General features: G+C 38.2%; 1 pseudogene; it reads right to left on the bottom strand.

The window, feature by feature from the left end:
• Nucleotides 1-55,561: 55,561 nt before the first annotated feature.
• Nucleotides 55,562-121,822, bottom strand: LOC137247771 (zinc finger protein 782-like; annotated as a pseudogene).
• Between the last annotated feature and the right edge of the window lie 22,357 nt (nt 121,823-144,179).

Below are 144,179 nucleotides of genomic sequence, written 5' to 3'. Positions count from 1 at the left end.
GTTGTTGTTGTAGCTGGTATTGTTACGCTGGTATCGTTGTAGCCTGAATGGTCGTGGCTGATAAGGTTGCGGCTAGTATTGTTGTAGCCGGTATGGTCGTAGCTGATAAGGTTGCGGCTAGTATTGTTGTCGGTGGTACCGCCTGCTGTTGGTGTTAACGTTAGTGGCCGCAGGCCTATGGTCGCGGCCCCGCTACGTGCGTTGCAACTGGTGGTGGCGGTACGTCTGGTGGTTGTTGCGCCCGTGGCTGGCGATAATGAAGGGGTTTGGGGGAGGTACTACCGATGGTGATGGCCGTGGTAATAGTAGGCGTCGTTGGTGGTGGTTGGCGCTTTGGTCCGAGGTAACCGAATGACCCGGGTGGCGATAAAGCTTCGTGCTGGCCTTTACGAGCCGGATGACTTGGCCATTTTGACGTTAGTTGTATTACGCGGCAGCGTACTGTTGGCCCTCGAGACGGAGGTGGTGTCGGACGCTTTTCCGCAGGTGGTAGTGTTCTTCGTAAACGTAGAGGAAGGGGTTTATCTCACTAGGTGTGACTGTGAACGCCGACCTACTTCAACTGGATCTTGGGTCAACACAACACAACCGGTGTAAGGTTTATTACCACCCAAAATTAGACGCGTAGAAGCGAGGTTTGTCGGAATGAACGGTTTCGGTACTTTGCGCTATCGACTCCTTCCTAGTTTCTGGGCATTTACCTGTTTACGCGCACAGCCGGCGAGGGTGTTTTGTGATTAGTTGAGTATCGTTGGGGAGGCGCAGTTGAAGTGAGCAATAAAGTTACTGAAGCAGTATATTAACTGAGCTTGACGCCTTTGCTGTTGAAGTTGTGTCCCTAGGTGTTATATGATCCCTTATATATAATTGCAGGGCCGCCAAAAATTTTGCTCAAGCAATTTACCAACCTTCCTCCTTTTTTTCTTGCCGGAAACTAAAGGCAATTTTCGCTAGTGATCGCCGGTCTGTTTTTTTCTTGTTTTCCGATACTTTTTTATCGCAACTTTCGCCTCATCACCAGTCACTAGGTGTGTTCGCGCGAACATGCTCCCAAGTGGACCGTAACCGTATACCATAACAGCAGACCGTAACACAGGGTTGGTGTAACTTGTTGCGAAGCGGCCAGAATCGTGCAGATATTTAAGCGCCAGTTAATGAATGAATTCAGTGAAACATTTCCCAGATTTGAAGCCGCACAATTTGCTTAGGCGTTTAAGGAAAAAGAACTTAAATGAATACAAACAAAATTAAAGAATTTCTCTGGCTATAGCAAAGAAGCTAGAGTGTTAAAATAGAAGCCAATATAATTTGTCAGATAAAGTTAAGACCGTCAGTTGTTGAAGAAATGGGAAATTAAAAAAAAAAAAACGCACCACAAAAGTTGTCAAAATTAACAAATGAGAAATATGTATGTATGTAAGTTTTACCAATGCAAATAAAAAGTTGCGCTTAGATTTGCTCTGCTCATTGCAAATTCCAGCCAAGGCGAGCAGCCGAGGTAAACAAACTTGTAACTACCTATTTGTATTTGGTTGGCGTTTATTTATATTCATTTATTTATTTGCCTGTCTGTTTGCTCGCAAGTAGAATGCAATATTGTTGTTGTAAAACAATTTTAAGTAAATTTGCGCTGCACAAAAGTCCTTAAGTCACTCGAAATACGCTACTCAATTTGATAGATGTCTAAGGAATAAGAAGCAAAGGAGATCTCTTACACCTGCATCTCAATGGCCAGAGGACAACTGGGGTGGTGTGAAGCTTGAAATACTTTGGTATTAATAAGTACGTATTTCCCAATAAATGTTTTTTCTAGTTTGAAAAGCTCTCAGTGAAAACTCATCTGCCTTGCAGACGGCGCTCGGAGTCGGCATAAAATAAGTAGGTCGCGTTCCGTCAATTTGTAGGAAAAATTAAAAGGACCACGACGCAAATTGGAAGAGAAGCTCGGCCTAAAATCTCTTTGGAGGTTATCGCGCCGTACATTTTTTACATTTACTTTTTATTTTTTTTTAATAATAAAAAGATTCGCCTGCTTTCACTGGACAGCTAATGTCGAATGGTGTGCAAAAGGCAGCGGTAAACCGCTCGAAATCTCCGCACAATATCCAACATTATCACTTTACACTCTAATGCCTTTAAGACGGCCTGGCTGTCGACCAGGAACTTTGGAACCGTACTGTGCTGGAGCAGTCATGCTGCTCTATAACATTGACCTCGGCCTTTAAGACAGAAAGTCGGTATGACTGATTAACCTGCAAATGCTTTGAGTATTATTCAGTTGCAGTATTAATGCCTCTACCGCTGTTCAGGTGTTATCCTCAATCCTCTCTCGAAGAAAATCTGGAAGTAAAAAACAGCCAGATATGGTTGGTTTCGGATGTTAAGTCAGTTATGATGCCGTTTCATCGACCACTTCCAATGCCATCTTAAATTGCCGCGTGCCTGTTTACGGTTGATTTCCGCATGCTGGAGTCTCTAAATCGTAGAGTCCGTTTCGCGGCCAAAACCTGCAAGAACATTTGTGGAGGAATCAGTGAACAATTATGTATAACCCTTCGGAAGGGTCCCTTCCTGTTGTGCACTGCACACTGTGTCTGTTATTCGCAGGAGTGCAAGCCTTTGCACCTTTCCAACCATCTGCTGATTGATTTTTTCGTATAGCGCCTTCCACAACACAAGATCTCTATACACTATTATCGCTTAAATGACTGTGTTGTACATACTAAGGTTGATATGCGGTGACAGTCCCCCAGTTGTTCCCGAAATCCTTTTTTCGGGTATAATATGTTACCAGAGCTTTCCTTGATCTTACCTCAACGTTCCTTTTCCAGCTTAATTAGGGATCGAGAATCATACATATTTGGTTTCAGAAGAGATATGCTTCGATGTGCCGTTTAGCTTCGGTAAGTTGAAGGAAAGAATTTTTGTTTTTCTTGTGAACAAACGAAGTCCCATTTATGCTCGCAAACCATTGACAGGAATTTACCTATGATCAGAGTCACTAAGTCGTCGGCGTATGCTGCCAGCGGCGTAACTGCCAGTATCTATAAAAGAAGTAATAGCTCGCCTACCTCAGTGTTGACATCTGGCTCTGGTAGCCATTTTACATACTGAGCCAGCTCTTAAAGTTGCAATGATGATCATATATTGAGCTCAGTGTCGTATAAGTGCCCAGCAGATACATCTGAAATTTCTTGAAGTGACGAGAAAACCTGTCAGATGAATACTACTATAACCTGTCTACAAGTGAACAAAAGGGCTATGCGCCGGCTACCAAAGTGCACAAACGGAGGGAAGCGCAAAATGTAGCCACGATATGGATTTTGTAATAGAAAATAGATGATCTACCCAAGTAAACTATTCGATTTATCCTGATCGAATAACACGAAGCCAAATTAGTCATGTTCGACGTCAAGTATAGGTCCAGTGTACTGGATGTGCACACTATACGTGGTGAAAAATCGATTCGGACCATTTATCTGTGGGAGCTAAGTAATAGTCTAAGAGCTGGTAAGCATATTTGAGCAGGTATTTGAGGCACATTGAAAATTATGTACAACGCTTTTTTAATGGTATCTAAGTATAGAAATGCAGTACTGGCTAAGGGGTGGTGGGGCTGAGCCTGCCCTTGAATTTAACAAAAAAATAAATTTTTGCATTCTAAAAATGTTTTTGAGGCACTTTGAAAATTAGATGTGTTAAAATTTAATATTTGAAAAATATAAAAAGAAATAAGCCAGATTATTAGGCTGGGTCTAAAACTTTGCCAGGTAATTTTTTTTTTAATTGAAAAAATGTTTTTGAGGCCCTTTGAAAATTAGATATGTTAAAATTTAATATTTGAAAAATATAAAAAGAAATAAGCCAGATTATTAGGCTGGGTCTAAAACTTTGCAAGGTAATTTTTTTTAATTGAAAAAATGTTTTTGGGGCACTTTGAAAATTAGATATGTTAAAATTTAATATTTGAAAAATATAAAAAGAAATAAGCCAGATTATTATTGGGTTTAAAACTTTGCCAGGTCATTGCAAAATAATTTTTTTTAATTGAAAAAATGTTTTTGAGGCACTTTGAAAATTAGATATGTTAAAATTTAATATTTCAAAAATATAAAAAGAAATAAGCCAGATTATTAGGCTGGGTCTAAAACTTTGCAAGGTAATTTTTTTAATTGAAAAAATGTTTTGAGGCACTTTGAAAATTAGATATGTTAAAATATAATATTTGAAAAATATAAAAGAAATAAGCCAGATTATTAGGCTGGTTCTAAAACTTTGCCAGGTCATTGCAAAATAATTTTTTTTTAATTGAAAAAATGTTTTTGAGGCACTTTGAAAATTAGATATGTTAAAATTTAATATTTGAAAAATATAAAAAGAAATAAGCCAGATTATTAGGCTGGGTCTAAAACTTTGCAAGGTAATTTTTTTTAATTGAAAAAATGTTTTTGAGGCACTTTGAAAATTAGATATGTTAAAATTTAATATTTGAAAAATATAAAAAGAAATAAGCCAGATTATTAGGCTGGTTCTAAAACTTTGCCAGGTCATTGCAAAATAATTTTTTTTTTTAATTGAAAAAATGTTTTTGAGGCACTTTGAAAATTAGATATGTTAAAATTTAATATTTGAAAAATATAAAAAGAAATAAGCCAGATTATTAGGCTGGTTCTAAAACTTTGCCAGGTCATTGCAAAATAATTTTTTTTTTAATTGAAAAAATGTTTTTGAGGCACTTTGAAAATTAGATATGTTAAAATTTAATATTTGAAAAATATAAAAAGAAATAAGCCAGATTATTAGGCTGGTTCTAAAACTTTGCCAGGTCATTGCAAAATAATTTTTTTTTTAATTGAAAAAATGTTTTTGAGGCACTTTGAAAATTAGATATGTTAAAATTTAATATTTCAAAAATATAAAAAGAAATAAGCCAGATTATTAGGCTGGGTCTAAAACTTTGCAAGGTAATTTTTTTTAATTGAAAAAATGTTTTTGAGGCACTTCGAAAATTAGATATGTTAAAATTTAATATTTGAAAAATATAAAAAGAAATAAGCCAGATTATTAGGCTGGTTCTAAAACTTTGCCAGGTCATTGCAAAATAATTTTTTTTTTTTAATTGAAAAAATGTTTTTGAGGCACTTTGAAAATTAGATATGTTAAAATTTAATATTTGAAAAATATAAAAAGAAATAAGCCAGATTATTAGGCTGGTTCTAAAACTTTGCCAGGTCATTGCAAAATAATTTTTTTTTTAATTGAAAAAATGTTTTTGAGGCACTTTGAAAATTAGATATGTTAAAATTTAATATTTGAAAAATATAAAAAGAAATAAGCCAGATTATTAGGCTGGGTCTAAAACATTGCCAGGTAATTTTTTTTTTAATTGAAAAAATGTTTTTGAGGCACTTTGAATATTAGATATGTTAAAATTTAATATTTGAAAAATATAAAACGAAATAAGCCAGATTATTAGGCTGGGTCTAAAACTTTGCAAGGTAATTTTTTTTAATTGAAAAAAATGTTTTTGAGGCACTTTGAAAATTAGATATATTAAAATTTAATATTTGAAAAATATAAAAAGAAATAAGCCAGATTATTAGGTTGGGTTTAAAACTTTGCCAGGTCATTGTAAAATAATTTTTTTTAATTGAAAAAATGTTTTTGAAGCACTTTGAAAATTAGATATGTTAAAATTTAATATTTGAAAAATATAAAAAGAAATAAGCCAGATTATTAGGCTGGGTCTAAAACTTTGCAAGGTAATTTTTTTTAATTGAAAAAATGTTTTTGAGGCACTTTGAAAATTAGATATGTTAAAATTTAATATTTGAAAAATATAAAAAGAAATAAGCCAGATTATTAGGTTGGGTCTATTTGCCAGGTCATTGCAAAATATTTTTTTTTTTAAATTGGAAAAAATATTCTTGAGGCACTTTGGAAATTAAATATGTTAAAATTTTATATCTAACTTTGCCAGGTCATTGCAAAATATTTTTTTATTTTTAAATTGGAAAAAATATTCTTGATGCAATTTGAAAATTAAATATGTTAAAACTTAATATTTGAAAATAATAAAAAGAAATAAGCCAGATTATTAGGTTGGGTCTATTTGCCAGGTCATTGCAAAATATTTTTTTTTTAAATTGGAAAAAATATTCTTGAGGCACTTTGGAAATTAAATATGTTAAAATTTTATATCTGAAAAATATAAAAAGAAATAAGCCAGATTATTAGGTTGGGTCTAAAACTTTGCCAGGTCATTGCAAAATATTTTTTTATTTTTAAATTGGAAAAAATATTCTTGAGGCAATTTGAAAATTAAATATGTTAAAATTTTATATGTGAAAAATATAAAAAGAAATAAGCCAGATTATTAGGTTGGGTCTAAAACTTTGCCAGGTCATTGCAAAATATTTTTTTATTTTTAAATTGGAAAAAATATTCTTGATGCAATTTGAAAATTAAATAAGTTAAAATCTAATATTTGAAAAATATAAAAAGAAATAAGCCAGATTATTAATTTGGGTCTAAAACTTTGCCAGGTCATTGCAAAATAATTTTTTTTTTAAATTGGCAAAAATATTCCTGAGGCACTTTGAAAATTAAATATGTTAAAATCTAATATTTGAAAAATATAAAAAGAAATAAGCCAGAATATTAGGTTGGGTCTAAAACTTTCCAATGTCACTGCAAAATAATTTTTTTACTTGAAAAAATGTTTTTGAGGCACTTTGAAAATTAGATATGTTAAAATTTAATATTTGAAAAATATAAAAAGAAATAAGCCAGATTATTAGGCTGAGTCTAAAAGTTTGCCAGGTCATTGCAAAAAAAGATAAAACCGTTGAAAATCTTACAGAAAAATCAGGATTATCAAACAGCATTAATAAATCTTGGAGTTGCCCACATATCCGGTTCGCGAGAAGAAATATTTGAATCTCTAGAAAAATACGTTTGTGAAATTTATGGCTTCCAGAACTGCACAAACATAAATGAAGCAAGGTTTGAAAAATTGTGTGCTGTTTTCAAAGCCAATAAAAAAGACGAGCCGTTCACAAAATTATTAAAAAACTGTGACCCTACTGGATTGCCTCCGTGTAAATCCGAATTATACGAACACCTATTAAGATCACAATACATAACTAGTATTTGGCGTAATGCGTATTTACGTTTTCCTACTTCTTTAACACCAGACAGAAACGGATGGGAACAGAATGCTGATTCACTGGAATTTCCTTGGTTTGATGGAGATTGTGCTCCAAATTCAGTAATTAATGCTATTATAGACGAAGCGAATACTGTCAATGAAAACAGCACAGCAGGTGAGCAGCAAAAATTTTTTTATAACAGAATTTTTACAGTTTATCCGTTAATAAATATTAAATATACATTTATTATTATTCACAGATGATTCCGATGACTTCGAAGAAGACGAGTATTCAAGCTGTGACGAACAGAACGATGAAGATACAAATTCGGATTCTGAATAAAAAAAATCAATATGTTTTTTACTTTTACAAATACTTAGATTATACATTTTTTCAATAAAAAAAAAAGTATTTTGCAGTGACCTGGGAAAGTTTTAGACCCAACCTAATATTCTGGCTTATTTCTTTTTATATTTTTGAAATATTAAATTTTAACATATTTACTTTTCAAAGTGCCTCAAGAATATTTTTTCCAATTTAAACATAAAACAAATATTTTGAAATGACCTGGCAAAGTTTTAGACCCAACCTAATAATCTGGCATATTTCTTTTTATATTTTTCAAATATTAAATTTTAACTTATTTAATTTTCAGAGTGCCTCAAGAATATTTTTTCCAATTTAAAAATAAAAAAATATTTTGCAATGACCTGGCAAAGTTTTAGACCCAACCTAATAATCTGGCTTATTTCTTTTTATATTTTTCAAATATTAAATTTTAACATATTTAACTTTCAAAGTGCCTCAAGAATATTTTTTCCAATTTAAAAATAAAAAAATATTTTGCTATGACCTGGCAAAGTTTTAGACCCAACCTAATAATCTGGTTTATTTCTTTTTATATTTTTCAAATATTAAATTTTAACATATTTACTTTTCAAAGTGCCTCAAGAATATTTTTTCCAATTTAAAAATAAAAAAAATATTTTCCAATGACCTGGAAAAGTTTTAGACCCAACTTAATATTCTGGCTTATTTCTTTTTATATTTTTCAAATATTAAATTTTAACATATTTACTTTTCAAAGTGCCTCAAGAATATTTTTTCCAATTTAAAAATAAAAAAATATTTTGCAATGACCTGGGAAAGTTTTAGACCCAACCTAATATTCTGGCTTATTTCTTTTTATATTTTTCAAATATTAAATTTTAACATATTTACTTTTTAAAGTGCCTCAAGAATATTTTTTCCAATTTAAAAATAAAAAAATATTTTGCAATGACCTGGCAAAGTTTTAGACCCAACCTAATGATCTGGCTTATTTCTTTTATATTTTTCAGCTATTAAATTTTAACATATTTACTTTTCAAAGTGCTTCAAGAATATTTTTTCCAATTTAAAAATAAAAAAAATATTTTGCAATGACCTGGCAAAGTTTTAGACCCAACCTAATAATCTGGCTTATTTCTTTTTATATTTTTCAGATATAAAATTTTAACATATTTAATTTCCAAAGTGCCTCAAGAATAATCTGGCTTATTTCTTTTTATATTTTTCAAATATTAAATTTTAACATATCTAATTTTCAAAGTGCCTCAAAACCATTTTTTCAATTAAAAAAAAATTATTTTGCAACGACCTGGCAAAGTTTTAGACCCAGCCTAATAATCTGGCTTATTTCTTTTTATATTTTTCAAATATTAAATTTTAACATATCTAATTTTCAAAGTGCCTCAAAAACATTTTTAGAATGCAAAAATTAATTTTTTTTGTTAAATTCAAGGGCAGTCTCAGCCCCGCCACCCCTTAGCCAGTTCTGCATTTCTATACTTAGATACCATTAAAAAAGCGTTGTACATAATTTTCATTGTGCCTCAAATACCTGCTCAAAAATTCTTACCAGCTCTCCTACTATAATGCCCAGGCCTTTATTTATAACCACACCCTATGAGCCACAGACGCTTCCACGTTGAAAGCTAACGGGCTCTCGAACTGATAAAGTGAAGCTACCTTGCACTGAAAATTTGTCAACCTCTATATCTACATTATTTCCAAGATGATATTGAGTATTTAGTCAGCTCGTGTAACCTTAACCATATTTCTAGGAATATTTCACTCTGTATTGCCTTATACCAGACATAAATACACTTCAAAGGTATTTGATTTAGATTCTATGAACCGTCACTTAGTTATAACGAATTTCTCTTATTCGCCCCCTCATAAAGCATATAAATTTTAAGTAAGTATAAGAGTCACTCTTTTAATTGCCAACAATCTATCGCGGAGATGATTTTCTTGCCAAGTACTTACTTTGCACAAGTATAGTATTGGCGGTGGTATGATTGCATTAGGGATGTGTCGAATATTTACATGCGCCCTCGCACATGCGAATGACTCCAACCATTTCGACAAAACCATTAGCGCTCTCATTGCGTTATGCGAATATTTTGTGTTGTTCTTGCATTTCGTCAAATAACGAAAACTTAAAGTCTGTATAAGCTTGGTGAAGCGTTTTGAGAGGACCTTACGTCTTCTTATACATTGTCACAAACGTTCTTCTGAATCGATTTATTCGATCTAATTTCCTATCTTTATCCAAATTTTGAGGCACCCTTTTATAGTTGCCAAGATCCGATCAGTTCGTTTTACTTAACATCATTTTGTTGTTTTTTCTAAGCAGAGAAATCTCGGCATTTCGCTATAGACGAACAGCCGCTTGAAAATATTCTGTGAAGAAGTCGACTGAGTCATCAAATTCTAAATATGCAAAGAGCTTACCGGGGAACTTGACACTTTTTCGGCATATAAGCGCGCTGCGTCACTTACCGGTAGAAGAGTGGGCCGAAAAGGAGTTTTTATTCCATACATGGAAGTTTTCGCTTTTACTTTCTACTAAGGCGACTGAATTCTTGTGAACCATTGTCCGAACGATTATCGCCACAAGGGACAATTTAGATGTACCTATAATGCCTTAAGATATTGAGAATAATGGACGGGAAAACAAAACACTTCCGGAGGACTTCCTAACAAAATTCGCAAGGACCAATTAGCGCTGCCTTACAGTGACTTTGCCTAAACTCTACTGCACTTGCGATGTGACAGTCTTCAATAAAATATATATATAATTATCTTTCATATAAGAATTAATTGGAATGATGCGAATATCATTCAGAGAGTCAACATGGCAGTTTTTAGGGACATACCAAAAACTGCATGTTAAAAGGGAGAGGAATTATTTGTAACACTTTCAAGCGTTTTAAAGCCAACATCTGGATAAGAAGGCATATAAAACTCACGGGAAAACAATAGCGCTGGTAAAGAGATATACATATCCTCTGTGTGAATAGTCAGTGTAGAAATAGCGCTATTGCCGAGGCGAGTCGAACAAAAGGATAGTTTATTTTGAAGTCCGGACATCGTAACATCCAGAGCGCTGGCAAAGCCGACGAGGTAGCATGACATCGATTGGCTTCTGATATTGCATTGGCAGCTAAGGACGTCATTGCATTCCTGGAACTCATTGAAGGTCATATCTCGCAGCACTGCCGTAAGGAGGTTAACAATAACTAAAAGCGACTGCAGTGTTGTTGATGATGCGGTGGAAGAATAAGTTGCCTTACTGACCGTGCACTACACAATTCATGTTTATGCGGCGCGGACGGAATCGGAACACAATACGTTATGCCATCCAGCATCTAAGAATTTTAAGCCCAAGCAATTTCTTAACATTATTTAAACTCAACGCGATGGCTATTGTAGGACGTGACTCTTACCATTAGTAAAATATTTTTCATTCTAGTTTATGAGTTGTGGTGATAGACTTACAGCCTCATTACGTTTCGCGAACGGGACCTTTAACGAACGATACCTGCGTTGGCGATATCGTATGCTAATGGTAGTCTAAAGCTTACGTTTTCGCTTACTAACTAGATTTGCGTTATTCGTCAACTGCACGAAAGTAATTGTCAAATTTGTATTCCTCCTTTGTTTCAGACACATCATCTTCGCTTTCACAGCAGCTGTCCGTGATAGAGAATGCCGAGATAACGTAAAACTACAAACAAGCGAACGACGATCGTTTTGGACACGATAGCGTCAAAGGTAATGAGGCTGTTAAGCGCAGTTGATACAAGGGCCAACTGTGTCGATGTGTAAACAAATAGCACCAGTTGGCCTTGCGCGACTGTCTCCCATTTTTTCTGCAGGGATGCAACTAACTTATAGCCCTGGGTACCACCCCTGTTTCTAAGTACATATGCAAAATAAATAGAACTGGATTGAACCTTTTTATGGCAGCGGACTTTGCAGACTTTGTTCTGCCCGAACCTTTGTTTTCAGGTACTTAGACCACTCTTACTATTTCTAAAGAAAAAAGAGGTCCGCATTCGCATCGCGAATAACATAAATTCAACATTCGTAACTTCCCTAGTATGTAAATATGTAATAAAACTGGAATGGTAGAATATTTTAATTTGAACAAAATTAAGTGCGTAACTTGATGATGAAGTTAAATAAAAGTTTTGACCAAAAGTAAAATAAATTTATTTTAATTTCAATTAGCAATGCTTTTGAATTGGCACTCAAGCATCTATCGATATGCCGACCGAGAGGGAGCCAGTGATGTGTGATGGCACTGACACCATGAAGTTATCAGCGTAAGGAGTTAATGCAATTGGGTTGGGGTATCTTTTAACACCAGCATTGACATCCTTGCAATGATATTACTGCAGGTAGAGTACCAAATCCCAATATATTAGGAATCCGAACAGGAATGCATAAAAGGATATGAAATAAATTAAGACACATATATGCCTAGGAGTTCGACTTTTTGGTAATCTATATACAAATTGGCTTCAGTAACTTACCCCGGATTAATATTATCATTATTAGGTCTCCATGCACTGCGACCTTTATTTAGATCTATTATGTTTGACCTTTTAGTCTTTTACCGTATGTGGAGGCTTTTAATGTCTTTAAGTACCTCTTCAGGCTCCATGTCGCGAAGTAATTAAGAGTCTCTGACTTGTCAGATGGACACATTCCTCGAGTATGTTAGCCGGTGTTTAACCTTTCCGCTCAAAAAGCCAACAGAATTATATATCGGATAGGTTTAACTTACTTTAGTGATATCGTAGCCTACAGTGTCCCGTATAGTGCCCGGTGAGAGTTCGTACTGGTTAGATTAATGAGTTTGCCCGATACTCTCGTTGCTGGGAGATTTGACCTCGGAGAAAGAACCAGTTTAAAAAAATGACAGACCTAGACAAAAATGACAATTTATTTTTGGCGAAATGAAGTACTTCATCTTATACTAGTCTTATATTCGTTCACCGCAAGACCCACTTTTTTCGCCTCTATACCAGTATTCAGTATATGGCTTGCTACGACCTTATAATATGCATTTTACCACCGCGGCTTAGATCTTATGCTAGAACAAGCTTCTATAGCATCCGATTTAAGAAATGATATCAGATAGTTAGAAGCCAATTTCCTCTCCAATCCATAAGGGGCTGATGGTCTTGTTCAAGGTCAATATACAAAGCCTTCTTTGGTTCAAATATAGAAGCTTACAACCAAAACGCTATCAAAGGTTACTTTGAAGTATCAAAAAGTGCTGCCTGTCGATTCTCTTTTTGTACGTCTTTTCCAGGACTTGGTGGATCGTGAAGATCTGATCGATAGTTGCTTTACCAGGTAAGAAGCCGTGCTTATAAAGTCCAATCACTCCGTAGGCTTAGGGCTTTAATCTGAGACACGTTCTCGTCCCAGAGTCCGCACATTCCGTGGCTTAATATATACCTCTGAGAAGATCAAGGCAGAGCTTCTCTTCCCATTCGCGTCGAGCTACTTCTAAAAATTTTTTCTACTAATTGGTGGTACGGGAAATATTAAGGTATCATTCTGTCTATGCGAGGTCCTCACGGACCGATCGGTTCAATGTGAAGGAACGGGAGCTACATGTCTTCTGCTGACACCGAACGGCATCCGCTTGACGAATAAGCTCCAGCTGAGAAATACGCTCGAAGTATTTGCCAAAGTATTGCCGGGGATGACTCGGTTCGAAAAACATTTTCTGTCACTCAGCTCCTTCGGTAATAGTTGGCGAGCCGGCTACCTTCACACTTCGGCGTGCATTAAAAGCAGAGTGTACAACCCTGTAACGAGATTAATAGGTAGTTGTACACTCACTCAGTGAGTTGCGATGTGTAAACAAACAGGTGTACGTCTAGAATTTTTTTTTTGAAATTAACTAGAGCCCGCCCCGGGGTTGAAGCTTTCGTCGTCCTCCTATCGATAACAGCCGATACCGAATATTTATTATTTCATCGGCTTATTATCGATATCAAATTATTATTGCGGAGTTATCGGCTTGTTATCTTCGAATCATCGGCTTAATATTGTTTTTATCGGCTCGCAATCAACCGGTTATAGATGTGTCATCGGTTTTATATTGAAGTTTTATCGGTATCAGTTTTTTAACAAACCAATGAGCAGCCGATAACACGCCTTTAATATACTGGTGATACTCCAACAACAGATCGATACAAATTGTACATAACTATTCGATAAAAAGTGATAGCACGATCAAAAAGATACATTTTATATAGGCAAAATGATAACACTCATAACAAAAGCGATGATAAAACGATATATTTTTGATAACACGTCCATAACTTTCAAATAAATGATCGATGCTTTTCAGTAGTTAATAGATAATTTTTTGATAACAATCGGTCGATAACAAATTGGTAACACGATAATAAATCAATGGCTTATCGATAGCATATTCATAGTTTTTTCGATAAATAATCGACAAATCGCCTATAAAGAATCGATACCTCATCAACAATTAGAAATGGCTAACACACCTATATACCGTTGATAACAAACCCATAGCACATCGATAATAAACCGTTAACACGTCCATAAAAATTGATACCATAGCGTCGGGATTCAGTTCGGCTTGAGTTTTGACTTCCAGTCATTTCTCTCCTTTCCTTGTTTTTCCTTTGCATTACTTTAAATAAAAATAAATAAATTTAAGGCGAGATGTACCTTCAAAGAGATTTAGGCGGAGCATACCTTCTAATTTGCATCGAGCTCCGTTCAATTTTTTCTCCAAATTGGTGGTATCTACATGTTTTACGTCGATTCCGAGCGGCAACTGCAAAGCAGATACTCATCTTCGCTGAGAAGCTTTTCATGGCAGAAATACACCATAGTGCTCGCCAAATCACTGCCAAGGGCATCCCCGCTTAGAAATATTTTTCGAATTGAAAAAACTTGTTTCTAAATTCTTGATGTTGACTTGAACCCATAGTTTTCGGTGGGGTAGGCTGAGAACGCTATCACCCCACCACGGCAGCCGCCATTACTTTACTTTCCTTAAATTGCATAGTTAGCTCAATATGCTATACTGAAGTGACTACACCAACGCTTAAAATATGTATTCCACCATATAGCTAACTAGCACTAATAGTACTTACTACTTCCCTGAAGTCAAACCAACTAGTTGTATACTAGACGAATACTAGGTTGCCAAAAATCCCAACTAGTATGAGTTCTGTCTTTTTTCCATATTAGCAACTGGTATTTTTAACACGGCGATGTCCTACGAAATATCAATTGCCAGCCTCTGCATCAGCATCATACCAATTGAAAAACTAGTCATTATATACACCAACATCATACCAATTGACACACTAGTCAGTGTATTCAACATCAACATACCAGTTGGCATACTACCAGTCTATGCATCATTGTAATAACAGTTGACATACTAGTCGATATTTGCATCAGCATCCTACTATTTAATATACTAGTTTCAGTTGGGTTGAAAAATTACTTAAAAATTGATAAATTAGCTCAAATTTATGTTATTCATTATATTTCATATATATAAAAGGTATGTATATATATACATGTGTATATAACTTTAAAATGTATCACTTCAATACATTATACTTTCGAATAAATTTTAATAAAAATACGTACATATATATGAAAACTAAAAAGTAACGGAATAACACATGAATGTGACGCAATCTCAAGATGCAGGGCTAAGTTTATGGGTTCACCATGGCCAGAACATTCCCACATTAAATCCCTCAAGCCAAGAGAACTGGAAGTCGGATGGGATGAGGTGCTGACCAATGGTCGCAGTGCAATCCTCAATAAATTATCTATCTATCTAACGGAGAAGGAACGAATCAGTAATGGTTGACTGTGTCAAAACAGGCCAAGCTGCACTACCGCCGTCCTGTTATGAGTGTTAATGGAGTTCAGAATGGTGGTAGTGATATGCACTTTACGGAAGTCATGCTGTTGGCTGGATAACCGAACAATTTCATTTAATTGAGGGAATCATAACGGCTTTAAACGTTTTCGTTACTTACTAGAGGGATAATATCGGTAGATACTGGCTGGGTTTCCGGTCTTTCTCTGTTATTCTGGAAAGGCATATGCTTTTAACGGCAAGTAGATGATGCCCTCATGGCACAGGTGTTTTGGCATCGGTATAGGTCTTCCGTCTCGGACTATTGATATGGAAGGCTTGACCTTTTCAATAACTTCTTTAACCTCTGTTGAGGTAACGGTGTCATGCTTGTGTTTATGTGCCCATTGATTTGGACGATATCTAGCATTGTCAACTGAAGTATGCATTGCAAATTGGCTACAGAAAGCACTCGCGCATTTCCTCGAGCCGACATACGAAATTATAATGAAATGAATTATTTAAATACTAACTAGTATGAATAACACCACAAAATTATAGTCAATGAACTAGAATGTTTGCTGACTACTTTGGCTTTTGACTGCAGGATTACTGTGCCTACACTTATGTACATTCTATAATCCCCCATAAAGCATACCACAACCAAAGATTACGCTACGTCTACGCTAATATTCTAGATTCCTCCATGCCATGAGGAAAGTTGTTTACACAACATAAAACCACGCTTGCAAACCTCCAGTAAGCCGGAGTGGCCTTCCCAAACCCCACTCTCTTACTGCAGCGACAATAGGCATCTTACATCGCAACGTAGTAGTCGGGATAGCCCAGCGGTATGAACAAACTCTAATACACCCCTTCCATAAGGAAAGATACAATTTTCGAAGTGTTCCGTTCAGGCCCTTCAGCCATAATCGTGGCTTCAACATGTAAATACTCGAAATGTCAACTAGTTATGTATATACATATGCATTGACGACATATTTATATACATACATAAGTATAATGGTACATTCAAGCAAATGGCTTTAGACCACAATAAATTTATCTACCGGAATATTTGCATTTTACAAAAATATTCTTAAATATTCTTCAAATACAAATACTAAATTTAATTTAAAGCTTCCCAATTACAGCACAAAACACAAGTTCTATTAAACTTCCCAAAAAACAAAAATAAGGATACTAGACGTACACTGTTTATCCCTCACCACATAACGCCTACAACTTCAAATGTTTACAACTCACTTTTTCCGCCGCTATTCTTATTGCTTACAAGTTTATCTTTTATCTCACTTTCATGTTCTTATATAAAGTTTACGAAGCGAGTGAGTCGAATATTAATTTCGTACATAAAAAGATTTATTACAATTTTTAGTGGAAACATTGCAATTATTAACGACAAAAACAACAACTGAAACAAATAGACATAAAATAGCAGCAATTAAAATGAGAATTATGCTTGCACGTACTTGTATATAGACATTAAGCTGGGTCGATTTATTAACCTATATCGCGCCATCGATTTTTCGATAGGTTTTGGGCTCAGGAAAAAAAGTTCCACTAAGCATACCCAAAAAAATAATTTTCGAGCCTGCAAAATTTAAGTTTTTTGACTTTTTATACTCACGGTAATCCGTAACGGCATAAACTAATCGAGATAGATATAGACTTCTATATATCAAAATGATCTGGGTGAAAAAAGAAATTCATTTAGCCATGTCCGTCCGTCCGTCCGTCTGCAAACACGATAACTTGAGTAAATTTTGAGGTATCTTGATGAAATTTGGTATGGAGATTCCTGGGCGCTCATCTCAGATCGCTATTTAAAATGAACGATATCGGACTACAACCACGCCCACTTTTTCGATATCGAAAATTTCGAAAAACCGAAAAAGTGCGATAATTCATTACCAAAGACGGATAAAGCGATGAAACTTGGTAGGTGCGTTGACCTTATGACGCAAAATAGAAAATTAGAAAAATCTTGTCCAATGGGCGTGGCACCGCCCACTTTTAAAAGAAGGTAATTTAAAAGTTTTGCATGCTGTAATTTGGCAGTCGTTGAAGATATCATGATGAAATTTGGTAGGTACGTTACTCCTATTACTATATGTGTGTTAATAAAAATTAGAAAAATCGGATGACGAATACGCCCACTTTTAAAAAAAATTTTTTTTTAAAGTCAAATTTTAACAACAAATTTAATATCTTTACAGTATAAAAGAAAATTATGTCAACATTCGACTCCATTAATGTTATGGTCAAATAAAATACGAAGATAAAAGAAAATTTCAAAAATTTCAAAATATATCTTAACTAAACTTAGTTCACGTACTTATCTGAAGTCACTTTATCTTGGTACAAAAGATGGCCGAAATCCGACTATGACCGCGCCCACTTTTTCGATATCGAAAATTACGAAAAATGAAAAAAATGCCATATTTCTATACCAAATACGAAAAAAGGGATGAAGCAGGTTAATTGGATTGGTTTATTGACGCAAAATATAACTTTAGAAAAAAACTTTGTAAAATGGGTGTGACACCTACCATATTAAGTAGAAGAAAATGAAAATGTTCTGCAGGGCGAAATCAAAAGCCATTGGAGTCTTGGCAGGAATACTGTTCGTAGTATGACATATATAAATAAATTAGCAGCACCCGACAGAAGATGTTCTGGGTCGCCCTGGTCCACATTTTGATCGATATCTCAAAAACGCTTTCACATATACAACTAAGGGCTACTCTCTTTTAAAACCCTCACTAATACTTTTAATTTGATACCCATATCGTACAAACACATTCTAGAGTCACCCCTGGTCCACCCTTATTGCGATATCTCGAAAATGCGTCCACCTATAGAACTAAGGCCCACTACGTTTTAAATAATTATTAACACATTTCATTTGATACACATGCCATACAAACACATTCCAGGGTTACCCTAGGTTCATTTTGCTAAATGGTGATTTTCCCTTATTTTGTCTCCAAAGCTCTCAGCTGAGTATGTAATGTTCGGTTACACCCGAACTTAGCCTTCCTTACTTGTTTTTCTTTGATTTTTAAGGTTTTTTCATGACCTACTTAAAAAATTTTCATTTGATTTTAAAATTTTCTGTATACCCTATCCGACTCAAAATTGTCCGCTAAAAACTTTAGCGATAACAGTTTTTTGAAAAAAAAAACAATATTTTTTGGGTTTTGAGGAGTGTTTTGGTGAAAAAATTTATTTTTTCGCCATTTTTTTTAAGGGTTTCTTCAGAAACGTACAAAAGTATTGCCGATGAAAACGAATTTGTCTCACAGTTCCTATCCCACTTAAAATTATGCGGTAAAAACATTGGCATTAACAGTTTTAAAAAAAAATTTTTTTGTTTTTTGGTTTTTGGGATTTGTTTTGGTCGATTTTTTTCATTTTCAAGGCTCCAAATCATTTTTTATGTATATGTTTCCGTTAGACCCACCAATATGTATACCAAAATGATCAGGGACGAGCTAAGTTGATTTAGCCATGTCCGTCCGTGCGTACGTCCGTCCGTCTGTTCCTTTGTTTGAACGCAAATTAATCCCTCAATTTTTGAGATATCTTGATGAAATTTGGTAAGCAGGCATATTTTGATGGGAGATTTGACATTTGTCGGAATTGACCGGATCGGACCACTATAGCATATACCTCCCATACAATCGATTGTTCAATAAGAGGGTTTTCGCCATTTCTGCCCCATTTCTGCCTCATTTTAACAGCTAGCAACATCAAATTTTACCACATGCTGTCTGAGAAAATCGTCAAGATCGGACATATTTATAATAAAAGTCCCACACAACCGACTATTCAGGTAAGAGGATTTTCATCATTTTTTTCGAAATCGATTTTTATTATAAATATCTCCGATCTTGACGTTTTTTCAGACAACCATCTATGCCCAATACGTAAGCTTGCGGTAAAATTTGATATTGCTAGCTGTTAAAATGAGGTAGAAATGGGGTAGAAATGGCGAAAACCCTCTTATTGAACAATCAATTGTATGGGAGGTATATGCTATAGTAGTCCGATCCGGTCAATTCCGACAAATGTCAAATCTCCCATCAAAATATGCCCGCTTACCAAATTTCATCAAGATATCTCAAAAATTGAGGGACTAGTTTGTGTTCAAACAAACGGACAGACGGACGGACGGACGGACATGGCTAAATCAACTTAGCTCGTCCCCTGATCATTTTGGTATACTTATTGGTGGGTCTAACGGCAACATATCCATAAAAAATGATTTGGATCGATGGCGCGATATGGGTTAACTTTCGCCCATGCAAATCAAACCAGCTTAATAGACATGCATGTAGTTAGACATGCAATTGAGTTTTGAAACATATTGAGGTACCCATAAAGAGAGAGAGAGAGAGAGATAATCGGAGCATACAACAGGGAAATGAAAGTGAACAAGCAGTTTTGTGGGTAAATGACAAATATTTAGTAGGCAAAAGCTGTGAGCATTTGATGTAATTAGAAATTACAATCTGCCATACGAGCTTAGCGTAATATCATGTTTACGTAAATATGTGCATTAGGCTGTTTCAGAATTAAATTTCTTTGTTTTTTTCAAATGTACCAAAAATGTCGTTTTACACTGCTATCTTGAGTCACGGTAGAATAATAGGGACCTGTAAAAAATATTTTAAATGAAAGTAAATACCACGGACTGTGAAAATATGTGAGTTTGGAGTACTTGTGAAGTTAAATTTGTAAACATGCACTTGTACATCTAGAAAACTTATATTTTTAAATTGGCGAGAGTTTGCTCAGGGTTTGAAGTAAAACCACGATCGATGTAACTTTACCAGAAACAAATATTTTCCGACTTTTTGAGAAGAATTTCGTCCGCTTCTTATCAGTCACAAACCGTTGAAGGCAAGATATTGCCATCGGTTTGTTATCGGCTTTCTAGCGCCGAGTCATCGGCTTATTGCTTTTTTATCGGCTTATTATCCAGGGTTATGGGTAATATTTCAAAAAATATCAGCTTCACTCAGCTATAGTAGAAGTGAAGCTGAACAATTTTTAAACACAATTTTTAAGTTGTAGTGAAGCATTTTCAGCTTTAGCTTAGTGCCCAACATTTTTTCTTCAGCCACTTAAATGGAGCTTAGAGAAATCGATAACTTTTAAATTTGAAATCGGTAACTTTTTGATAACAAATCGATGACTTTTCAAAGTCCTTTTGATATCATTTATTTATTTAATTGTCTACAAATTGAGCAATTTAAACAGACTAAATAGCAAATAGCAGTACAATGAAAATATTATGTTTTATACAAAACGAATGAGCAGTTTGAAATATTAATTAAAGATCTTAAGAGTTATAGTTACATATTTGATATTAAGAGGTGACATGTATAATTATATGCGCGATAATTTAGATAAATAATTTAAATTTACAGGAGGGTATGAGTTTTGTATACGTATGCTCAGTAAGGGGCAGGCGAAGGTGCTCGGAAGGGAGCTGAAGCGAACCGCACAGAAAGAGCTGCTATATTATATATACATAAAATGGAGTAACAGTAAGTTATAGTTAGTTATTTGAAATATTTATACATATATACTAATTTAACTCAAATAAAATACACCTCTTTATTTTGAAAAGCGAGTCCGACGTATAAAAATTACTATAATGCTTGTTAAAATCCAGACACAAGCTTCGTTCATTTCGAAATTCGACCTACATGTGCTCAAAAAAAGCGGATGGAAATGCCTTGATAGCCTCAACATTAAATTTGATCTCGCTAAGTATTCAAGCTTGTCACGATAGATTTGATAACGCAGGTTCCAAACGATTGATGCATACTCCAATATAGGTCTCACTAAAGCAGTAAAGAGAGATTTTGTAACGCAGGGGTCATTAAATTCCTTAGACCATCGTTCAACAAAAGCAAGAACTCTTTTCGATCGGGTCACGAAAGTTTCAATATGAAATTTAAAGTCAAGTTTTGGGTCCAATGTAACACCCAGGTCAATAAATCTAGTGACTTGCACCAGCCGGTAGTCACCAACCGTGTAATTGTGCACTTGAAATGATTTTCTACCAAAACTCATGAATTTACATTTATTTAGGTTGAGGCTCATATCATTAGTATTGCACCACTTGACTAAACTCTACTAAACTATCGAGATCTTCTTGAAGGGGTAATCTGTCTTCCGGAGTGAGTATAGGTTTAAAAAGCTTTACATCGTCAGCATACATCAAAATCTTGGAATGAGTTAACGCGCTTGGAAGATCATTAATAAATAGCAAAAATAGCAAAGGATCAAGGGTACGCCAGAAGTAACCCTAATGAATTGAGATTGGCTGTTTTTAAATAACACCTTTTGTTTCCTTTATGTAAGGGGAAATCTAACTCAGAAGTTGAGGTGGAAACCCTAAACCATTAAGTTTAAAGGTGAGAATAGTGTGGGAAACCTTATCGAAAGCTTTGCTGAAATCCGTGTAAATTTCATCAGTATGTAGGTTATTTCTAAAGTTTCTGGAGATATGAGTAGTAAATTCCAACAGGTTCGACTCAGTTGACTTGCCTTTGCAGAAACCATGCTGAGCTGTGTTAATGATAGGAGAAACTGAGTGAGCTAGTTGTTTAGTTATAATCGATTCGAAAAGTTTAGGTATTTCGCTAAGTTTTGCAATGCCTCTATAGCTTGCAACACATGATTTACTGCCACTTTTGTACAGTGGTATAGTAAAAGACTCTTTCCAGAAACAGGGAAATATACCTTGCTTTAGAGAACCATTAAAAATATTCGTTAAAGGCCGATACAAATATTCCGCGCAACTTTTTAGAACAACAGAATGAATGCTGTCGGGACCACTAGCATAAGAAGGTATTAGGTTTTCTAGGTGTAAAAACACGTCGTTACAGGATATCGAAGCGGCTCGTATATCGCAAAGCAGTGGCGAGCTAAAAATAAAATTCGGTTGGACGGGCACGCAATTTTGTGCGTAGTTTGATTTAAAGAAATCAGGAAACACATCGGCAACTGTGGCATCGTCACTTGAAACCAAGTCTTTAAGTTTCATGACGGATGGGAATCCAGTAGTCTTGCGTTTAGTGTTAACAAAATTGAAGAACGACTTGTTGCAGCTTAATCTTATTAATGTATTCTTTGTAACACTTTTTGTTCAAAGAATTATATTTATGACGTACAATAGAATATCTGCTATAGTCATTTGGAAGTCCAAGTTTTTTATATCTCTTAAACCAACGCGTTTTCTGATTTTTTTTAAGCAGTTTAGTTCCTTGGTGCACCAACCATCGACAAATTTTCGATATATATCCTTATATATATCAATTAATAAGCCGCAAGGGCTCATATTTCTTTATAACATTTTTCTTTTTGTTACTGATACTAACTATATTAATACATAACTTGTTGGCGGCCACCGAAGATTGTGGGTTCAAGTAACCAGCAATGCAATATCAAAAATTCAAAAACACGTTTTTTAAATTAGAAAAAAGTTGTTCTAAGAGGGCTCGCCCTCCGGTAGTGGTCTGGCCAACATTCCGAGTGTGTCTCTGCCATGAAAAGCTTCTCAGTAAAAAATCACCTGCCTTTCGGATGCGTGCGGAGACGGCATACAACATGTAGGTCCCATGCCGCTGATTTGAAGGAAAAATTAAAAAGGATCACGAAGCGTTTTGGAAGAGAAGCTCGGCCTAAAGCGTGTTTTGAGGCCACCGAAACTTATATTTGTTTATTTTCCAAAAACTTGTTGATAAAATATCGATTACTTTTTAATTAAAGACTGAAATAATTCTCAGCTAGGGTGTTTTTGAAAATATTCGCTAGTTAGGATGTTTTCGGCACTCAGCCATTGAAATTATTCCATCGAGCTTGTAAGAACAATAAGCGTGATAATGAATGTCGCGCTGCATAGGCAAAGCTTATTGGCTTGAATACTGCGACTTAGGAACTGGAAAGCCATTTTCAGGAAATCCCCCATCTTGGAGTATACCAATAATAAAAGAATCGACACAAATCATATCTTTGTCGCTTTTAAGAAATCAGACTAGATGACTTCATTATTCTTTAAGAAAATATTGAGCGATGCCAGGATTAATTGACGTTAAGTGGGGATGATTGGCGTGAAATGACGAAATTTTTACCGTATCTGGTTGAAAAATATTAACGGTCTAATGTACGTATTCCTGTTGATCGCAAACTGCTTAACTTCCTTTAGCTATCTTCATATCAAACAAGTTTCTGCAGCTATGCGCTCTTATACACATACACACACACTAACGTATACAACATCCCCATATACATTAGTAGCTTATAAGAGGCACACAAGTCTCTTGTATTTGCTTATGCCACCAGGAGGCAACCACAAGCCGTCATCATGCGTAAGCGTTCTATTGTGTCGTAAGTGATGAACGTCAGTGAATTTTTTGAGGTTGAGGTTTTGAGGGTAAATAGCACATTATAGAAGTTCTTTTTCTGGTGATGTAATTATTTGTACATATGTAAGAAGTAAGTAAGTAATCTCATGCAGGTTGTAAGTGCAAGTGGAGGAGCACTGACAAAATGCTTTTGAAATTGTGCTGCAAATGAAATGCCGTTGTGACGGCTTCATTTTGTTAAAAAATATCAACTATAATTCATGAACAAATGCGTGCTGGCATACACTTTTGAGAACTTAATGTTTGTCTAGCTTATTTATTTATTTATTTAAATATAGTAATCTTTGAAATACAATGTATCTTACAGACTACATAACGAACTCAATATATTTAGAGAATAATTGTTTAAGTTAAAAATTCATTTAATTGTAATTTGAATTTAGATATTTCAATTGAGAAATCTATATTCAAAGAATTTGAGAACAAATTAAACTCTCGTAAGATTCTGATGAGAGGAGCATAATATGCATAATTAGTCCTCACGCATTCAATAACACCAAATCATTACTTCTTAGGTTCCTCTGTGGAACAAAGAAGTTAATTCGTTGTAAAAGAGTCGGAGCGTCTACTTTGCCTTAAATGATGTCAAACAAAAAGCTAAGCGAAAGCAAGATTCTTCTGTTATCCAACGTCTTCAGGTTAATAAGGAGACATCTAGCATTATAAGACGGAATAGGCTCTTCAAAGTTTAATCTGCGCAGAGCAAATTTTATGAAGGTCTTTTGCACCTGTTCTAGCCTCTTTATATGGCAATCGCAAAATGGTCTCCATATAAACACAGCGTATATTAAACAGGATTCTAATATTAAGGTTTAGTTTTAACTCATTTTTATTCCAGCTGGTTGGAGCGTCAGCTTCTTTAAAAAGAGGAATTTAATTACGTATACGCAGTGTATTTCCTATTCAAAATCATCTTATACTGTTTTCACACAGACGGCTTATTGAATAATAAAGGCAGTTTTCTACATTAAGACGCTTATTGAGCTCAATCTTCCCTACAAAATTCGAATCTATTATTATTTCATTAGTAGCTAATCGAATGCCTAATGAAGTCAAAAGCACAATGCAACTCTGTTGGCAGCGTTCTGCTTCCGTTTCCGCTTCTTAGTTTTCAAAGCAAATGTCATTGTCTGCATGGCGGAACGATACGAGGTGGCCGCATCGAACAGCTGATTATAACCTTTTTTATTTGATTTGATACATCAACTACCGGCGCAGTACGATTTTGACATTTGTCCATCGAATTTGCAAGTACATGGAATTTTTTTTGTTTGTAGGTATGTCACCATGCTCCCACCTTGTATCGTTCCGCCATGATTGTCTGTCTCATCCTTCATACTAATCGAGCAGTTACTTCTGTGTGAAAGCAAAAAATTTACGATTTCATTATCAGGTGAAATGAGATCATTAAGTTTCTGTGTGAAAACAGTATTAATCTTAAACTAAAAACACACTTAGCGGTACTATAACACGCGGTAAAATATTTTTTGCATTTATTCTTATGGAGCAATTCATACCTGGTGGCAGCAGCTCTACGCCACTCACTTTCAATCTTAACTGATATTATAAAGCGGAAGGATTTTTTTCATTGTATTGAATAGACTTCGAACTACTGAACCCATTTTTTTTTACAATTTTGAGTGCATATTTGCTAGGTCTGCGAATTGGTTCTAATCTATACTTCATACCGCTGGGTGCCCAATGTCTTGAAATCAAAACGTGAACCTGGGCAGGGCTAGGGTGGGTTTGTGCAATATGGCTAGCAAATCGAAGCCGCCGATGAGCGCCTCTTTGGAATATTCTTTTGGGAATATTCTTTAGAAGTTAACACAGTGGTGGCCATACAGAGCGTGGTGGCCTCATGGAGCTAGGGGGTGGGGATGGCCTAGTAAGTTTAATGTGGTTATATTAATCGTTCCCGAGATGGTCGGGATAATGCCTTGATGGTGCTTTGTTACCGGAACGTACCGGATCTATATGCGGCAAAGGACCATCAACATTGATAACAATTCAACAATTTCTAAAATAGTATGCAATTCTTATGATACTAGACTATAAAAGTTTCTCCTATGTCTAAGGAGAGAAGACTTGAGCCTCATGATGGGCGTAATTGCAGGACTTCATATTCTGGCATCATATACCTTTAAATTAAGCCTCATCAGTGACAACAGATGCATGAAGTGCGGGCTGGAAAAGGAAACGGTGGAACACGGTCAGTATTCGTGTCTTGCTGAGTTAGCTCTTTAGCGGCATAAGTATGTCGGAGGGCATCCCTTAAGTTATCCTTTCCTACGACTGAGGCTTCAACAGTGGTTTTATACTGCATCTCGTACATAGGTTACTCATAGGCTAAAATTCGCGCAAGAGTGCGGTTGCGGTATATAGTGGTTTCACAACGGCAACAGCTTATCACGAATTAAGTATAGCTACATAAAATTACCAGTGAATAAGAGTACCGGTAATCAGGGTCATTCGTTGCACCTTGCTTAACTTATAAAATGATTGCTTGGTCCAGGGAACATCACCAGACCAAGAATGCAGTGAGATTGTTTAACCTAAGGAGAAATAAAAAAGGAAACAAAAAAGTCTATGGGATCACTTTTTCTTGAGCATAATTCGACTACACTTATTCTGATTTTTTTATATTTCCAACTGTTGCTCGCAACCTTTATGAATATGAAAGTATTTTACATCTCACTTCTGACAACTTACGAAACTCAATTGTAAACACAAAGGAAAATAAAACAAACTCAATGAGAGCTACATCATTTGCCTACCAACTTCCTTAAAAATAATGAAAAGTCCGGGCGACACTTAATGAAGCCATTCACATTTTAGTCACGTTTCGATTGTACAAAATCCCACTGCCATACAAAAGCAATCTCTTCGTCCCTTCTTATAGATGTTAACATGCGGTGCGTGCTTCGCGCTATCAATTGTCAACACCGCAGGAGTCTGTAATAAAATGTTATCTATGCATATATCTTTGCCTACTTACACCCATCCAATTTCGCTAATCAAGCAACAACAGACTTACGCGCGCCACAAAACGCACTTCCGATGTTGCAATATGCAATGCGTCACGCTAGCTCCAGCAGCTACTTCGACATCGCACATGACCGAGCTGCATGAGTATGAGACGCACCACCAGCTACGCATTAAAATACAAACAACGCTCAGTACACTTAATTACCAAGCGAAAGCCAGTTGTGTGCGCGTATTTACTTATTTAAAAAAGCTTTTAGCCGCTCATCGGGCTTTTTCAACTCTTCAAACTTGAGAATTTGAGTTAGTGTGTCAGGGATAGGCACAATTATACAGAATCTTTATCAGAGATATTTCTCATGTGTACCGTTTTTGTTAAGATAAGTCAATTCTTTTTCGTTTTACGATTCCCAAAATTGGAGAAATCTTTCTTTCCAAAGGTGAGCGATGGCACGCTACTGGATCAAAAATAGATGCAATGATCGATTCAAAAGTGTCCGGTTCCGACAGCTAATGCTTTTAAGTTAACTAGAACTCGCCAGTTCTCTAACTTAAACAGAGGCAACTTTACCAGAAATAAACGATTTGCAAATTTTTAATACCCAAAATTTATTGTTTTATTAGATGCTTTGCTAATGGCTTGTTATCACCGATTAATCAGCTTCCAATCGATTTCTCATCGGTTTGTTATCGACGTCAAACATCGGATTGTAGAAGTCCGATGCGAAGCCGATAACATTTTATTTGATTGACACACTTTTTTATGACATATCAACAGGCTTTATAACAAATCGATAACACGCCGACAACAAAGTGGTTACACTCCGACACGAATCGATAAATTTTCGACGACCAATCGATACATTCTAAACCTTTTCCATAAAGATATATAAATTTTCGATAACAATTCCATATACCTTTTATAATACGTGGATACATTTTCGATCGACAATCGATAAATTTTCGACCATAATTCGATAACTTTCTATTAAAAAAAAAAACAATAAAACATCGGTAATAAATCGCTAACTCGTTTATACCTGGTAGATAGTATACAAACAGCAAATAAGATTTCGATAATACGCCCATAGCTCGTCGATAACTTATCGATAACTTTTATATCATTCCCTTTTCTTTTTTTTGCTTTGTTGTCCTTTCCCTTCCTTCATTTTCGTTTTTTCCCTTCCTTTCGTTTCCATAACTTTCTTTTCCTCTTCCTTTCTTCCTTACCTGGCCATGCACGGATTTGCTGTCTGATTTCACCCATATCAACTCTACCACTTACATTTTTCCCGCACTACGCTTACGCTTATAATGCAGACGAGAAAACAATAAAGAATCTACGGCATAAACTAAAGAAAAACGATATTGTCACAACGAAAGCGCACAAAGAAAATACCACTTTGCTAATCGGGAAAGAGGAACATATAGCCAAAACAGAAGAACTCATAGAGCATATGAAATGTCGATAGAATAAGAGAGGATCCCACGGATGAATACCAAAAACAAACAAAAGTTGCTTTAAAAAATGCAACAAATATAGTATATTCTAACATGGCACATAAATTGGTCCAAATGAACCCTTCGGCTCCTCCGCTGATTGCGCTACCAAAAATCTACAAGCCGGACACGCCAATGAGGCCCATCATTAATTTTAATTCGGCACCATGTTACAAACTATCCATACATTTAAAAACGATGTTGAAAGATACTCTGGAGCTAAGGAACGAATATTCAATAGCTAACATAACAGAACTAATAGAGAAACTGGAGACCATAGAACTAACAAAGAACAGCAAATTGGTGTCTTTTGACCTAAAACATTTATACCCATCAATGCCACTGTCGGAGACTTTGGACATAGGTAGCTCAGCAATAGCTCATAATACAAAAAACAAAGTGAAAAGTATGCAAATCACAAATACGCTAAGAACCACTTTATGTCAAAACTATTTTCAATTCAACAATAAAATATATAGACAAACAAACGGTCTTGGAATGGGAAGCCCCAACTCAGCCATTCTTATGGAAGTGTTCATGCAAAATCTAGAAGAAAAGTACATACAAGAGTTGAAGTCTAAATTAGGCGTGTCATTTTATGCTAGATACGTGGATGACATAATATGCGTTTTAACCACGAATGACGAAGAGCTTGCACAGGAGTACCTCAAAAAGCAGCACGGAAATATAAAATTTACAATGGAAACCGAAAAAGACGGAGGAATCAACTATCTAGACCTCACGATAAATATTGATAAAGTTGCCAAAAATTTTAACTATGCCATATATAGAAAGCCAACGGCCACCGACACAATAATACATAATAGCTCAAATCAACCCCAACAGCATAAAAATGCAGAATTAAGGCATTTCGTACATAGACTTGAAAAACCCCTCTTAGACAAGAGGCATATAAGAGAGAGCTTGAAGTCATATATAACATTGCTGCAAACAACGGATATAAAAAAGCACAAGTAGATAAGCTCAGGAAGAGGCATGGAGAGCCAAAAAGAAATAAAGGAAAGTAAAACAATAACATCTGGACGACTATTATATATACTGGAAAAGCAAAATATAAATTGGCAAACTTCTTTAAAAAATACAACATTAACGCGGCGTTCAAAACATCGAACAATGTGGGGCGAAAATTAAGAACTAACACCAACTCAGAAGCTCCGTTTACCAGCCACGGCGTATACAAGCTTACCTGCGGATGCCATCATAGTTACATAGGACAAACAGGACGCCAAATAACAACGAGGCTCAGAGAGCACATTAGAGATTACAACAAAAAAACACGGAATCCAAACATTATACCAGAGACTAACTTCGCGAATGACATTGTCGAAAATGAATGTTGCCCAGCAAACATCAATAAAACAGTGAGGGTTCAGCACATACAAACAAAAGGCCGATAGCTCAGCGTATCCGAAAACATGGAAATCTACAAACAAAAAACATTCGACGGTAGAATAATAAACGAACAGACAAACGCAATTTCTGACACAATATTCGAGCCTTTAAAACTTGTTTACAAGAAACAAAGTAATCACAAATGTACAACAGACAACTACACAACAACAAATACACACAAAACAATTAACGCACCAAAACAACAAACCCACAAAGAAGGTCAAACTACTAAAATTACAGACTTTTACCTGCCTCAGTCAGCCACACAAATCGATCAGTAAAAACCACCCTCGGTTCTGAATGAACACAGAGCACATACACATACTTAAATATACACAAGCATCAAATTTGCCAATACCTGCTCATATACCTACTTACTATAAATACAGGACAAACGACAACAACAGATCAGAACGAAAATCGACACTGATGATGTCACAACGCCGAAACCGGTTTGTCTCGAAACCAGATTTGACAAGGGATGACGGAAAATCGTTCCAATATACATCGCTTACGCTTATTCTTACTTTACCACTTACATTCTGGATTTCTCCATACAAGAAAAGTGAGCAAAGATGTTTACGCCTCAAAAAAAGAAACCGGCGCAATAAAATCCAAAACTAGGCCGATCTACCTCTGTAATTTTAGTCCTGGGTTCACATGTCTAATCCAACAGGTTCATGTTAAAATATAAGGCGCGATAACCTCCGAAGATATTTAAGGCCAAGCTCCTCTTCCAATTTAATTTTCCTACAAATTGGCGGGACTGAACCTACATGTGTTATGCCGACTCCGACGGCACCTGCAAAGCAGATGACTTTTCACTGAGAAGCTTTTCATAGCAGAAATACTCTTGGAGTGCTTGCGAAATCACTGGCTAGGGGCGATGCCGCTTAGAAAAACTTTCTCCTAATTTAAAAAACTTGTTTCTTGAACTTTGACGTTACTGTGCTCGGGGCGTGAACCTACGATCTCTGGTGTGGTAGGCACAGCACGCTACCACCACACCACGCCAGCCACAGGTTTATGTTAAGGAAGAAACTAAAAAGCTTTTCGTTGCAGAACCTTTTTTTCTAAATCTAAAATGGTTTGATCTAAGCACCAACCGGATTTGAACATGGAACATAGATCGGATCTTCTTAGAGTGCGCTCATGCAGTTCTCATCTTTTCCCCTGCTACCTACCTTGCAGGGCAAGTAGATGGTTTCCACGTATTTCTTCTCTGCAATTTATTTTTTAATTGTACCATTTTGTTTGTTGACTTTTGTTTTGCTTTTCTTACTTATTTTGCCTTCTTCGTTTCATCCATAAGATTATCTTTTCCATGTTAATCAAGTGTAATTAAGAAATTTCATTAAAATGTTAAATGAATACGAACGTACAAACTGTTGAACATACAAATGATTTCATTAAAATATGCAGAGAACGTCCTCCTGTGGAATTGTACAACTATGCTATGTAAGCGTATATGTGTGTGTGTCTACATATTTTCGTGGCTTGCACAATTTTCAAGTGAACGACTCGTGCGGTAAGTGAATTCACTTAAATGAAATGTCAGCAATGAAACTTTACAAACTGACAACCAAAGAAAAACAACAACAAACATTTCGACAAATTTAGTTAGAGTAGTTGTAATATCGACAGCTAGTTTTATGTACCGGAGCGACTCGGGATTTTTCCCGACCAAGGGCTATATTTCAGTGAAACCCCATTTACCCCAAACCTACACCAAAAACTGAGACAAAAATGTTTCAATTAGAAAGCGGGGTCGCCCTTCGAAAGAATTTGGCAAACATTCTGAGTGTATTTCTGCCACGAAAAGCTTCTCAACGAAAGGTCATCTGGCTCTTCTAGATGCCGTTCGGAGTCAGCGTAAAACATGTATGTAGGTTCCTTTCCCAACAAGTTGTAGGACAAATTAAAAAGTAGAACGGCGTAAATTGGAAGAGAAACTCGGCCTAAATATCTTCGAACGTGTATCGCGCCTCGTACACATATCAATGGCTATTGAATTTTCTATCGATGAGTTATCGAGTTGTTATCGATTTACTATCAAAAAGCCACAGATTAGTTACGAAAGATTACCGATTTGTAATCGAAAAGTTACAGATAGTTATCGACGTCTTATAGATTTGTGAAAGATTTTTTTATGAAAAAAGTTGTCGATGCTATCGACAAGTTTTTGATATTTAACACGCTTATATTAGCTTCACTTGTATGTATGCTTGTTTGTAACTATCTGGGCTAGGGGCTCAATGGAGGGTTAGACCCATCTAACGGCAATTATTGAAGACTCGCGGTTAAATAACTCGCTACAAAACGAGTTGTACTTAATAGCGGAGACACGAAAAACGGCTAAAACGGCACCATATTTGTGTGTTTTTTAGTTTTTTAAAATATATTTATTAGGGTGGGTCGATTTGTATGGACGAAAGTTAACCGATATCGCGGCATCGATTTTTCGATAGGGTTTGGGCTCAGGAAAAAAAGTTCCACTATGCATACCCAAAAGAATAATTTTCGAGACTACGAAATTTCATTTTTTTTACTTTCTTTCGACTTTGGTTTTTAAGCTTTTTTTTTGTGACCTACTAAAAAATGTTCATATGTATACCCTGTCCGACAAAAAAATGTCCGCTAAAAACGTTGGCGATAATAGTTTTTTGCAAGAACCGTTTCAAAAACTGTTATACCCAACGTTTTTAGCGGACATTTTTTTGAACCGTTTCAAAAGCTGTTATACCCAACGTTTTTAGCGGATATTTTTAGGTCGGACAGGGTATACAAGAAAATTTTACAATCAGATGAAAGTTTTTTTAGTAGGTCATGAAAAAATCTTAAAAAACAAAGTCGAAAAAAATGAAATTCCGCAGGCTTGAAAATTATTTTTTTGGGTATGCGTAGTGGAACTTTTTTTCCTGAGCCCCAATCCTATTGAGAATCGATGGCGCGATATCGGTTAATAAATCGACCCAGTCTAATATTTAAATTATTTAAGTAAAATTTATCGATATTTTCATTAAAAAAGTTATCGAAGTTATCGATTTATTTTCGTAAAGTTACTGACTTGTTATCTAAAAGTTAACGATTTGATATCGAAAAGTTATATAAAATTTTACTTGGAGTGTTACGCATTTATCGGGGTGCCATCGATTTGTTACCGACGACTTTGATTTGTTATAATACCAATACCGATAAAACTTCTAAATAAAATCTATGACACATCCTCAGCCGGACGGTAACAAGTCGTTAAGATTCCTTTAAGATGCAGATGACTTGGTGATAACTAGCCGATAGCTCGGCGGTAGTAATTTGCTATCGATAATGGCCCGATAACAAAACAATAGCTTATCGGAATCGTTTACAGGCGATAAGCAGCCGACGAAGCTCTACTCAAAAAGCCCGAAATTATTTGTTTCTTGTAAAGTAGTCTTTGTTGTGGTCAACTTTTCAACTAATCGCCGAGCTCTATCTAGTTGAGCTAAAGGCATTCGTTTTCTAGACGTACAACTGTATGTTTACACTTCACGTGAACTTGGTACTCAAGTCTCTTTTCTTCTTTTTTTTTGGAAGAAGGGTAGGACTGTAATCAGTTGGGCAATAAGCATTTTTCGAATGTTATGTCTAGGAATTGGAAACGCCTAGCATTATGTTTCAGTTGAGAAAAACATGAGAGAACATACAAAAATTTCGGGAAAAAACAATGCTTTGGTAAAAATGTCAAAAAATGGGTAATTGGAGATGTAAAGAGGAACAAGGGATTTCGTGAGAGTTGTGAACAATAACATCTTAAAAAATTTGTATAAATTGCATGAAACTCGAAAAAAGTATCTGCATTTTTCGCTTGTTTTGGTCCCAAGAATACGTGGCGATGTTTTATAGCATAGTATTGTATCAGGGCTACCTTTGCACTCTCTGCATTGACATGTAATTGGAAGTGTCGTCTTGCTACACTGAGTAAACCTAAGACCTTGGAAAAAATCACAACGAAAGGATAGGGGAAAAATCATCCTGTCACACACTGCAGACTTTGGGGTACACTTTTTCCCAACATACTCAACACTGTGGACTGAAGGCCTTGAAAAATACCTACCGAAAATGCTTGATAATTTCCTAATACGGCCATGTGAATGTGCTTGTCGAATTTGGTATATCTACTGCAAAACTACTTACTTATTTTAACAAAGAAATTCATCAACACTCTCTCGTATTTAAGCAAAACATTTCTGAATGTGCTTAATGCATTTAATATTTTTAGGTTTGAATCAATTGACTCATGGTTCTACTATTTGGCTGGTTCATCTCTACAGCAACAACATAACTTTGTTCAGATTTCCAAAATCTGCGTGTTGGTGTTAGGCGAATGGAATGGAGAGAAAACATAAGGCTAAGTTTATGATCGAGCGTAATCGCATCACGCGATGCGACGAGAAACGCTTCATCGCTTGTTACATTTTCACTAGCGTTATCGCTGGCGATTGAGTGTTTATAGCAGAGCGAAATCGCAAACGATGGAATGCTCAACAATATAACTCAACATCTTTTTTTCACACTGTGGCAGTGTAGAGAAAGTAACAATCGTACATTAATTCGTAAAATTTTATTATTAAAAAATAGCAATTTGTTACGAAAAAAATATTTAAAAATTATACATAAGACAAAAAAATATCAAGTGCATCCAATCGCGATTGTGGTAATCTGCATGACGCAAATTCCACAAACACTGCTTGTCACGTATCTTTTCAATAAAAACATCCATATTGTTTCGCTAATTTCGCTCAACTGAATCAAAGTATTTTGGTTCCAAATTTTCGTCTCTTTTGTCGCTTTTAATCGCTCAATTCGCTTTACGCTAAAACGCTTTGTCATAAACATCTCCATATGCACTAATATAATTTATCGCTAATAGCGATTCTCGTCGCATCGCGCGATGCGATTACGTTCAATCATAAACTTAGCCTAAAACTTTAAATCTTTTGTGTTGTGGGAAAATATAGCGCTAAATTTGATGCAAATACTTCAAGTGATGTGAAACTACTTTTTTATAATAAATTCCACTACGGCAGTAAATAATTATCAATGTGTTGGCTACATTTTGCATTTTCCAGCCGTATACCAGTGCAATGACAGAAATAAAATCAGCTGATGAGATTAGCCAACCATATAATTGACCAATAAACTGACTGAATATTCTGACTTTTTCATTGAGCCTAATTGCTCAAACCCTTTAAAATAATTATGTAAATTTTTTTATTGTCAAAAACCACATTTCACATTATTTAGTTATGTACAATAGATAAATATTTAATACCGACAAAACAATTAATTTAAACAAAAGCTATTTTCGAATTATTTCTAATGGACTTAAATTGGCTTACCACGAAATAAGTGATAATTGCAAACCAATTAAATAGAAATACATATATTAAAATTTAATAAACTGCCTGATAGACAAAGACGTGCAAATAACTTTCAATTCCGTACTATATCTTTTGCTATTGTAGAATTTGAGGAAAATAACCATACAAACCCTCATTGAGGGACCATTATAAGCTTTATATTTTTGCTCAATGGCTTAGGGACAATGCACGAAAATTTCACTAAAAAAATCGGCAGCCAGCATTAGACTGAAGAAATATCACGAAAAACATGCGCTTTTCAGAGACCCCGCTTTATTGAAATGGCTCGGAAGTTTTTTTGTTACTTATTGCTTTGTTGTTTTGGTTTTTCTTCAGATAGGACAGATCACTGTGAAGTTTCAATCTGTTTTGTAGTTTTTTGCAGACACTTTCTACTTCCATGATTCCAGCTTTCACGATACGGTTATGCTTAACTCAGGCATCAGCGTACATAAATAAATAAAAACAAGTAAGGACGGGACTGTCTTCGGCTGTGCCGATGACTTCATACCTTTCATGAATGCGGCTGAACAATAATTTTATCCCATTCGTAATATTCAAATAATGGGCTGTATAACATAAGAAATATATGGTGAACAGATGTACATACCTAAGCGATTTTCAAGATAATAATAAAATAAAAAAGTAGGTAGGTACTTTTTGTGAGGATGCAAATTTCACGTTTTTTGTGGTCTGCATCTAAAATCTATGGCTCAGAATCACGTATTTCAACAATTTATGACGTAAACGTAAGTATTTGATGAAATTTGAAGCTTCTAGCCGTAAAAAAGGGGCAAAAATGACAGTTTATATGGGGTATATAATATATATACCACCGATCTCTATGATTTTTTCAGACAATAGTATATGCTATATACGTATTATTCGTTGAAATTTGAAGCCTCTAGCTCTTAAAATGGGGCAGTAATTACGAAAAGTTTCTTATCTGAACAATCGGTTGTGGGGGATATATACTATATATACGACCGATCTCATCCATTTTTTCAGACAACGATATGTGCAATATACGAAAGCATATGATGTAGTTTGAAGCTTCGATCTGATAAATTGAGGAAGATATGACAAAAATCCTCTTTTTCTGAAAAATCGGTTGTATGGAGGATATATGCTATAGTGGTCCGATCTGGCCGGTTCCGACAAATGTCTAATTGAACACCTAAGTACACCTGCTCACCAAATTTTATCAAGATATCTCAAAAATTGAGGGTCTAGTTTGCATACAAACAGACAGACGGACATACGGACATGGCTATATCAACTCAGCTCTTCATCCTTCATCTTAATGGTGGTTCTATTTATTTTTCTTTAAGGACTTACAATTTTGAGATTCGTGCCAAAGTTAATATACCATTTCATGAAAGGTGTAAAATCTTCTAATAGATTTGGGCCGAACCTCTATTCCAATTTGCGTCGTACTACTTTTAATTTTCCCCACAAATTGGCGGAACGAGACCTACATGTTTTGCGCTGAATACGAACGACATCTGCAAGGCAGATGAGTTTTCACTGAGAAGATTTTCATAGTATTTGCCAAATCACTGCTAGGGGTGACATCGCTTAGATAACCTTTTTTCGAATTGAAAAACATGTTTCTTAATTTTTAATGCTCTTTTGTCTGGGCATCGAACCTAGGATCTTCGGTGTTGCCGTACAGCGTACACCTTCTCCATAAGCGGCTCCAGCTCCATAATCAACATGTTGTTGTTATCTTGTTAACAGTTCTAGCACTCACAAATTGTCATCAAAGTCCTCTAACGGGGGTCGGGGGAAACTAGTATTTTCAATAAGGTTGGACTACAGTGATTCGGCTGTTAGAGGTGTTTGTAGGTTCCAAATTAGTTGGTTTCAAAGTTGGTATTATATCGCATGAACGGCATACATTACGTAGGTCGAGGCTGGTTCTAGACTCCTGAGGCTCTTTACTTTTGATACGATTTCGGAGAATATTTACTTTTACCGAGCGCCCGTAGGCTTTTTCGATGATAGTGTCACATTGTGCGAGGTGAAAAAACCAGAAAGACTGGGGAGATCACTTTTACTTTGGAAACTAATTCCACTCTAAAGGAGCCAAGGCCACATTTGTCATTATCGTGCAGACGTCGACAAGGGAAATTACGGCAACTCCTTCCGCTGGGAAAGGTTGCTTTGATAAGTGGAAAATAAACAGAAGCGGACATCACACTGAGACACCTCCTGTTTAGCTCAGATTTTCAGGTTACGTTCCCAATTTAAACACGCTCGCAGACAATTCATACAATTTGTAAATATTTTTAGGCATTAGTAAACCTTTATAGACAAGGGGAAAGACAAAACTTTCTATGTATTGGAGGGGTGTGCGTGGGTGACCTCGTGGAAAGTTTGACCTGTCAAGTGTCACGACCATCGTCCTATGATATAGTTTTGCTTTGGTATTTATCTGGGTTTTTATAATTCCTAGCGTCATGGTAGATCCGTTCATTTTGCGGAATCAATGCTAATGTTTAGCTTACTGAAGATTCGCTGTAAAACGAGGGTTCAGAACGGTTTTAATTGTTTTTGCCCCTGGCGGATTTAGTAATGGAATTATCCCTGCCACTTTACGTTGTTATGGAATGACGAAGGACTTCAAAAATGGGCTGAAAACGTTTGTCTGGCAGCTCACTCTTTCATCACCAAAGCGCTCGCTCATTTCGTACCTATTCCTTTTCTTATTCCTAATCCCAGTCCTATTCCTTTTCCTGTTCCTATTCCTATTCCTATTCCTATTACTATTCCTATTCCTATTCTCATTCCTATTCCTATTCCTTTTCCCATTCCTATTCCTATTCCCATTCCTATTTCTATTCCTATTTCTATTTCTATTCCTATTCATATTCCCATTCCTATTCCTATTCCTATTCCTATTCCTAGTCCTATTCCTATTCCTATTACTATTCCTATTCTTATTCCTATTCCTATTCCTAATCCTATTCCTATTCCTAGTCCTATTCCTAATCCTATTCCTATTCCTAGTCCTATTCCTATTCTTGTTCCTATTCCTATTCCTATTCCTATTTCTATTTCTATTCCTATTCCTAATCCTATTCCTAATCCTATTCCTATTCCTATTTTAATTCCGATTCCTATTCCTATCCCTATTTTTAATTTTATTCCTATTGCTATTCCCAACCCTCTCCCTTCTCCTTTTAATATTAATTTGCCTTTTCCTACTAATATTCCTATTCATATTTTCATTACTATTCCTAATTCCATTCCTATTCCTATTTCTATTCCTATTCCTAGTCCTATTCCTATTCATATTCCTATTCCTATTCCTATTCCTATTCATATTCCTATTCCTATTCCTCTTCCTGTTCCTATTCATATTCCTACTCCTATTATTACTCCTATTCTTATTATATTTCCTATTCCTACTCCAATTCCTGGTTTTATTCCTAATCCTATTTTTATTTCAATTCCTATTTCTATTCCTGGCGGCCACCGTGGTGTGATGGTAGCGTGCTCCGCCTACCACACCGGATGCCCTGGGTTCAAACCCCGGCCAAAGCAACATCAAAAATTTTAGAAATAAGGTTTTTCAATTAGAAGAAAATTTTTCTAAGCGGGGTCGCCCCTCGGCAGTGTTTGGCAAGCGCTCCGGATGTATTTCTGCCATGAAAATCTCTCAGTGAAAACTCATCTGCCTTGCAGATGCCGTTCGGAGTCGGCATAAAATCATGTAGGTCCCGTCCGGCCAATTTGTAAGGAAAATCAAGAGGAGCACGACAAAAATTGGAAGAGAAGCTCGGCCTTAGATCTCTTCGGAGGTTATCGCGCCTTACATTTATTTTTTTATTTTATTTCTATTCCTATTCCGATTCCTCTTTATAGCGAATTGACATTTCTTCTAGTAGAAGATTTGAATAACGAAAACATATACCCTGTGGACATGCTACAAACCACTTCAAACAACCGAGCCTAGCCCAAAATTTCCACTAACATCAGCTGAGGACTTACTTTTTCAAGGAAAAAATTAGGCACTGCGACTAAAGTCACCATGGAGAACCAGATGACTGAATACCACGATGAAATATTTTCTCTAAAGTCTGAACGGCGCAAAATGGGTATATATTTTAGGGTATAGCTTTGAAGCCGTCTCTTATATATTTGGTAGTAAAATTCGCGACGATTAAGCCGTAACATATGGAAACCTTTGCAGCGGTTAGTTCTTCTCTAAGTCCAAGAACAGAGATCCTCACACACTTCAATGGGTATATGAAAGTACTACAAGTAAATTCGTTCATTTGTTCAGTTTAACTTCCTTAGCCACGAGAAAGTAATAAATTCTGGGTAATTGTAGCCAATATTATTGGAATTATTTTTTTTTTTCTGGCAAATTCAAGCCGTTGAACACCATCAATTTTTATTAATTCATAAATATTTACTATAATGACAGCAAAAGCAGAAGTTCTGCCAATGCCAGCAGCAATGTCACGTTTATAATTAATTGCTTATCCTATCAATTTAATTAATGTCTTTGTCTAATAAAAATAATAAAAATATTGCAATTTCATGCATGCGTACAGCAGCGAACAGAAAAATGCCAGTGGAAGTGGAACTTTTTTAAAATATCGTCAGTTGAATTCTTCGGTATTTTAAGGAAAAACTACTGTGAATTTTTTAGCTGCAATTATGCGAACAAACCCTTAAAAACATTTTCGAAAAGGTTTGAGAAAATTTTACTAAAACGCGAAAAAGCTTTGGGCCCAATCAAATTAATATAACAAAAAAACGTACAGATCTCGATGCGAATTTTGGGCATATTTTTTTCTGAAGGGTGTTTCAGATTTTCCTCCACACAAACTGTAAAGCATTTTATACTCAGCTGTATCTGTACATAGGTTATTATAACTTTTATTGGTTGTACAGATATAAAGGAATCGAAATAGATATAGACTTCCATTTATGTTGTTGTTGTTGTTGTAGCGATAAGGTTGCTCCCCGAAGGCTTTGGGGAGTGTTATCGATGTGATGGTCCTTTGCCGGATACAAATCCGGTACGCTCCGGTACCACAGCACCATTAAGGTGCTAGCCCGACCATCTCGAGAACGATTTATGTGGACACATTAAACCTTCAGGCCATTCCCTCCCTCCCTACCCCCAAGTTCCATGAGGAGCTTGGGGTCGCCAGAGCCTCGTTTGTTAGTGAAACAGGATTCGCCGCGGACAGGTGAGGTTGACAATTGGGTTTGGAGAAGCTATATATTGCGCTGGCAACCTAAAAGGTTGCGCTACACAGCCCTTTGAATCTGGTATTTTAGTCGCCTCTTACGACAGGCATACCTACCGCGGGTATATTCTGATCCCCTAACCCGCTGGGGTTATCAAAATCATCAGTATCGAAAAAAGGTTTCATTAAGCCATGTCAGTCCGTCCGTTTACACGATAACATGAGCAAATATGAGATATCTTCGCCAAATTCGGTACACGTGCTTATCTGGACTCAGGATAGATTGGTATCGGAAGATAACCATGCCCACCCATATTTAGAAGAAAAAAATTTGTAAGTTTAACAAGACGTAAATCAAAATCCGTTAAAGATATTACATGGAAATTAGGCAGAGACACTATCCTTGCCAAATTATATAGACTGAGTGAAGATAATCAAAATCGGTTTAAGACCATGCCCACTTTTCCAAAAGGTCTAACTTTTACAAATTTTGCAATAATTCTATCGTATTTAACTACATTTGACTGATATTCTACCTCAGAAGTGACACGATTGAGCTAGCAACAAAACTTAAACAAATTATGAAAATGGCCATGACCCGACCCTTTTTTGTTACTCTTTCCAAAATACTTTTAATGCCATAAATCGAACAAAAATCTCCCAATCCGAATGTAGTTGGGTATAAACATTTCTTTCAAAGCTACAACTGGTAAACTGCATTTCTGCCCTCTCAAGTTTAATAGTGGTAGCCTCTGTATCTTTTTGCTTCCTTAGAACGAAAATGAGTTCAGAGTAGAACCATTTATGTATTACTGCGCAGCCTTATAACACTATTAACCACACAAAGCAAACAACAACAGCGTTCCAAGTGCACAGCTGGGTATATAAAATTCGGTTTCACCCGAACTTACACTTACTTATTTGTTTTTTATGAAAGAAAGTTGTAAACGCCCTTCGGAAAAATTGTCCAAAATCAATAAAATTCCTGAGAGACCATTGTCCAAAATCAATAAAATTCCTGAGAGACCATTAAAATATATTTATAAATTGATGGGGCAATAAACCTGCATACTCAAAAAAAAAAAAAAAAAAAAAAAAAAAAAATAGTGATGAGACAAAAAGTTCCAAATTGAATTCTCTTTTCGCATTTTCGAAAAATTTATTTACATAGCTAAGAGCTACAAAACTGCATACTCAAACGAAGCCAAAGAACTCCAAATAAAGGGGTCGAAGTTTCCGAAAACTTTTTTTCGTCTTCTCGAACTTTCGAAATTGTTTCCGAGATTGGTTTGCATAGTTTCCGTTACATAATTCATACAATTTTTACCAAAATATCGAAACTAATATACGAAGAACTTAGTTGACTGAATTAAAAAAAAATTCCATTGCTATTTTTCTGTTCTTTGCTGTACATACATACTTATGCCAGAATAATCACAAAATAAGCTGAAATTATTTTCCAAAATTCCAAAAAACAACATTCCAATACTAATGAGGGAATGTGTTTGGAAAAATTCCTGGAATTTTTCATTTAGCATTTCGCGACGTACTTAATTGGTATGTAGAAATTAATAATGCTACGGAAGTGTTTTTTACTGTATTCGGATTGGAAAGTACCGTAAGAAATTACATCTTATGAGGTGGATGGGATGGCGCTTAGTATATTCAGAGTCAAGCAAAAGTAACACGAGCCCCCCACACTTGAGTAGCAGAAGTCGAGAGTGCAGCGAACAGTTGCTGCAAGCTCTTCTAAGTGTTTATTATTTGCAAATGAGATTTGGACCTGTTTAAATATATTTCCGAGAGCCGTCATTGCTGTTAATTATTAGGAATTTCCGAGATTGTGACTTTGAAATAGAAGTTCCGCAAAATCCTTACATACGTGGTTTGTATGCTCAGGAGCACTACAAGAGTAATTAAAAGGGTAATGCATTTGTTACATACCGCCGAAGACGATGCGGCGAGTACATGTCGCATGGTGTCAAATTTGCCATCAGTGCATCGTGGTAACGTTTCCGTGGTTTTGTTGAAAGAGGAATTGCTTTATGCACTGACCGGGATTGTTCAGCCTCACTGCGAGACTAGATACTATCCGGGCGCATGACTCCCATACTCATTTATTAGGCTACCTACTAAAACCGTACCTTACACAACGCGCCTAATCTTTCGTGCTTGGAATCTTATTTAGCAATACATCGGGAATAGAGGCGTGCGGCCTTAACTCTATGGCTACCCTCACGCTAATGGATTAGGAAACCGTCTTCTCGTTTGGTGAGAAGTATGTGCACTTTATAGCTGCTGACCGCATACCATCTGCCGCATAGGCAGTATGTGTACTCAACACTTCTAAATCGTTGATTTTCCGTACTAGTTTGGGTACTTTGGAACAACTCTAGGGTCCCTATACCAGTTTTTATTCTTTTCAAGTACTCTATGGCAGTTTATTACCCATTCATTGCTAATTTTTTGAATCAAAGACTTTTTCAGAGTTAGCTTCTGCTTTCAGAAGCAGTTAATTTTTCACAATAGATTACTTGCTCAGCCGCCTTGGTGTCATGGTAGCGTGCTCAGCTTACCACACCGGATATTTTGGGTTCCAGCCCCGGACAAAGTAAATTCTAAAATTTTGAAAAAAGTGTTTTTAATTAGAAACAAGTTTTTTCCGCAGAGTCGGAAAACGGTCGTAATTTGGCGAACAGTTCTAGTGTATTTCTGCCATGAAAAGCTTCTGAGTGAAAATTCATCTGCTTTGCAGATGCCGTTCGGAGTCGGTATAAAACATTTTCGTTCCGCCAATTCGTAGGGAAAATTCAAAAGGAGCACGACGCAAATTTAAAGAGAAACTCTACCTAGAATCGCGCCTTCCATTTATTTATTTTCCCACTTGTTCGAAAAAAGCTACTTTCCAAATGGAACCCTCAACCGACCCCAACAAAAGTACCCCAATAGAAGCGAAAAGTTCACTAAAAGTTCCCGCAGAAAAACTACATTTTTTCCCAAACTTAAATTTAAGAAAATACCGGGAAACAGAAGTGATCCTGCTGTAATCCCGAAAATAGTCCCGGAATTTCGATATGATCCCGAAATGATTGAACAAAATAAGTCCGCCGATGTCCTTAACGTATACGAACTGAAGCATTAACCAAACTGTGAATTGTGTCACGTTCCCTTGAAAAAGGTTTTGGTGACTTATTAGTACTATTGTAGGAATCGGTGATTTTGAGCGCGAGTGATTTTTTGTCACTAAGTATTTTTTGTAACCAGTGACTTTTTAAAATGTTTCCTGGTAATATCCTTGTAAGCATCAGTGACTTTTTGTCATTACGAACCTATTGTAAGCAGTGACTTTTTTTAAATAGGCGACTTATTCGAAAGTAGCCACATTTTTCCATAGCGGTAACAATTCGCCGAGAAGTTATGTGTTAAAAACAACGACTTCGCGAATGTACCCCGGAATTATCCCCATAAAATTATCTCGCTGTGTTCTCGAAAAATTCCCAGCATAGTTCCAAAGTAAATCCGAAACTTGTGTAGAGTATACCCTACAACTTTTTCCAAATGATCCGGAAGTGGTTCCGAAATAAGCTTGACCGGGTCCCAAAAATGAATGTTCTGAACCCGAAATGCAATCTAAAGTTGTGGTAATGACCCGAAGTTGTGATTAAAAATAAATAAATGTAAGGCGCGATAACCTCCGAAGAGATCTAAGGCCGAGCTTCTCTTCCAATTTGCGTCGTGCTCCTATTGATTTTCGGCCGGACGGGACCTACATGTTTTATGCCGACTCCGAACGGCATCTGCAAGGCAGATGAGTTTTCACTGAGAGCTTTTCATGGCAGAAATACACCCGCAGCGCTTGCCAAACACTGCCGAGGGGCGACCCCGCTTAGAAAAATTTTCTTCTAATTGAAAAACCTTATTTCTAAAATTTTGATGTTGCTTTGCCCGGGGTGTGAACCCAGGGCATACGGTGTGGTAGGCGGAGCACGCTACCATCACACCACGGTGGCCGCCGAAGTTGTGATTACGGCCATCAAAAATAAAAGTATTAGTAATAGTTCGATGCTGCGATGCCTAAAGTACTCGTACAGGACACAAGTACATATGTACTAAGTGTGTATGTGCTGGTAAAAGTCACCTTAAATTTACCAAAAAGTAATAACACCAATGTGTCAATGCCAATTACATTTATTGAATGTTTCACTAAATATTGGCTGGCGCAAAAGCGCACACATACACACACTCACTAATGCGCGTCAAAGCCTTTAGCGCCTGCCAATTGCAAAATGATTGTGTTATTATAATTTTTGTAAAAGTAATTTCGCGCTAAAATATATATTCATTATAATTTATTGTAAATTTTTCGAAAATAAATTAACAGGAATTATAATGAAATGGCATTAAATTTTCATCGCATATCAAATGTCACAAGTATTTTGCTATATGATATCCTGCGATACAAATTCATTCAACAGTCGCGTTTTTTGACTGGTGGGCTTTTAACGAGCTTTGCACAATGCTTACTCACACATGCATAAATATATACATCAGGGCGGGTCGATTTAAAAATCGCTCATTGCTCTGTGAAAATCGTATTCTAGGGATCAAAATAAGAAACTTTGCCGAAGGAACCATACCTCTAAAACGAATTCTGATATCCCCCCCTTTTGGGAGGAACTTTTGTGTAGGGGCAATTTCAATTCTACCTGCTGTATCTTGCGGTGGCTTAAAAAAAACAACACACGCAATGTTACGACATGCAAATTCATCACAGTGATGCCTTGGTTTTAAAAGGGGGTTGTAAAAACGTTAATTTCTAATAATTTTTTTTAATTTCTTTTCTATTACTAAGTTAAATTCATTTTTTCATTTACATACATACATATGTTCTGACTAAATAAATTTCTAAAGAGAAAAATAAACTCCAAAAAGAAAAAACATAGGCATTTCAAAGTGGGATTTTTCAAAATTTGCCCCTACGACCCAAAGGGGGGGGGGTGGACATCAGAATTCGTTTTAGAGGTATGGTTCCTTCGGCAAAGTTTCTAATTTTGATCCCTAGAATGTGATTTTCACAGAGCAATGCCTAATTTTTTTGCCTCCCCACAAATCGACCCGGCCTAGTATACATATATATACATACAACTTCGCATACAATTTCTCTACTGCTATTTGACTTTTACTTGTCAATGATATTGCCGTGCACTCATTGTAAAATTTTCAAAATGTCAACGTAACTTAACCGAAGAATGACAATTGCATCGAATAGCAATTGATTGTGAAACGAAATCGACATTCAATGAATGCTATGAAGGTTTGCGTGCGTGTATGTGTGGCTATGTGTTCAAGGGAGTAGTTTTGGTAAAGCTTTATAACGGTGTGTTACCGTTTTGGTCGCTGCTGTATCAATGCGGCGTGACTGAAGCATTAAAAAGTATTTAGCAAAATGAATAAATTGCCTACAATTGAATTGTAAAAGGGAAATGGGAAGCGGTGCTGTGGTACAATGAGGGAAGAGTAGAGAACGGACCTAATGAGTTGGTGCTGGTGCATGGGGGTATTGCTCATCTTTATATATGAACTTATGTAAAGTACACTCAAAAAAAATTTCATTGGAACAAGTAACTTTCTTAAAAATTAAAACTGATTCCTTTCTGGTTAGGAATAATTTTCTTAAAGAAATAAAATTTAAAAATTAAATTGTGTAACTATCCTGGTGAACTTTACAGTCGGGTGCTTTTATTCACTGAGCTATGCTAGGTAAGGTTGAGCTGGCCGGTCAGTAAAGACCTCGCATAGACTGAATGTGTCCTTTGTTTCGCCAGAATTTGTTTGACGGCCAAACAAAACAACCCCAATCAGTTAACAGAACTTATGTTATAGAATAACTCCATTCTCTTGGCAAATACCAGAAGTTTTCTATGACCCAGCCTAATTGTAAATTGAGATCTGCCAGCTCTGCCACCCCTAATAACTGGAGCCTTTACTTGGCGCGCGCAGGATACGAACACAAACGTGCTCAATCGCTTTTTTCTGCAGCTACACGTGCTGTTACTCACGAGGCCTAACTTATAAGCATGGCAGTGTCCAATTATTATGCCCATCACGAGCCTTAAGTGTTATTTACAGAGATACTTTTTGAGTCTAATATCCTACGCTTTACACATGATCTTAGAAATGTTGTACCCCTGCACTTTTGTCCACGTGTTTCTTGCTTGATGGATCATATGCAACTCCTGTCTCCTTTTCATTTCCCTCACACGGATTTAAACGTCTATCGTCGTTTCAGCGAATATTGCACCCACTTTTGTCAACTCATCCTCAGGCCTTTTCGTTACCTGCTATCCCTTTATGACTGGAATAGATGTATGGTCCGGCCTGAGCGAATTTTTTCCAATGCTTCTTTGCAGTCCAGAACACTTCTTGATGAACTACTGTGTATTTGCTGAGCTAAATCGTACATTTAAATATTGTGAGAAATATCCAATCAAGTGTTCTTAATCAAAAAATTTGCATAAAACTTTTACCTCAAATTATTAAAAAGTTTTTTGTTATAAAAATTAGAAACTCTTACTCATAAAATTGAATTTATTCTCAATTTATATCAAATTTTTTTACACAATGTTTTCCTTATCTTAGGTTAATTTATTTTTTTCTGAGTGTAGTGGAAAGGGTATGAAAAATAAATGAAAATATTAAACCCATGGGGTTATTCTCGATGGACCAACAGAGGGAAGCCAACATTTCCTGCAAACATGCAAGTCTGAATTTCAGGGCCCGAAAAGTATGTCCGAATTTCGTTGGTGTGAGTGTCTAACAATATATGCACAGATCGATGTTGAGTGAGAGCAGCCTGTGTATGGTAATGATTCTATGCTTAGAAACAATTTCATTCTCCGCAAGGTGCCTCCATTATCTACTAAAAGGCGGATTCATCTCCAGCAGATCTTTATGGAGGCATATCGTAAGGTGATATTTTAGAAGGATCTGCAATCAAGCCAGAAAAGGCACTCTAGAGGATTGAAAAGAACGTGCTAAACAGTTCTCGTAGGAGTGCATACAGAGTACATTCAGTCATATGGAAACAACAAGAGTACAGGAACAGAGAGCAAAAATTTTTTTTTTTTAACAGTTTACATAGTTTATAACTGTTGAAAAATGCATCTAAATTCCCTCCATCTGTATAGTCATTCGAAATGGTAGCCAGTATTAAATATCTATATTGTATACATAACTAGCAGACCCGGCAGACGTTGTTCTGCCCTAAATTTGGTGTGTCTGCATACATTTTAATAAGCTTTTTCCGTCTAACTCTGCCCTCGCCACTCTACACTTTTTCCTAATCTTTGTATTTACTCCTCCTACTCTTCGTCTCATTCTATCTCTTTCTCAGTCTCCTTCTCTCTTTTCTATTTTCTCTTCTCTCAAGTTTTTCTCATTCTTCTTCATATCTTATTGCCAGTCCCAGAGGGTGGTATGTATTTTGTTCCAGTCCCATTCCGAGTCTCAGTCTCAGTCCCAGTCCTAGTCCTTATCCCATTCCCAGTTCGTCTCTGGTCTACTTCCCGGAAAAAGGCATCGTATACACTAATATAGGCAAATTGATATACCAAATTTCAGGCAAATCGAATGGGACGTATGTAAATAGGTATGCGAGTATTATTAATTCATGTTTTTATTTCGGCTCCGCATGCATATTTATCAGTTTTGCTAGGTTCATGCGAATAAATCGAATATCACAATGAAAATTACTTTAAAGCTCTCAGCAACAGCTTTCATTTGATATCCATAATACGCACACATTTTAGGGGTATCCGGGTCCATGTTTTGGCCTATATCTCGAGACCCTAGTCACCCAGGGGTATGAAAATTACCCTCCACTAAAGCACTCATCAACAGCTTTCATTTGTTATCCATATTCTATAAACACATTCTAGGGGTACCCGGGTTCACGTTTTGGCCTATATCTCGAGAATCTGTGCGTCGAACCTGAATTTTCTTTGTAATAAACCTCACGGAGCCCGAGACCTTTCCAATGAATGCAAAACCGTGGAAATCGGTTCGTGCGTTCTGAAGTTAAGCGTCAGGAAGGAAACCCCGACTTACTTTTGTATTATAGATAAAAATGAAGTAGGTGAGGTAGATGTGATGGAAGCAGGTGTGAAAATAGGTGTGGGAGTGGGGGTAGGATTGGGAGTAAGCGTGGAAGTAATATTGGTAGTTTTGGCAGTGGGAGTGGGAGGGAATTGGTAGTGGTGGTGGAAGTGAGAATGGGAGTGGGAGTGGGAAAGGGTAGGCTATCGGTAGTAGTAGTAGTGCAAGTAGTAGTGGATGTAAAAATGAGAGTGTGATAGGTAATAGCGGTGGGTGGGTTCGGGAGTAAGAGAGGGAGGGAGGTAGGAGAAGAATGGGAAGTTTATGGTGATTAAGGACATAAGGTAAGGACGGAAATTAGGAGAAATAAAAAAGAGGAGGATGGTTTCACTTTTTCATACATGTCAAAAAGTAGCTTTCTACGTGGGATGTGTTCAGTTGGGAGCCTCACTAGGAATGTGAGGGCATCTCAATAAAGAGGTAGGGAGATGTCCGGCGAAGTAGCACATAACCATTTCGAGAAATACCTGGTGCTTAAAACTGTCCTTGTTGGTGTTGTAACTATATTTATTTCAGCCCAGCTGTTTTTTTTTACTGTACGTGATGGTCTAGATAAATCTTTCCAAGCTCAGTAAAGCGCCTTAGTGATTTTCTCTTCACAATTATTGACTGTAGCTAGAAAACCCTGCTTCGAATAGTGCAAGGCTTAACTCACCTGAAGTGCGTGGTATTATCGTACTAATAATATTCATTTTAAAAGGAACAATGAAACTGAAGATTGCACTAAGCAAAAACTAGTTTGTTTCATACCAAATGTGATAGTAGATGTAGTAAAATTGGTCCAATTTACATAAAATTTCCATCCGTCGGGCAGTACAAAAACCAGCAGCTGACGGTTGTTTGAATAGCTTTTCGATAGAAACTCGAACTGAGTCACCAAATAAATATTCAATATTTCTTTGAATACCGCCAAAAGTAATTCTGTAAATGAAAATCGGCGTACCGAATGATAAGTGGCTTAAATGGAGGTAGTCGCACGGATGCAGCAGCAGCTTCCTGATGATTACCAAAAAAAAAAAAAAACAAAAAATGTGAAAACCAACAGCACAAAATACACACCAAGAAGCTAAAAAACGTTATCGCCACTACGGCGATTGCAATTGCAACATTTTAGCTGTAAAGCCGAAAGGTAGAGCCGACTTGAAATCACCACTTGCATATGTATGCGCTTATTTACATTCATGCCAACAAAAAATGTGTGACTTATTCGTTCAAATATTTTAAAGAGCTGTGGGGCAGCAATCCACTTATGCAACAGCTCACTTGGACACTTCTATGGCGGTCCGTTATGTTACCACATAATCGAACGGTGAAACTGGCTTCCAGTTATTTAGCTACGATAAAGCTAAGCATAAGGACACATCGATCTTGGAAATTTCCTCCGAAGATTCGAATAAGTCCCGAACAAGATATTTAAACCTTGTCCTCGCTAAGTCTGGACATCTGAACATAAAGTGAGTGAACTATTCGCCCTCCAATAACCATGGATTGATGCACATTTTTCAAACTGAGTGCGTGGAGTCAACAACGGGCCAGAAAGACATCGACCAATGGCAAGAGGAAATGTCAGTCCAGCATTTGCTTACCTGGCTGTGGAAGCAGATGGCAAGCGGCCAGCGGAATGTCAAAATCTTGACTGGCAGACCCGTTCAGTCATCAAGTGCGTGCCCGGTCTAAGAGATCAGCCTAAAAGTTGCTAGTGATATCCTAATAGCATGAAAATATATTTATTCAAAAATCAGTTAGATGACACCATACGTCAGGTAAACCTGTTCCTCACCACCGTATGGTGCCTGAGACCAGTGCAATGATAGCGGCCTGACTATTCCGTACCGCATTCTTTATAGCGGCAACCTTCGATTGAAGGATGCTGCCGTGACTAGGCAGTCTAAATTTTTCCAATTGGACAGGCTTATTTTATAACTTTGGTCTTGGCCCATCATAGAGATTTGCAGTCTAGCCTTCGAAAATACTTCTGAAAACATTGTGGACACAGTCAATCCAAATGACGTCCTTAAAGATGGGCCAGCACAATCTAACTTAACTTGCCTACTTCTTTAATATTAGGCTCTTACTGGGAATATTTCCCGGAATATTTTGAAACCATTGCTAGACTGTTCGGAAATAATATTTTTTTATAATGTTTGGGTCTTTCAGGAACTATTTTGAGATCATTTCAGGATTATTTTCAATTTTTGCTTTAGGTAATTTTTGAAAGATGTTGGGGAACATTACGCAATTATTGGTACCGCTATTTCGTGATCATTTCGGAATTAGTGCTCAGTAACCTTTTTTAGTCTGCACTGAAATCCAGCGAAGAATCAGTCTTGGCAATAAATGCTACTTTGGACTAGGTAGGCAATTGAAAAGTAAAGTCCTCTCTCGGCGAATGAAAATCATACTCTACATTTCACTTATCGTACCCGTCCTGCTATATGGGGCAGAAGCATGGCCCATGAAAACAGCAGATGAAGCGGCTTTGGGAGTGTTCGAAAACTTCTTCGAAAGATTTATGGACCTCTACGCGTTGGCGATGGCGAGTACCGAAGAAGATTTAATGATGAGCTGTAAGAGCTATACGCAGACATCCACATACTTAGTCCAGCGAATTAAAACGCAGCGGCTGCGCTGGCTAGGCCATGTTATGCGAATGAAAGATTATGCTCTGGCCAAGAAAGTGTTTCTATCGGAACCCGCCTATGGAAGCAGAGGTAGAGGTTGGTCCCCACTCCGTTGGAATGACCAGGTGGAAAACGATTTAAACTTCCTTGGTGTGACCAATTGGCGCCGGTTGGCGGAGCGAAGGAGCGACTGGCGCACTTTGTTGGACGGGCATAACCGTTTAGACGGTTAAGCGCCAATTAAGTAAGTAAGTAAGTAACCTTTTTTAGTTGGTGAATGCACCCACCTGCTTATATACGTGAGCGTGTATGTAAGTAAATATGTGCTGAGGTTTCAATGCTGTTCACAGCAATTATTTTCAAATTGTGCACTTTTCCAATATTTCACTACTTTTCATTCAGTTTATTTGACTACTGACTATGTCTTCTTTTTTTTAAGCTGTATGTGCACATGAACGGATGTAAATTTACTACATAGTACATAGCACTTACGATCACTGATTTGTGACGCTTCTGTAATTTATTTTTTTTAGAATGTGAAAAAAATTTAGTTTTTCACGCCTCTTTCTTTCCAAATATACAGAAAGCACGTGTGTCGTGGTGTGCTTGGCTTGCCATAATTTGTTTTTGTTTTTATTTTTATATCACTACGCATCAATGCATCACTGTGCCGGTTTTTTTGTTTTTGCTTGCCGTCGGCGCCCAAGTTAAGCCTCGTTGTCGTTTAATAGTGTTTGTGTGTTTTGTCTTTTACATACATTTTTTCTGAACTTTCGCTTTACAAATTTGTTCCTGCGTGTTTGGCTTTGTATTTATGTATGTACATACGTAGGTGTGAGTTGGGGCTATGCGAAAAAATTGCAGCTGACAGGGCATTTTTTAAATGCCAACAGTCATGAAAGTGCTAAATGTGAGCAATGTTGCACTATGAGGACGTCGGTGTTAGCAGGATGTAGAATCGGAAGTGGAAAGTTAGTGCTGCTGCTTCGACTGAGTTCAAGTGTTGTTGGCAGCGGCAATTAAACTCAATCGAGTGCATATGTCTGGCAATATCAACGCCAAAAACAACAACGTGATCAACAACTTGAACGTTTTCAATAAAACTAACAAGAATGACTACAAAAACAAAAACAAGAATCCTATCAATATCGACCTCGATAACATTTCCGGTTGGCGCTGTCAGATGTAGCTTGCTTCGTTTTGTATTTTTATGTCATGTAATATCAACTCGATATGAAAAAGTTGTTGGTTTTATAAAATTGTTGTTGTTGCCCTTGGGGAGTGTTATCTATGTTGATGGTCCTTTGCCGGATGCAGATCCGATAGGTTCCGGTAACAAGCACCATAAAGATACTAGCGCCACCATCTTGGGAACGATTAATATAACCGCATTAAACCTTCTAGGCCGTCCCGCCTTCCACTGTTCTTTAATAAACCATTCAGTGCCTTTCGGTAATACGACATATCAAGCTCTCGAAAAAGCTATGACTGAATATGATATCAGCCAATGATAATTCGCTAGGTGCTATCCATGCTAAAGAAAAAAAAATCAGTCTGGAAATGGGAGGGAGAATTAAGACAATTTTCGCCCCTAGGGAATGCTTTCCAGTTGCTGAAATCTAATGGATTTAACGCACAAGGGGATGCACATGACTCAGTTATCTGCTTCGCAGGAATTCATGAGCAAACAATATCCAATCTCAAAGCCCTGCGAATCACAGAAAGATGTAGAAGGGTCGATATTTCCTAAGAGCAAATGTTCATGAACATCGATACAACTCCCCAAAACCTTCTGGGACTATTATGTAATATATTTATTTATTACGGCTTTCCTAAGCCTAAATTAATCTAAATAAATCTATTTTACATATTTATAATTGTCTTCTGGACTATGCAATCTAGAATAGTTACATCTATGTCCTACCTTGGAGTACTATGGATGGGAGACTTCCAGATCATGCGAACAAAGTGTTGTGCTAGTGTAGTATGTCGACACAGAAGAAGAGACAGGCCAAGTGCGGCTTACTGTCTCTACATCCACCGTTAGAAGAAAGATGATGCTAGGAAAGGAATAAAAAGGCTGCGATCAGCTTAATGAGATGAATCTGCTTTTAAGCGATGAAGGCAGGTCAGCAGTATCGAAGAGACATATACGTTCAATAATAGCAAGAAAGTAAATAGATCGATAGCTGATAATTAGAAAGAGGACGGAAATGGTGACGACATTCCAAAACAAGAGAGTACCGAACTGGGTGATAAACAAAGTGAGGGTATTCCCAAGACACAGACCCAGCGGATGAACCGCTATGGCTCCGACGAGATGTATGATATTTGTAATGCAGTACGGCTGATATCTAATGGAAGGTGTCAGCTTTTTAAGCCATTATACAGATCTTTAGGGACGAATCGATTAAAGCGTTTACGTCATTCGATTCAGCTGGTGGTTATAATTGGGTAAATTTGAAAAGGTGCAAAAATATTCCCAACCCAAATATGGCTACGGAGATATCGATATAATTTGCGAATGATAACGGAACTTTTAGCGAGGTTGTCGTGTCGATTTAGATTAAAAAAGCAAGCGAAATGGACTCGCCCTAAAACTTTATTTAAGTACATCGCGCTAAGAATTTATTTATTTTGGTTTTATATTGTGAGTCTGACACATAAACCTACAACCCAATAAAGTGGCGCCCAAGACGCTCTTTTCAAATATTGAGGAGGGGTTTTCCTAAATGGCGCTTCCCTATGAGCCATAGATCTTATCGAATGAGATAGCGATAAACTAAGTGAGAAGGGTGTGGAATGAAACGTTCAGCTGCAAATTGACGTTATCAAAGCTTAGTGTTAAAAGTCCAAATAAAGCAAAAGCCGTGGTTGTTATTTGTAGCTTCATGTTTCGTCGTCGATTCTGGTAACATTCTGGTCACACTATGGACACATTTTGTCTATGTGAGGTGTCATCTTTATTGAACGGCCAGTTCTTGGTAACTAAACTTTCTTACGTTTATTGAATTTAAATCCATAAAGTAAAGCATATGGACTAAGCAATAATTTTTGCACAAAAAAAAAAATATTGTTTACATTTTTCTACAACATTGAACAAGAAAAAGTGCACCCAGCTGCGAATTTGCACAATAATTTATGAATTTAAAACAAAAACTGCATATAAATGAAAATCAGAAAACAAACTTACATTCTGCTCTTTTTGCATTGTACTTCAGTCGACGTCTACGCACACATACACTTATATCTTTCCACTTTTACGCTCCACGCTGTCCTTCACCCTTGTCTTTAGTGTCAAGCGTGTTAAACGCATTTAGTAAAATCATCAACAAACAAGAATTGCAGCAATGAAAATAAGTAAGGAAATCTAGGTTCCGGTGCAAACGAACATAGTATACCCAGCTGTGTTTTTATGGGCAACAAAATAGGAAATCTCGTGTCATGATGTCGTTGTGTGGGAGAGGGGATCCAAAACTAATTTGGATGGAGAATTCTGGGATACATTCTCCTAATAGATAACTTGTATACAATTCTGTGCAGAGGGTCTTTCTACGCTTGAAAAACAGTCAATTTCCTTAAATTTCCGCAATTATTTCAATGAGATATAGAATTTTGAGTGTAGTATGCGTCCTATTAAAAACAGTAAGCAATTTTTTGGTAAGTGGGCGGTACCACGCCCCTTCCTTAAAAATAGCCCCCAAATATATCAGAAACAATTTCAAGTAAAAATGCAATACTTGGTACAGTGATCGCACATAGGACGGGGATAATAATGAAGGAAAAACCGAGAGGGAGTTATAGCATTGCAGTGTAAAGAGCATTAAGACAAATTGTATGGAGAAGAAAGGATATGAATCAAGGAAAATAACAGTAAAGAGACACGTGGGGATAAAGCAAAAGTCAGGGATGCTTGCACTGTAAAATAGTTTTCCCAAAACTGTTGTATTGACAAACTTATCCGTCAATAGACAAATAATTAAAAAACCTAGGGAAAGAGGGAGAGTGGTAGACACTAAAAACACGAAGAAGCGAAAGATAAGTGAAGATGTATATCAAGAACAAAGAAAGCGGAACAGATAGATGATAAGGCAATGGAATAAGTGGGCTCCTTGGCACAGTACCTACTTTGGCACTAAAAACAATACTGAATCAGTACCTGGTTGACAGTGCGAACAAAATGGCCGCAGCTCGGGCCTCAATACAACTTCATAATGCGGGACATACGTTTGTGAATTACCGGCACTCCTGGATGAGCTCGTCATATTATTGTGTGCCAGCTTCTGTGACTGTTGCCACATTCAACACCCATATTACCTTAAGAGAAGAATGGAATACGGTATAAATACGGGACGGCAGTTCGGTGAACCTGTTCACGAGTAGAACCAGGCTAAGCCGATTAGGCGGAGGTGGCGTATTCTGCCATAAGCTCGATGCTAGCCGGAAATTCAGGCTGCCCGATTACTGCAGCGTCTTCCAGGCGGATATTGCCGCTATAAAGGAAGTAGGAAAATAAGATGCTATTCGGCTATGTTACTATTAGGGAGTTTAAAATTTGCTTAGTTAGACAGGCAGCTATCAAAGCACCTATCTTTGCTAGAGTGAGGCCGCGGGCTTTGAGGGAATACTGGGCACTTGTTTGATGTGTCTGGGCAGGACGGTATCGAGTCATAAAAGCAAGCACTGGGCTGAAACCTTTTGCCGTATGTTCAGGGATCGTGAACATAAAGTCGGAAATAGAGAGGAAGGGTTGTAGAAGGCAGAATACTGGACAAAGAATGATGGGAAAGGTGAAGAAATAAGAAACAGAAGTGGAACATAGAATACGGAGGACGTCGTAAAGAGATAGATATAGGAAGGAGAGTGAGAGAGCAAAAGAGGGATATGTTGGAGGGAGCAGAAGAAAAACAAGTAGCGGTTGGGGAATATTGAGAATAACTGGGTACAGAAGTGAGAGACAAAAGGAAGAGAAACGGTGAGAGTATGAACAAGGCAACAACTTCTAGGAATATGAAGGGGAGATCAGCAGAGGGAAGTTTATTAAGCGAGAAAACTTTCCTTTTTCCTACCTCTTGCGTTTTCTTCCTTCTTCTTTGCCATTCCCGTCCCTTGCAGCTTTCTTTCACTTTCCCATTCGTTTCCTTTCCATTTATTTTCCTTGTCCTTTTTTCCTTTTCCATTTTCTTTTACCTCTGCCATCACCATTCCCATTCACATTTCCATCTCGATCCCCATTCCCATTTCCAATCCCATTCCTTTTCCATTCCCATTTATTTCTCATTCTCATTCCCATTCTCATTCTCATTCCCATTCCCCTTCATATTTTCATTCCCTTCCACTTTTACTTTCACCTTAACTTAGCTTTTCAGATTCCTTTCTCTTTACCGTCGCTAAAAATGTGTTTCCCGCTTTCTAAGCACAAGACGAACAGACTATCTGATTCCCTATATGCGCTTCGAGGGGGCCACAATAGAGGTGGACGGTTGGCGGAAGGGTGCTGAAATGGCGGACGAGGCTGCGGTATACTGTGCTGATCTGGAAATAAACAAATCCTACAGGCTGCCGGAAAGCAGTAGAAACACTGGAGGCAAATAGCTTAAGCTGCAACCGTGTTAACTTTTATATTGACAGTCAAGCAGCAATTAAGGCAATAATCTCGCATGGCACAGCATCTAAATGCGTGTTAGAGTGTAAGCAGTCTCTGGAAAGAATCGGGACAGGGAGAAGCAAACATCTATATTGGGTCCCAGGGCATACGGAAATAGATAGGAATGAAAAAGCAGATGAATTAGCTAAAAAGAGCGTATCCCTTGAAGCTTGCTCCGTAGAAATCCCAATTAGACTGGACGAGATCAAGCGAAGGCGAGAGGTGCACACGATCCACCAAACGGGAAAGGCGTTAGACTAACAAAGTTGCTTCTATCATTAAAAAGAGACTGGGCACTGCCTTCTGGCGTCACATCCCTTTAAATTAGGCTTGGTCATTGATAGCAGATGTATGAAGTGCGGGCTGGAGGAGGAAGCGATCGAGCATGTTCTGTGCTCGTGCCCTGCGCTTGCCAGGCTAACTTCACCTTTTATGAGTGATATAGCTGTCAGATTTAGTAGCAGCAAGAGGCTTAAGTCTTAGGAATTTTCTAGTATTTGCCAAGAGGACGGAGTTATTTTATAACATAGGTCCTGGTTTTTGATAGGGCTTTTCAGTCTGGTCGATAAAACAAACTTCTGGTAACACTACGGACTCATTCAGTCTATGTGAGGTCCTTATGGACCAGGCAGTTCAACCTAACCTCTCAACATAACCGTATAGTTACCTGGAAAATGTAACATTTGCACAACTGAGTATAAATTTGACTCGTCACCAAAAAACGACCATCACATTCAAGCTTCTACTATCAACGGCAGTGAAGACAGCTACAATAACAACATCAAGAATAACAAGTAATGCAATGAAAAGCGACTTAAATAACATCAAGACGGAAAACAACAACAAACTAGAAGACTAACAACTGTAATTTGTTGGTATTGTTATGCTTGTTATTGTAATTGCTTTATTTCGTCTGCCACATGCCACATTCTAGTGGCAATAGCTGCTACATACATACATAGTTTGTAGTAAATATGTTGTTGCTTAAGCTGGTAAGTATGTCGTTGACAAGAAACACAACAACAACAGCAGTAACACAGCTGTTAAAATTGCTGATATTTTACTTATGTTGATGCTCGATAATTGTTGCTCTAGCTGTCACAGCTCTTAAAGCGCGATAACAACTTCAGCGCAAAATTGTAAAAGCAAAAAAGGAGTAAACAAAGAAAACTAAAATTTGAAAAGACAAAAAAAAAAAAAAAAAAATTTGGGAAATATTTTATGGAAAAAATCGAACGTTATAATGAAAGCGAAAAGTTGACAATGAAAAAAACGCAGACAAGTTTTTGTATTTTGAAAAGTATTGAAATTTTAAGGAGCGTCTCTGCAGCCGAAAGAAGAAGCAGAAGTAGGAACTTGAAGCAACTGCTCGTTGGACCAAAATGGGAAATGTTGAAATATGTAACATTATAATAACAAGTTGAAACAGCGAAGAGATTGAAGCATAGCTGGCAAAGACCGTGAATGCGAACGAAAAGTCCGATTTATTGTTGTTGTTATTGGTCACGCATCAGCAGCGTTAGTGAATGAATATTAGCAATTATTTCGTTTAATGTTGACAGTGTAATGTGTTGGAGCTGGTGCAATTACTAAAAAGTACTCTCAATAGATATTTCTAGTAATAAATATAAGGGAATTAAGGGAGAAGAATATGTAAAAAGGGGGAAAAAAAGGAACAAAACGTACTCGCTCTTTAATTTTTTGCTTTAGTAACTTAAGTTTACCTCTTCATTGTTGACTGAAATGTTGTAACGAAGGGGCTTTATTGATTGAGAGCTCTACTAAAGTAGAGGTCTCGTTATGAAAGAGACCAAGAAGAAAACCTTATGTTTCAATAGCTTCTGGCGAAGTCAGAAATCTACTTGGTATCCATTTCAAGATCTATCCCTTCAAGAGGAACCAGAGTTTCAGTTTAAACAATGCGTTCGCTTCTCCAAGTCTCTGGTAAATATGAGAACTCCAAAGGATCTTAAATTAATTACGATATATGTGTTGCACTGGAGACGAAATATGGAGAGTGTTCGAGCATAGAATCCAGGAACGAGATATTTCGGGCTTTTAGAGAAGAGCTTCGTTGGCTTCTGCCGGTAACAACCGATACCGGCTAGCTATTGTTTTATTATCGGCTTATTATCCAAATCGAGTTATTATTGTCCCATTATCGGTTTGCAATCGCCGAGTGATCGCTCTCTTATTGGTTTCTTATCAGCTTGTTACGGACGGGGTTTATATTGAATGTTTTCAGTATCTGCTTCATAACTGTCCGATGGTAGCAATCTGATAAGAAAACAATAACGTTTTGATATCAAATCGATAATTTTCTGATCACTAATCGATAATATTCGATAAAAAATCGATAAACCCTCGATAGCAAGTTGATAACATTCCGATAATTTTATAACATAAGTATCGATAACTTTTCGATAATTAGCCGATAACTTATATAAAATTAGCTATTAACGTTCGAATCAGTTACAAGACGAACAGACTACCATTCCCTATCTGCGCTTCGAGGGAGATGTTAAAGCGACAATAGAGGTACATGGTTGGCATAAGGGTGCTCAAATTGCAGACGAGGTGATACATGTGTACACAGATGGTTCCAAATTAGTGGAAGGAGAAGTTTCTGTGGTATACTGTGCTGATCAAAAAATAAACAAATCTTACAAGCTGCCAGATCACTGTAACGTTTTCCAAGCGAAAGTATTAGCCGTAACCAAAGTAGTAGAAGCACTGGAAGAGATTAGCTTAAATTGAAACCTTGTTAACTTTTACATTGACAGAATTAAGGCAATAATCTCGCAAAGCACAGCATCTAAATGCGTGTTAGAGTGTAAGCAATCTCTGAAAAGAATCGGGACAGGGGTAAGCACACATCTATATTGGGTCATATGGGAATGAAAAAGCAAATGAACTAGCTAAAAAGGGTGCATCCCTTGAAGCTTGCTTCGTAGACGTCCCAGTTAGATTGGGCGAGATTAAGAGAAGGCGAGAGGTGAACATGATCGACCAAGGGGGAAAGGCGTGGGTTCAAGCGTGAGACTGTAAAGTGTCGAAGACTAACAAAGTTGCTTCTGTCATTACAAATAGAGAACTGTAGACTCATAACGGAGGAGGAAACGATCGAGCATGTTTTGTGCTCGTGCCCTGCGCTTGCCAGGCTAAGACTCCAGCTATTAGATGTGATACAGGTGTCAGATCTAGAAGCAGCAAGTGCCTTAATTCCTAGAAAGCTTCTAGTATTTGCCACGTTATTTTATAATATAGGTCCTGGATTTTGAAAGGGTTTTTCAGTTTGGTCGTTAAAATAAACTTTTGGTAGCACTCCGGAATCATTCAGTCTATATGAGCTCATCATGGACCGGCCAGTTAAACCTAACTTAACCTAACCTACTAACGTTCGACGTACGACACACAAATATTACTCATACGCCCCGGTGGTAACATTATGTTGATGAACTAAACAAGGTACACTGTAACAAATGAATAAGGCAATCAATGTAAAATTAAATCAATAAAATTCTGTTATAACATTTAAACTATTCAAAGTTCAAATGGTGGCACATTATTGTTGCACTGCATAAATTTATTCATGCCACTTTTTGTGTGTATGTATTCACGTGTTAGCTTGGGGAGGATGTAAACTAATTCAATTCATAATGTTGTGAAACACGTGTTATTTGTTGGTTGTGTGACTGCTGTGGTTGTTGTTGTTATGCTCATATTATTGTTAAACTTGTAATTGTTGTTTCTGTTTTTGATTTTATGGTTGTTTGTTGTTGTTGAAATTGAAATTAATTAATGTGCTTGGCACGCCTGTAAATCTCAACTAATGTTCAACAAGACATCTACATACACCTACAATTTCCCTATACACATAAAAAATGGTTTGAGTAAAATGTCAACTTAAACCTGCATATCTAAGTACGTGCATTGTTCTTGTAAACCCTTTTTGTAGCGGTTTACTCTTGCTCTTTATATGCATGAAAACAGCAGCGTCTACATTTGTTCGAGTACTTGCGTGTACATAAGTTGTGTATATGCTCAGAGACTGTAATTCATATGTAGGTGAGATGTTTGCCTTGAGTTGCTCTGTGAGGTTGCTCAAACCAACTGTACCACTGTGCTCGCACATTACCCCACAGTTTAGTGACTACATATTGTAACGCATTTTAGGGATTTACTGGTAATTATGAACTTTCTTCTAACGTTCGAATCGCTGAACTGTCGAATAAATAACTCCAATATTCAGTATTGCAATATTGTCTTTATTTAGCTTACATTGGGAGTAGTACAATTATACTTCAATATCACGTACTTCACAAAAGCGTGTTTAAAGCAAACTGATTACTGATTACTCAGTTTGTGCTGGTTTTATACTCTCGATTTTCTCGTTCACCTATTTCTCCTAAGGTCTAGCCATTTCGCGAACATTTGAATCTCATGTTTGGATACCAGCTATATACATGTATATTTGGAGTTTATGCTTTTCTTCTAGCCATATGCGTGTGTATGTGTGGGTATAACTTCTTCTCTTATAACTTTATTATTTTTATAACTTTATAATCAAGTATGTCTCTCCATCGAATTTTTCTCACCGCAATTGCGTGACATATTACGCACACGGCCCTCTCCCAAAAACCACAACAATTGTTATAAAGTTTTATTCCCCTTTCGGTTAAAATCGCACACTTAGCCCATTTGTAGAGTGCCGCAAGAGAACAAATTCTGGGATCTCACTTAGCTCAATCGGTTATGAAGGGCATTTTCATATTTTTGAGAGCCTTACAAAAGAGTACCGGCAATTGCTGCAAGAAGCCATCAAGCTGCGAGAGAACGAAAGCTTTCATCTGTGTATACGTTTCATGGTAGTGTGCATGTTAAGACGGAGAAGGGTATGGGCAGCGTGTTAACAAAAATTACTGTCAAAGATGACTTGTCGCGATTCCAATAGTTATTTGATTTATTTGTTAGTGTTATTAACTTTATACATTTCTTACTTTTGTATTTTTATACTCAGCTGAGCAGAGCTCACAGAGTATATTAACTTTGTTCGCACAACGGTAATCTGTAACGGCATAGACTAATCGAGATAGATATATACTTGTATATATCAAAATGATCTGGGTGAAAAAAGAAATTCATTTAGCCATGTCCGTCCGTCCGTAAACACGATAACTTGAGTAAATTTTGAGGTATCTACATAAAATTTGGTATGTAGGTTTCTGGGCACCTATCTCAGATCTCTATTTAAAATGAACGAAATCGGACCATAACCACGCCCACTTTTTCGATATCGAAAATTTCGAAAAACGGAAAAAGTGCGATAATTCATTACCAAAGATGGCTAAAGCGATGAAACTTGGTAGGTGGGCTGACTTTATGACACAGAATAGAAAATTAGTAAAATTTTGGACAATAAGCGTGGCACCGCCCACTTTTAAAAGAAGGTAATTTCAAAGTTTTGCAAGCTGTAATTTGGCAGTCGTTGAAGATATCATGATGAAATTTGGCAGGAACGTTTCTCCTGTTACGCATTATAAAAATTTTTTTTTAAAAGTCAAATTTTAACAAAAAATTTAATATCTTTACAGTATATAAGTAAATTATGTCAACATTCAACTCCAGTAATGATATGGTGCAACAAAATACAAAACTAAAAGAAAATTTCAAAATGGGCGTGGCTCCGCCCTTTTCCATTTAATTCGTCTAGAATACTTTTAATGCTATAAATCGAACAAAAATCTACCAATCCTTTTGAAATTTGGTAGGGGCATAGAGTCTATGTCGGTAATTGTTTTCAGTGAAAATGGGCGAAATCGGTTGAAGCCACGCCCAGTTTTTATACACAGTCTTCCGTCCGTCCTTCCGCTCGGCCGTTAACACGATAACTTGAGCAAAAACCGATATATCTTTACTAAGCTTAGTCCACGTACTTATCTGAACTCATTTTTATCTTGGTATACAAAATGGCCGAAATCCGACTATGACCACGCCCACTTTTTCGATATCGAAAATTGCGAAAAATGAAAAAATGCCATAATTCTATACCAAATACGAAAAAAGGGATGGAACATGGTAACTGGATTGGTTTATTGACGCAAAATATAACTTTATAAAAAAACTTTGTAAAATGGGTGTGACACCTACCATATTAAGTAGAAGAAAAAGACAAAAGTTCTGCAGGGCTAAATCAAACGCCCTTGGAATCTTGGCAGAAATACTGTTCCTGGTAACATATTCTAGAGTCACCCCTGGTCCACCTGTATGACGATATCCTGAAATGGCGTCCGCCTATAGAACTATGGCACACTCCCTTTTAAAATACTCTTTAATACCTTCCATTTGAAACCTATGTCATACAAACACATTCCAGGGTTACCCCAGGTTAATTTGGCTAAATGGTGATTTTCCCTTATTTTGTCTCCAAAGCTCTCAGCTGAGTATGTAATTTTCGGTTACACCCGAACTTAGCATTCCTTACTTGTTATTATTGTAAAGTTAGCAAATCTTTGTTTGTTTTTGTTTATTACAGCCTATTTTGCTTACGATTACCAAGATTTTCTTAATGTTGCTTTTGTTATTTGCATTGTACTGTACCAAAATTTTAAGCAACAACACAACACCACCTAGCATTGATAAGTGTAGCCTAGCTATTATAAATGTTCTATGTAGTCGGCAGAATGGCCTAAAAATTGTCCATTTCAATGCGCGGAGCTTAAACTCTGAAAAAATGGACTTAGTGGGAAAGGTGTTTGAATTTTCAGCTGTTGATGTTATATGTTTATGTGAAACGTGGTTTAGACATAACATGAGTGATGGCCACTTTGACATTAAAAATTATAAATTGTTAAGGAAAATAAAGTAGGCAAAAAAGGGGGTGGGGTGGCTATGTACTATAAGATCCACTTGAAAATAAAATTATTAGCTCAATCAACTGGCCATAGTGTTGAATATTTGATTGTTGAACTGTCCACCTGTACGTGCAAAAGCCTTTTGTGTTGTGTATAAAATCCCAATAAATATTTTAGTCCGTCTGACTTCTTCGGTTATCTGTCCTCTTTGTTCTGACTACGACAATATAATCGTTTGTGGTGATTTTAATATTAATTTTTTATGTACTGACAGTTACAGTTCTCGTTTAATTAACGATGTGTCTGGTGTTGGTTTGTCTTTCATTCTTAAGTCCGTTCCCACAAGGTATGGAAATAATTGTTGTTCCAGCCTACTTGACTATTATATTGTATCTGACCCTTCCATTGTGTTAATATTTGACCAAATATTATTTTTTCCTGCCCACGACTTAATTTTCTGTTCATTTGACATTAAACTTGACAGCGACATAAACTCAGTTAGTACGTATAGTTATTTTGATTATCGCTCCTTAGATATTAATAGCCTTTTTAATGACCTTGCGTATATCAACTGCTCTGTTTGTTGGGGCTACAGTTGTTTAACGAAAAACTTTCGTTTCTTAATAATATAACCCTGCAGTTAACACATCATATGCCAATCAAAACCGTAGTGAGCAGATCGTCATCTTGTCCCTGGTTTAACAATGTAGTATGGGCGGCTATTAAAAAGCGAAATAATGCTTACTGTAAGTGGCAAAGGAATCGGATGGAAACGAATTTGAGTACATTTAGGTTAGTAAGAAATGAGAAACCAAATTAACCATAAAGCGTGAAAAGAGGAATTATTTCGCTAAAAGGCTGTGCAACTCCCTGCCTAATAATGTGTTATGGCGTAATTTAAAAGCCCTGTGTGTGCATGTTAGTGATAACTCCGTGTATACCCTCGACCCCGATACCCTGAATGAAGCGTTTGTACAATGTTTCCCTTTCCTAGCCCCCTATTCGCGTTCGTCTTTATCCGCAGCCTACTGTGATGTTATTCCCCCAAGCCGAGTGTTCGAGTTCCTTGCAATTACCGAGCTTGATGTGGAGATAAACTTGTATAGAATGCGGTCCAATGACATTGGTTAAGATGGCATCCCCATCAAATTCTTAAAAATTATTTTACCGTATACCTTACCTACCCTTGCGCACATAATTAACCACAGGTTCACAACGTCTTGCTTCCCTAGTGCGTGGAAAATTGCCACTGTGATTCCTGTGGCCAAAAACAAATCGGCTGCTACGCCCAATGACTTTCGACCTATCAGTATACTGCCGGCCTTGTCGAAAGTTGCTGAATCAATAATATCTGAGCAAATTTAATCTCATGTCAATGAGTTCAATATTTTATCGATTTTCCAGTCTGGGTTTAGAGCTAAACACAGCTGCTCCACAACTATGATAAAAATACTGGATGACATTAGAATTGCTTTTGACAAAAAATATCTGACGCTCCTGTGCTACTGGATTTCTATAAAGCTTTTGATTCTGTTGAACATAACCTTCTTTGTCTTAAACTGCAAATCACTTTGAATTTAGCTCATCTGCTGTGCAGCTGATGCAGATAGGTCCCGGCGTGCGAAGGTTGACCTGAAACTGTCTATGTTACGTCCACTGTCGCCTGGTGTTCTGCACGGATCCATTCTGGGACCCCTCCTATTTAGTATTTTTGTGAATGATATGTTCTCTGAATGTCGACATGCAAGTATCCACGCATATGCGGATGATATCCAATTATATATGTCCTGCCCTCTTGACCAGACAACTAACATGTGCGTTAATTTTAATGATGACCTATCTTCTCTCAAATCCTGGGCATCATGAAATGGCCTTCGTCTCAATGTTGGTAAGTATTATGTGTTACCTATAAGTAAAAAAAGTATAGCAACTGTCCCTCCTCTATACATTGGGTATCGAGCTATTAAAACTGTCTCGAAAATAACTAACCAAAGTTATGTCATTAACACTGACCTTACCTGGACGGATCATATAAGCTCTTCTCTTGGCAAGATATACTATACCCTAAGGAGTCTTCGGATTTCCGCCGCATTTTCACCGGCTAGCATAAGGCGAAAAATTGCCACTCAACTTATAATGCCTATAATTTCTTACTTTGATCTCGTGTATAGCAAGCTAGGCTCTTAGTCTGCACACAAATTGGATGTGGCTTTCAACCATGTTACGCGCTATGTCTTCGGGCTTACGAGATTTGCGCATATTTCTGCCTGGAGGACAAGTCTTTTGGGGTGTGAACTCTCTGAGTACCTAATAGTTAGATATTGCATATTCCTCTTTAACCTTGCAAAGGAGAAGTCGCCTAGTTATCTCTATGAAAAGCTAATATTTTTTAGATGTATTCGTTCTTATGATTTGATTGTGCCGCAATATAACTTTCTCTCATCGGCTAGACTATTTTTCATCAATGCTACGTGTTTATGGAACTCAATTCCTTCTACTATACGCAGTAGTCTGAATAAGAACAACATTAAGACTATTTTAACCTTGTATTTAACTAATCTTGTAACTTAACCGATTTTTGTTTGATTGATTCTTTGTTCTTTTTACCCTAAGATGTGCTTTCTAAAACCTTATGTATTTTCTCGTTATATTGTTCTACGTACAGTTTTCTTTATATTTCTATTTTAATTAACCTTTTCTCTAATAATGTTCTTTGAGATGTGTTAAAATATTTAAATTACTAATGTTGTACTAAAAAAGAATTAATTTTCTTATTGTACTAATGCATTTATTAATAAATGAAAACAAGTAAGGAAGGCTAAGTTCGGGTGTAACCGAACATTACATACTCAGCTGAAAGCTTTGGAGACAAAATAAGGGAAAATCATCATGTAGGAAAATGAATCTAGGGTAACCCTGGAATGTGTTTGTATGACAAGGGTATCAAATTGAAGGTATTAATGAGTATTTTAAAAGGGAGGGGGCCTTTGTTCTATAGTTGGACGCCTTTTCGAGATATCGCCATAAAGGTGGACCAGGGGTGACTAGAATGCGTTTGTACGATATGGGTATCAAATTAAAGGTATCAATGAGGGTTTTAAAAGGGAGTGGCCCTTAGTTGTATATGTGAAGGCGTTTTCGAGATATCGATGAAAATGTGGACCAGGGTGACCCAGAACATCATCTGTCGGGTACCGCTAATTTATTTATATATGTAATACCACGAACAGAATACCGGCCAAGATTCCAAGGGCTTTTTATATCGCCCTGCAGAACTTTTTCATTTTCTTCTACTTAATATGGTAGGTGTCACACCGATTTCACAAAGTTTTTTCTAAAGTTATATTTTGCGTAAACAAACGAGTCCAATTACCATGTTTCATCTCTTTTTTCATATTTGGTATAGAATTATGGAATTTTTTTCATTTTTCGTAATTCTCGATATCGAAAAAGTGGGCGTGGTCATAGTCGGATTTCGGCCATTTTGTATACCAAGATAAAAATGAGTTCAGATAAGTACGTGGACTAAGCTTAGTAAAGATATATCGATTTTTGCTAAAGTTATCGTGTTAGCGGCCGAGCGGAAGGACAGACGGTCGACTGTGTATAAAAACTGGGCGTGGCTTCAACCGATTTCGTCCATTTTCATAGAAAACAGTTATCGTCATAGAATCTATGCCCCTACCAAATTTCATAAGGATTGGTAAATTTTTGTTCGACTTATGGCATTAAAAGTATTCTAGACAAATTAAACGAAAATGGGCGGAGCCACGCCCATTTTGAAATTTTCTTTTATTTTTGTATTTTGTTGCACCATATCATTACTACAGTTAACTGTTGACATAATTTACTTATATACTTTAAAGATATTAAATTTTTTGTTAAAATTTGACTTAAAAAAAAAATTTTTTTTTTAGTGGGCGTGTTCTTCATCCGATTTTGGTAATTTTTATTGCTAAATTAAAGCTGGCACAACTTTTAAATTACCTTCTTTTAAAAGTGGGCGTTACCACGCCCGTTCTCCAAAATTTTATTAATTTTCTATTCTGCGTCATAAGGTCAACCCACCCACCAAGTTTCATCGCTTTACCCGTCTTTGTTAATGAACTATTGTACTTTTTCTGTTTTTCGAAATTTTCGATATCGAACAAGTGAGCGTGGTTATAGTACGATATCGTTAATTTTAAATAGCGATCTGAGTTGAGTGCCCAGGAACGTACATACCAAATTTCATCAAGATACCTCAAAATTTACTCAATTTATCGTGTTAACGGACAGACGGACGGACGGACATGTCTCAATCAAATTTTTTTTCGATACTGATGATTTTGATATATAGAACTCTATATCTGTCTCGATTCCTTTATACCTGTACAACCAACCGTTATCCAATCAAAGTTAATATACTCGGTGTGCAAAGCACGCTGAGTATAAGGAAAATGATGACTACACATGTGTATGTGACATATCTCTTCGCTTCGAGCTGCTCGTTATGTGTGTGGTATGTTCTTCGTTGCCTTGTACATATGTCGTTGCTTGCTGTTTTTTGCTTTTGGGATTATTTTATAACAGCATAGTGATGCTAATATTCACCACAATATACATACTTACGACCTCATTCTTTATTACTCTATTGCGCATACCAATACCACACACTATGCCTTATACATTCTCTAGTACGCCATACAGCACATAATCGTATACCAATATCCATTGTATCCCTATATAGCATGCATTTCTCTTACGCTTACGCTTACGCTTATATTTTCTCCCATACCGTGAGAAATGATGTTTACACATCAAAAAACTGTGTAGTTTGACAGCTTTCAGATCGCATTTCCATTCCAGGAGAGTTTGCGGAATAATGCCTTTTAAATAATATCCCAGTTTGCCAAATAAAATAAGCCTGATATAAGATCCTACTCTTTTGGTGGATGAATGCGCAGCAAATGCGGCATAGCAATGAAACAATAAATGTATGTAAATTTTTCGCATCTGAAAAAACAAAACGAGTACCTAATATAAATATCACACCAACAATATTCCAGTGCATATGTGTGTGTGAATTTATGTACAGAAGCGTGAATTTATCACGTACAATTATGAGTCAACGAAACTCTTCCTTAGCTCAACGTTTTCACCGTACTTTACTTCTAAATCTCTTACACTGTTGCATTATTATGGTTTTGTGTGTGCAACAAATGTATAAATATGTATGTATATTACTGTTATTGATATATAACTTATTTGGCGCACATACAAATTACGTAACGTTACGGAGCTTTCAACAATGTCTCGAAACGGACAATCATGCACAGTCTCAACTCGGTTGAAGTTTATGGGGCCTTAACAAATTGGATCGGCTCTATATTACGCTGCAGTTTGATCACGTCGCATTAGGGTCAATGCGATGCCACAAAATCAGTAAAAAGAGAATTGCCGTTTATCAACCAATTGTTAAGGCGGTTCGAAGGGGGACCAGTCAAACTTACAGCATATGCAGATGACGTTTCCGTCATCATAAGCGGCAGATGTCTAACAACAATGAGATGATGGATAAGGCACTACAGGATGTACATGCCTGAGCTTATTTAGTTGGGTTAACCGTTAATCTAGTATTATTATTAACTAGGAAATATAAGCTCCCTATTTGAACAAAGCCTTAGCTTGGAGGGTTAACTCTACAAGCAAAATGAAGCACAAAATATATAGAAGTCATCGGAGATAGTAAGTTGTCCTGGAAACTCCATGTGGAGCTTATCACCCAAACTCTCTCATTAGCTATTTACGGCAATTGTTAAACCCATATTTTACTATGGGATTCTTGTTTGGTAGACAGCCACACAAAAAAGTACGTATAACAAAAAACTAGATGGGATATGCAGATTACCAATTGTTAGCATAATATATGACTATAGCAGTATAGCGCCATCTATCATCGGACAAACGGAATACATGGTCCCGCATCTGAGCTTCGCAAGAATTCTGGTGGCCACAATTGAGCCGGAGGTTAGGCGTCGGGTGCAGAAATGGCAAAAAAGACTATTCACGTGTTTACCGACGGCTCCAATTTAGCGGAAGGCGTAGAGTCTGCTGTTTACTGTTTCGATCCAGAAATAAGTAACTGCTACAGGTTGCCAGATTACTGCAGCGTCTTTCAAGCGGAAATTATAGTCGCAAAGAAAGTACAAAAAATTCCGGAGGAAGCTGCAGTCGCGTCAATATAATCAGGCGGCGACTAAGGCAATAATCTCACACAGTACTCAATCAAGAAGTGCTCTAGAATGTAAAGAAGCATTGAAACTAACTGAACACTGCCTTCTGGCGAAACATGCTTATAAGTTAGGCCTCGTCAGTAACGGCAAATGTAGAAAGTGCGAGATGCAGGAAGAAACGGTTCAGCACGTTCTGTGTTTGTGTCCTGCGCTCACAAGTTCAAGACTTCAGTTATTAGAGACGCCAGAGTTGCCAAATCTCGAGGCAGCAATTAAACTGGGCCCTAGAAAACTTCTAGTATTTGCCAAGTGGACAGAGTTATTCTATAACATAAGTCCTGGCACCTGATTGGGACTCTTACATTTGGTCGTCAAATAAATTCTTGAAATACTATGGATTAATTCAGTCTATGTAAATTCTAATTAACCAGCAAGTTCAACTTAACCTAATTTGCACTTTGTTAGACTAAAATTGATTGGGCCATAAAACTGTATACTCATAAAAAACCTGAAAATTGTAAATAAAATAACTCTAATATTTCATGCGGATTTTAATACATTTCTCGAATTTTAGCTTTTTCCGAAAACGTTTTTCACAATTTATAAATTTTTTTAAATAAATAAAAATATATTAAAAAAATGTTTGAGTTTAAACGGTTTTATTGAAAACAATACTTACATTGAGGTATAATAATACTAAGAGCAAGAAAATGATTAGGTAGGCCCTAGGTTCTAGTCAACACACTCCTCATCGATCTGGGGCGTTGACCAGACAATTAAATAAAAGCGTTGGGCGCATGAAATTTCTAAAAATGTGAGGCGTAGCGTAACCTTATTAAGGTTCAGGTGGTCTTACTTATGACTATAAATAGAAATTTGACACGTCCAACCCTTTTATTTCATTGTCTGATCAACGCCATAGATTGATGAGGAGTGTTATGACTAGTACCTAGGACCTACCTAATTATTTTCTAGCTTTTAGTATTACTATTACTTGAGGTAAATATTGTTTTCAATAAAACCGTTTAACTTAAAATTTTTTTTAAAATTATTTTATTTTCAAGTTTTTAGTCTTTAATTACCTATTATTTCACATTCTATTTAGTCCATTTCACTCATTATTACAAAGACTCTTTCCTGACAATTTGTTACAATCTAAGTCCTCAATACATACTCCTTCCCAAGACTTTACTCGACTCAGCGCCACGAAGCTTGTCCCTCCTCCCTTATTAAGGTTCAGTTGGCCTTACTTATGACTATCAATAGAAATTTGACGCTTCCAACGCTTTTATTTTATTGTCTGATCAACGCCCTAGATTGATGAGGAGTGTAATGACTAGTACCTAGGACTTACCTAATTATTTTCTAGCTTCTAGTATTATTATTACTTAATGTAAATATTGTTTTAAATAAGACCGTTTAACTAAAATTTTTTTTTTAATTATTTTAATTTCAAGTTTTTAGTCTTTATTTAATTGCCTAATATTACTCATTCTATTTAGTTCATTTAGTTACTCATTATTACAATGACTCTTCCCTGACAATTTGTTACAATCTAAGTCCTTAATACATGATCCTTCCCAAGACTTTACTCGACTCTGCGCCACGTATGCTTGTCCATCCTCCAACTCCAAAATATGTTTATGTCACTTCTACCGGACTGTATGTATGGGCCAAATCGGACATCACAGGTCTCTTTCTATTCTTGTATGTATTAAGTGTTCCAAATATGAGCCAAATCGGACCACAAATACGATTTTTTTGAATATCTCGATCCTTGCGCCACCTGGCAGCGATTTTTTCATAGGTCGCTTTCTATTCATGTATGTATTACGTGTTCCAAATATGAGCCAAATCGGACCACAAATACGATTTTTTTGAATATCTCGATTCTTGCGCCACCTAGCGGAGTTTTTTCTTTTTATTGCACTGTCATCGGGTTCTCAAATATATTCCAAGTTTCAAGCTTAGTAGCTTATCGGGAAGTTACTTAAATTTTAATTATAAAATTCGTTCATAACGGCCGTGCGGCCGGCCGGCCTGCCAAATAAAGCTAAATAAAACCGTTTAAAAATATAGCAAAGGCGAAATTAATTTATATAATTTATTACTGTTATTTTCGTGTTCGTAGCTGTATGTAAACGGTTTTATGTATCAATGCAGTTTCTTGCCTTGATCTTTTTATTGTGCTGAAAAGTTTCTTAAGAGTTTCTGTTATTGTTGTTGTTGTTGTTTTGTACAGCTTTTTGCAATTCAATTAATATTCAACGTGTCATGAAGCATTGCACATTGTTGTTGTTGTTGACGTGGTTTTGCTCTGATGTTGTATACGCTTTGTTTTCGTTAGTATTTTATTATAGTTTTATTTGATTTTTTCTTACCACATTTCCGGTTTCATTTACCATAACTCTTTTGGGTAAACTACAAAATTAGTAACCACGTGAAACGCGTACAGATTCGACCTTTTCAAACACACCTTTAATTAGGTTTACTTGTATGTTTGTACATATGTCGCTCTTTTAAACCAAAAAAAAAATCTGTTACTTATACGCCTTTATACTCGTTTTTTTAGATCGTACGAATGTGTTTGCATGCATTTGGGGGTGGTATGGAAAATGCGTAATGTACTGTAGGTAGGTAGGTTGAACTGGCCGGTCCATGAGGACCTCACATAGACTGATTGAGTTCGTATTGTTACCAGAAGTTTGTTTTAACGACCAAACTGAAAAACCCTATCAAAAACCAGGACATAAGTTATAAAATAACTCCGTCCTCTTGGCAAATACTAGAAGCTTCCTAGGACTTAAGCCACTTGCTACTTCTAGATCTGACAGCTGTATCACTCCTAATAGCTGGAGTCTTAGCCTGGCAAGTGCAGGGCACGAGCACAGAACGTGCTCGATCATTTCCTCCTCCAACCCGCACTTCCTACATCTGCTATCACTGACCAAGCCTAGTTTAAAGGCATGCGACGCCAGCAGGCAGTGTCCAGTCAGAATACCCGTCATGAGTCTACAGTCCTCTCTTTTTAATGATAGGAGCAACTGTGTTAGTCTAAGGTTGTAAGACCTACACATAATCTTCGACACTTTACAGCCCCGCGCTTGAACCTACGCCTTTCCCGCTTGGTCGATCATGTGCACCTCTCGACTTCGCTTAATCTCGCCCAATCTAATTGGGACATCTACGGAGCAAGCTTCAAGGGATGCGCTCTTTTTAGCTAGTTCGTCCGCTTTTTCATTCCCATCTATTCTTATATACCCTGGGACCCAATATAGATGTATGCTTCTTCCTGTCCCGATTCTTTCCAGAGACTGCTTACACTCTAACACGCATTTAGATGCTGTGCTATGCGAGATTATTGCCTTAATTGCTGCTTGACTGTCAATATAAAAGTTAACACGGTTGCAGCTTAAGCTGTTCTCTTCCAGGGTTTCTACTGCTTTGGTTACGGCTAATATTTCCGCTTGGAAAACGCTACAGTAATCCGGCAGCCTGCAGGATCTGCTTATTTCCGGATCAGCGCAGTATACCGCGGACCCTACTCCTTCCACTACTTTGGAACCATCGGTGTACCCATGTATCGCCTCGTCCGCCATTTGCGCACCCTTGCGCCAACCGTCCACCTCTATTGTGGCCTTAAGATCTCCCTCGAAGCGCAGATAGGGAATCATGTAGTCTGTTCGTCTTGTGATTGATGACGCTATACTACTATGGCCATATGGTCGGCGCTCAAGCTGCCCCGAAGCACCGAGCCTGGTTGCGGTCGTTAACGCTTTGTTCTTTGCTACCAGGTCTACAGGTGGGATGTGCAAAATGGCATACAGTGCAGCCGTCGGGGTTGTTTTCAGGGCTCCCGTAATGCTAAGCATCGATAGTCTGCATACCCCCTCTAATTTTTTGAGGTATGTTGTTTTTTGTGTGGCTTTCCACCAAACAAGAACTCCATAGTATAGAATAAGGCTTACAATCGCTATAAAAACCCAATGAGAAAGAGAGGGCGATAGGACCCACGTACACCCCAGTATTCTTTTACATGCATAGAGTACCGTTGAGGCCTTCTTGACCCTCTCCTCCACGTTGAGATTCCATGACAGCTTACTGTCTAGGATGATTCCTAAATATTTTGTGCAAGGTTTCTCCTGTAAGGTCACCCCTCCTAACTTAGGCCTGGTCCAATTTGGGACCTTGTACCTCTTTGTAAACAAGACCATATCCGTCTTCTCCGCATTGACTTTCAATCCGATATTAGATGACCAGGTATGAATATCGCGAAGCGCCCGATCCATCAAAGAACTAATCGTTGGAAGGCGCTTTCCACTTATGACAATTGCAACGTCATCTGCGTAAGCCGTAAGTTTTACGGGTCCCTCATCGAATTGCCTGAGCAGTTGGTTGATGACCAGCGTCCACAGCAGAGGTGATAGCACCCCTCCCTGCGGCGTGCCCCTGTCCACTGATTTCGTGGCCTCGTACAATCCCCATTGTGATGTAATCTTTCTGCAATTTAACATGCAGCCGATCAATCTGATTAAGGCAGGATGTACTTTAATGTAATTAAGACCATCCATAATCGCCCATTTTGCAACATTATTGAAAGCCCCGGCAATGTCTAAGAAGACTCCTAGAGCATACTCCTTATATTCCAGGGATTTCTCTATGCTTATTACTACCCTATGCAATGCGGTGTCTACCGACTTGCCTTTGGTGTACGCATGCTGTGTTGTGGAGAGCAGCTTTTCATCCACGCTGGACTTTATGTACACATCTGTCAGCCTCTCAAAAGTTTTGAGCAGAAATGATGTTAAGCTAATGGGTCTATAGTCTTTGGGATATACGTGACCGATCTTCCCCGCCTTTGGTAGAAAAGCTACACGAGCTGTTCTCCAAGAGTGCGGTACATGATTCAGTTGTATGCACCCATCGAATATTATTTTAAGCCATTCCACGACCGCCCTACTTGAGACTTGTAGCATGGCCGGGAATATACCATCTGGGCCCGGCGATTTAAACTTAGAAAACATCTTCACTGCCCACTCGATCTTGGTATCGGTCACCAATCCCGGCACTACTAGCTCCGTGATCGAAGTGTGAGTGATGTCTGCTGGCTCCTCTAAACCGTCACCCGATGGGAAATGTGTGTCGAGAAGCACCTCAAGGGATTACTCACTATTACGTGACCATTCCCCGTTTTCTTTCTTTATTAGTCCCTGGACTATGTTTCCCTTTGCTAGGACTTTTTTCAACCGTGCTGTTTCGCTGGAGCACTCTATGCCCGTACATAAACTTTTCCATGAGTTTCTCTTCGCCTTGGTAATTTCACGCTTGTAGATCCTCAGTAGATCCCTGTACTCGTCCCGACACGCTTCGCTTTCCGCGGTCTTTGCGATCTTAAACATTTCTTTTAACTGTCTTCTTAGAAGACTCAGCTCATTGCTTCACCATGGCGGCTTTGCTTTTCCTCTGAATCTTCTTAGAGGGCAAGCTTTGTTATACGCAGTCATAAGCGTGCTTGTTAGGAATTCATTCGACTCCTCCAGTTCCTCTACATTAGCAATCTTTTTGGGTTGTCCCAGTTTTGTTTCCACATGTTTCTGGAATTTAGTCCAGTTCGTTGACCTAGGGTTTCTAAAGGTTCTTCCCTTCTCTACCCTCTTTAGGGGGATGTTGAAGCTGATATACGCATGGTCGGAGAAGGATGGTCTATCAAGAACCATCCAATCATACCTTGATATATCACGCTCGGAGCTCAATGTAATATCCAGAACATTGCTGGATGTTGGACCAATGTATGTAGGGACATTTCCCCTCTTGGCTATCTGCAAATTGGTTTGCAGGATGTAACAAAACAGAGATTCGCCTCTCTCGTTCGTATCTGCTCTTCCCCACGCATTGTGGTGCGCATTTGCATCTGCGCCTATGACCAACCACCCTTTGCGCCCTTCCTCCTGTACTAGCCTTTTGCACTCCATCGGTGGGACCTCCGCAGCATGGGCCATGTAGCAGGACGCCAGGATAAATGCCTGCTTATTCTTTTGCTCAACGGCCACCGCTAAGAGATCCTCAGTGGTGTAATTAGGCAGCATATATGAATGCAGGTGTTTCCTTACCATTATTACAGCTCGCACCCGTTCTTCCGTTTGCGCGTAGTAAACGCCAAACCCGCGCACGCTAAGTCCAGAAACCTTTCCTCCCGATGAGAGCCACGGATCCTGGATCAGCGCCACGTCAAACGAACCCTCCTCAAGGGTTAGGAGGAGTTCGCTCGACGCCACTTTACTGTGTTGGAGGTTTATCTGTAGGACTCGCATCACCATTGGGCTGTTTGTCCCCCTCCAGCACCTTTGTCGTCCTCCCCTTGCCCTTTTGGTTTAGAGTATTCGAGTCCCCTTCAGCCTCTCGTGACTGTTGTGCAGGGTGTTCCTCTGTGCGAGTCACAGCACCATTTAGCGGTTGGTCCTCTTCTAGCACGTTCGTGGTGACGTCGGGGACCTCCACCTGTCTTTTTTCCCTTAGGATTTTGAGGTCCTTTTCGACTTCGCCCACCTCTAGCGTGTTAGGGTTTTTATCCTCGGGACTTCTTTTCCTGAGTCGCATGTAAATTTTGCCAGTGCCAAAGGACATTTTACAAAGCTGCGTGTACAAAATATCCTCCGCCTGCTTGTTTATTTGGAAGATGTAGAACTGACCATCCTCCGTAGGCCGAGATACAGTAAGTACCTTCCAATCCTGTGTCGGTATGTTCGGATTCTGATTCTGCAGAAGTCGCAGTGTATCCTCCGACTTCATCACGCATGGTATCCATACCATAACTGAGCAACAATCGTGTATTCGTGAACAAAAACCACTTCTTTTGAAACCGACGCTATTACCGGGAACGATTTTGTATCACTTCAGGACGGTGTTCCGTATTTCTCGTTTTTTAAGAGCCTTCTCTTGTTCCTGCGTGCGTGTCCAGATTTTTTGCTGTGATTGTGTTTTCTACGATGGTGCTGACTTGTTGCCACTCTTCTGGCCAACTCAGAATTATTACAACAACTTTATTCACTGTGATTTGGCGGACCATTTCGGGCTCCATCGCATTTTAAGAAAGTGTGTCCAGACACTTGTTTTGTGCAGGTATTTTTACAGTGTCTAGCGAGAATTTGGTGATGTAGCAAATTACCTCACGAAAGCTTCTAGTGCTCCATGCTTTAACATTTCTGATTAGTTTTGCCGTCCGTCTGCTTCGTTGCCATTTTCAAAGCGTTCTTACAGCTACCTAAATGTTTCTGCGCTGCTCTGTTGACCAATATTTATGCGCTTTAGATCCATCTGCTTTCTTGCTTCTTATGATCTTCTTATTACCAGCGCTAATAGGTTGATGGGGGTTGTTCCGATAATAACTTGTACGGCTAGTCCTGGTTGTTCAAGCGAATGAGAGCAGTATTGAGTGAACTGCGTAGCGATATGGTTGTGCAACAAGATTCTAAATTTTATTTTTTCCAAATTTATTGCCGATAGCCCGAAATGAGTGTTCTGTAGACACTAAAACCTTCGGCTCGTAGGACCAAATTATGTTTCCTTTTAAATAACAACACAGTTCGAATAGGTTTCATTTATACGCTTTATTGGAAATTTAGAATCTTGTTGCACAACCATATCGCTACGCAGTTCACTCAATACTGCTCTCATTCGCTTGAACACTGGTAAAGTACAATACGCGTAAGGTATTCTCAGGATAGCTGTTCGCCGTGCGACTGTTAGTCGCTTGTAGCGATTCTTCTTCCGAAATGTGCTTGCCGACAGTTCGGAAACGTACAGTTGCGTAGAAAGGTGATATTCATCATAAGCTTCCTTTTGCTTTCTGTTGGTCTTCCGATGTTTGCTATCAACATGTTTAGTAACGATATCTATTTAGACCGCCTCCCAGTCGGATGTTGAATTTGCGCACAGAACGTAAGTCGAGAGACTAACCTTACTCCTAAATAGTTGACTACTTTCCTTGATGTCTTATTACCATAGAAGGCTTCAAACCCAACTTCTAGCAGTATATGCTTTTTTGTGAAAAGTATCTACTCTATTTTTCTCCTGCCAACTGGAGTCCAAGCGAGTCTAGCAACTCCTTTGTGTGTGTCATGACCTGATTGAACTTCATGCGTGCATCTGCTATGACTCGGCCTGTAACAACAGCGGCAATATCCAACTAAGAATGAATCTTCGGATATTTGTAAATTGAAAATATCACCCAAACTGACGTTCTACAGGGAAGAACACAGATTTTATCCCTGTGCTGCTCCGCATGTGAGGTCCGCGGATCCTCTTTTACATATAAGGATGCGATCACTAAGATAGCTTTTGACGATGCGCTGTTAAAAGCATGGGATTTAAAATTTCCGCGGTAAGACGGTTTGCATGTCTGCCCAGACCCGCGTTTTTGAAGGCGTTTCTTACGTCTAAGGTTGGCATCACGTTTAGTTGCTTCGCTTCGCTTGTAAGTACATCTTTGTTTACACCTAAAATGCATTTTCAGGGCCTGAAGCCATGTTGCCTATGTGATAGTTCTTCAGCTGTTTTAAGGAGCATTTCAAAAAGTTCATTAAATTTCCTTATTTAAACAGCAATATCAATCACTAGCAAAACTTTGCAGATCCACTTTTTATATACTCGCTCCAAGCAAAATTATTTTTAAGCGAATTTTTACAATTCAACTGCTCTGCTTCCACGCCAACTTAAAAAGGAAAGACCTTTCCCCAGCGGAAATGCGAAGTTGCTCTTTTTCGTGTAGGTAGTTTGACATCCCTCCACCGTCAAGTTGACAAACTTCCCAACTAATGCAGTATCGTTGTTAGTGTTACCATCTAACGCATAGAATGATACAAAGCTTTAGAGTTGACTTTTACGATTTCCTAAGTCGCGCTCACATTACATGACTAGATTAGGCTGAATTAGCCGACCCGTGATGACCTCACATTGGTTTGGTATATCAAGCTTATCAAGAACCAGGTCCTACAGAAGAGACAAAAAAAATCTTATTCATGGGTAGATAATATTTTGATCTGTCGTTAAGGTCAGTGCAGCCAAGAACCTTCAATATTTAAATGCTGGTTGAAAAAAATTCAGAATGAAGTGTAAAAAAGAAAAATAACAAAAATGAGATAAAAATTGTAAATTTCTGAGACTAAATTTTCCGAACGAATTCGGCGATTCTATAATAATAAGCACGTTGTTTTATTAAAAACCAACCATTTACACGCTATGTACGTTATACGTACGTACGTTTCATCTGAAAAGATTGATGATACCGGTGCGTATACGTAACATTTTTTTTATATGGTACAAAAGAGTTACATACATACAAATATACAAGTAAAGTTAGTATCAGCTGTCTCAAAATATATAGGTAAAAATAGATTTATATAATTTGTAAAACAATCATGCGGTATATCCTAGTGCCACCTTATTGTAGGCGTTTATCAAATACTAAATGCGCTATTACTATACACTAATAAGTGGGCTGATTACAATAAGGTAAAATAGTAAAAAAATAAGAGTGTTATTAAAATAAATAATGTTTTATAAAATACTCATAACTGTGCTGCATAATCAAAGTCAGTACTGCAACCTCAGCCTGCTAATAATTCATAAACAGAAGTTGGAATTTTTTTTGTTTGCAAACTATTTGTTTTTTGCTTCTGTTATAGCTTTCTATCAGGGACCGTAACGGTTAAAGAAATAATATTTTTGAGCGCTGAGAAGCTTACCATCTAAAGGCTGACTTGTTACTGAAAGGCATTGCTTTGGAAAATATTTGCCCTCCGCTGTCGAGAGGACCTGTTTAGATAAACATATTTGAAGCGATTTTGAACACGATTTTGGTTGAGCATTTTCATAGTCGCAAATATGAAGCAACGACTTTTCTGAATTGTGAAGTTTAGCATTTTTTAAGATAAATACAATTTTTCTCAAATCAAAATATATATTTTTCCCAAATCAAATGAAATTTTTATTTCTATCAGTTGTTCCGATGAGTATTATCCCGCACATGGAACACTTAGCTCAGTACCGATCACATTGTCTACTCTTAAATCCCCTTAGACTTCTTTCTAAACGTTAATTTACCAGCACAAAAAGTAAAGTGGGCGTTCTTCAATTCCTGGTTGATATATACTTACTTTACTTCAGTCTTGCAGTCATCGCAAGAGAAAACGGGATCTGAGATCACGATCATTACATACGCCATCATCTCGACCTCACTTTCGCTAAGGTTTTAGAAGAATGTCATTCAAAGAAACTAGTCAGAGGGGAGAGAGTTCCTGCTCATCACAACTCTGCTCATAACTCTCTGATAAGATGTTGGTTTAAGAGGACTTCTTTACTAATTGCGCCACTTTGTATGTAGAGTGACATACATATCTCTTTATTTATAGTTATATATTTTCAGAAAAATGCTGGATTTATTGACAATTTATCGGTTTAATATAGGTTTCGATTTGTTATCGAAATGTTATGGCCTTGCTATTGAAAAATTATAGTGATGTATATTGGAACGATTTTCCGCAATTCCTTGTCAAATTTGGTTTTGAGACAAACCGGTTTCGGCGTTGTGCCATCATCAGTGTCGATTTTTGTTCTGATCTGTTGTTGTCGTTTGTCCTGTATTTATAGTTCGTAGGTACATGAGCAGGTATTGTCAAAATTGATGCTTGTGTATATTTAGTTATGTGTACCGAGGGTGGTTTTTACTGATCGATTTGTGTGGCTGACTGGGCAGGTAAAAAGCCGTAATTTTATTCGTTTGACCTTTTTTGTGGGTTTGTTGTTTTGGTGCGTTAATTGGTTTGTGTTTATTTGTTGTTGTGTGTTTGTCTGTTGTATCTCTGTGATTATTTTGTTTTTTGTAACAAGCTTTAAAGGCTCGAATATTGTGTCAGAAATTGTGTTTATCTGTTCGTTTATTATTCTACCGTCGAATGTTTCCTGTTTGTAGATTTCCATGTATTCGAGTACGCTGAGACGTCGGCCTTTTGCTTGTATGTGAAGAACCCTAACTGTTTTATTGATATTTGCTGGGGAACATTCATTCTCGAGCATGTGATTCGCGAAGTTAGACTCTGGTATAATGTTTGGATTCCTTATTTTTTTGCTGTAAGCTCTAATATGTTCTTTGCACCTCGTTATTATTTGCCGTCCTGTTTGTCCTATGTAACTATGTTGGCATCCGCAGGTAAGCTTGTATACGCCGTGGCTGCTAAACGGATCCTCTGAGTTAGTGTTAGTTCTTAGTTTTCGCCCTAGATTGTTCGATGTTTTGAATGCTGTGTTAATGTTATATTTTTTAAAGAAGTTTGCCAATTTATATTTTGCTTTTCCAGTATATGTCATAGTCGTCCAGCTATTATTTCTTTTCATTATTTCTTTTTGGTTCTCCATTTGTCCTTCTGAGCTATCTACCAGTGCTGTTTTATATTCGTTGTTGCAGCGATGTTATATATGACCTCAAGTTCTCTCTTATATGCCTCTTGTGTAAGAGGTGGTCTTTCAAGTCTATGTAACAAGTGCCTTAATGCTGCATTTTTATGCTGTTGGGGGTGATTTGAGCTATTATGTATTATGGTGTCGGTGGCCGTTGGCTTTCTATATATGTCATAGCTAAATCTTTTGACTTCTTTATCAATATTTATCGTGAGATCTAGATAGTTGATTCCTCCATCTTTTTCGGTTTCCACTGTAAATTTTATATTTCTGTGCTGCTTGTTGAGGTACTCCTGTACAAGCTCTTCGTTATTAGTAGTTAAAACGTATCTAGCATAAAATGACACACCGAATTTGGACTTCAGCTCCTGTATGTTCTTTTCTTCCAGATTTTGCATGAACACTTCCATAAGAATTGCCGATGTGGGGCTTTTCATTCCAAGACCGTTTGTTTGTCTATATATTTTATTGTTGAATTGAAAATAGTTTTGACGTAAAGTGGTTCTTAGCGGATTGGTGATTTGCATACTTTTCACTTTGTTTTTTTGTATTATGTACTATTGTTGAGCTAACTATGTCCAAAGTCTTCGACTGTGGTATTGATGGGTATAAATCTTTTATGTCAAAACATACCAATTTGCTGGTCCTTGTTAGCTCTACGGTCTCAAGTTTCTCTATTAGTTCTGTTGTGTTAGCTATTGGTTATTCGTTCCTTAGCTCCAGAGTATCTTTCAATATCGTTTTTAAATATTTGGACAGTTTGTAACTTGGTGCCGATTTAAAATGAATGATGGGCCTCATTGGCGTGTCCGGCTTGTGGATTTTTGGTAGCACAATCAGTGGAGGAGCCGAAGGGTTCATTTAGACCAATCTAGATTATAGATTTATATTCGAAAAACTATATACATTAGTTATCGAAAAGCGATCGGTGTTATTAAAGCATAATTGATTTGTTATTGAATAGTCATTGATTATTAATCGAAAAATTATAGATATGTTATCAACTCGCTATCGAAAAGCTATCGATTATTTACGGAGAAGTTGTCCATGCATTATTCAAAAATCTATTTGCAATCGAAATGCTATCGATTTGTTATCGGAATCTTGCCAGTATGTTATCGGCGTGTACTCGATTTGTTATCGAAGAACAATAAATTTTCTATCGAAAAGTTATCGACTTGTTGGGAAAATGTTATCGATTTGGTATCGAAAATTAACCAATTCGCTAGTGAAAATTTATCGACTGCTTATAGAAAAGTTATCAATATTTTATCAAATTTTAACGATTTATTATAGAGTTCATCGATTTATTATTGACGTGTTACAACATGTTATCGATTTGTTGTAGAAAAGTTATCGATTTGTGTTCAAAAGTAATCAATTTTTTATGAAAAGTTATCGATTACACATTGGAGTGCAATCAATTTGTTAGCGGTGTGCTATCGATTTCGTATCTACGACTTGTCGGTTTGTTATGAAAGAGATACCGATAAAACTTCAACATAAAATCGATAACACATCTGTATTTCGTTGGTTACAAGTCAGTAAGAAACCAACAAGATGCCGGTGGCTCGACAACAACAAACCGAAAACACACCGATTACGCGTTGATATTAATTCGCTTTCAAAAATAAGTCAATAATACAACAATATCTTGTCGGTATCGGTTATTACCGATAAGAAGCTGACAAAGCTCTTCTTAAAAAGCCCAAAATTAGTTGTTTCCGATAAAATTACCTTTTCTGGGATTTAACTTAACAACGTAAGTTTTCTAGACATACGTCAGTTTGTTTACGCAATGAAGTTTCACAAAGGTTTTATTTGCATCATCTTTGGCAAGGATCTTCCCAAGCTTTGTTGAGTTCTCAATCGATTTGCCATCTTCTTACCAGGAATTTGTTTTTTAATATGTATATATATATATTATATTTCAGCATGGCAGCCATATGCTCCTTAAAGTCACGCCATGAGAAGCAGCAGTTGAAGTCCCTCCTAAGCTTGTATCTTAGGCCACTTGGTTTATTATTTCATCAACGAGATAGAAGGTATTTTCTATAGAGCGGAAAAACGACTTTGAGGGCAACAAAAAACTGGTCTTCAGAGACAAGCCTCAGACTTCAAGGCTCATTTCAATAAGGAATGAGACTGAATATAATAAATTTACCACAAAGGGCGTTGCGAAAACAAGTTTTGATATAGGGCATACCTTAATTGAAGTATGCGATAGCACTTTCTCAATAAAGTCAGAGGAAATTTTTAAGCCAAATCTGACGTTTTTCAAAAGTTTGACTTTCCGGGCGATATTTTTTTCATTTTCAAATAATAAATAAGCAAATTTTCCCATATTCTTTTAATATAAAATTTTAAAAATTCATTAACCGTCTTCTTGCTCCCTGGTTATGATAAAGCCCTATAGCGAGGATATTTAGATTCTATTTTTATTTGTTAGCCCATTTCATTTCTATGTATATGTCAGTTGGTATATTGTACGCGACAACAACAATCTCAAGTATTAGCATCTAACACTTTTCTAGGACATTGCAGCGTAAATGCTAAATATGCAACAATTGTCCTTGCTGCCAGCAATAGTCAACGAAATAACAGTCAAAAGCAACAGCTAAACAGCTTGGCTAGCAACAATATAAAATACAAGCATACTCCAAAGCTGAAGAAACTAAAAATAAAAGCGTAAAAACTACAAGCTATTTCGCAAAGTCGGCACAATTTACCATGATTACAGTGGTCGCCGTTGGCTGTGGCATGCAACATGCATACCAACCTACTTGCCACAAATTCGTTGTAGGTAGTTTGAGGCACACGCGCTGCTAGTTTGATAGTTTGCTTGTTGCCATTTGTGTTACAATTGTTTTTGTTGTTATCGCTGTAGTTTTTGTTAGCATTATTGTTGTGTTAGTTGTTCTAACTATTGCCGTCTTTGTTGTTGTGTCATTGTTGTTGTCATGTAGTTGTGCTCTTTGTGGTTTGCATTGCTGTTCCCTCATTTGTTTGTTTGTGTTCGTATCGTAGTTTCAATTACACGCAACACCTCTTTCCGCCACTTCCTTCACTTTTCACAACTTTTCTACCTGTGCGCCTCCACTTGATCTTCTTTATCCCAGCGCCCGAGTACCATGTGCTTAGAACTTTGCTTTCTTTATCAATTTGCACGTCAGTTATACATTCTCGTCGTCGCCGCTTGTGACACGTGTTCAAGTGATGTGTATAGCGCTGTTGTTGATGTAGATTTATATAATTTTCGCATTAGTTTATGGACTTCAGGGCTGTGTTATGTTATGATACTTTATGTTATGCTATTTCTGTTATGTTATGTTTTGCTTTGTTACGTTATCTGAGATTTTATGTTGTAGAATATTAAGTTAAATTATGCTGTCTAATGCTTTGTTATCTGACGTTATGTTATGTTACATTATGTTATTTTAAGTTATGTTATGTTATTTTATGTTAAGTTATGTTATGTTATGTTTTTAAATGTTATGTAATGTAATGCAATGTTACATTACGTTATATTATGTTATGTACGCTTCGTTATTTTGTGCTATATTTGTACCCAGCTGTACTTGTACACAGGGTATTATAACTTTGATTGGATAACGGTTGGTTGTACAGGTATAAAGGAATCGAGATATATACTTCCATATATCAAAATCATCAGTATCGAAAAAAAATTTGATTGAGCCATGTCCGTCAGTCCGTCCGTCCGTCTGTCCGTTAACACGATAACTTGAGTAAATATTGAAATATCTTCACCAAATTTAGTACACGAGCTTATCTGGACCCTGAATAGATTGGTACTGAAAATGAGCGAAATCGGATGATAACCACGCCCACTTTTTATATATACTAGAAGACCCGGGAGACGTTGTCCTGCCATAAATTTGGCCATTCTGCATACATTTTAATAAGCTTTTTCCGTCTGACTGCCCTCCCCCCTCTTCACTTTTTCCTAATCCTTTTATTCACTCCCCCCTCCGTCTTTTTCGCTTCGTCTATCTCCATCTTCGTCTCATTCTATCTCTTTCTCAATCTCCTTCTCTCTTAACTCTTTTCTCATCTCTCAATTTCTTCTCATTCTTCTGCATCCCTTATTGCCTGTCCCAAAAGGTGGTATGTATTTTATTCCAGTTCCAGTCCCATTCCGAGTCTCAGTCCCAGTCCTAGTCCTAATCCCAGTCCCAGTCCGTCTCTGGATAATATATTACTCTGTACTAAAGCTCTCATCAACAGCTTTCATTTGGTATCCATATTGTATAAACACTGTCTAGGCATTTACTGGCCCACGTTTTGGCCTATATCTCGAGACCCTAGTCTCCCAGGGGTATGAAAATTACACTCTGCTAAAGCACTCATCCACAGCTTTCATTAGATACCCATATCCTACAAACACATTCTAGGGGTACGCAGGTCCACGTTTTGGCCTGTATATCGAGACCCTATTCACACAGGGGTATGAAAATGACCCTCTAATAAAGCACTCATCAACAGCTTTCATTTGATATCCGCATTCTATAAACACATTCTAGGGGTACCCGGGTCCACGTTTTGGCCTATATCTCGAGACCCTAGTGACCCAGGGGTATGAAAATTACCCTCTACTAAAGCACTCATCAACAGCTTTCATTTGATATCAATATTCTATAAACACATTCTAGGGGTACCCGGGTCCACTTTTTGGCCTATAGCTCCAGACCCTAGTCACCCAGGGGTATGAAAATTACCCCCTACTAAAGCACTCATCAACAGCTTTCATTTGATATCCATATTTCATAAACACAATCTAGGGGTACCCGGGTCCCTGTTTTGGCCTATATCTCGAGTCCCGAGTTACCCAGGGGTATGAAAATTACCCTCGACTAAAGCACTCATCAACAGCTTTCATTTGATATCCATATTCCATAAACACACTCTAGGGGTACCCGGGTCCACGTTTTGGCCTATATCTCGAGACCCTAGTCACCCAGGGGTATGAAAGTTACCCTCTACTAAAGCACTCATCAACAGCTTTCATTTGATATCCATATTTTATAAACACACTCTAGGGGTACCCGGGTCCACGTTTAGGCCTATATCTCGAGACCCTAGTCACCCAGTCACCTATCCTATATTTCAAGTTAGATCAAACTACACACGGGGTGCAAAACAAATTCAAAATTGGTTCAGTAATTTAGAAGTCCATTGGCCTCAATTATGTGACACGTCTTTTTTATATATTAAGATAACATTTTGGAAAACACAAAAGACCTGATTATTTAGTAAATAATACAGCTAGAATGTTGAAATGTGACGTGTGGACTGATATTGAGACTCTTGGTAAAAATTTGAAAATTTATTTTAAAATGGGCGTGGCACCACCCACTTGTGATGAAATCAATTTTACAAATATTATTAATCATAAATCAAAATCGTTAAACCTATCGTAACAAAATCCGGCAGAGAGGTTGCCTTTGCTATAAGGAATGCTTCGAAGAAAATCGGTTAAGGACCACGCCTACTCTTATATAAAAGATTTTTAAAAGGGTCGTCGACGAATAAAATAAGCTATACCTTTGCAAAAAAGAGCTTCATATCAATGTTATTTCATTTCCCAAGTAGATTTATAACAATAAATAGGAAAAACTTCAAATTTAAAAAAATCGGCGTGGCACTGCCCCTTTCTGACAATACATTTCCCAACGTTTCTGGAGTCATAACTCGACGAAAAATTCGGTGCACATGTATGCCTTTTAACAGGAAATATTTTCAGTAAAAATGGACTAAATCGGTTATATCGCCTTCTTTTATATACAAGATTTTGTAAACGTTCGTAACCCTGCCGTTTTTTTTTTATACCGCTTTTTAGTACAATGGCTTTTGTGTGTTTAAATTTATTGCTCTGTTGTATCTTTATTTTAAGATAAACAGTAGGCAAATCCTTATATCTGAAGGAAAACTGCTTTATTACCAGCTCAAGGTGTTAGTCTCTGTATCCTCTTTGCTTCTTTTAAACGAAAATTTGGTCACAGTAGAACCATATGTATAAGTATTATTGCGCAGCCTTGTAACACTATTAAGCGAACAAAACAAATAACAACAGCATTTCAAGTGTGCAGCTGGGTATATAATGTTCGGTTTTACACGAACTAAGACTTCCTTACTTGTTAATTATGTTATGTTATGTCGTACTGTATATTTATTCTATAAGATAAGCTCTTCTCCGATAAAAGGTTTTGAAAAATTACCAAAAATTTGTGATTTTGTATTATGTTATCTTAGGTTACGTTATATTACGTTATATCATGAAAAGTTTTATCATATTACATTTGGTTACTATGCATTGTTTTGTCATGTGATATTTTATGATATTGTAACGAATTTTGGGAATTTTGAGAATATTCTGTATTGCAAAATGGTCTTTATTAGACTACTTTGGGAGTAGTACAATTGTACATCACTTCGCAACTGATAGCGTGTTTAAATCAAACTGATTACTGATTATTCAACTTGCGCTGCTTTTATACTTTCCGCTGCTTCGTTCGCATATCTTCCCTAAGGGCTAGACGTTTCACCTTCTAGAACTTTTGTATCTCCTGCTTGGTTAGTTACCAGCTATATAACTACATGTATGTATATTTGTAGCCTATGTATTTTCTACTTGACAATTTTAACACTTTTGACAGCAGTGTATCTCGCGTGATAACACCTTATGTCTTTCCCACTGATGAGGCAGAAAATATACTCTTAGGAGATACACACGTTGGCTTCACAGACTTTAGATTTCTTCTATAGAGTCATTTTGGAAATAACTTTGACTGCTCGCTCAAAAACCGCCGGAAACATAAAAAGTTCAACGTGGTTATATCAAATCTTTCCTGACATGATCGGTCTATTTCCTATCGGTTTTATAGATTTTTATCAAAGTTTTAAAAATTCTCGATCGATAACAAAGATTATAAATGAGTTATCGATTTCAAAAAAAACATATTCGCTTTTAACGGAAAAGTCATCGAATTCTCAACAAAAACTTATCTAATTTTGTATAAAAAGTTATCAATAACTTAAAGTTTTCGATTCATCACCAAAAATTATCCATTATTAATGGAACATTTATCGGTATATTATCACTAAGTTATCCATTTTTTTTTGAAAAACTTTCGAAAATTTATCCAAAAGTCATCGATTTGTAATCAAAAGTTAAACTTTTGATATCGAAAGCTATCGTTTTTTCTTACCGGAGAGTTTCCAAATTGATTTCTTATCGACGGCTCGGTTCGCTATGAACAGATACCGATAAAACTTTAATATAAAATCAATGACAAATCTGTGGCCCGTCTTTGAACGAGCTGATCAGAAACTAATAGGAAACCTATGACAAATCGATAAATCGACAAAAATAATAATTCGCTATCGATAATAAAATGATATTAAAACAATTACGTCATCCTTGTGCCACAAGCAATCCAATTACCGATTTCTTCGAAAGGTGGTGGAATTCTGGATTGGCTGAATGCTACCACAGTTTTAAAAAACCCGAGGAGCCTCGACTATTTCAATTCATTTTCAGTTTCACTAGTCTAAGAAACTAAAACCTTAAATTATCTGACCAAAATCTAGATAAACCCAACGATTGTCCGTCAAATTCTTCTCGTACCAACAATGCTGTGGGCTAAGCTTGTTGAAAAAGTTAATTTCCATACATTGCCTTTAAAGCTTGATGAAAATCCATGTTAGAAAGTGCCTATTACGCAGGACGTGTACTGCTGCAACAACAACAACGATAACTACAATGCAGCACTGCATTCGCTTAAACCGAACCCAGCGCTATCCTTACTTTTTAGGTATATTTGGTTTTCTGTTTAATAGTTTGTTGCACGTTGCTGCCATAACAAATTGACAACAATTGTGCTTTAGCATGTAACTTTCGTTGAGGAAAATTGCATCAGACTCACACACACACACACATATTTCATTTCCTGTTTCACTTTGCTGCCAGATTATTTGGTACTGCATGTTGCTGTGGTCTTTGTTGTTGTTGTTTATGCTATTATTTACGTTGTTGCAAGTATAGCAATCATACAATGACCGCAATAGCAATAGCAAGTGCTTTTGTTGTTATTATTGTTGTAACAAGTGTGCTCGTGTTGTTAGTGCAATGTCTGTGATTGCCGCAGGTTACATGTTGCAAGTTTCACTTTTAGGTGTTTTCTGTCCTTTTGTTTAGCCTGCATGCCTGTTTTCTACTCAATTCTTGTGTTAGTTTGTTTTTGTTTCCTTTGTTTTTGTTGTTGTTTGTTATTGCGTGAACATGCAAAAGTCGCAATAGTTTAAGAAAATTCATTTCACGTTCAATTCTTGTTTCTTTCTTCGTTTGTTGATCGCAATTCGTACTTTACAATCTGCGTTTGCTGTTGTTTGTGTTATGCTTTCCATTTATTTTGTTGTTTTGTAGTTAAAATATCTCACATTTTATTATTGCTTATTGGTTGTAAAGTGTATCGTAAATTGTCCTTTCGGTATGGGAAAGGTTTAGTTAGGAAGAGTGGGTGCAAATGGAAATGATTCGAATAATTGATTTAGACGTTGACAGTTTTTGATCCCCATTGGGTGGCATATAAATAAAAGTGAAACAAAGGGACTTTGATTTATATGAAAATAGCAATATTTTCTTAGATGGCAACACGTCCATTGAAGTGGAAAACGTTTCTTCTGTTTGCGAAATCTAGGATATCTCCCGCCCTACATAGAGATTTTTTTAATCATATCAAAGAGCTCATACTTGTTGATGTTAGAGATGTGGTGACTGTGATAACATTAGGTTAGTTTAGGTTAGTTTGAGAGGAAGTGCATAGAAATTGACCACACCTCCACTCGGATAAATTTTTGCCCACTGTGAATGCCTTTAGTGCGTGCCGCGTGACAGCACAATCGCGCAACCAGCTTATTTCGTAGTAGTTCTCAACGAACCACTTGCTTTCTGTGATGAATATAACTAAGAGCAAAATATTCATTTTCCCAGCCACTGCTAGACTGTTTAAAAACTACACGCCCAGAAATTTGAGTCGTCTTGTCTGCAGTCCTCGACATTGGTAGAGAAAGTAGTGAATCGACTCCCTTCTTCTCATACCGATAGCTTTGTGGGCTTCTTTGTCGGCAGAATTATTCCAACAAATGATGGTTTCTAATGAAACGCTTTATCGCTGCCGAATCAAGGAAACACACTGTATAACTTTATATAAATATTTCTTGATTTTATTCGCGGATGAACCACAGTGTTTGCGATTTAGTTTTTACAAATTTATGATGAATGCGTGCGCTTGTCACGGCCGCTCGAACAAAGAACAAAGTAAGAAAGAGTATAAAACTCATTTTGACATTTATCATTGAATGACATGTGAATCGTGTCGCGAAGTAAAATGACTCTCATTGACTATTGTAAAAAGGCTAGTTAGTAAACCGCCACATACTCCCCCACCAGTGATCCACCGATCACGTTGAAAAAGTTACAAAACGATTGGGTTTTCTAATCAGTCTTCCTGATCGTGTTCTAACTTCTGTGGGTACACAGTTAACGTTATTGGATTTTTTGGCATGTTCAAATTTTTGACTAAGAGGTTCATTGTTTTCTTTAACATTATTTTTTACAATAAAATTTTTGGTATTCGTTTCATTATTATCCTTATATGATACAGCTGCTTTTAAACGGTCACATGATACCGTTACCAATCTTCCATTTACCCGAATGTCGAAATTTTTTTCTTTTCGTTTAACAACTTCAAATGGGCCATCATATGGCTGTTTAAATGGTGCTCTAACGGAATCATCACGTAGGAATACATGTGTGCAATTCGAAAGTTCTTTTTGAATGAAACAATGGTTCACATAGTGATTCGAAGTGACAATGGTTTTGATTTGGTTCATGACGTTTTTTAGATTTTTAACAAAATCTGTCCAGAGATCAGTAGTTTTGTCATCGAGAAAATCGCCCGGCAATCTTAAAGTTGTGCCGTATAACAATTCAGCTGGACAAGCTTGTAAATCATTTTTAATTGTCGTTCTTAATGCGAGCATGATTAAAGGTAACACGTCATACCAAGTTTCGTTTTGATGACACATGATTGATGCCTTCAGAGTTCTATGGAAACGTTCAATCAAGCCGTTGGCTTGTGGATGATAGGGAGTGGTACGGATGTGTTTACAACCAAGAAGACGATTCAATTCTTTGAATACATTCGATTCGAATTGTCGACCTTGATCGGTTGTGACATATAATGGTACGCCATAGTGTGAAATCCATCCACGAATGAGTGCATTGGCTACCGTTTCAGCTGTCATGTTTTCGATGGGGATTGTAACTGGCCAGCGTGAGAAACGATCAATGCATGTTAAGCAATAACGGAATCCCTTGGATAACGGCAAAGGTCCAATGATATCAATATTTATGTGTTTGAAACGACCGTCAGGTGCATTGAAATTAGCTAAAGCAGTTTTGTTATGTTTGTGAACTTTGCTTTTTTGGCAATTAACACATTCACTTGACCATTTAGAGACATCCGATTTGATGTTTGGCCATACATAACGTTCGGTTAATAAATTGACAGAAGCCCTTTTACCAGGATGCGAGATGTTGTGCACCAGATTGAAAATTCTCTTTCGCATGTTACCGACGATAAAGGGTCTGATTTGCTTAGAAGATGTGTCGCAATAAACGTGCAGATTAGAACCAGGAAGATAAATTTTGTTCAAATTTAAAGAACATGGGATTTTTCCTTCCAGAATGTCATTTAGTTCGTTGTCGTTTATTTGAGAATTTGCTAGAAGTTCTAAGCTGATATCGTTAACTTTGATTTCTTCAATGCGCGACAATAAGTCTGCAACAACGTTATCTTTGCCGGAAATGTGACGAATGTCCGTTGTGAATTGACCAATGAAATCAAGTTGACGTGCTTGTCTGGGTGAAGCTTTGTCGGGATTTTGTCGAAAGGCAAATGTTAATGGTTTATGGTCAGTATACACAATGCAATTGTGTCCGTCGATCATAAATTTGTTGTGTTTGATTGCCTGAAAGATTGCCAAAAGTTCACGATCATAGGTGCTATAACGCTTTTGGGTATCGGTTAATCGTTTGGAATAGAAACTTAATGGTTGAAGTTGACCATTGTTGATTTGGTGAAGGGCTGCCCCTATTGCGTGATTACTAGCATCCACGTGTAATGCCAAAGTTGTATTGGGAATTGGGTGAGCTAACAGGACAGCGTTGGCGATATCAGCTTTACATTTTTCAAATGCTAAAGATGCATCGTCGTTCCAAGCAATTTGCGAATTATCTTTTTTTTTGTTGCCTTTTATTAGCAGCTGAAGTTTGCCTTGGATTTGAGCAGCACTCGGTAGAAAGCGACGATATGAGTTAAGGATTGCCAAAAAACTACGGAGTTCGTTTGCTTTTTCAGGTTTTTTGAAATTTTTAATGACATCAACTTTTTCAGTTTTTGGTAAAATGCCATCTTTTGTGACGATGTGACTGAGAAAAGTGATTTTTTGTTGTCCAAATTCGCATTTGGCAAGGTTGATTTTAATGTTTTTTTCTTTAAGACGTTGTAAGACAATTTTCAAATGTTTTCGATGTTCGCTCATGTCATTTGAAGCTATGCAAATGTCATCGATGTAGACAACGACGAAATCAAGATCGTGAAAAATACTGTTCATGAAACGTTGAAAAGTTTGAGATGCGTTTCTGAGACCAAAAGTCATCACATTGAATTCAAATAAGCCGAAGGGTGTAATGATTGCAGTTTTCTCTTTGTCTTCTTCTGCTATTGGGATTTGATTGTATGCGCTAACGAGATCGATTTTTGAAAAAATTTGTTTGTTTGCAAATATGTGTGTTACATCTTGGATGTGAGGTAAGGGATATCGATCAGGAATTGTAACGGCATTTAAAGCACGATAATCACCGCAAAAACGCCATGTGCCGCCTTTTTTGGGTACTATGTGCAATGGGCTTGCCCAAGGACTTTTACTTGGTTGACAAATTCCCGCTTTTAGCATTGCTTCGAACTCAACTTTAGCTAGTTTAAGTTTTTCAGGGTTTAAACGACGTGCTCGTGAAAAAGTGGGACGACCCGTTGTAATAATTTGATGTTTTACCGTACTAGGTTTCAAATTATCACGTTTATTGAAGGTTGGAGGCAGAGTGAGATCTACAAATTCATTTATTATTTCGCTGAAATCAGATTTGCAATGAACCGAAGAGACTCTTTGATAATGTGTAAGATGAGAATTGCATTTAGTTCGTAAATTTGTATGAACATCGATCAATTGTTTATTTTTTATATCAACCAGCAATCCGTATTCATCAAGAAAATCAGCGCCAAGAATGGGTTTGGACACATTTGCTATCAAAAATGTCCAAATGAAATCACGTCTTAGTCCTAAATTGACATTGCAAGTAATGCTACCGAAAGTTTCTATGGGTGTGCCGTTTGCGGCGAAAAGTTTATAGGAATTTGGTTTATTTAATTTACTGAATAAATTTTTTGGCAAAATTGATAAGTCTGCGCCAGTGTCGACTAAAAATTTACGATGATTTGATTGATCAGTGACGAAGAGACGGCGAGTGAGATTTGATTCCACTTCGTGTACCGTCGGTGGCGAAGTGGTTTTTAGTTTTCCGAATTATCGTTTGAACTGCCTTCAGGTTTTTTGAACCGGCAAGGTTGTTCACATTTGCGAGCAAGTGCCCCGAATTTGTAATGATAACGGCAATATGGATGTTTTCTATTTGATTTAGATCGAGAACGTCTGTTACTGTTGTTGTTTCGGTTGGGACTTTTACTTCGACTTGCCCTAAAGTCATTAAACGATTTTGTGAGTTCATCAATTTGTGCTTTTAATTGTGACAAAGAAGGGTTTATTTCCGTTTTGATTTCGGAGATTTGTTTCGAAGAAGTTAATTCCACTACTTTATCGGCCAGAGTGGCGCATGTGTTCAAATTATCGTTAGAAATGGCTACAACCGCTCTCACATTTTCGGGCAGACGATCGATCCAAAGTGATTTTAATGCTTCATCACTCATAGAACTTCGTGCTAAATCACGCATTTTACGCAATAAATGCGATGGTTTGTCATCACCGAGTTCGATTTCTGTTAACAAAACTTTTAATTTCTTTTGATCAGATGCTGTATATTCATTAATTAAACGCGCTTTTAATGTTTCATATTTTGTGCCGTCGTCCGGCGGATTACGAATCAAATCAGAAACCATTGACAAATATTGAGGATCGAGTGCAGCAATGACATGATTATATTTAGCGTTATCTCTAGTGATTCCACCGTTGGTAAATTGAGCTTCCATTTGAATAAAAAATAAATCCGGTTCATTTTTTACGAACGTCGGTGCCCTTATTGTAATTCTACTAATTTCAGGTAAAGGAAAATTGCTAGCGGTACTTACGTTTGATGCTGATTGTCCATTTGAATTGTTCGATTCGTCCATCTTGAATATCATCCGAAAGCTCTGGTTGAAATCGTCAAGATACTGGTTATCTTCCACTTCGGCTTCTGTTGGGCACGTTTCCCAAATCAATTTTTTGGATAATAATGTTTTTGTGTTGCAAACAATTTAATTTTGTTGCGCACAAGTGACGTAATGTGTGAATCAGCTGGTGAAATTTGTGCGTTTTTAATTTTTTGACTTTTGCAAAAAAGACGATTTTGATTGCACTTTTCTGATTAAATTCACTTTTGGTTTTGTGAAAATATCGATGCTTTAATGTTTTTGGTAAGTTTATTCCATTCCCGAGTCGATAAACGATGAGGGCAATGCGAATATGTATTTGCACCTTGTTCACTGTATTGTATTTGTTATATGTCGGGGTCACCAATGTGGGCTTCTTTGTCGGCAGAATTATTCCAACAAATGATGGTTTCTAATGAAACGCTTTATCGCTGCCGAATCAAGGAAACACACTGTATAACTTTATATAAATATTTCTTGATTTTATTCGCGGATGAACCACAGTGTTTGCGATTTAGTTTTTACAAATTTATGATGAATGCGTGCGCTTGTCACGGCCGCTCGAACAAAGAACAAAGTAAGAAAGAGTATAAAACTCATTTTGACATTTATCATTGAATGACATGTGAATCGTGTCGCGAAGTAAAATGACTCTCATTGACTATTGTAAAAAGGCTAGTTAGTAAACCGCCACAGCTTCTATAGAGATGGCTTGTTGGTATGCGCCACCGTCGGAGCATCGGTTCAACATCGCAATGTCCTGTGATGACACCCGTAAGTACTTTCACTGCAGTTTTATTTAGCATGAGAAGGAACCTAGTCCATTTTCTATCCAAACATGGTCATAACAACGTTAAGACCTCGCAACCATACCGGTTGGTCCACAGCAAGTGCGTTATCCTAGTATTATATTCTTTGATTTTTCTTAGGAGAAACCCCATCGGGGGACATACGGTGCACTTCGCCTAGCTTATGTCCAGTTTTTACTTTTCTTGACCATCTAAAGGAGATAAGAGATATACAGAAGTGTTCTATGGATGCCAACGAAGCTCGATAATTTTGCACGATGTACCAGTTTATAACGCTGAATTGTAATGTCTTTAACGCAGTCTGGCAGTCGATTCTCTCTGTTGCATGCATTTTCTCTCTGTGGCTAGGACCACCGCCCAAAAGCAATTTCAGCAGCATGAGTCATGAAGTCGGTACAACTGATTTACCCGCAAATGCTTTGCCCCTACCACTGTCTACGCTCTTCCCATTCCTACCTTGAATGATATCCTATGTAGTGCACATGGAAGCCATTAACTATCTTGATATAGCTTAGTTGTCTCATTGCCATGTCATCTAATACCATCGTGTGCCCATATTCAATTGATTAGTAGGAGTATCAAGTGTCTTGTAGAAGTATGAAGTGAAAAATAGGATTGGTTCACACTGCGCCATTTTCCGGCATGCTGGCCTTGGCATCTTCCTAACTCTCTATCCATTACTCCTTCTACCCAGTCGGCCAGACGCTAGCTCCATATATTAGTATAGGTCGAAAACTGTGCTCTACACACTATGGATGACTTAGAGTGATGTTCTCCAGCTCCTCCCGAAAGCTTTTTGCTGGTGTAGTTTGCCGGCAGAGCTTTCTTTGATCTCATACTAACATCTTTTTTCCAATTTATTATGGATTTCAGAATAGTGTTAAAATTGTTGGCTTCAAAATAGAGATGTATCGGTGATCCATTCAGCCGCAGTAAATTAGAGAAAAGAGCTTTTGCTTATATTGTGAACAGAAAAGTTTAGTTTTTATTAATTTTTCCAAAAGGAGCTTTTCGACCGATAAATAAAAAGACAAAAAATTTGGTTTTTTCTTATTCTCCTGAAGTTTCGTTTTTTTTGGATTAACCTTAAGACTGTTTTGCCCTGATCATCGTAAAATGCCAAAAAGTGCAATTTCTACGACCTCGTTAATATTTGGCAGGAAATCACATGTGTTCAGAATCACTAAGTTGCCGGCGAATGCGACTTGAAGATTTCAAGAATTTTGTTTCCTCCCTCAGTTGTGTCTCTGGTAGCTATTTTAGATACAGAGTCCTTAGCATATAATCTATCCACGGTGTCAGGTCGTGCAAGTGCCCTGCAGATGGCCTCCATTGGGATTTTATAAAAGGCATTCTCAATGTCGAAGTACTCTTTGCACTTCAGTGATTTCGCTGATTTCATTGTGAAGGACGCTTTTAGTCGATTTGCTTCTTGGTATGCGTGTTGAGTTCCGTCCATCATGCAGAAGCTTTCGTTTTCTCTTATGTGCAGATCTATAATTTTAAAGAAGGAGAAGCTTATTGGCCTTTAGTTTTTGGTTTCCGATTGGTTAAGTTTCCCGGGTTTTGCCTATCCAGAATCAGCCCCGACATACAAAATGTATGTTCTGCTTGCAATGTATCCCCACATGACACCAACCATCTCTTCAATTGTAATGTGGAACCAACGCCTCTAACAACCTCCTCATCATGTTCCACCCCTATTGAAACAGCAAGTTTCTTTGGACTCCCGTTAGACGACATTGGTGACAATTTGTGATTGGTCGTTCCTATTGGATGGGGCGAAGCGCTGCTTCAACAACAACAACAACATGTACTCATGCGGGTTAAGAGACCTACGTGAGAGTATACTGGTATGGCCTATTCGTAGATGAACCTGATCCTAAAATAATTCGATGAAGGTAAACTCAATATTTTAAAAGCCGCTGGGCTATCCGAGTACAAGCAAAATTTTCAAACGGTGGTAACACATTTACCTCAACTTCAGTGGCGGCAACCACATGTGTATCAGACCCAGTCCCTCTAGAGGGAATGACTGAGATCTGGCTCCTCCAGTGGAGAATAAACGCGAAGTTGTTAAGAACAATGCAGTGCCGAAAGCCAGAAAACTAATATTAAATATCATGAGATTGATCGAAATCGGACCGTAGGCACCTTGCTCGTAATATCAACAAGATTTATGTTCCACGTTATATTTAGAGCCAAGGCAGGTGTTGTTTTTAAAGGATAAGACATTGGTAGAATACTGTTATTTGCTTTATATCGAGGTATTTTTATGCATACATACAGTGCCGGCGGCTTTCTTACGTCTTTCCTGAAATTACTGCTATTTTGTACTGGTCCTGCCTTCTAAGGACAGGAAAAAAACTTTTCTGCCATAAAGCAAAGACTGCGCCAATTGAAACTTAGCTTAACGCTCCACGAAGTTCTTTGCGACTCTCACTGTATTAGGCTGAAAGAGTCTTTCCTTTTCTTGAGAATTCTAATTGAGTAATTTCTTACCTGTTAGGAGGCACGCACTTATTCGACCATATTTTCAGGGCAATATGCAAAATATTGAGATATTGGCGAATGATTGACCTGTGGTACCCGAATGGTACTCGATCTGACTACTATAAATAAAACTTGAATTTTCATCTTGAGGTAAAGCTTATGTAATTCCAGATCTTTACTACAAATTTTACAAAAAATAAAGCCAGCAAAATAAATTTGAAAATTAGTTTCAAGTCTCAAGATAGAAGCAAACTCTACGCTGCTCGTGTATTACAAAACCAGAGTAAGTTGCTCATTAAAATCAATTGGCATATTGAGCAAATTAGGAAGGGCAAAAACAAGAGGGGTGAAGTGTGAGTAAAATAACGAAAAGCAGGGCAATAATAATCAGGACTTTAAAACAAAAATTTCCGCAGCTCAGCACGTCGACGCCAGCGGAAGGATTCGTAATGCAATATGGCAATTTCCGTCATAATGATGCCAACCACCGTAAGGAAATGACTAATGGAGACAAAAAAGAAAACATAAAAAAACAATAAAAACAATTTCTCAGGAAAAATTTCTAGGATTTTCATCTGTTGCGTTAGTTTTTTTTTAGCTGTAGAGTTACATGGCAAGAGCTACTATTACATACGCACAAGCACAAATACGAAGTTTGTAAGAAAGGAATGTAACTTGTAATAACCCAGTAGGAAAAGGACATATACCCAGGAATGTATCATTCATAGGCTCTTTATATTACAGAATCAGTATATCTAACGACGCGAGCTTTGGTGCTTAGACCTTAGGATGCGTGGTTTTGCGATGTAACTTGGCGTAACAATAGCATGACCTCCACTGCAAATTAAGCTGCACTTTAATTTATACCGTAATAAACCGGACAGATAACAGCATACACGACAAACACCTCACAATAGCAAAGCACACCGTAGGTGACGACCCCAGTGCAAAATTCACTGAAGTGCCAAATTTCTCAAATCCATGATAACGAAGTACGAGTAAAAGAAATAAATTTCACTCCTCGCGGTCTAGTCGGAGGAGATGGTTGCCTTGTTAAATGTAGCCCGATCTTTAATCCTTACTGGTTTAGTAGAAAGCAAGATACCTTTGAGCAGGTTCTTGCCAGTGTAACGAAGAGCCCATCTTAGGTTATCTCGCCTGTGTCAAAACTAAGGGAGGGGCTTCCCTCAGCCCTGTCTACAGTCGCAAACCGCTTAGTGTACAAGTAGTAAACCACCTCTTGTACCGTAAACTAATGCGCGAATATGGGATGTGCGCTGTCCAGCGAGTAAGCTGACACTACTAGCTAAGATAAGGGGGTGATGTTACCGCTTGCCAGAACAGCTGCAAGCACCTTTAAGGTTATTCAGCCCATTGCTTAACTTAATTGTGCGATATGTCGCTTCTCCTCCACCTTCCTATGGAGTTCCGGCTGATACAAATCCATAATCCATCCTGCCAGAGTGAAATCATGGAGACTATAGTGTCCAGCAAGTGAGCCAGTACTAACCAGGAATTCCTTACAGTTCTCATTGAACTCGGCGACCCGCCGTGCGAGCAGTAACCGTAGAATTCTCCTGGAATATCCCCCGTGTAACAAGACAAAGCATCAACCTCCGTAGCTACCGCGTCATTACCGACACTTCCGTCCCACTGTCTCCGCTACTGATGCGCGCTCCGCCGCCTTAATATTGCTGTTGGTCACCCCACCTTTCAACTGCAGAGCGGCTACTACCGTATCGACGCCGTTGCTACAACGATTTTAACGACCTCCAGCTGCTGCCACTTTCACTACTCACTTTCTTGGTACAGAAAGCTGCTACGCTCCTGACATGAAAAGCCGTATGTGGTTATTTGTGTATTCGCACTTAGTTGCATAAGTACTATATTCTTATTGGGAAAGAGTTTGTGGCATCTCTACTTCGCCCTGATTTGACTAAGTGTTACCTTTGCCTTCGACAAATCCGAACTCATAGTGCTTTTATAGGTTGTGTTAAGGCATTTGACGGGTCCTATTAAGGTGGCTGACACATTATAGCAAACAACAATATTATATATTAAATAATTTATACCTCATTTATTGGCAATTTAATACCGCAAAAAAAAAATTTAAAGCTGCGTCCGGTTCCGAGAAACGGGAGTGTCTGCTAGCTTAAGACTCAAACCAGCAGACACTTCGTGAAAACACGACCTACAGCTTCCGAACGACTTGGATAATTGATATTACATTTATTGGTAATTTAATACCGCAAAAAAAATTTAAAGCTGCGTCCGGTTCCGAGAAACGGGAGTGTCTGCTAGCTTAAGACTCAAACCAGCAGACACTTCGTGAAAACACGACCTACAGCTTCCGAACGACTTGGATAATTGATATTACATTTATTGGTAATTTAATACCGCAAAAAAAATTTAAAGCTGCGTCCGGTTCCGAGAAACGGGAGTGTCTGCTAGCTTAAGACTCAAACCAGCAGACACTTCGTGAAAACACGACCTACGAATTCCGAACGACTTGGATAATTGATATTACATTTATTGGTAATTTAATACCACAAAAAAAATTTAAAGCTGCGTCCGGCTCCGAGAAACGGGAGTGTCTGCTAGCTTAAGACTCATGCCAGCAGACAGTTCGTGAAAACACGACCTACAGCTCCCTAACGACTACAATAATTTATACCTTATTGATTGCCTAAATGTTTCGTTGTCCTGAAAAATATTTTCACTATACCAAAATATATATATACTTTTAGTATTTCTTTTCTATTTATTAATTTAAACTCAGCTGATGGTATCTATTTTTTGTAGGAAACCAAGGTAAAATCCCAAATTTTTTACATTTTACAACGAAACGACACTCTAGTAAATTGCCGAATTGTTTGTATAACAATAAACTAAAAGAAAAATTTGGCCCTTTTTTGAGATTTGGTCCTTTTTTCGATGAATTTTGGTCCCAAATGAAAACATGATGTGGCAACCGTGCTTACTACAAATGATTTAAGTAATGCGTAAATTTAGTTGCATGAATATGTTGATTGTATATACCTATGTTAACACAAAAGGAAACGTTTGCTACTAAAACGTTTTATAAAATGCATCTCGCTCTTCTTTCTTTCGAAAATCAGAGAAAAGTTGGTATTTCGATAAGCTTCAAATGGCATGCGCGCAGGACTCCTGCGCTAACGGGTACGCGTGGGGTATGAACATATGAATGTTTTTGTATGTAATTATCATTTAGTACAATTTTTTGATGGTTTCAGCTTCTTCGTTGCCGAATTCGATGTTTTAACTGTTTGTTAACTAAAGAGGTTGCTCTGAGGAATTTCTTCAGTTGCAAATAAGAAATAGACTCAAAAAGTTGTGCGTTCTAAATAAATGTGATAAAATATTATTTATTAATAGAGTGAATTTTGTGTTATTTTTATACGAATTTAGTCGACATTTCTTTAAATCGCGAGTGTGAAAAAGTGTATCAAGAAGTAAGTATTTTTTTAATTCATATCGCAACATTTAATTAGAGCACAATGCACTAAACTTTTGTTTCCATCAACATTTTATGTTGGGTGGTATTAGTAATAATTTCCAATTTTACAAAAATTGATTGAAAACTATGAAAAAGATTGTTATCTTTCTTCCACTTACATACACACTCCTTGCTTGAGGTATAACTAAGAATTTTTCACACCCTGCATGTTGTCGTAGGTCAGGAACACTTGCAAATGTATTTACTTTAAATTCAATCATTACCTTACAATTTAATAATGTACATAACTGTCGCATTGACATTTCAATATTGGAGTATGAACTCATAATAGAAACAGACATGTGTGTACCCACATAATTAATTGCTGTGTTTTTTTTAGTTCAATATACGTTTACGCTTCAGCTTTATATGGACTGCTAAGCGACAAACTTTAAATACACCTCTGAAATTGCTGCGCATAAAATTTGTCCTATTAAATTTCAATACGCATTATATTCAGATGTAACTGAAATATGTGTCTTTGTTTCACCCTCCACACTAATTCGTGTAATAATGTATTCTATGTGTGTCCACAATTCATCGCAACCGATTCAGCTTTATGTTATACCCTATGGCCATCAGAGGGTTGTGTCTCCGCTTTTCGGTACACCCTGTGATATTATGTTAGTTATTTAACCACTGCCGCTAGATGGGTCTCCTAAGCATTATCTAAGAGAAGATAGGCGTTTTTTTCACGCGCAAACGAAACGTATACGCGTGTATAAAAAAAGACGGATATTGTTTCAGTGTAGCTGCATACGTAGGTATACATACATGCGTTTTTGTATATTAAGCGCCAAATACACGACACGAACATTTCCGCGAACATTCCCGTTATGTCATGTTTCTGCGACCTTTTCTGTCGTGTATGGTGGTGTTTGCCAGTTCGCGCAAATGTTCGCCAAAAATCAAAATATTTTAATTTTTGGCGAACATTTGCGCGAACTGTTCGTGCGTGTATGGCGAAATAGCTCATAATCGTAGTAATTTTTGAACGGAACAGACGTGCGCGGAAAAGTAAAATGGACAATAAAAAATTTCTGAGTGAATTTATTGAAATGTATAAATTTTTTTTACGCTTAATTGCGAGCAATATTGCTGCAGCACAATTGTTGTCCGTATTCAGCGCTGTCTGAAAGAGAACTAATGTTCGGCCAAAAGTTCGTATGGTGTATGGCCAAAGCTGCGAACAATATTGCGGAATGTTCGCGGAAATGTTCGTGTCGTATATTTGGCGCTTTAGCCGTGTTTTTTTTTACACGCTTATACGTTAGCGCAGGAGTCCTGCGCGCATGCCATTTGAAGCTTATCGAAATACCAACTTTTCTCTGATTTTCGAAAGAAAGAAGAGCGAGATGCATTTTATAAACCGTTTTAGTAGCAAACGTTTCCTTTTGTGTTAACATAGGTATATACAATCAACATATTCATGCAACTAAATTTACGCATTACTTAAATCATTTGTAGTAAGCACGGTTGCCACATCATGTTTTCATTTGGGACCAAAATTCATCGAAAAAAGGACCAAATCTCAAAAAATGGCCACATTTTTCTTTCAGTTTATTGTTATACAAACAATTCGGCAATTTACTAGAGTGTCGTTTCGTTGTAAAATGTTAAAAATTTAGGATTTTACCTTGGTTTCCTACAAAAAATAGATACCATCAGCTGAGTTTAAATTAATAAATAGAAAGAAATATTAAAAGTATACAAATACTACGTTAATTATTTAGGTATAACATTTCCACATTTCTAGGATAAGCCTATGTCTTTCACCAAAGTTAATGACAATGTGTTTGCCCATGGATCCAACACATCTCTTTTTAATGCCTCGCCTAAATTATCTCGTTGGTGAAATGTCATTGTTCTGTTACATTTTGTTGACTGACCAATTTTTATGTTAAGAATTCCATTGAAGTAAATTGAAAATTATATGTGAGTTAACGAGTGTGTGGCAAATTTTGTGAGCAGTATTTTAAATTTTTCCCTCAGTGAAAAGGAAAGAAAAGTACCAAAATCGTGGCTACTTCCCAAAAAGGACCAAAATTGAAAAAAAGGACCCAACGGACCAAATGGGGTTGAAAGCGGCCAAATTGGCAACAGTAGCAAGTATGCGCGCTAACATGTATGTATGTACAGTTGTGAACACGAAAATAGCAGTGAAATTCTAAATGATATGATTTTCACATTGTAGCTGTGTTTTATACATACATATGCACTCAAACATTATATGGACTGCTTAAGGAGTAATTTTATCTATTATGAAATTTTTGCGCCTAAAATTAGTACTGCTAAATTGTGGTATGCATTATACTCAGTTGCAACTGAAATGTGTCTCTCCGTTTTATCTCTGCATCATTCTCCACTTCTATGACCGAAAAAGGGTGTGTTGTGTCCACTATTAATTGTAACCGATTCAGCTATAGGTTATACACTATGACCAACAGAGGTGCGTGCTTCCACTATTCAGAACAACCCGTTTTGTAGCAAGTTATTTACCACTGCTGCGAGTCTTCGATAATTGCCGCTAGACGGACCTCCTAAATATTATTTAAGCGTTTTTTTTAACCACAAATGTAGATGTATATGAAGAGTAAAGAAGAGCAAGACGTATTTCATAATTTATGTTCTTTATGATGGGCCAGATATGAAAAGTAAAATTTTTTCTTTTGGTATAGTAAAAATATTGTTGAGAACAACGAAAAAGATGGTCCTTAAAAATTGCAGCTTTTAATTTTTATGTTAAGAAGTGCCTCATCGCGATTTTAGTTTCTCCATACAAAATTATATGGTTAGGTTTTGATATTTTATTTGAAGTGTACCTGCGCTTTAACGACTCGGTCTTAAATGATGAGCAATACCCATTCGTATAAAAAATTGGACGATCTACAAAAAAGATCTAAAGAGATTTTTCACTAAGACGAATCCTTTGTAAGATATTCTGGGTTGAATGTCAACCCCAAATGCAAAGATCTGCATATTTTACCTAAACTTTGAACCATTGACTTATGCTCTTAAGAAGAATTCTGGTTATGCAGTGTTGAAGCCAATTAAATTTGAGTAAGACAATGTGTGAGTTTCAAGCAGCTGAGAAGCCGTGTTGATTTAAAAAAAACAATTTTAAGACTAACTTACGCACTTTTGCTATATATTCCAGGAGAATAATAGAGTTTTCTTTTCTGAAATAAATGCTTTCCTAAGTAAATGGTAAAGCCTTAATAGAGTTACTCCTGCCCAAGAAAATTTTCAACATTTATAGTGCATGCAAAGAACATAAATGGCTACCCCGTGTATTAGCTGATTTTCAAAAACGCACACAGAATTATTTCCTTCATTTCAATTTTCGTCGCTAAAAATTTGTGAAGTTATGAAAATAAATTGTCACGATCAGCTGGTTTAGCACGGTTGTACTGCCACACCGCCATTTTTCGCATGGTAAAAGTGTAACGCTTTTGCGTTGCGAGCAGGCAACAATTACACAAAAGAACTAAATACCCCGTAAAGGCGTTACCTGCTTTTTATAATAGAACAAAATATATTTACAACTCTTGCGCCGCGTACAAAAATCATAACACTTTTGCCTGAAAAGGAAACGCTATAAGACCGGATCATTAAGTAAACGTCATTAAAGCCAGGCATGCTTAACCAACGAAACGATATCATTTCGTTACGATAATCAACGTTAATAAACGAAACGAAGTCATTTCGTTTCGTTTATTAACGTTAAGATCGTCAAATTAACGTAATGATTTCGTTTCGTTTTCTGCCATATCAAAACGAAATCAAATCGTTTATGTTGATTATTAATTTCAAACTATGCTGGCAAAGCTGATTGATGGCGGAGTCATTAAAGGTGAAAGCATTATCCAAGCTGATTGCAACTTTTCTCATGAATTTTGACAGTACGAACATTTCTCAGAGTATTTTTGACATTACCACCAACGAATTACACAAACAAATTACATAGAGTTTGTGTGTGTATGTGCGCTCGTTGTTGCCACCTTACGGCTTCACCATGGCTATAGCATTGCCAGCACAATTCAAACATAAAGTATCACGTTTTCGTTAACGTTTTTAACGTTAACGAAAGCTTTTCGTTTCGGTTAAAAACAAGATACAATTTATCTTGATAATTTCTTTATCGATAATATTTCGAAGTGTTTCAACGGAAACGGTGGAAATTTTTTGATAAACGATTAGCTTAACGTTAAGGTGCATCCCTGATTAAAGCGTAGGTACACATCGAATAAAAATTCCCCATGTAATTCGTAAGAGAAAACTAGATTCGCATGATGCACCTCTTAACATTAAAATTAAAACCTACAATTTTGACAGGTTAAATTTTTCGTTGTCCTAAACAATATTTTCTAATAGCATTCGCGCAGGAGATCTACCCTAGTGCGTACATATGTAAACAGATATGTACAATGTGCATGCCAGGGTTTGCGGTTTGGATACAATAGTATACATTTGAATACATTTTTAATGAGTGGATACAAAGATACAAAAAAATTTTTTTTGCGGTATTAAATTGCCAATAAATGTAATATCAATTATCCAAGTCGTTCGGAAGCTGTAGGTCGGGTTTTCACGAAGTGTCTGCTGGCTTGAGTCTTAAGCTAGCAGACACTCCCGTTTCTCGGAACCGGACGCAGCTTAAAATTTTTTTTCGGTATTAAATTGCCAATAAATGTAATATCAATTATCCAAGTCGTTCGGAAGCTGTAGGTCGGGTTTTCACGAAGTGTCTGCTGGCTTGAGTCTTAAGCTAGCAGACACTCCCGTTTCTCGGAACCGGACGCAGCTTAAAATTTTTTTTCGGTATTAAATTGCCAATAAATGTAATATCAATTATCCAAGTCGTTCGGAAGCTGTAGGTCGGGTTTTCACGAAGTGTCTGCTGGCTTCAGTCTTAAGCTAGCAGACACTCCCGTTTCTCGGAACCGGACGCAGCTTAAAATTTTTTTTCGGTATTAAATTGCCAATAAATGTAATATCAATTATCCAAGTCGTTCGGAAGCTGTAGGTCGGGTTTTCACGAAGTGTCTGCTGGCTTGAGTCTTAAGCTAGCAGACACTCCCGTTTCTCGGAACCGGACGCAGCTTAAAAATTTTTTTCGGTATTATATTGCCAATAAATGTAATATCAATTATCCAAGTCGTTCGGAAGCTGTAGGTCGTGTTTTCACGAAGTGTCTGCTGGCTTGAATCTTAAGCTAGCAGACACTCCCATTTCTCGGAACCGGACGCAGCTTAAATTTTTTTTGCGGTATTAAATTACCAATAAATGTAATATAAATTATCCAAGTCGTTCGGAAGCTGTAGGTCGGGTTTTCACGAAGTGTCTGCTGGCTTGAGTCTTAAGCTAGCAGACACTCCTGTTTCTCGGAACCGGACGCAGCTTTAACATTTTTTTTTTGCGGTATTAAATTGCCAATAAATGTAATATCAATTATCCAAGTCGTCGGAAGCTGTAGGTCGTGTTTTCACGAATTGTCTGCTGGCTTCAGTCTTAAGCTAGCAGACACTCCTGTTTCTCGGAACCGGACGCAGCTTAAAATTTTTTTTGCGGTATTAAATTGCCAATAAATGTAATATCAATTACCCAAGTCGTTCGGAAGCTGTAGGTCGTGTTTTCACGAAGTGTCTGCTGGCTTGAGTCTTAAGCTAGCAGACACTCCCATTTCTCGGAACCGGACGCAGCTTAAAATTTTTTTTGCGGTATTAAATTACCAATAAATGTAATATCAATTATCCAAGTCGTTCGGAAGCTGTAGGTCGGGTTTTCACGAAGTGTCTGCTGGCTTGAATCTTAGGCTAGCAGACACTCCTGTTTCTCGGAACCGGACGCAGCTTTAAAATTTTTTTTGCGGTATTAAATTGTCAATAAATGTAATATCAATTATCCAAGTCATCGGAAGCTGTAGGTCGTGTTTTCACGAAGTGTCTGCTGGCTTCAGTCTTAAGCTAGCAGACACTCCTGTTTCTCGGAACCGGACGCAGCTTAAAATTTTTTTGCGGTATTAAATTGCCAATAAATGTAATATCAATTACCCAAGTCGTTCGGAAGCTGTAGGTCGTGTTTTCACGAAGTGTCTGCTGGCTTGAGTCTTAAGCTAGCAGACACTCCTGTTTCTCGGAACCGGACGCAGCTTAAATTTTTTTTTGCGGTATTAAATTGTCAATAAATGTAATATCAATTACCCAAGTCGTTCGGAAGCTGTAGGTCGTGTTTTCACGAAGTGTCTGCTGGTTTGAGTCTTAAGCTAGCAGACACTCCCGTGTCTCGGAACCGGACGCAGCTTTAAATTTTTTTTGCGGTATTAAATTGCCAATAAATGTAATATCAATTATCCAAGTCGTTCGGAAGCTGTAGGTCGTGTTTTCACGAAGTGTCTGCTGGTTTGAGTCTTAAGCTAGCAGACACTCTCGTTTCTCGGAACCGGACGCAGCTTTAAATTTTTTTTGCGGTATTAAATTGCCAATAAATGTAATATCAATTATCCAAGTCGTTCGGAAGCTGTAGGTCGTGTTTTCACGAAGTGTCTGCTGGATTGAATCTTAAGCTAGCAGACACTCCCGTTTCTCGGAACCGGACGCAGCTTTAAATTTTTTTTGCGGTATTAAATTGCCAATAAATGTAATATCAATTATCCAAGTCGTTTGGAAGCTGCAGGTCGTGTTTTCACGAAGTGTCTGCTGGTTTGAGTTTTGACACTCCCGTTTCTCGGAACCGGACGCAGCTTTAAATTTTTTTTTGCGGTATTAAATTGCCAATAAATGTAATATCAATTATCTAAGTCGTTCGGAATCTGTAGGTCGTGTTTTCACGAAGTGTCTGCTGGATTGAATCTTAAGCTAGCAGACACTCCCGTTTCTCAGTACCGGACGCAGCTTTAAATTTTTTTTGCGGTATTAAATTGCCAATAAATGTAATATCAATTATCCAAGTCGTTCGGAAGCTGTAGGTCGTGTTTTCACGAAGTGTCTGCTGGCTTGAATCTTAAGCTAGCAGACACTCCCGTTTCTCGGAACCGGACGCAGCTTTAAATTTTTTTTGCGGTATTAAATTGCCAATAAATGTAATATCAATTATCCAAGTCGTTCGGAAGCTGCAGGTCGTGTTTTCACGAAGTGTCTGCTGGTTTGAGTCTTGACACTCCCGTTTCTCGGAACCGGACGCAGCTTTAAATTTTTTTTTGGGCTATTAAATTGCCAATAAATGTAATATCAATTATCCAAGTCGTTCGGAAGCTGTAGGTCGTGTTTTCACGAAGTGTCTGCTGGATTGAATCTTAAGCTAGCAGACACTCCCGTTTCTCAGTACCGGACGCAGCTTTAAATTTTTTTTGCGGTATTAAATTGCCAATAAATGTAATATCAATTATCCAAGTCGTTCGGAATCTGTAGGTCGTGTTTTCACGAAGTGTCTGCTGGATTGAATCTTAAGCTAGCAGACACTCCCGTTTCTCAGTACCGGACGCAGCTTTAAATTTTTTTTGCGGTATTAAATTGCCAATAAATGTAATATCAATTATCCAAGTCGTTCGGAATCTGTAGGTCGTGTTTTCACGAAGTGTCTGCTGGATTGAATCTTAAGCTAGCAGACACTCCCGTTTCTCAGTACCGGACGCAGCTTTAAATTTTTTTTGCGGTATTAAATTGCCAATAAATGTAATATCAATTATCCAAGTCGTTCAGAAGCTGTAGGTCGTGTTTTCACGAAGTGTCTGCTGGTTTGAGTCTTAAGCTAGCAGACACTCTCGTTTCTCGGAACCGGACGCAGCTTTAAATTTTTTTTTGCGGTATTAAATTGCCAATAAATGTAATATCAATTATCCAAGTCGTTCGGAATTCGTAGGTCGTGTTTTCACGAAGTGTCTGCTGGTTTGAGTCTTAAGCTAGCAGACACTCCCGTTTCTCGGAACCGGACGCAGCTTTAAATTTTTTTTGCGGTATTAAATTGCCAATAAATGTAATATCAATTATCCAAGTCGTTCGGAAGCTGCAGGTCGTGTTTTCACGAAGTGTCTGCTGGTTTGAGTCTTGACACTCCCGTTTCTCGGAACCGGACGCAGCTTTAAATTTTTTTTTGCGGTATTAAATTGCCAATAAATGTAATATCAATTATCCAAGTCGTTCGGAAGCTGTAGGTCGTGTTTTCACGAAGTGTCTGCTGGATTGAATCTTAAGCTAGCAGACACTCCCGTTTCTCAGTACCGGACGCAGCTTTAAATTTTTTTTGCGGTATTAAATTGCCAATAAATGTAATATCAATTATCCAAGTCGTCCGGAATCTGTAGGTCGTGTTTTCACGAAGTGTCTGCTGGATTGAATCTTAAGCTAGCAGACACTCCCGTTTCTCAGTACCGGACGCAGCTTTAAATTTTTTTTGCGGTATTAAATTGCCAATAAATGTAATATCAATTATCCAAGTCGTTCGGAATCTGTAGGTCGTGTTTTCACGAAGTGTCTGCTGGATTGAATCTTAAGCTAGCAGACACTCCCGTTTCTCAGTACCGGACGCAGCTTTAAATTTTTTTTGCGGTATTAAATTGCCAATAAATGTAATATCAATTATCCAAGTCGTTCGGAAGCTGTAGGTCGTGTTTTCACGAAGTGTCTGCTGGTTTGAGTCTTAAGCTAGCAGACACTCTCGTTTCTCGGAACCGGACGCAGCTTTAAATTTTTTTTGCGGTATTAAATTGCCAATAAATGTAATATCAATTATCCAAGTCGTTCGGAAGCTGTAGGTCGTGTTTTCACGAAGTGTCTGCTGGATTGAATCTTAAGCTAGCAGACACTCCCGTTTCTCGGACCCGGACGCAGCTTTAAATTTTTTTTGCGGTATTAAATTGCCAATAAATGTAATATCAATTATCCAAGTCGTTCGGAAGCTGCAGGTCGTGTTTTCACGAAGTGTCTGCTGGTTTGAGTCTTAAGCTAGCAGACACTCTCGTTTCTCGGAACCGGACGCAGCTTTAAATTTTTTTTTGCGGTATTAAATTGCCAATAAATGTAATATCAATTATCCAAGTCGTTCGGAAGCTGTAGGTCGTGTTTTCATGAAGTGTCTGCTGGTTTGAGTCTTAAGCTAGCAGACACTCCCGTTTCTCGGAACCGGACGCAGCTTTACATTTTTTTTGCGGTATTAAATTGCCAATAAATGTAATATCAATTATCCAAGTCGTTCGGAAGCTGTAGGTCGTGTTTTCACGAAGTGTCTGCTGGTTTGAGTCTTAAGCTAGCAGACACTCTCGTTTCTCGGAACCGGACGCAGCTTTAAATTTTTTTTGCGGTATTAAATTGCCAATAAATGTAATATCAATTATCCAAGTCGTTCGGAAGCTGTAGGTCGTGTTTTCACGAAGTGTCTGCTGGATTGAATCTTAAGCTAGCAGACACTCCCGTTTCTCGGACCCGGACGCAGCTTTAAATTTTTTTTGCGGTATTAAATTGCCAATAAATGTAATATCAATTATCCAAGTCGTTCGGAAGCTGCAGGTCGTGTTTTCACGAAGTGTCTGCTGGTTTGAGTCTTAAGCTAGCAGACACTCTCGTTTCTCGGAACCGGACGCAGCTTTAAATTTTTTTTTGCGGTATTAAATTGCCAATAAATGTAATATCAATTATCCAAGTCGTTCGGAAGCTGTAGGTCGTGTTTTCATGAAGTGTCTGCTGGTTTGAGTCTTAAGCTAGCAGACACTCCCGTTTCTCGGAACCGGACGCAGCTTTACATTTTTTTTGCGGTATTAAATTGCCAATAAATGTAATATCAATTATCCAAGTCGTTCGGAAGCTGTAGGTCGTGTTTTCACGAAGTGTCTGCTGGTTTGAGTCTTAAGCTAGCAGACACTCTCGTTTCTCGGAACCGGACGCAGCTTTAAATTTTTTTTTGCGGTATTAAATTGCCAATAAATGTAATATCAATTATCCAAGTCGTTCGGAAGCTGTAGGTCGTGTTTTCATGAAGTGTCTGCTGGTTTGAGTCTTAAGCTAGCAGACACTCCCGTTTCTTGGAACCGGACGCAGCTTTAAATTGTTTTTGCGGTATTAAATGCCGATAAATGAGGTATAAATTATTTAATATATAATATTGTTGTTTGCTATAGTGTGTCTGCCACCTTAATAGGACCCATTTGACGGTAGATGCTTTCTCCTCTGAATAAAAAAGAGCGCCTCCTACAAATGTTATTTAAGTCATGCATGGCGAAATTTCCGACGGGGAAGTCGCTCCCTAGCCTGAAAGTATGCGAAACAGCAAACCAACCAAAAATATTTTTATTTCGTTGCACCATTGCAATAATGCCGCAGAGCTCATGTACAGTGGTAGCTAAAATACCGAAGAATAACAATGAACTTTTTCCAAAGCACGCACACACTGACTTACATAGTGATATACATACATACCTATTTTATACCCAACTGTACTTATACACAGGGTATTATAACTTTTGATTGGATAACGGTTGGTTGTACAGGTATAAAGGAGTCGAGAGAGATATAGATTTCCATATATCAAAATCATCAGAATCGAAAAAAAAATTGACTGAGCCATGTCCGTCCGCCCGTCCGTCCGTCCGTATGTCCGTTAACACGATAACTTAAGCAAATATTGAGATATCTTCACCAAATTTGGTACACGAGCTTATCCTAGACCCAGAATAGATTGGTATTGAAAATGAGCCAAATCGGATGATAACCACGCCCACTTTTTATATATATAACATTTTCGAAAACACAAAAACCTGATTATTTAGTAAATAATACAGATAGAATGTTGAAATTTGACGTGTGGACTGATATTCAGACGTGGGCGGTGACACGCCCACTTGTGATAAAATCAATTTTACAAATATTATTAATCATAAATCAAACTGTTTAGGCAGGATCCCTAACTTTTAAGCATCTGATTGCGACCCCCCAATGCAACTCTGCAAATCGATACTCGATACTCGAATTAATTTATAACCACCCACACCATCACCCTCATGCATGTGCATGCATGTACATGCACGTGTATGTGTGCTTTTTGTCAGCACTCATGCATATGCATGTCGGGGTTGATGTGTGGGTGCCTTTCCCCTCCAAAACGGAGGATTTTGCGGGTCAACGGTTGTAGCTTGCTATACAACCGGCCTCTTTGATTTCAACAGCCAACCAGTTAACATCTGCCGCCAAGGATCTCCGCCGCTTCCTACAACTGTACAGTCAGGTAATATTGTATTCAATTTATTTTATCTTTACCCAATAAAGTGCATTATAATAACGAGGAAAATCCTCCTGTGTTTCTTATTTGTCTCGTTTGAGTGAATCCTCTATTCCCACTGAGATCGACCCGGTGCGCCCACCTCTCCAGGATTAGACGCACACCGGCCGAACATTTGGTCCTATCTCACCAGGAATTGGAAACAGCACCTTGACAATACAGTCCACAATATAATTAGCCCGAAAAATTCATCAGGAAAAGTATTTTGCCCACCAACAATAAGTCTATTATTTAATACCAGCGTCAAAACACTGAGCAAGCGACAGCCAGCGGAAGCCACTGCAGCACACAAGCTACTTGCCACATAATCACCAGAACAGCAAACAGCCGCAAAGTAAGTGCAATATTTCTTGCCACAATTTTTTTGGTTATATAAAAAAAAAAAAAAAAAAATAAATAAAACAGTCTAAAAAATAAATATTCTCAGTGCCACACGCGTAGTGATTTGGTATTAAGTGCGAAAAGTGTAAAAAAAAAAAAAAAAAATTAGTGACGAAAAGAAGGAGAAGTCCAAACGCGTAACATTAACGCTTTTAATTCCTTGTGACTATCTGGCCTGTCCCCCCACCAGCGGTAAGGCTCTCCGGACACAGCACAAGGAAGAGGTACACATAACCTCACTTTCACATAAAATTTCACGCCATTCGATTTAAATTTTCTTTTTGCATCACTTTAATTTCACTAGTTTCTTAATAAATTTTCGCACAAGATTTATTACACGTTTTTACACTTTTCGTCGAGTTCATACCAGCGCGCGCACTTATTACACAATACAATTTAACTTGGAAGTGGCGAGTGGCCCCCTTTATTTACACAAAACACATTGGTGTTGCTTCCCCCTGCTCCCTGTTTTACGGCACAAATAATCTGCAAAGTCAGACAAAAATAAACAAATTAAAAGTAATAATCAATTCTGCGTAATTTTAATAGTTGTTGGTTGGGTGATTCGCTCAGGTTTTCAAGTTTTATATCCCTTGATTAATTTGCTTTCCACTTTAATCCATGAACATGGAATCATATATTAGATTGGCCGATCGAATAATCGAATTCGAGGCCGATTTTAATGACATAAATGCGGCTCTGCACACTATACACACTCTTGCAATACAGCAAAAAGAGTTGCAAGCTAAGTGGGAAAAAGCCGAGACCGCCCTCGAGGAATTGCTTGACTCTGACACGCTCGATGCTAAGAAAATTGCAGCGGTCAAGATCAAGCATAAAGCGGCATATGCCGTATTCCTGAGATGCATGTCGAACATGGCTCAAATTCAAACTAAATTGAAGGAGGAAAAAGATAGGGCAGTCAAACCTGAGGGAGAACGCGCGCGCGAACATAGTATCCGCCTGCCAGCTTGTGATACTGAGGTGTTCAAGGGCGACTACCTATCTTGGCCAACGTTTCGTGACCTGTTCACGGCCATATACAAAAACAACAGTCACCTAAGCCGGGTAGAAAAGTTGTTCCACCTCAATCAGAAAACTCAAGGTGAGGCAAAGGACATCATCAAGAAATGTCCCTTGACAAATGAAGGCTTCGAAACAGCCTGGAAAAACCTATGTGAGAGATACGAGAATAAGCGGATTCTCGTAAACTCACAACTACAAATCTTGTTTAATCTAAAAAAGATAGATAGCGAGTGCGGCAGCTCTATCAAAACCTTACAGCGCAACATAAATAATTGCTTGGCATCTCTAAAAACACATCAGATCGATGTTTCAAATTGGGATGCGATGATTACCTATTTATGTTCGACAAAATTACCTGAAAATACGTTGGCTCTATGAGAGCAGAGCATTGACCACAAGACGGACATATCCAAGTGGGAGGATATGGACAAATTCTTGTCAAATCGTTTCCAGACACTTGAAACCGTGTCTGGTTTTACAGGGAATGCCACTTCTAAAGTGCAAAAGTCAAACACGTCGCGCCAGTCGACGGAAAACCCTACAAAAAGACTTGGTGCTTTTCAAACCAAAGTAACCAAGCAAACAGCAAAATCAATATGTAAAATGTGCAAATCTACGGAGCACAGATTACGCAACTGTTCCCGTTTTTGCGATTTAAACCCGGTAGAGAGGATTAAATTCGTCAAATCCACGAATGGCTGCCTGAATTGTTTATCCCCGGGACACACAGTGACGAGGTGCACCAGTTCGTACAACTGTTCCAAATGCCACTCTCGTCACCACACGCTCCTGCATGCGGACACACTTCAGCAACCGGCGGTGCGAAATCCCTTCAAAAATGCGGATAATGCCCCATCAACTTCGGCACAGGCAAGGAAAAGACAGGAATCGGGACAACCACCTTCCTCTGCATGTCAAATCCTGCCATGCCAATTCCAGCACAGGCGTGCTATTAGGAACTGCTCGCGTACACATTCACCATAATGGTACCGACTTCTCCGCGCGGGCATTAATTGATTCTGGGCCTGAATGTTCCTTTATAACTGAAAGACTGAAACGCAGAATCAATTTGTCAGCGAGGAAAATGCATGCCCATGTTTCAGGCATCACAAATGCGGTGTCAGCTCAGGTGAAAGAAGCATCCAACATCGAATTACGTTCACCAGTGGATCCCTGCTTCAGCCTGACTACACCCGTACTAGTTCTAGCGAAACTCACTGGGAATCTCCCATCCTGCCATATCAACGCAATGACTATGCAGGCATTCCCAGACTTGATTTTGGCAGACAAGAGGTTCTACGTCAACGAAGACGTAGACCTCATACTTGGCGGAGACATATATCCCCACATTATAATGAGCGGTATAAAAAAGAATGTGCTAAACACACTCTTAGCCCAAGAGACAGTGTTAGGTTGGATACTGACCGGTCGTATCGAATCACCGAATCCAACGAAGAGCATTATGTCTTTCTACAACGAGGTTGCGTTAGACAACCAACTCAAAGCTTTCTGGGAGGTAGAAAATGTACCCAAAAATAAAATATTAAATGAAGATGAAAGGTACTGCGAACAACTATTTAAAGAAACAACGCAGCGAAGTGTGAATGGAAGGTACACCGTGTCACTACCATTCCGGCAGGATTACCCTAGCAATATTAACTTAGGACCATCCCTGAAGCGTGCATGCTCTCAATTCTTCCGGAATGAGGGGCGGCTAATAAAAAACCCAGATTTAGGTAAGGAATATGTTCGGGTGTTGTCAGAATATGAAACGCTCGGACATATGGAAAAATTGAAAAGAAATATCCCATCCGACGATTCGGATCATTACTTCCTGTCCCACCACGCCGTTATTAAAGCGGAAAGTACCACTACAAAGGTACACGTAGTATTCAATGCCTCGAGCCCTACGGCCAACGGGAAGAGCCTAAATGATATTCTACTCCCAGGCCCAGTTCTACAAGCCGATCTACCCATCCTTATCTTACGATGGAGACTATACCGTTTCGTCTTCAATAGCGACATCGAAAAGATGTATCGACAAATTTGGGTGAACGAAAATCACACCAAATTTCAACGTATTGTGCATCGCACTTCCCCGAATTACCCTATAAGTCTTTACGAATTAAAGACGGTTACCTTCGGAGTGAATTGCGCTCCATATCTCGCGATAAGAACGCTCCTACAACTGGCTGACGACGTCGCAAATTCACACCCTACAGCGGCTAGCATACTAAGAGAAAGTATGTACGTAGATGATGTTTTATCTGGAGGACACACAATAGCGTCAACCATCAAAGCAAGAAACGAGATTCGCGAAGCCTTACACTCAGCTGGCTTTCCATTACACAAGTGGACTTCAAACTGTAAGGAAATTCTAAAGGACATCCCCAAAACGGATTTGCTCAGCGAGGATTTCTTAGCGTTCGAAGAAGCTAGTTCGGTAAAAGCCCTGGGAATACGATGGAACGCTCTTTCAGACGTGTTTTATTTCAAGGCAGGAACCCTGGAAAATGGCGAAAACATCACCAAACGAGCAGTCCTATCCGCTATAGCCAAACTTTTCGACCCTTTAGGCTGGCTTGCGCCAATGGTCATTGTGGAAAAAATACTCATGCAGAGTATTTGGTTAGAAGGCACCGCTTGGGACGACCCAGTATCGAGCAGTACGCTAGAACGATGGAAAACCTTCACCGACCAATACCATGAAATCGATAAAATCAGGATACCTAGATGGGTCAACTTTTCTCCAGGAACCGACATCGAGATCCATGGATTTTGTGACGCATCCGAGAAGGCTTATGCAGCAGTCATTTACATGCGTGTCAAAACGGATGATAATGTCTGCACAAACCTACTTCTAGCCAAAACCCGAGTAGCCCCACTGAAAACTCTTTCTCTTCCACGATTGGAACTGTGCGGAGCAGTGCTGTTAGCGGAAATCACCGAATCCATTTTCAGAAACCTTAAATTGGGTCCAGTGAGAGTTCACCTTTGGACGGATTCAGCGATCGTTCTCGCATGGATAAGGAAACCGCCTTGTTCCTGGTCAACTTTCGTCGCACGTCGGATCACCAAGATCATTGACATGGTCGGAAATAAGGACTGGTTGCATGTAAACTCAGAATCTAACCCAGCAGATTTAGGTACCAGAGGATTACCTGCCTCTGAATTGGTCAACAATTCGTTGTGGTGGCAGGGACCTTCTTGGCTGCAAGAAGACACTTCCCAATGGCCAGCACAAGAAAGTGACTACATCACCTCCGTAGAGGAAAAGAGGGCGAAGACCTGCGCAACAACAACAGTAAATACTACCGATGTTCTCCAACGCATTTCAGACCTACCTAGGGCTTTACGGGTGCTCTCATACGTTATGAGGTTCTACCGAAGAACTCACTCCAAAACAAAAAAATCATTTCAGGTCAAGTCACTTTTAATCTCTCCTGATGAAATCAAATCAGTAACCCAACTCTTAATTAAAATCTATCAGAAACAACATTATAGTTCCGAGTATAATGATCTAAAGGCCGGAAAACCAATTGCAGGGAAAAGTGCAATACTCTCACTTAATCCCTACCTAGACCAACATGGCGTCATTCGAGTAGGAGGGCGACTAGGGGCGTCAAAGGACTTAGCCTTTAATGAACGCCACCCAATCCTCCTCCCATACAACTGCCGGCTATCCCGTCTGACAGTCCTAATGTTTCATCAACAAAGTCTGCATGGGGAAAACCAACTCATGTTACGCCTGATACGCACCCAATATTGGATACCTAACATCAAAACCATGATTAGGGCAACCATTCATAATTGCAAAACCTGCACTATTCACCGAAAACAGGCGCAGTCCCAACTTATGGGTACCCTTCTCTGCGAACGGACTACTTTTACCCGCGCGTTCACCAATACCGGGGTAGACTTTGCAGGGCCTTTCGACATCAAAAGCTACCGTTGTAGGGGATGTTTACTGTCAAAAGGCTACGTATGCCTTTTTGTCTGTTACTCCACTAAGGCCATCCACTTAGAAGCCACTAGTGACCTTAGCACTACATGCTTTCTCGCAGCCTTTGCGCGTTTTATCGCGAGAATAGGAGGTCCGAAAAACATCTACTCCGACAATGGTACAAACTTTGTCGGAGCGTCAAGATCTTTACGATCCGAGTTTAAAGCCTTCCTGGCAGAAAGCCGAGACAAAACAGTCTCAAAGTACAATCATCAAGCATTAAGCTGGCATTTTATTCCCGCCGCTGCTCCACATATGGGCGGCTTGTGGGAGGTGGGAGTGAAGAGCTTCAAAAGCCACTTCAAAAAGATCGCGTCTCCCCATAAGTACACCATGGAGGAGTTCCAAACCCTTTTGTGCAGGATTGAGGCGTGCCTCAACTCGCGCCCACTCAGTCCAGGGTCGAATGACCCAACGGATCTGGAACCACTAACCCCAAGCCATTTCCTAACGGGCAGCCACCTACTGGCTCCACCAGAACTAGATTCTAGTGAAAGCTCTGCCTCGATGATAAATCGGTGGCAGAAACTCAAAGCCCTCCATCATACTTTCTGCAAGCGATGGAAGGTGGAATATCTATCCGAACTTCAAAAACGAGTGAAGTGGAAGCATCCCAAAGAAAACATACAAGTGGGAGATCTCGCCGTCCTCAAAGAGGACAACTTATCTCCCAACGAATGGAGGTTAGGTAGAGTCGTCAACGTACACCCCGGCGAAGATGGCCGAGTACGTGTAGTCGACCTCATAACCGAGAAGGGTCAAGTCAGACGACCTTTGGTCAAACTGATCCTTCTCCCTACGGAGATCGATTGTGAGAGGACCACGGGCTCCTCTTAACAATCCCTCCTTTCCTCCCCATCCCTCTTTTCAAAAAAATCTACCCTAACCTAACGCAGATCCTCTATCTGCCACAGAACCTAGAGGGACTCAGCCCATTCTACCCTTAAGCTTCCAAAGCAAACCCTAATTCACCCGCTCACCCCGAGCGAGGACACAAGAAACCATTCCCATTCACTCGTTATCCCATAACGAGGACATCATAAAAATCTACAGCAGTAGGGCGAACCGATCTGCCACAGAACCTAAAGGCGTTCAGCCCATTATCTTTCTTAAGGCCCAGCTCTCGTTCACCCCGAACGAGGCCAACAACCCCCAACAACCCGTATAACCCTGCTCTCGTTCCCCCGAACGAGGCCAACACAATCCTGACGCAGATCCCCAATCTGCCACACAATACAAACCCCCCCCTCATGATACTTTCGTGTATCGGGTTTGGCAAATTTAAGATCACAATGACGACAAGCATACTCCTTCAGCTTTTCAAATTACCAGCACTATCGCAAACCTTGCTACAGAAGCGACATGGCCATGTAGATACGTTCCAGCGTATGATAGTATGTGAATCGCCAATTCGTTCTTAGTCGTTTATGCATACCACAATGTGAGCATACATAACTTTTTGATGCCAGCATGCCGCTTCAGATGTACTTTTAATTTGTCTTTATTGGCAAAACGACGTGTACAATGTGGTTGATCACACGAAAATGGACATTCAGATTTATCTTTGTGCGTATAGCGATGTTCACGAAGGATTGTCGTACTTTTAAATACTTTGCCACATGTTTCACAAATGTGCGATTTTAGTTCGGGACCCAGTTTGTGAATTTTCCTCTTGTGTACGTTTAATGCCGATTTGTACTTGTATATCTTACCGCAACCCTCTTCATCGCATTCAAACAAAACGTCGCATTATCTTCATGCTGATTCAGATGTTTTGAAACCCCACTCCACCGCGTGAAGGATTTATTGCAACCTTCTCGCGTACAAGGATAGGGTTTGAGACCTTTATGCTCACGATTGTGTGTCAGGAGGCGGTGCTCAACAACAAAAAAAAAAAAACCGCGACGGACAAATCTCACAATGATAGATAGTTAATTTCTTGGTTTTTGCTTCTTATGGCTTTTGAGGCCGGTGTTTTGACAGTTTTTAGTTTATTCCTTGCGCTTCTGCGCTTATACCCAGTTTTACCATCTTGAGAATCTTTGAGGCTAGCTAGTGACATGTGGGCTTCAGCATAATCAGGACTCCCAGATGCTTTTGCATTATCAGATTTATGTTCGTTTTCGGCATTGGCAAGTGAATTGAAATCATGAACAAGCTCTTGTGCATTTTCAGTCGTCTTTATAGTTCGTTTCTTGTGGTTCTTGGCTGTCCTCTTGTTAGTGTTCTTTACCCTTTTTTTTAATTTCTGGTATCAGCTATTTCGGATTGTGCCTTTTCTTCCTAATCTTTACGAAGGTGATTATATTGTTCTATCACATCGCCCGTATGCAAGAGCTTTTCAAGTCGTCTAATGGAATCTATACACATTCTGCGAAATTCATAGAATGCACTGATGTGTTGATAACAGCTCATGCAGAGGAATTTGGAGTATTTATTAGAAGCACAAATTTAATTTAATATGCACGCGGACACTTCATTCAAATGATCGGATGTCTCGAAAATGTTCACATACGCATCCCCTTCTGCATTCTTAATCGTGTTCATATCTTCAACGCACGCTCGGCAAAAGTTATCAGCGTTCCACGTAGGCACATCGACTGTGGGTATATCCATGATGTTGAAAGCTTTGTCATACGAAAATTATTCTTTATTTTCAATTTGCATGATTCAGCACATCACAGATTATACAGCTGACCACATTGTGTTTCGATTTGTAAGTTGGTCCGCATCAAGTAATTTGCTCTTTCAGGATATTCATGTATGTAACGTATCCAAATATCACGTGCAACCCCTGAAGAATCATTTATTTTCACCCTGCTAACCTGTCGAACTTTATTGAATGCCCTTTGTAGCGTACGTGGCGTGGATGGCCCAACACCACGCAAAAGAACCAATCAATTCATACGCTTCTGCAATACGTTCGTCTGAGTATTCGAGGTGTGTCTTTAAATAATCGAAATTTGATTCGCCCCCTTTAATGCAAACAGTGCGTAGAGCATCACCACCGTAGCGACTCCTAACATATGGAGCGGCACCATGTTCTAATAACAGCTTGGTAGTTTCTAGCCTATGTTCCTGTATCGCATAATGTTAGCGCAGTCTTTTTTCGTATATCCTTGGCAGTAACATCTGCGCCTTTACTAATCAAATATAAACATAAGTGTGTGGATTGTACTGAATTTATCAAACAAATGCCACCATTAATATTCGTTTTTTTTTAATATCCGCACCACCTTCAACTAGGTGTTGAATAATTTCCACATGTGTCATAAAACAACGCACTGGTGCAGATCCAGAATCGGAGGTGGCATTTATATCACAGCCAATGCGTATCAAACATTTGACCAAAGGCAATTTTCCTGAAACCACAGCACACCAGAGTGGCGTGACAAAATGAAAGGTATGATCTTCGGATACTTCAGAAAGGTCACGCGGTTCAATATCAGCCTCACAAACGGTTACCAAATATCCTGCTACAGACACGCAACCACGTTTACAGGCTATGAAAAGCGGTGCGCAACCATTTCGCATTTTTTTTGACAATTTCGCGACGAATGTCACGGCAATAGCTTTCCAAGTCATCCCGTATACTTGGACAGCACAGAGTCATCCTTAGAACGTTTACATTGTTCTATTAAATCATAATTTAATTTTGGGACCTTTCTTTGCATACTGGGCACTATGTACGATAGCCAGCCGTTATCTCGGCCCACATTTGTTGGACCTGCCTTTAAATTTAATCCCGCTGTGCCATTATTCGAATTAGAATTACCACTACTCATTACTGCGCCTAGTGTGCGAGACCTCCACTGGCCAGCTGTTGGCCTCGGGGTCTTTGGGGGGTTTTCAGGCTGCTGTGTAGATCTCTTCGACCTCAAGGATATTTTATTGTAAGGGTCAGCAATTTGCATTTTATTTAGATGACTATGAACAATATAGGTGGTATTTTTTCAACTTTTCATCACCAATACCTGAAACGAGAAAAGGCAAAAGTAAAGAAGTTAGAAAATGTACAAAACACTAAAAACGGAACGATACCGGCATACTTACCCATCCACTGTTCTGGATCTCCACCACCAGTCACCTGAAAAAGAAAAGAAAATGTATTAAAAATCTGAAATAACATAAAAAATAGTTATTGAAATAAAATTATTGCAAAATGTTTTACTACTTACCCTTGTGTCCAGCAACGCGTAAATTTCACATGAATTGAAGAAAAACGGTAAAATAAATCTTTCGATTCATTTTTGTTTTTGCTTCATTCTCTATACTGGAATGTTCAACCAACGTAGGTATGTATGAATGATAGGTACATACAAGAAAACGAGAAACGGCAGAGTTGCCACGTTACCTAACGCGACCACCAAATGGACCGTTTCACAACGCCTCTGCCAGGATGACCACGATCCAAATAAGAACATCGACATTATTTGTGAGCATTAAATTTTATTCCATTTTATTTTATAACACTTCATACAACTCATAAATACAAAAAACTAAATTCAAATGTTAAAATTGAATCCTTAATGCATCCGTTTTCGGTGCAGGGATAACGCAGCCGAAGACGTATACCGCTTTAGATAATCCCCGCACCGGTACGGGAAAAAGCCCATATGCCCATTCAAATGGGTAACCAAGCACGCGAACGAGCTTAGTGCCCGCTGGCACACACGGCAACTAAACTGCCAATGAGGCACTGGATCCTGGTGCGGCCACCGCACCCATAACACTCCCTCACACCCGCGGTAAAATGTGGAGTACCACGTCGTGACCCTCACGCGCACCCTCACGACAATGGGCGTCCGCCTAGCACGGAGCACCCCGGGGCGGCGCACCGCAGCGCTTCCCTCACTGCATGCTGCAGAACCTCGACCGGCGCACAACATGGCTATGAGCCCCTTCGCCGCTCCGCATAGCGGATGTCCGCGACCACCTCAATGGGTCCCCGCATCCCCCTCCACTGACTCCAGTTTCACACATATGTACTGCCGCGGGTCCATTTGACACTGAAAAGGAAAGAAAATAGAAAACCCATTAGAAAAAATTATTAAAAATTCGTTAGGAACGCGTCATACTTACGTTTTACTTTACCAGCTTGAAAATCCTTTTGCAAATAACAAAGTGGTGGGGCTAATTTATCCACCACAATTCTACATTAATGTATCCTGGAAAATTCCTGTTACGGGAAAACAACTGGATGGCAACCCGCAACATAACAACGGCAGCCTCATTAGTGCTGTCCAACTAAGGGCGAATACCGAACACTCAATACACAAAATCAGTACCGAAAATCGCAAAACATCACAATCGGGAGTGACGTGTTTTTTCTATTTTTCACTCATATGGGCATCTCATGCAGTACCAACCAGGCATACACAACAAAGAAATTCAAAATAAAGGAAAACAAAACAAAAACAAACCTCTCCTTGTACAAAAAATTTTACATTTTTTTTTCTTTACAAAGAAAGTTTTTTTTGTTGTTTTCTTTTACCCGTTTTTTGGCCACTGTTTTCTGGCTGGGGGGCAGGACTTGTTGTTTTTCAACAACAAACATCACAAACAGTCATTATAAGGGCTCGGTACAAAAACAACCCGAGTCCCGAAATAAAAGAATCCCGACACGACAAAATCCCGAAAAGGGAAAAGTCAACTGTTTCTACCGGCCTAGTGTGCTACTGCCCCAGTGACCTAGTTTTTTTTTCAAGGGCAAGCAAATACATATATGTATATATATATACTCGCACACCACAAATTCACCATACCAGCTGTCAGCTAACCAATAAATAAATACACGACAGGGTTGCATGCAATCTCAGAATGGTACGTGCAGATAGAACGCGTCGTGAAGAACGCATCGCCAATCTGCATGTAAGCACCGGCAGTTGGTACATTTTCGAATTTAATTACGATGTTCGCTATTCGTCATGAGCTGTCGCACAAAATTAAATCAAAACCGTCGTCAGCCTCTACGGTTCGTTTTAAACTCGGTGTATTCATATATTTTAACGTACGTTTGTTAATAAAATACCACGCGTATCACGAAAACAAGTAATTTTGCGCGGGTGGCTTGGAATCATGTCCGCTCCAACCTCCCACACACCGCAATCTTGCTGGTTTTGTTGAAATACATAAGCTGCTCGAAATCACAGCACTAACTACTTTGCAAAAACGCCCTCGTCACTCCACGTCATTTGACTAGTCATTTTACGGTTATAGGTTATATTCGTAGTCACGTTTGCATGGGCGTGGGTAGGTTTTGTGACCAGGTGTTTTGTAGGGTAATAATATAATACACAATTGACGAAATACATGCGCTGCAGCGAAAACGCGCATCACCCAACCAACCTCACGGCCACTCGCCCTGGCACATCCATAAAATGCCACAGTCGACCTGAGAGCGACACGACACGTTATACGCTGGAACGGAGACCTCGGCCTCTTCGTCCAGCCCAGAAAAACCTAAAAACCCTCGAGTCTGGAACGGAGGCCTCTGCCTCTTCGTCCAACCAACATAAAAAAACCGCAAATCTGGAATGGAGACCTCGGCCTCTCCATCCGAAACGACAAAACCAAAGAATAACAAAAAATGGTGCCACTCTGGAACGGAGACCTCGGCCTCTTCGTCCAGCCTTACTGGCCATCGACTATAGATATATTACGTTCTGAATTTCTATATTTAAGAGTTATGTATAATTCAATGGCAAAAAATATTCACTTTACTGTTCATAACCGCTAATTCTTTCATCTTAGCTCAGATGGCATGCTAAGCAAGTCGGAAAGGATTCCCGGCCATTTTGCGTCGCAGACGAACTCTTCATTTAGATTAAGTTTAGTGTGTAAGTCTTATATTAATTTTTTCTCGTTTCAGCGGAGGTCATTGGCGGAAAACGATGTTGCGTATCGCAAGGGGGGCCGGCATGTTTAGGCAGGATGCCTAACTTTTCCGCATCTGATTGCGACCCCCCCAATGCATCTCTGCAAATCGATACTCGATACTCGAATTAATTTATAACCACTCACACCATCACCCTCATGCATGTGCATGCATGTACATGCACGTGTATGTGTGCTTTTTGTCAGCACTCATGCATATGCATGTCGGGGTTGATGTGTGGGTGCCTTTCCCCTCCAAAACGGACGATTTTGCGGGTCAACGGTTGTAGCTTGCTATACAACCGGCCTCTTTGATTTCAACAGCCAACCAGTTAACATCTGCCGCCAAGGATCTCCGCCGCTTCCTACAACTGTACAGTCAGGTAATATTGTATTCAATTTATTTTATCTTTACCCAATAAAGTGCATCATAATAACGAGGAAAATCCTCCTGTGTTTCTTATTTGTCTCGTTTGAGTGAACCCTCTACTCACACTGAGATCGACCCGGTGCGCCCACCTCTCCAGGATTAGACGCATACCGGCCGAACACAAACGGTTAAACATATCGTAAAAAAAAACTGGCAGAGAGGTTGCCTTTACTATAAGGAATGCTTTGAAAAAAAAAAATTTACGAAATCGGTTAAGGAGCACACCCACTTTTATATAAAAGATTTTTAAAAGGGTCGTGGACGAATAAAATAAGCTATACCTTTGCAAAAAAGAGCTTTACATCAATGGTATTTCATTTCTCAAGTGGATTTATAATATATAAGAAAAACTTCAAATTTTAAAAAATGGGCGTGGCACCGCCCCTTTTATGACTAAGCAATTTTCTATGTTTCGGGAGCCATAACTCGTAGACAAATTAGTTCAGAATAGATACATATGTATATGTATTATTCCGCAGCCTTGTAACAATATTAAGCAAACAAACAACAACGGCATTTCAAGTTTCAAGTTTCAAATTTATTTCATTAATTTTGCACATAACATAATCTAACATTTAAGATGAATTTTCATTATCGCCTTAAATTTAAGAAATAGATACATATTAATGATAAGTAAATAAATATATATGTATGTTTGGTTTGATTGGTCTTTTGACCATAAAATAAATTGCCAATGTAATTGGAAACAACCAATATAGATGTAAATAGAAGTAATAAGAGAATAGAAAAAGAAGGTAATGACGGTATTACTGAAGTTGTAAGAACCAATTAGAATGTATGTTTGTATTTTATTGGAAAAATTCAAATAAAGCCAATTTAAAGCGCTTAGTGTTGCGTTCATTTTTAATTTGATTAGGTAAAGAGTTCCATAGTTTGATGGCGCTGACAAAGAATGTTCTGGAAGGTGTAACATATTTATAGCGAGGCACAATAAGATTACAGGTCCTGTCTGATTTTGAAAAGCATAACTTTGCATAGAGGTATTCTGGCTGCCTGTTCTGAATTAATTGGTTTAAAAACAACACGTTTCGGTAATTTAGAAAGCTCACAAGACTGCAGTTAAGTATTTTGGCGGAAAATTCCGATATGTGATCAAATTTACGTTTGGAAAATATATATCTTGCGCAATTGTTCAAAGCAAGTTGTAGCCTATTCTGTGATTCGCAATCCAGATTACCGAAAACAGCTGCTCCAAACGATATCAATGGAACTATGAGAGTTCGCACCAGTTTCAATTTCACATTAATTGGAATGAAAGCGGCTGTGTACCAAAACTGCCTCAATACGAAATAGATTTTGCGTAAAATATAGCTAATATGGTCCTTACACCCCAGGTATGAGTTTAGTTTAAACCCAAGGCTAGTAAGCACAGACTCATAACTAATGGTAGTGCCTTGCTATGATAAAGATGGCAATGATTGTACTAGCTGCCATGAATAGGTGAAGCAGATGGCCTTAGTCTTTGTTGCGTTTAAATTAAGTTTGTTATTATTTGCCCATAAAGATATACTTTCAAGATCTTCATTCATTCTGGAAACTGGGTCCTCTGACAGGCAAATCGGACGAGAAAAATATACTTGTGCGACGTCTGCATACCAATGTATTGGCACACTCTTGCAACAATGTGTCATATCGTTTATAAATATTGAGAACAAAATTGGACCAAGTATAGATCCCTGTGGTACCCCCGCATCCAGGCGCTTCATCTCAGAACAGCTATTATCAACCACTACTTTCTGCTACCGATTTCGTAGATAACTTTCTAGCAATTTCACAGCGTTATTAGGGAATCCAAAATATTTACCAATCTTCAACAAAAGGATAGAATGATCCACCGTATCGAAAGTTTTGGAGAAATCCAAAAGCGTTAGAACGGTTAGATCGCCTCTGTCATAAGCTGGCCGGATGTCTTCAATAATTTTAAGCAAGGCAGCATTACAGCTATGGAAGGTTCTGTATCCAGACTGATTTTCCTTCATAAGCTTATAGGTATTAAGGTAATCCGTAATCTGCGCGACCATCATTTTCTCCCATACTTTTGATAAAACCGGCAGAATGCTTATTGGACAAAAATCTGTTGATAAAATTGCCGACGGTTTCTTAACAACTGGAATAACTTTAGCTATCTTCCAAGAATCGGGAAAGGTTGAAGTTGCTTCGAACTCTTACTTCCTTGAGCGGTATATATTTATTAAATAAATAAATAATTTGATTTGCAAGAAAGTTCAGTTTTTCATTTATATTAGGAAACATCCATACGCTGTTCCAATTTAGAATATTAGCTTCATAGCTCAGAAAAGTTAACCGCCGCAAAGTATCGATAATGAAAATAAGTTAGAGTTGTGCAATTGAGGTCAATATTATAAGAAAGAAACAGCATGTCATGATCCGATACTCTTGCAAACGAAAATTGGTCATAATGAAGCACGTCGGAACTGTTGGATGTACACATCAAGTCTAGCGTGCTAGGTTTGCAGTTTGGTGAAAACTGAGTGGGAAATATATTAACAATATCCATGCCAATGGAGTTTAAGGTATCTCTTAATTTCAAAGATCGCGAATCGTTGTTAAGCATATCAATATTTAAGTCCCCATATAGTAAAATATATTCATACGCGTGTGAAAGTTGTGCTACTTGCGAAAACAGGGAATCTAATTCAAACAATTTATTAGGGTTATATGCGCATATTATTAGACACTTCGCAAAGCTATCTCCGACCTCCATGATTATACATTCAAAGGGATTACTTACACTTGATTTATAAATCACTTTTTGGGGAATATTATTCTTGCAATATATGGCGACGCCGCACGGTGTTTCGACAATAAGGCGGCAGGTGTAAAAAAGTCATAGTGACAGATAAAAGCGAAAATGTGTTTGTGTTAGAGGGCAATTACTAAAAGTCGTGTGCGCCAAATTTCGGGTAATTAGCTGCCACCAGTCTTCGACAATCGGTGCATTTGTGTGGACATTTGTGAAATCCGGGTGATATTGATTAATCGGTTTAAGTGCGTTAAGCGATAATAAATTTAATATAAACCGTAATTTTTTCAACGATTTCTATTCAGTACGAGTCATGGATAATCCAGGTAAAATATTTCTCATTAATTTTGGATTTTGGTGTTTTTTTCTTAAACAAAACAACAAGGAATTGTACATTTTTTCGATTAGTAGCAAAAAAAAAAAAAAGTGAGTACCCCTTAGTAACTCAATAAAAGTTGTTTCATATTGTAGGGAATTTCATCTGGTTTCTGCTCATATACGCCGATTGTAGCGCATGGATTTGCAAAAATGTGTAATTTTTAATTTTCTAAATTTTTCGATTTTCAGTTTCATCTTATATAATTTCACGAAAAGAATTTTTCCAATTGTGGCAAAGCTACCGTAAAAATGAAAGACTTGAAAAAATATATAGTAACATACTTACAAAGATTAACCTTTTTATATCCGATAATGCGAAATATGAACTGAAAAGAAACATAAAATTGTTGATGTTGAATATTGATAAGAAGTGGAATTTCGCTGGTAAACGGATTGAGCGGTTCTCTTCTAAGTATGAGCAATGGTTGAATGGTGAGGATATACTTTTTCTACTGGAGGAACAAGATGCTCCTTTGTATGCTCCTGAAGAAACTTTTACAAAAGAACAACAATTCGGTCGACCCTCAAAGTTCTTCCAAGACTGCAGACAACTAAAATAAAAAGAGTAGAATTTATACTTAACAATTACACTTTGGAAGAAATTTTTTTCTTTGCCGAGCATGCCTTAGGCTCGCAAGGATAAAAGATGCTGCTAGCATTATTAAAGACCTAAGCGAAGACTTAGACAATGCTAAAGATATGAAAAATGTGCAGGTAAATGCTTCAAAACAAAGGTGTCTCTCTGGTCATGAAACGAGAGGCCTCTACCTTGACGTTAAATTAACTACCAATAGGTATCAATTATTGAGAAATGCAGCTCTGGTTGTAGATCACGATGTCTTTCCATCGTTCTATAGTTTAACGAAATCTAAGAAAATATGCTTTCCACCTAATGAATGCAGTCATGTGGATGACATTTCTGCTAGTTTTACATTGCAGTCTTTGCTAGACATAACCACTAAGCGCCTCTTAGACACTTTGTCCATTTCTGGAGCTGACAAAGTCCAATCAGCAAACACTTATTTGCAAATGGGGCTTAGATGGAACTTCAGGGTATAGCATATACAAGCAAAAGTTTCAAAATGCTGCTGCAACTGACGAGTACTTATTTTTAATTTGTTTCGTGCCTTTAAAGCTTGTGTTAAATGGTGACCACGATACTCCAATTTGGATAAATTCCAAACCCTCATCAACACGATATTGTCGTCCAATCAAATTTATTTTTCAAAAAGAAACACCAGATTTAGTGAAACGCGAAGCAAATAATATAAGGGCTCAGGTTAATCAATTGAGGCCAACTGATTGTAAAAATTTCCTAGTGAAAATACTCTCCTCTCAACAATTGTTGATGGAAAAATATGTAACATACTCTCAGGGAGGAAGGGTATCCAAAATTGTTACATTCGCGATGCCAAACCTAGTCAAATGAATATACTAGTTGCTTCTTATATTGCAAAGATTGAAAATTATGATTATAAGTTGTCTAGACTCCATGCGCTGATAAAAACATCCGAGTTGTTATTACATATATCATATAGATTGCCCCTAAAAGTTTGGCAAATCCGAGGAGAGAACCAACGCATTTTTAATGAAAAGCCAAATCAAGCAAAAGTCAAAAAAAGTCAGAGACGATTGCAAATTTTGAAATATTTATATACAGTAAATACGCAAGTGAATGATAACCTTATATAGAAGTACGTTGTAGTTCTATTTTTATTAAATAAACGACTGTTGAGCTAATCTGAGACAAAGTATAGTTATCTTTACAATAAAAAGGATTTAAAAGGGTAAGAGTTGGGAAAAAATTTTTTTTGAAGCATCCTAATTTATATGTAGACACACACACACACTAAAATTTTTAGTATTAGAAGCATGGGACTTCTGTATAATCCAATTTCAGTGGTTAAGTTAATATAGGAGCACAACTATAATGGTTTTGACTTTTTTCCACCTATCTCCATATAGTCGAAACACTGTGCGTCGCCACCTCTAGCACTAGTTTTCCTATCGTTCTTGTTACCCTGTAACCATGTAACTCATACACACTATCGCCAATATCTTCATTAAACCACGTCTCTTTAACGCATATCATATTTTTAAGTTTTCTAAAATATAGTTCAAGTAATTACGCTTTGGCATATTTAAGCTACGGGCATTTAAATGGCACAGCTGAAAGCCTGGTTGACTCTTGCTTACAGTATTTAACATAAACTTAACACATCCGCTGTCAGTGTTCAAACACTCATTTATGCTAACCATGATGATAAACGCACCTAGCACTGTATAATTGGCCTTCAACGGTGGAATGACTCAAATCAGAACGAGGTGATAAAAATGGAAAAAGATCATACATATTAATACATACATACATCTGTGAGAGAGAAATATGGGTACATTGAATAAGAATTAAAAAGAAATTAAAAATTGTAAACATGCTATTGTCGTATGAGTGATAGATTATGAGGAGTTTCGGCGGTTCTCTTTGCATCGCTGACAATGGCATCAATTTCGCTTTTGCTGTTCGCACGTATCGACTCTTTACTTCGCTGTGCTCTTATATACTTTGTCCCTTAAACTAAAAGCAGATGCATAGATTAGATCAGGGCTATTCATTTCATAGCACAATTGTGCCCTCTTAATTCACACGAATATGTTTCGCTCTATCGTCGTTAATTGAGTTAGGCGTCGCTTGGCACTTGACGTAGCAACATCAGTGTTGGGTATCAGCTGATCGGTATCAAAATATGTATGAAAAATTATGTGCGATACATATACTTATTGTTAGCTCGTTGCTTGCTAGTAAGCGACTAAATGAAAAATCAATTCACCTGCACGGTCATAGCTACGATTGCGCTCTCACTAATACAGGTGCACTTTCAGTTTTGAATAGCCCTGGATTAGATTGATACGGATCTTTTGTTTACGCTCTCATATTTTCGCTCTCACGAGGGATTTATCTTCTAGTTGTTGCTGGCAACAATCACAGATAAATCCCTCGCGCCAGCTGAAGCGCGTGCCAGAAAAAAAAATGTGCCAGCCAAAACGAAAAACGTGCCAAAAATTTTGCTAAACTTTAGTTTGACCTACAACTGTAGAATAGCGTTAAAAAATTATGGGAAAAAGGATAAGAAGACTTGTTTTAGTGTAAGTATTATTAGTTCGAAGGCGGAGGGTAAATATTATTTCCCATTCAAAAGTTATCACTAAAAACAGGTTTTGTAAATATGAACTCCGGTTTCACCCGAACTTAGACTTCCTTACTTGTTTTATCTTGGTTTAAGTTGCGAATTTCGTGTTTTATTGTTTTAAAGCAGTTTTGCTAAATTATATTTCACTAGTTTTTTTGTAATGCAATGTGTACGGCCAATGGAGTATTGTAACTGTGATATTACACTTAAGGCGCTGCTACGGCCTCCGAAGGGGAAATGTTATGCGACTCAACCTCGGAAATAGTTGGTTTGGTGGCCCTACCGTACTGATCTCAATTGGTGCCAGTTATCGCGAAACAGTTAGCGCTTAGGCTGATAAGCGCCAATAAATTATGAAGATGATGATGAGATATACTCTCAATGGGCAGGTATAAAAAACGTGCCTCCTAGGATTGTCAATCAGAATCATTTTTTTGGGACAAACCATACTTAGCTTGGCGCAAAAACTCAGTATTACTGAGATAAACAATATGACTTACAGGCTGCTTCTCTTGGGATACCATCTATGTGGCATATTGGGAGGTATCTTTGTATGGAGAGTGACGAGTTCCGGCAGTTTCAAAAACGTTTGAAATTCTTAGCGAAAGAGTATCTTTAAGAGATGTATGCGTTCTTAACCATTAACAACATTAATAAGCTTATATATGAAGGTATGTCAATTAGATATGAAACCAAAATACATACATACATTCATAGATACATACGTACCTATAAATGCACTTCCGAAGTAAAATAACGCTAGCGAATGCTGGCTTTTTTCACGGTTCCATATAATTCAACATGTATATATGCGAAGCAATAATGATATGTGGTGAATTTCCTACTCAAAGCAAGTGTGCTCGTACAGTTGACAGCGAACAACCACACGAGCTGCACTTTCAACCTTTTAACTTTGTGTCACGTTTTAAAATTTCACTGGCACAATTATTTTATAAAGGGGCGACTCTGCTTAAGAAAATTTCTTTCTTCTCGAAACAATTTTTTTCAAGGAATTACTAAAGTGAACGGCAGAGAGCACGACAGAAGATTTCAATACCCCGAAAATTCCTACAGGGTTGATACCGGCTACCACGTCACCAGAGTAGGAAACACTTCTCCTCTTTGCTATATACAGCACATTCTCTATTCTATTCTACAATCGACCAGATCTTTACGCTAAGCCAACTTCTGAAGAGAGTACTTTTGCTGCGATATCTGATCTGGCGTTATCTGGATAGCTTATACCACAGCCATTGAGAAACACTGACGTAACTCCGTAAGACTTTAGAGACACGCATCCGATTGAAACCTTATGTTGGAGAAAATAATACTGGCAGAAATATAAATTGTGGATATTAATATCATTGAACTTAATAAATACGCCGTAAGTTCTGCCTTAACAAAAATGGTTATTGAGGCAAAAAAAACTTGGTATGGAGAGAGTAACGAAACAGTTGCTTTCATAAAAGCAAATATCGAACCTTTCGAGCCTTGGCAGCCATATCACTGTTCATGGTTATATATTCAAGCAATTTCAGCCTAGAACAAACAAAGTGTGATGGCTCTGCAGTTTGGTTAGGTTAGGTTGAACTGGCCAGTCCATGAGGACCTAACATAGACTGGTTGAGTCCGTAGTGTTACCAGAAGTTTCGTTTAATGACCAAACTGAAAAACCCTATCAAAAACCAGGACCTATGTTATAAAATAACTCCGTCCTCTTGGCAAATACTAGAAACTTCCTCGGACTTAAGCCACTTGCTGCTTCTAGATCTGACAGCTGTATCACTCCTAATAGATGGAGTCTTAGCCTGGCAAGCGCAGAGCAAGAGCACAAAACGTGCCCGATCGTTTCCTCCTCCAGCCCGCACTTCCTACATTTGCTATCACTGACCAGGCATGAGACGCCAGAAGGCAATATCCAGTCAGAATACCCGTCATGAGTATACAGTCCTCTCTTTTTAATGATAGAAGCAACTTTGTTAGTCTAAGGTTGTAAGACCTACACATAATCTTCGACACTTTACAGCCCTGCGCTTGAACCCACGCCTTTCCCGCTTGGTCGATCATGTGCACCTGTCGCCTTCGCTTAATCTCCAACAGTCTAATTGGGACGTCTACGGAGCAAGCTTCAAGGGATGTGCCCTTTTTAGCTCGTTCGTTCGCTTTTTCATTCCCATCTATTCCCATATGCCCTGGGACCCAATATAGATGTATGTTTCTCCCTGTCCCGATTCTCTCCAGAGGCTGCTTACACTCTAACACGCATTTAGATGCTGTGCTATGCGAGATTATTGCCTTAATTGCTGCTTGACTGTCAACATAAAAGTTAACACAGTTGCAGCTTAAGCTATTCTCTTCCAGGATTTCTACTGCTTTGGTTACGGCTAATATTTCCGCTGGAAAAACGCTACAGTAATCCGACAGCCTGTAGGATTTGCTTCTTTCCGGATCAGCACAGTATACCGCAGACTTTACTCCTTCCACTACTTTGGAGCCATCTGTATACACATGTATCGCCTCGTCCGCCATTTACGCATCCTTGCGCCAACCGTCCACCTCTTTTGTGGCCTTAAGATCTCCCTCGAAGCGCAGATAGGGAATCAGGTAGTCTGTTCGTCTTGTGATTGATGACGCTATACTACTATGGCCATATGGTCGGCGCTCAATCTGCCCCGAGGCACCGAACCTGGTTGCGGTTGTTAATGCTATGTTCTTTGCTACCAGGTCTACAGGTGGAATGCGCAGAATGGCATACAATGCAGCCGTCGGGGTTGTTTTCAGGGCTCCCGTAATGCTAAGCATCGATAGTCTGCATACTCCCTCTAATTTTTGAGTATGTTGTTTTTTGTGTAGCTTTCCACCAAACAAAAACTCCATAGTATAGAATAGGGCTTACAATCGCTGTAAAAACCCAATGAGAAAGAGAGGGCGATAGGCCCCACGTACACCCCAGCATTCTTTTACATGCATAGAGTGCCGTTGAGGCCTTCTTGGACCTCTCCTCCACGTTGAGCTTCCATGACAGCTTACTGTCTAGGATGATTCCTAGTTATTTTGTGCAAGATTTCTCCTGTAAGGTCACCCCTCCTAACTTAGGCCTGGTCCAATTTGGGACCTTGTACCTCTTTGTAAATAAGACCATATCCGTCTTCTCCGCATTGACTTTCAACACGACATTAGAAGCGCCCGATCCAAGAAAGAACTAATCGTTTGAAGGCACTTTCCACTTATGACAATTGCAACGTCATCTGCGTAAGCCGTAAGTTTTACGGGTTCCTCATCAAATCGCCTGAGCAGTTGGTTTATGACCAGCGTCCACAGCAGAGGTGATATCACCGCTCCCTGCGGCGTGCCCCTGTTCACTGATTTCGTGGCCTCGTACAATCCGCATTGTGGTGGCTCTTGCAGTACTCAAGACAAAAATTTCCCTGAAGATTTGGATATATTGCCAGAGGCGTGTGTCGAAGGTATAAATATTGTGCAACGAAGAAAAACCCAAAGGACTCGCTTGAATTGATAATAGAAGAATTATTGTGGGAAGAGTCGATGCAAATATCGCGAAATAGCTATAAATAACTGTTGTAGCTTGTTACAGCCAAAATCTCCTATTCGGTTAAGCGCCAATGAATGATAAATGATTCTAGTATAAAAAAGAAGAAGAACAAAACTCTGTTCCTTTTTGAAGCACTCTAATATTTATGTAAGTAGGCTTGAATTTATATTGTTTCTAGATTTTTTCTGTGTATCCATTTAAAATCGGCTGCCAAAGTGCGGTCAGGCGCAAATTTTATGATTGCAATTTTTAGTTGATTGAACCGCGTAAAATTAAATTTTATTAACATTGTCTTTTTTTGTTTTGCACAACCACAACAACCACTATTGCCCCAAAATGTATACACTTTGTAGTTGCGGCTGATGGTTGTTTGCAGTTTTCTCTTTTATCTCTTATTTTTGTTAACCTAATTTTGTGTGTGTTACACCTTATAAGCGGATTTTGCGATTTTGAATTTGATCATTAAGTTGCCCTACCCAATTCTTTATGCGCTTGCAAATCTGTAAGGTTTTTCATTGCTATCAAGTAAATTGAAAAGAAAAAGAAATATCTTGACATCTTCATAAGTAACCATTGCGATTGCTAATTCATTTGTATTTTTTTCTTTTTAGGTTGGAAAGTAATTTTAAGTTTTTGATTAAAATTTTGATCTAAAATCTTTGATTTGCTAAAAGAGATTTTTAAAGGACTTGTAATTAAAAAATAATCTTATATATAAAAAGAAAGGCTAAAATGTGTGTTAGTTGGTAGCCGGTGTTTGAAGAGATGTGCCGGTCGATTTTGTTCAAGCTTTCACTTAAGTTGATATCCTTTGCGTATACCTCACGCGGTGGTTTGCACATAGGTTTGGTTGCGATCGACGTACAGGGTCTGGAGATATAGGCCAAAACGTGGACCCCGGTACCCCTAGAATTTGTTTATAGAATATGGATATTAAATGAAAGCTGTTGCTGAGAGATTTAAAGTAATTTCCATTGTGATATTCGATTTAGTCGCATCAACTTGGCAAAACTGAGAAATATGCATGCGAAGCCGCAATAAGGACATTAATTAATAATACCCACATACTTATTTACATACGCCCTATTTGATTTGGCTGAAATTTCGTATATACATTTGCCTATTTTAGCACTTACGATACTTTTTTCAGGGAAGTAAATCAGAGATGGACTAGGACTGGGATTACGACTAGGACTGGAACTAAGACTCGGAGTGCACTGGGACCGGGACTCGGAATGGGACTCGAACAAAATACATACCACCCTCTGGGACTGGAAATAAGGGATGAAGAAGAACAAAAAGAACTTGAGAGAAGAGAGAAGAGAAAAGAGAGAAGGAGACTGAGAAAGAGATAAAATGAGACGAAGATGGAGATAGATGAAACCAAAAAGACGGAGGGAGGAGTGAATAAAAATATTAGGAAAAAGTGTAGAAGGGAAGGATAGAGTTAGACGGAAAAAGCTTAATAAAATGTTTGCGGATAGACCAAATTTAGGGCAGAACAACGTCTACCGGGTCTGCTAGTAATTTATAAAAAAATAAGATTTCGTTTGTTCGCTATATTAATCCAGCTATCACTTAATTTAGTATAACCAAATAGGCTCCCCTTCCAAAAATTATATCTAATATTTAATTGCTAAATAATTACCTTGTAATTGCAAAACCAACAGATAATTTTATTTCTAAATAAAAGAAACATAAAAAATTGTATTACCCAGTAAGAAATCCGATATGGCCACTATGAATCGCAAAAGAGCATGGATAAGCTTCAGTCTCTTTATATCGACATAATTATCGATATTTGACCTTGCCCTGTGTAGTGCCTAAAGGTAACCTAAGATGCCTGAACTGAAATTGATTCTATTTTTATCCCCACGGTACAGTCGGTCAGGTTTTTTGTTCCCCTATGTGCGGCGGCCACCGTGGTGTGATGGTAGCGGCTCCGCCTACCACACCGTATGCCCTGGATTAGCACCCCGGGCAAAGCAACATCAAAATTTTAGAAATAAGGTTTCTTAATTAGAAGACAATTTTTCTAAGCGGGGTCGCCCCTCGGCAGTGTTTGGAAAGCGCTCCGGGTGTATTTCTGCCATGAAAAGCTCTCAGTGAAATCTCATCTGCCTTGCAGATGCCGTTCGCTGTCGACATAAAACATGTAGGTCCCGTCCGGCCAATTTGTAGGGAAAATCAAGAGGAGCACAACGCAAATTGGAAGCTCGGCCTTAGATCTCTTCGGAGGTTATTGCGCCTTACATTTATTTTTATTTTTATTTTATTTATGTGCACCGTCAGAAAGGATTATTTTTCGCGTACGCGTACGGTCTAAATTTCTTTCCCTGTCGGGGTACTTTATTATATTTAAGACCGAGTAATCACAGTTAGACCCATAAAGCACTAGCTGGGATCAGTTATGGGCTATTGTATATTGAGGATCAGTTGCCCCATACTCACTTTGGGGATTAGTTGGAGGATTTATTGCGGAGTACATTTAAATTCCATCGCGTTTATATTTATATATGTATTCTGTTATTTCAAAGCTGCACATTCCATCTATTTTCCAACCCTGGTTGAGTCGATTCAGGATTAATATTTCGTTATACTACATACGTGTAAGGCTATTGAATCAGCTCAAGGTTGTGTCTTGGAAACTCGAGGGCGGCCTACGCTGAAATATTATCTGACCAGAAGTAATATGGATTGCACTACCTGTGTTGAATACATTCAGAGTTTTTTCGTCGGCGAAAAGTATATAGAGCAAGGGGTGAATAAACAGCGCGAGCATTCACCAAATTTTAAGCAACTCTGTTTTAATTCTTAATCAAAATGCAGCAAGGAACCTTATGGATAACCTTGTGGATCTTTGTATGCTAGAACTTGGTGAAGTATAACTCGTTGAAGGTACCACGCATCTCCTTATTTCCTTAAATATACATAACATTGTTAACATAACCGGTCTTCATATCGTAAATGGCGCCCGAGCAGGAACCAATTTCCGTAAATGACAGTGATAAAACAATAAAAGGCGCCAACACTGCACACACGGTTTCGTCGATTCATAAGATGTGGGGTTATGCATTTTCCCATTTGCGTGGGCGCTGGGTGCTTCCATGTTAGAAAAGCATTTTTAGAAAACGTGTTAATGTGTTAGAGTCAAACTCCCAACAAAACTGAGTCGCATCAGTCAGAAAGAGAGCTCCACAGTACATGAAAAAGTGTAAGAAAACATAGAACCAAGACATGAGAAAAAGAACAACACTAAGTTCATGAGTTCGATCTGCTGGTGACTAGAACACTTTTCAGAGAATATTTCCAACTTTGCCTGAGATATTAAATGGAAAAGGACGTCAATGGAAAATCATCCCGAAATAGCGAATCAAGGAATGGAGAACACTCAGCATCTCATAGCATTTTGTAAACAGCGGCCACCGTGGTTTGATGGTAGCGTGCTTCGCCTACCACACCGAATATCCTGGGTTCTCGCCTCGGGCAAAGCAACATCAAAATTTTAGAAACAAGGTTTTTCGCCCCTCGGCAGTGTTCGGCAAGAATTTTGAGTGTATTTCTGTCATGAAATGCTTCTCAGTGGAAACTCGCCTGCCTTGCAGATGCCATTGGGAGTCGGCATAAAACAAGTAGGCCCCGTCCCGCCAATTTGTAGGAAAAATTAAAAAAGGAGCACGACGCAAATTGGAAGAGAAGCTCGGCATAAAATCTCTTCGGAGGTTAGCGCGCCTTACATTTTATTTAATTTTTTTATTTTTTATTGTAGAAAGAAATAATTAGGACACAAGAAATCTTGGGTATGCTACTAACTCAGTGGCCTAATTCACGGAAGCATCAAAATTTGATAAAGGAAAAATGACAGCTGGTATCAATGTCTATGGTGAGACTTATCTGTGAGCAGTATCTCATTATTTCAGACAGACAGGCAACCTTGCGTGATGCAATCTTTATCAGCAACTTTTAAGCCGGTAGATGAATGCATTGGAATCCCAGGTTATCTAGGGGGCAAAAACAAGGTTTTGATGGGATGGGTTCACGGGCATCAGAGAAATAAAGATAATGAGCTTGCAGACTACCTAGTCAAGCAGGGTTGCTGCACTATATAGCCCAGAGCCCTTCTCTGGACTCACAATGGAACAAACTAGGGCAACCATAAGTAACTGTGAAACAAAGTAGTTCAGAAAACTTTGGATTGAATGCCCAGGGCAAAGATAGACCCAATTGTTTATACTCGCATCAACGGAAGTATCAGCCAAACTCATTAATATATGCAAAGACGACCTCCGAACTCTCTCTGCGTACTATACGGGAACATGTAGCCTTTAATAGTACCTTAAAAAGTTAAATCTATCCGATACAAAAATCTGTCGCTTTTGTGAGCTAGCTGACCAAACGCCAGTTCATATTTTCTGCGAATGCATAGCTCTTGTAAGGCAAAGACTTTCTCGTGTAGGTGGGCCTACTCTTAATCCCCTGGTGATATAAGAAGCCGAATTTAGAGGGAGAGAATAATGTTAGAAACATAGATAAAAGCGCGTATTAAAAGGGATTGTGATAAGAAGAGGGAGAGAGGCCAGAAAGATAGCAAGGAGATGAAAAAGAAAAAGAAGTCAGAAAAAATCGAAAAAAAGTATAAAAAAGAGAAGAGAGTGAAAAAAGAGGGAGGACCAGGGGAAGACAGATAGTGAGCGCAGGTGGAAAATTCGATATAGTAAGAGAGTCAGCAGTAAGAAGCGGTAAAGAAGAGGGAGATGAAAGGATGCAGTAGTGTAGCTAATTTTAAAGAAAATAGAGTATGATGAAGGAAAAATTGTCAAAAATATATGCGAATTTGGAAGGCCTACAAATAACATGCACGTTTTAGGACTAAAATATATTGGGCTACAAAAATGGATATTCAATTAAGTGAACTCCAATGAAGGAGGGTGGAGCCGTGTGTAGAAGTCCACGAAAGTGGGGAAAGCTTCTGACCGCCATTCACCTGGGTACGGCCAGAGCGATTCTTTTGCATGCGCTTCAAGCAGCTCACTACTGACGGTCGCTTGCCGCCAAGTATCCTCTAGGTATGTTTAGCGGTGAGCTAATGTGAGAAGGCGACAACCTGGCTAGGCCACTCTGACATAATCGGTTTAAGGGCTAGCCGGGGGAGATCTCATCGGCAGCGTCTGTACACCTCTAGGTGCGGCTGCAAGCGGGCGTCTGTCTTGAAGCAAGCGGCTCGCTATATAAACGTGCAAGTAATATTTACACCCCCGCTGAGCGGGTTGTGCGCCGGGCTTGGGACCCGCCACTTAAACCATACTCCAATGAAATATAACAACAAGCCTCGGATAAATACACTCTCTATTGATGACGACCATGGAAAACGTTTGAAGGACAATGAATTGAGGGCATGCACCTGGAACGTCCGCTCCCTGAATGGGATTGGTGCAGATGCCTGGCAGGAATAACGCCCGAAAATTCTACTAAAAAATACGGCGACAGACGGAAGGTTTTAAGACCGGGGCAAACTCCTGTAGGAATGAAAACGGCGACCTTGTAACTGATGTCTAGAGAGTGCTTAGATTATGGAGGGAATACTTCTCTGCTCTGTAAATGGAGGCAGTAATTCACCGCGCAGAGATGAAGAACCCGATCCCGTAATCGATGATGATCGAATATATGTCCCCCCGCCCGATTATGCCGAAGTTAGAATAGCAATAACCAGATTGAAAAACAACAAGGCCGGTGGGCGCTGATGGATTGCCCGCGGAGCTATTCAAGTACGGCGGCGAGGAGTTGGTAAGGCGCATGCAGCAGCTTCTTAGCAAAATATGGGCGGACGAGTGCATGCCCGACGGTTGGAATCTTGTTCTTTGCCCAGTCCACAAGAAGGGTGATACTGCAAAATGCACCAACTATCGTGGAATCAGCCTTCTTAATATCGCATATAAGGTCCTTTCAAGTGTATTGTGCGAAAGATTGAAGCCCACCGTGAACCGGCTGATTGGATCTTATCAGTGCGGCTTCAGACCTAGTAAATCTACCATCGACCAGATTTTCACAATGGGCCAAATCTTGGAAAAAACCCGTGAAATGAGAATCGACACACATCACCTCTTCGTCGACTTTAAAGCCGCCTTCGACAGCACGAAAAAGAGCTGCATATATGCCGCTATGTCTGAATTTGGTTTCCCCGCAAAACTTATACGGCTGTGCAAAATGACGTTGAGCAACATCATCAGCTCAGTCAGAATTGGGAAGGACCTCTTCGAGCCGTTCGAACCTAAACGAGGTTTCAGACAGGGTGATTGTGCGATTTCTTTAATTTGATGCTGGAGAAAATTATACTAGCTGCAGAACTTAACCGCACTGGCACAATATACTATAAAAGCGTGCAATTACTGGCATATGCTGATGACATTGATATCATCGGCCTAAACACCCGCGCTGTTAGTTCTGCTTACTCCAAACTGGAAAAAGAAGCGGTAAAGATGGGTTTGATGGTGAATGAGGACAAAACCAAGTACCTGCTGTCAGCGAGCAAAGAATCAGCGCATACGTGCCTTGGCAACCACGCTACTGTTGGCAGCCATAATTTCGAAATGGTCAAAGACTTCGTTTATTTGGGAACCAGCATCAACATTAGCAACAACATCAGCACTGAAATCCAGCGAAGAATCAATCTTGCCAATAAATGCTACTTTGGACTAGGTAGGCAATTGAAAAGTAAAGTCCTCTCTCCGCGAACGAAAATCATACTCTACAAGTCACTTATCGTACCCGTCCTGCTATATGGGGCAGAAGCATGGACCATGACAACAGCATATGAAGCGGCTTTGGGAGTGTTCGAGAGAAAAGTTCTTCGAAAGATTTATGGACCTCTACGCGTTGGCGATGGCGAGTACCGAAGAAGATTTAATGATGAGCTGTACGAGCTATACGCAGACATCAACATAGTCCAGCGAATTAAAACGCAGCGGCTGCAATGGCTAGGCCATGTTATGCGAATGAAAGATGATGCTCCGGCCAAGAAAGTGTTTCTATCGGAACACGCCTATGAAAGCAGAGTTAGAGGGCGGCCCCCACTCCGTTGGAAGGACCAGGTGGAAAACGATTTAAACTCCCTTGGTGTGACCAATTGGCGCCGGTCGGCGGAGCGAAGGAGCGACTGGCGCGCCTTGTTGGACGGCCATAACCATTTAGACGGTTAAGCGCCAATTAAGTAAGTAAGAACTCCAATGAAAAATTCGAAGTTTCTATAAAGCTTTCCCGAACTTTCGAATAATTCCCAAGATGTTTTTGAGATTCTTTTGCATAGTAACCGTTAAAAATTCATAGAAACCTCTCTTGAATTATCAAAAAAAAAAAAAAAAATTGTTTATAAAATTTGATAAAAATTGCCACTGCTCTTTTTCTGTACGATGCTTTATGTACATATAATAATGTACGACGGTGCATATAAATAAATTTATGTAGAACACTAACTTTTAAATAAAAAAAAAAAAAAAAAAAACCAAAGTAAAACAGAAACGAGGTGAGAGTTTTTCAGTAAGTCAAACCCACACCGAATCTATGGTGGAATAACCAGGTGAAGTAAGCCGTCAATTGTCTCGCTCTAAATACTTCTTTGTTCTGTCATTCGGCTATCTGAAAATTTTTCACCAATGTTGTCCCCGAAAAAGTGTTGTTTTTTTGCATTTTTCAGGAGTAAAATATGGTAGTTTTAGTACTTTTTTTCATCTATACCAGTACGTGAATATCGATGGACCTTTACCGGACTTAATTACGGAGATTCATATTTGTGTATCTTTGGTGTGGGCTTCCATAAGTAAGGCCGTGCTTAACTATTGCGTTCGTATTACTGATGTTTCCATTATATAAGTATGTTTAATTTGTTCCAAAAAAAATTGAAACAGGTCTTTGTTAAAACAAACTATTTGATTTCGCGTCATATCCAACAAGGATTTTCGCCTGTGCAGCGCTACTGAAGACTTTCGAGAAATGTGCAGGAACACCAAAACTGTCGTATTGCACCTTGTTTATGTAAACACTTCGCTAAAACAATGGATTTCTAAATACAGTTACAAAAAATTGTTACTCACTATTGTTGTTTTGGCCTAAAAATTAGACCACTAAGATAAGAGGAATGTTACAGTTATGGATTGTAATTTAGAATATACGAATCCGGCTTCGATCGGATTAGCACTTTCTGGTTCTAGGCCGACTCCTATTATATCCCCTGACATATTTTAGGTTAGGTTGCGAGGGCTGAGCTGGGCACTATAGTACCAGCTCACTACTTAGGCCACCAATGGGCCCATTGTAATACCCTATACGGTCTCAAAGAGGACCCCTACCCTGCCTAAAGCGGGTCAAATCACTTCGTGGAATTTATATATTTTGCTAGAGCCTTGACTTCAGAGCTAGAGACCTCAGCAAGGTCATGTAGAAAAGGTTTACCAAGGATGGTCAACCTACGCCTACTAAGCGCTGGCCAATGACAGAGAAGGAGCTGGACACTCTCCTCCTCTTCTGTACATCTGCAGCTGCGACAATAGTCGAAGGTCGTTACCCCCATTCTAGCTTCATGCGTGCCTATTAAACAATGCCCTGTTAGAACCCTTATCAGGGACGACAGAACTGATTTGTCTGACATATTTTAGTAAATAATAACTTGGGAACATTAGTAATACATA

Source organism: Eurosta solidaginis, chromosome 4 (genome assembly GCF_040869045.1).
Source record: "Eurosta solidaginis isolate ZX-2024a chromosome 4, ASM4086904v1, whole genome shotgun sequence".
Taxonomy (NCBI): Eukaryota; Metazoa; Arthropoda; class Insecta; order Diptera; family Tephritidae; genus Eurosta; species Eurosta solidaginis.
The sequence above is the reverse complement of the archived record's forward strand: the minus strand, read 5'-3'. Positions and strand labels throughout refer to the sequence as shown.